The sequence below is a fragment of the Chiloscyllium punctatum genome, chromosome 11 (genome assembly GCF_047496795.1).
Source record: "Chiloscyllium punctatum isolate Juve2018m chromosome 11, sChiPun1.3, whole genome shotgun sequence".
Lineage (NCBI taxonomy): Eukaryota > Metazoa > Chordata > Chondrichthyes > Orectolobiformes > Hemiscylliidae > Chiloscyllium > Chiloscyllium punctatum.
Window position 1 is genome coordinate 52,787,032 of NC_092749.1, and position 144,179 is coordinate 52,931,210.

The following is a 144,179-nucleotide window of genomic DNA, read 5'->3' on the forward strand; positions in this document are numbered from 1 at the left end:
TATCATACTTGCTTTTACCACCTCTGCTGCCAGCAAATTCCAGGCACCTAGCACCTTTTGTGTAAAAATGTGCCTCACACATCTCCTCCTTTAAACCTTTCCCTTCTCGCCTGAAAACTATACCCCCTGGTTTTTGGCATATCCACCTTGGGAAAAAGACTCAGATTATCCACCCTCTCCATGTCTTTCATAATTTGATCAGGTTGCCTCTCAGCCTCCGATGCTCTAGTGAAAACAATCCAATCCAAGTTTGTCCAACATCGCCATATAGGTAATGCACTCCAATCCAGCCAACATCCTAGTATACTTCTTTTGCATCCTCTCTAAAGTCTCCTTTCTAGAAGTGGCAGCCAGAATTGCACAAATACTCCCCAAGGTGGCCTCACTGAAGTTTTATACATCTGCAACATGACTTGCCAATTCTTATTCTCAGATGTCCTGGCTGATGAAGGCAAACATGTGTATGCCTTCTTTATCCACCTGTGTTGCTTTTCAGGAAAGTATGGACATGCACCCCAAGATCCCTCTGTATATCAATGTTCCTAAATTTTGTATCTAATTTACCAACTCACTGTGGACTTCATGTGACTTAATCTTCTGGATCAGTCTACCGTGAGAAATCTTTTAGTATAGTCCATGTATACAACATCCGTTGCCCTACCCTCATCAATCATGATGATCACTTCCTCAAAAAACTCAAAGGTGTATCGAATACTGTATACTTTCCTCTTGCGCTTGGTCTCCAAAAATGCATCACCTCACACTTGTTCAACTTTCCAAGTGATTTGTATCCTGCTCTATCCTTTGAGAAACTTCCACACTATCCCCAACTCCAACAATTTTCATGTCGTGTGCAAACTTACTGATCAGATCACCCACAATTTCATCCAAATCATTCATATATATTACAAATAATTGAGGCCCAGCACTGATCCTTGTGGAATACCACTGGTCACAGACCTCCAGTTAAAAAAAATGTTCCTTCACAACTACCCTCTGTCTTGGCTGACCAAACCAATTTTGTATCCAACTTACCAACTCACTGTGGATCTCATATGACTTAATCTATGGATCTGCCTACTGTGAGGGACCTTTTAGTAAAGTCCACATATACAACATTCATTGCCCTATCCTCATCAATCATCTTCATAACTTCCTCAAAAAATTCAATCAAATTTGAGTGGCAAGACCTCCACACACAAAGCCACTTTGGCTGTCCCCAATAAGTCCATTCTTTTCTAAATGTCAGTCTCTCCTTTCCCTAAGAATCTTTTCTAGTAATTTCCCTTCTGCTGATGTAAGGCTCACCAGCCTATAGTTTCTTGGATTATTCCTGTTGCCTTTCTTAAACAAAGCAATTTAAATAACTCCACAGAGGTTGATATCCAGTCATTAAGCCATCCTTTATTTATACATGGCAAGTCCTTGACTCTCACACAGTTTCATCAGAGTCAGTACCCAGAGTGTCAGGATATCTGACACTATTCTTATCTGTGAGCATGGGCTCCTTGATTGGACCAGATCCACAGCCCCAGTCAAGGAACTGATATTCAGTGAGGTCCTACTGGCTCATTCCAATCACTACATCTCTCGTCCTCTGAGTCTGAGGACATAGGTCGGTTCTTTTTTTTAAAAAGAGTTTCCTGGGGCACTTTAGCACTGGTTCAGGTTCATCCACCTTGCCCTCTGGTACAAGCAGCAAGTAACGCATGGGAGCTCACCTCTTGCGCCAGGAATGCTTCGGTAGAAATTTATTCTCTTCTTTCGCCAGCAAAGGCACCAATGCAGTTACGTCTGTATTATCCATCATAGATTCAGAATTCTCGTCAATGTTTGACAGAGAGGGTGAATCCATGAGTTTCTGAAGCCTTTCTGACTGTTCTGAGGAGCTGGACATGTTTTGCTGCCAAATTGTTTGGGAGTTTGTGGCTTTCATATGTTCCACATGCTTATTCAGGACTGTCACACCAACCTGACCTTTGTACATCACTGGACCTGACTTTTACCCATGCAGGGCCATTTCTTTGGTTCTTGCACCAAACTTCATCCCCTCCAGTAAACTGTCTCTCTCGCTTAGCAGAGTCCTGGGTCTGGCACTGGTGTTACTGATGCCACTTCACCCTCTCTCCCCAGGTCCAAGGAGATCAGACTTAACCTGGATCAACATCCTTATCCATTAGCAACTCTGCTGAAGCTATTCCTGTAGTTGGATGTGAGGTAGTCCTCTAATCAAATAAGAACTGTAACAACTTGGTATCTAACGAGACTGCAAGCTGTTTCTTTAAGCCTGCCTTCAAAGTTTGGACTGCTCTTTCTGCCAGACCATTGGATGATGAATGGTGTGGAGCTATCCTGGTTTGTCAAATCCCATTCAACTCCAGGAAATATCTAAGTTCCCTGCTGGTGAACGATAGCCTGTCCTCTGTGAGCAACATTTCTGGGGATTCATGTATTGAAAAAGAAGTGCGCAGTTTTTCTATTGTCATCCCCGTGTTTGATGAATGAACTCTAGGCACATCCAACTACTTTGAGTGGATGTCTACAATGACTAAAACATTGAGCCTATGAAAGGACCTGCATAGTCAACATGTAACTGAGTTCAAGGTTTACCCAGCGGTTCCCAAAAATGCAGAGGAGCTGCTGGTAGTGATTTTTGTTCTTGTTGGCACTTTGCTACTGCCCCGGATATGCAGATATTCTGCATCCAAGCCTGGCCACCAAATATAACTTCCTGCCAGCATCTTCATTTTGGAGACCCCTCGATGTCCTTGGTGGATTTCAGCCAGTATCTAGCAGTGACCTTTGCTCAGTACAATCACTCCTGCTCCCCATAATAATATGCCACACTCTACTGTGAGCTGGTCTGTCCAGGTCCAAGAAGATTTCAGTTCTGGTTGTGATGGCCCTTTGGTTTCTGCCTTGTCTGTTTAAGCAGACATGATAGGGGGTTGTGGTCCATTATTATCTCAATTTTTGCACACAATTGCAATGGTGGAGCTTTTTTACAATCACTGTAGGAAAATCATTGACTATTCTCCTGTCTTCTGGGATGTCACCTGTGGCTAAAGAGGAAACAAAGATCTCTGTCAAGGCAAAAGCAATGTCCTCCTTTGCCTCCCTCAGTGTCCTGGGATAGGTCCCATCAAGTCATGGGGACTTATCTACCTTAATGTTTTTCAAGATTCCCAACAAGGTAAAAGATTGGATAGGTACAGAACTACAAGACAGAAGGGATAAGTAAGGAAGGTTTCTCACCTGAGGATAGTGAAGCAGTTGGAACAACTGAATTAATTCTTTGCTACGGATTCCATAGTCCAACATTTGTAATAAACTTCACTTCCCCAAAAAAGATTTGGAAACAGAACAATAAAACATTTCTAGCACCATAACTGCCAATTTCCCAGTACTTGGGCTGATGTACTTAAAATTTTGTTTAAATTATCTGGTTGTGTTTCATTAAATAAGGGCTAGGATTCCTGACATAAACGAGATTTATCCCTATTAAGTGACCTTCCTGTACATATCATCTCCTGTTAAAGTAACTTTATTTTGTTTAATGGGAGACTAACAACTGTGCTTCCTTTCAGTGTGCAGGTTTTATTATACAGGACTCAGATGATACCTGTCTGTGTGTGGTGCCTTAGGACTGTGGAGCCAGTCCGAAGCTATAAGCAAACACATTGGTATGTTTGTCCAATAAATGTTAGCACTTTAAAATCAAACGTTTGCATGGGATCCTCTCTCACCAGTCCAACAACCCAAACATCATCTCTGGTTATGTTTCAATGTTTATTAGAGCTGGCTAGCAAAATGAAATTACTTTTAATGCTTTTGGGTTCAGTCACAGTGCAATAGTTTCACCTCATTTATATTGCAGTGTGTTACCAATAACGGTGGAAGTGCTACTCACAGAGCATTCTCAATATAAAGCTATCTTTATGGTTTGTGTTCCATTAGTGATTTGGTGTAAACCTTCTGCTGCTTTTGGTATGCTGTGATGTACAGAGAATAAATTGTCTATCTCTAAAGTCCACTCATAACCATAGGACCCCACTTCAGAAATGTACTCCTTCAGCTGAACCCTAGTCTTAAAGCAGGAGACAGTATTTGTGTTTACATTTCTTTTATCTGCTAATGGATCTGTTCATTCCTAAATGCAATGTAAGGTTTACATCACTGGAATGCTTGAAGCACTGCTAGCCTTATTATAATTTTATTACTCAACAGGTACCTCACCTTTTCAATCTATGATAGAATACAGAAAAGCGGCCTGTTGTGCTGAATTTTAATCATTGGAATTTGAACTTTAGACCAGTTTAAAACTGCTTTTTTAAACACACACACACAAGTGCACACACTGAAATAGGTAAACTCTAAAGAGCCCAACCTTCATTGCACTCTAACATCAAATTCAATAATTTAATGGAATATATTTATCTCTATGTGGGTACAAGTTTACCCAGGAGAGTACACAGATATTTCTGAATGCTGTGCAGTATGATTTTAGAAATCAGTTACTAGTAAACAACATTGGCACTAGAGGATTAAAGGACAGACAGAGGACAAAAGATAACCAGATGCCTACTTACATTGCAAAATATATTCACAGATATTTCAATCTACCTGTGTATACTGTAGCTCTATAAATAAACAATTTTAAAGCTATTAGCTTTGGATGAACTATGATCATAGCAGAATTTCTCATTGGTCAGGACATTTTTGCTATAATCCTATTTAGTTTCTAAAGCATCAGTACACTTATGGAAAATACCTACTTCAAAATTGTTTCACAACACTCCATTATATTCTGCCAAAATAACAGTGTTATCATTCAAAGCAATTGTTGTCTCTATTCTTCGATTGTTAATTAATGCAGAGTAGCATATTATTATCAGTGTTAATGAATATATGGAGATCTTTATCAATACCAACATATAGGCAGCTTATGGTTCCTGTTTACATGCAATGATTCAAAAGGGCACTCAAAACTTTGATTAGATTCTTTGTGTTAAACATCTTACAACACATCAGATGATATGCTTGCTACAGAGTAAAATCATTCAAGGTAGTTTTCAAATTAGATTTTAATCTTTATTAAAGTTGAAGAAATATGTTCATAGAATCCCTACAGTGTGGAAACAGGCCAATTGACCCAACAACTCCACACCGATCCTCCGAGGATTATCCAACCCAGACCATTGCCCTACCTCTATTACTTAACATTTCTCCTGACAAATGCACTTAAACTACACATCCCCGAACACTATGGGCAATTTAGCATGGACAGTTCATCTAACCTGCATATCTTTGGATTGTGGGGTGAAACCGGACACCCAAAGGAACCCACGCAGACACAGGGAGAATGTGCAAACTCCACACAGTCGCCCAAGACTGGAATTGAACCCGGGTCCCTTGCACTATGAGGCAGCCGTGTTCATAGCTATTAACTTAACATTACAGTGCTCAGTGTGAAGATTATATCAATCATTCTCCTTTGTCTTGGTTTTGGAGCTATGCTATGCACAAAAGCACAACCCTCAAAATTGCAGTGAAATACCATACCTAATTTGTAAATACAGATGAGATACTATAATCAAAAAATTAACGAGTGAGTGTTGTAGTGAATAATGATCATCCAACATTGGTTGGAAACTTCATTTAATAGTCCTCACTTCAATGTAGTTCTTAACATATGTTTTCCTTCTGCATGGATATTTCTTTCCGTTTCCAGCAGCTTGACTCTTTTCTCTCAAAATCTTTGACTATGTCAAATCTGAACTTTGATTTTGATGACCAACTCCATTTAACCATTGGGACTGTGACATAATTGAGTTCTTGTAAACAAAGACTCTGACTCACTTTGCTTGACTGATAGATTCGGTAATACCAATAAACTTTCAATTCATTTGTGATTTGCACTTGCTTCCTGATGTTCACTTTTGGGTCTCAGGAGGAAATTAGACTTTAGGACTTATCCCTCACATTCATAGAATCCCTACAGTATGGAAGCAGGTCATTCAGCCCATCAAGCCCACACCAATCCTTCTAAAAGGATCCCACCCAGACCGCTACCCTACTATCCTGCATTTCCCATGGCTAATCCACCTAGCTTGCACATCTGTGGACACTGTGAGGAATTTAGCATAAACAAACTGTACAATGTGCACATCATTGGACCAGAGCACCCAGACATGGAGGGAATGTATAAACTCCACACATGTACAGTTGTCTAAGGGTGGAATTGAACCCAGATCCCTGGTGCTGTGAGGAAGCAGTGCTGACCATTGAGCCATCATGTCCTTGGTGAGAATTCCTCTTTCAAGCATATGATATAAATGACACTGACGCTGACACAGTCTTTCTGCAATCTTCACTGCATATGTGAATGCACCTCATCTCTTTATAATGACTCCAATCAAATACTTCTACTTATTACTTCAGCAGTGTTTCACATTAACAAACAACTGGCACTGGAATCTCCAAGTTTCATGCCTCATGTATCATGACTCATTTTCAGTTTGTCTCGTTTTTCTCTTGTTTTGCTATTGACATCAGGCTGAACTAAACTAAATGCTGTTCTAGGAGCAGGCTTAGACACTAACCTATAAAGTGGGTAACTGTTATGAACCATGAGGTTATTCTGTAAGAAAACAGATAAGTGTAAATTTGTGTCAAAGAAAAACATGGAAATTACTGCCTAGCTAGACACTTGGCAAACATATCTGCAAAGACCTCTTCATAATCTGTACATTTTTCTGCAGCATCATATGATGCTTGGTGATATGATAATCAAGTGGTGCTTGACTTTATTCTCACTCAGAATTTTTTCAAAGTCCTTTGAACTAAAAAGTGACTATTATCTAATACAAACACATCTGTCAACCAATAAAAAACAATTTCTCAAAACTTCAATAGCTTTGGCACTGGTGGTTTGGGAATAGAGTTAGCATGTATGCACAGATTACAGCTCTCACCTTCCATGTGCTGTTTCTCTCGCTCTCTGACGAAGTACAATTCTTGATCTTCCTGTACGGAGACATCAACTTCTCTTTCCATATCTATCATCTGCACTTTTGAGCTTTTCTAAATTCCTGAGCTAACTTCAGATGTACCATGATCTTGAACTGGTGCATGTTTGTGAAATGATTTTTTTTACTGAAACCTAGAATATTATTGTCTTCTCTCGTCCTACACACTGTCTGAACCTGATTGATTTTCTCACTGACACAGGACCTGATTGGAAATGGGGGCATTTAACTACTTGCCGTGCCAGTGATAGCTTCTGAAAATCTGTCTCTGCAATCATGAACTTGGCTGTTTTGGCCTGGATCTCACTAAAATCCAGTGAATCTCCCCTGCTGGAAATAACTCCCTGAAATTTGCAACCAACAATTCCATGAGAGTTGTTTCATTGCAGGTGATCCTTCCATATCAGCTTATTACCATAGTGCAAAAACATATCCTGAATTTACTGTTCTTTAGGCTTTCTATGAACATGTCTGCAAGGTTGATTTCTAAATTTGTGCGACCACCCACACACCCACACTGACAAGAGAGTTTCTTTGTAATCTGGAACAATCTCACTTCACAAATGCTTCCTTGCATAGTATGCAATATTCAGAGCAACTTCATTCTTAGTCGTGCTGTAATATGAGTCTAGGATCTCATTAATTTAAGAATACTCCACAGTTCTGGAGTGTCATGGATAGCATTCAAGAGCACCTGGATCCATCGTGCTAAGGAAAATATTTGTTTTATCCTCATCTCCTACTTTATTCAATTTCAGTCAAATGTGAAACCTACATTTGTAATTACATCAGTCATCTTCGTGAGGGTCAAATTCCCCCATTGACCCAGATATGCGTTCAGTGCGATGTTTTGTCAGTACGTACTGTGCTGACTCACAAACACAATGTAAACATGGAGCAATTTTTTAAATCACTCAAGTTTCCCAAAATCATCTTTAAGAGTTTGCAAGTGTGTGTCACAAGTCCATCAATCCTCACTTTCACAAATAAAATCTAAAAACACAGAGTTATATTCTATCTTCATTGCCATTTTTCTGAAGTGTATCATGTTAAGACTAATACCCTGTCTTACCATCTTCAGTAAGTTACCATTACTCTGTCCCCAGCATGGCCAGCATCTCAGCACTGTTCAACATAGGACCATCACATAAATGGAGCCATTCAGAAAATTTCACCCACATAATTCCAACAACTACTTTGTTGTCCAGGCTTGGCTGCTGTCTTCAGCTCTTGTCCACTTGTTGATCAGGTTCTGTCTGGCTTGCAGGTCCCTGTACAGCTGTATTCTATCATACACCAGGAGATTCCTCCTGTTCCATGTCCTTGTCTTCCTCCTCAGAAGACTCCTCCCATTCTCGGAGTTCCTCAGCATCCATCCCTCATGGCTTGCTCCAGTTGTACAGAGTACAGGACATCAGGATGACATGTCTGGACAAAACTGGAGGGTCACCCTTTTACAGGAAAGATGTTGTTAAGAGGGTGCAGAAAAGATTTACAAGGATGTTGTCAAGACTAGGAGGTGTTTGAGCTATAGGGAGAGGCTGAATAGATTGGGACTATTTTCTCTGCAGCTTCGGAGGCTGAGGGGTGGCCTTTTCGAGGTTTATAAAATCATGAGGGGCATGGATAGGATAAATTAGATAATGTCTTTTTCCCAGGGTAGCAGAGTCAAAACTTGAGGGCATAGGGTTAAAGTGAGAGGGGAAAGATTTAGAAGGAACCTAAGGGGTAACTTTTTCATGCAGAAGGTGGTGCTTGTATGGAATGAGCTGCCAAAGGAAGTGGTGAAAGCTGGTGCAATTACAACATTTAAAAGGCTTTTGGATGGGTATATGAATAGGAAGGTTTTAGAGTGATATGGGCCAAATGCATTTAAACACATTGACATTTAATCCAGAGCCAAAAGAGGGGAGCATACATGATGTTTGATTGTGGGTATCAATAAACACTGGGACTCAGGGCGCAAGGAGGCAAGTTGGAGGTGGGTAGCCACATGGGGGAACTATGGGTTGTCAGATGGAGTAGGGTAAAAAGACAAATGGAGGCTTTTGGGAGAGGGGCAGGGATGGTGGGAGTATCTGGTGATTAGATTGAGCCCAGTGCTTAAGGAATCCACCACAGACTGGTGATCATAGAATCATACAGTACAGAACGAGGTCAGATTGCAGTGTCTGGTCAGCATGGGTGAGTTGGATCGAAGCATCTGTTTCCGTACTATATGACTCTATGATAAGTGACGGCAGGGAACACATTCTGTGGTAGGTTCCTTAAGCGCCAGGCTCAATCTAATCACCAGGTAAACCTTCCTCACCAAATCCACCCACCCCCTCCACAAAAAGCCTCCATTTACCCTTTTACCTTACCTTGCTCAACTCAACAACCCATAGTTTCCCCATGTGGATACCAACTTCCCTCCTTGCGCCCTGAGTCTCAGTGTTTATTGATACCCACAATCGGACATCATGAATGCTCCCCTCTTTTGGCTCTGGATGAAATGTGTTTAAATGCATGGCACGGTATGGCAAGGCAAGGCAAGGCAAGGCAAGGATTCTGTGATCATCCAGGTCAGCGCGAAGTGAATTAGCATTAAGAGAGCAAGAAAGCAGCTCAGAGATGCAGTCTGGTCTAATCTGAGAGCTACATGTCTGTTCCTGAGTGCAAGGTGTCCTTGCATTAGAATAACAATGATCATTGCTGGTGGAACATGAAATGCAGCTTTGAAGTGAAGAAGCCATCCTGAAGAGGAGCCAGTGTGTAAGAGGTTGGCAGTTGGTAAATGGCAGTGTTTGTAGATGTGGGCTGCTTGTAGCCAATGCAGTGGAGCACCCCCAAGACATGGTTGTTAGGTGTCCCAGATGGCCATCCAGAGAAACAAGATGTGAGCTGGAGTTGCCAGATTCCCGCTCTAACATTCATGTTGGGAATTCTCAGAGATTAGTTTCCTCACAGTTGGTGATGGGATAGGAAACTGCATAGTAATGGGTCAGAGGCACAGTTAAAAAGCCCAGCAACAGGCAATAATCCCCATCAATAGGCATCTCACTGCTGCCCAGTGAGTATTTGAATGTACCTCAACTAGAATCTGAACATCCGGACCTGAGCTGGAAAATGCAGTTAGTTTCTCCAGATATTCAGAAAGGCCTTGGTAGAAGCTACAGGGAGAGGCTGAACAGGCTGGGGCTGTTTTCCCTGGAGCGTCGGAGGCTGTGGAGTGACCTTATAGAGGTTTACAAAATTATGAGGGGCATGGATAGAATAAATAGACAAAGTCTTTTCCCTGGGGTTGGGGAGTTCAGAACTAGAGGGCATAGGTTTAGGGTGAGAGGGGAAAGATTTAATAGGGACCTAAGGGGCAACATTTTCACGCAGAGGGTGGTACGTTTATGGAATAAGCTGCCAGAGGATGTGGTGGAGGCTGGTACAATTACAACATTTAAGTGGCATTTGGATGGGTATATGAATAGGAAGGGTTTGAAGGGATATGGGCCGGGTGCTGGCAGGTGGGACTGGATTGGGTTGGGATATCTGGTTGGCATGGACGGGTTGGACTGAAGGGTCTGTTTCTATGCTGTACATTTCTATTACTCTATGACTCTCACACGATCCTCCCAGTTTTCTCACCATAGCCTGCATTGTTGAGGGTCCTACAATATTCTCACCATCTGAGGCCTGGGGGAAGAATGCCTCATCTTCTGCCTCGGAACACTTCAACCCCAGGGCATCAATGTGGACTTCATCAGTTTCCTCATTTCCCCTCCCCCCACCTTACCCCAGTTCCAACCTGCCAGCTCAGCACCATCCTCATGACCTGTCCTACCTGCCAGCCTTCCTTCCCACCTATCTGCACCACCCTCCTCTCCGACCTATCACCTTCATCCCCACCTCCATCCACCTATTGTACTTTTGGCTACCTTCTCCCCAGCCTCAATGCCCTCCCATATATCTCTCCACCCTGGAGGCTCCCTGCCTCATTCCTGATGAAGGGCTTTTGCCCGAAATGTCGATTTTCCTGCTCCTCAGATGCTGCCTGACCTGCTGTGCCTTTCCAGCACCACTCTAGTCTGGACTCTGATCTCCAGCATCTGCAGTCCTCACCTTCGCCTCCTATAAGATTCTGACCACAAAGCAGATCTGAATACTCCCACTGAAGGGTAAGAATCCATACAATTTGGGAAGGAAGGTGTGGGATTCCCTTTCTCACTAACTCCCACCCACCACGATTACATTAAAGGAAAGAAGGATCAAAGATGAATGTTTTGGTCAGTGGATAGTTAAAACACTTCAGTGGCCACCTAAGAATGATTTTAGGTCATCATACTTGTTGAACCACCTATGCTGAAAGATCTCTACCTGTCTTTCCATCTTCCTGTCAGGGCCTTAGCAACCAACCCCAGCAACCCTACTTCACCTACCTTTCCATAAGGATTTCAGAGACAAGTTTCAGCCTGGGCTGGTAGCTATGGTCACTGCTCTGAGTAGTGTTGTTGGTGCTAGAGCACTTCCAGGCTCTGATTAGTCAGCTGCTCTTAAAGGTGGAGTATTCGCTCTGAAGATCCCAAGGACCCCTTTGTCAACCAGCCAAGTGCCTGATTGGCATTAAATCGGAATGGGGCTGGGAGCTGGGCCAACTGGCTGCCGTGAGTTTGCCACCAGCTTTCTAGTAAATATACAGGCACATCACCTCTAACATTAAATTCCACTCATAGAACAAAACAACAATCCTGATCGAGGGTTTTGGCCCCGAAACATTGACATTCCTGCTCCTCGGATGCTGGCTGACCTACTGTGCTTTTCCAGCTTCACAACTGACTTGCAGTATCTGCACTCCTTACTGTCTCCAACACAACATAATAGGTGGCCATTCAGCTCACAGATTCTTTGTCAGCTATTTGGTCGGATTATCCAATTTGTCCCACACCCCTGCTTGCTTCCAGAAAAAATTCCTTGCAAATAATAAATATATATCACAGTTCTTGTAGGTAGTTTTGCTCACACGATTAAAAATAGACTCCTATTTCTTCATCTAAACTTCAGTTATCTTGCCCCTTTGATTCATCCCAATAAAGTCATTTCCGTTTTATTGTTTCTGAGCGATTGCATTTCTTATGTTTTTGCCATGCAGCCAGCTTAATGCTGAATTTGTCTTTTTTATTGCAAATCTGGCAAACAGCTCATTAATGTCATGTGGAATTGGTAGTGATTTTGCTTCTTTTAGCTTCTTCCGGAAAGAAATCTGGAATTCAGGCAATGCATCAAGGCACAGTGAAGGGGTGTGCTGTTTAAATGCCTCTTCACTGTCCTTAAGTTGACATTGTTACATTTGTTGTTGTATGGCAGATGTTTTGCTAACCTCTGAAAATGCATCCTCCATCAATTCTTCCAATTCAGTGATTAGTTCTGTACAGTTCAATTAATTTGTTCGCTTTAGCTTCTCTGTTTTTTGTTGAATTGTTCTTCTAACACAAGCTCAATTTAGATTCCTATCTCTTCACTATTTTCCAATCGCGAGCCACTCTTCAAGAAAATGCTGATTTTGAGGTCTATTTCTCTCGGAATGCTAGTAGGGGGCATTAAATTTGCAACCTGCCTAATTTCCCAATATTTTCCAACAGTAGCAGTAAGTGGTTCAGGGTCAAATTCAGGTACAAATGGACACGGATCATGGTGAGTTATGCTTTATGGTCAGGATGTCAGTATGCATAGAATCATAGAATCCCTTAAGTGTGGACGCAGGCCATTCGGCCCATCATACCCACACTGACCCTGTGAAGAGCACCCAAACCAATCCACCCAATCTGCCCATGCCTTGAAAAGAGACAGTGGTGGAATCTTCTCAGCCCCTGAACAACATGGACATCAATGAGTCAGTTGGGAAAATATGGTGAGATCAAAAAGTATCAAAAATGAGAAAATAGTTCCTCTGAAACTAAGTTCTGAACATTGAGACAAAACCTTGGATATGATTAGCAAGAGGCCTATTTAGAGTCATAGAGTTATAGAGATATATAGCATGGAAACACACCCTTCAGTCCAACTTGTCAATGCTGACCAGATATCCCAACCCAATCTAGTCGCACCTGCCAGGACCCGGCCCATATCCCTCCAAACCCTTCCTATTCATTTACCCATCTAGATGACTTTTAAATGTTGCAATTGTACTAGTCTCCACCACTTCCTCTGGTAGCTCATTCCATACATACATCACCCTCTACTTGAAAAGGTTCTCCCTTAGGTCTCTTTTATATCTTTCCCCTCTCATCCTAAATGAAAGGTGGCAGTGTATTTCAAAATGCAGCATTGAAGTGGAGAACTGTATTGTAAGTGGGTAAGAGATGAGGGTGTGGTGAAGGGTTACATGTCCATTCCCAACTTCGGTGGCCCTAAACCTTTGCAAAATGTCATTTTTAACAAATCTGGTCACATTCACCTATGTGCCAGATAGAAACTAGACAATGACAATTGAAGACCTTACGCTTGAAACATCAACTCTCCTGCTCCTTGGATGCTGCCTGACTGGCTGTGCTTTTCCAGCACCACACTCTTTGACTCTGGTCTCCAGCATCTGCAGTCCTTACCTTCTCCTCACAATTACTGATATGAATGTCAGAATAGTTAGCTTCAGGTCACCACTTCTTCCTCTGTGCCTTCATCTTGGACAACAGTCCCCAACATCTCGGGCTGTGTTCCACAGACCTTCCACACACCCTGTCCACCGAAGTTGGGAGTGGACATGTAACCCTTCACCACACCCTCATCTCTTACCCACTTACAATACAGTTCTCCACTTCAGTGCTGCATTTTGAAGTACCACTGGGACCTTTCATTGCACTGCTGCTGTCAGGACACTTTACGTGCAGGGAGAGGTACCAACTCATGGATTGGACCAGTGTGCAGCTAATGGCTTGCTTGTTCTCTGACCACTCCCTCACTTTGCACCAATTTGCATGATCATAGACTCTCTTCTTTGCCTTGTCTTTTTGCGCTTAACCCTCTCAGCCCCCAAGGATTAGATGCTCATAATTCTTCTGCCTTGCCTTGCCACTTAGCGCAGACACAAAGCTAGGCAGCTTGCTGTGGTTGTCATCAGAGATCAATCAAAGGATCAGGCATACTGCTAAGTTCCTATCCTTGTAAGAGATGAGGAAAAGAATGTGGGGCATCCCAGAAGCCCATTTGCAGACTGTTTGCTCCTGGAATGAGACAAAGGGCACAATATTGTGAAATGAAAGAGGCTGGCACAGCTGTTAATGCTGGTGTGAATTGGGGGGAACGAGGTGGCATGTCCTGAGGGAGTGCGTCAATAGCACAGAGGGCATGCAGGGTTTGTACCATGAGAGGGTGGTGGTTAGGGTGGAAGACAGTGAATGAGGAAAGAAATTGCATACAATAATGAGTCTGATAGATCATGAGCCATGGTGGGAACTGGGTGCAGAGTTGGAGTGGGTATGAGGTAGCGAAGAGAAGATCGTTGGCCTTCCTACTTCACTGCTGGTTGTTTCTCAGACTGAGGAAATCATGCAGAACGAGGTGGCAATCTCAGACTATGCTGGCAGAGTCTGGTGCCATGGTCTCCTCTAGTGGTCTTGAGGAGAGAGGTCAGTTCCCTCCCCCTCCCCACCCAGGATTTCGAGGTCCCTGTTAGTAAAGTGTGGAGGTACCACACCTCTGTGCACCATCTCACGGGCAAATCCCAGGGACCATGCAAAGTCACACTGATATCACTTGACCTGGTGCACAACTGTGGTTTAAAAATGGCGGCAGCACCTGAAATTCCAGGAATTCCCTGCAGTGGTGCGTACATCTGCCCCAGGCAAAAGGGTAGATAGCACAAGCAGGATACAGTACAGGTGTGGTTCATAGCTAATGAGGTGAATTGTGGGAAATCATGTGAAAAAACTCACTAGGGCTCACAGACAGAAACCCTCCATGAAACTCACCAAGATTAACGCTTGGCTTACTTTTGGTAAAATTCAGCACCTGGTCTGTCAACAGGCTTTTAAGAAACATGTTCCTGCACATCATTGCATTATAATAATGTAACCTACAGGAATGTAATCTATACGTCACCTTAACTGAGATCATGTGAAGCATGTGTTGCTACTGGAAGCGTGCTGCTCCATTTTAATCTAAAAGCTGAAATCAAATTCATTTCATTGTATCAAGGAGATCCTTAAACAAGTCTCTGGAGGCAGCTCATAAAATAGCACATGTAATTTTGAGTCTTTGTTCTTTGTGGCTACAAAACATTCTGGCGTGTTGATAGTAAGTTCGTGAGTCCTCCCCTCTGGGGTATCAACTGCCACATCCCCCTGTCCCATACTCAGCCCCCTTGCTCCCTCGCCCCCAGGCCCCACCCCCTCCTCCAATCAGCCCCATTGTCCCCTCACCTACTAGGCCCCACCCCCATCCTCCACTCAGCCCTATTGCTCCCTCGTCCACTAGGCCCCACCCCCCTCCTCCACTCAGCCCCCTTGCTCCCTCGCCCACTAGGCCCCACCCATTGCCTCCAATCAGCCCCATTGCTCCCTCGCCCAATAGGCCCCAACCTCCTCCTCCAATCAGCCCCATTGCTCCCTTGCCTGCAAGGCCCCACCCCCCTCCTCCACAGCCCTACCCCCCCTCCGGCACTCAGCCCCATTTCTCCCTCACCCACTAGGCTCCACCACCTCCTCCACAGCCCCACCCCCCTCCTCCACTCAGCCCCACCCCCCCTCCTTCACTCAGCCAATTGCTCCCTTACCCACTAGGCCCCATGCCCCTCCTCCACAGCCCCACTCCCTCCTCCACTCAGCCCCATTGTCCCCTCGTCCACTAGGCCCCAACACCCTCCTTCACTCAGCCCCACTCCCCCCCTCCACTCAGTCCCATTGTCCCCTCACCCACTAGGCCCCACCCCTGTCCTCCACAGCCCCACCCCCTCCTTCATTCAGCCCCACCCCCCTCCTCCACTCAGCCCCATTGTCCCCTTGCCCACTAGGTCCACCCCCTCCTCCACTGCCCCAACCCCTCCTTCACTCAGCCCCACCCCCCTCCTCCACTCAGCCCCATTGTCCCCTCGCGCACTAGGCCCTAATCCACTCCTCCACACTGCCTCACCCCCTTCTCCACTCAGCCCCAGCCCCCTCCTCCACTCAGTCCCATTGTCCCCTTGCCCATTGGGCCACACGATCCCTCCTCCACAGCCTCATGCTCTTTCCTCCACGCAGTCCCACCCCTTTCTCCACAGCCCCATTGTCCCATTGCCCACTAGACCCACCCCCTCCTCCACTCAGCCCTATTGTCCCCTCACCCACTAGGCCCCAACCTCCTCACCGACTCAGCCCCATCCCCTCCCCCACTCAGCCTCATGCCCCTAGACAAAGTTGGCTAATTTCTTGTCTTCTTGAAGCAGAAGCCTGTATAAGTTAGGAGAGGTGAAAATGTGTTGCTGGAAAAGCGCAGCAAGTCAGGCAGCATCCAAGGAGTAGGAGAATCGACATTTCGGGCATGAGCCCTTCTTCAGGCCTCACTTTCTCCTAAGTTAGGAGAGGCCCAATATCTAATTTGTCTTGAGTTTTATGCTGATGATGATTAGCACACAGGGCTGCTGCCTCACCAATTTTGTCAGATATCTTGGCTGGTCACTTTCAAATGTTTACAACTTCCCAGCCTCATAAAGTGCAGAGAAAATCATTTGTACTCTGTGTTTCCGATTAAGTGGTTAAGTGAGGGTTACTTTAGGTTTCCAAGGGTTGTGGAAACTGCAGCTTAACACGTTTTGACTGTTTTCAATTTGTGGGCAACACTATAGGTTGCATCTTCAAATGAGCAGGTCAGCCAGTGAAAATGAACAGACCTGATGCTCAAAGATCAGCTGTGACCTGCTATTAATGTGCCACTAAGTAGCTGAAATAGTAATGGTACAGAAAGAACAGATGTTAACTGAGCAAAACAGCTGCAGTCTGGGTGGCCAGGGCACACTGAGGAAAGCTGGGTTTGATGCCCAAGTATTACGAATCACACTGCTCCAATACAGTGAGTTGAGATACATAAATAACGGAAAAGTAAGGACCAAGCAGGCAACTTATTAGAATTAGAGCTGGGCCTTTAGACTTTGTCATGCAAATTCGGTTATGGAAAACATTCTTTCAAAAATCTATTGACGCTGGGTCAACGGTAACTTTCAATTTGGAATTGACAGATTTTGATGTATCAATTAAAAGGAAATTGATCACAAAAGTAGGGATGTTATTCTTAACTGTACAGGGCATCAGCGAGACCATTGCTGGAGTACCAGGTATTGAACTCATTGTTCATGAAGGGAAGTAAATCTGTTGAAAGCAGTTCAGAGAAGAGGTATTAAACTAATAGCTGGATTGGCTGTGTCATCTTATGGACAGGCTAGACTTGTATTTAACAGAGTTGAGAAAAGTAAGACTTGATTGAAATAGGAACCCTGAGGAGTTTTGACAGGGTACACGTGGAAAGGATATTTCATTTTGTTGGAGAACGTAGAAGTAGGGTTCAATGTTTAAAAGTAAGAGATGGTGGGGAAGCTGTAAGGTCTGTAGTTGGATAAGTCACCCACACCAGATGGACAACACACCAGAGTTCTGTAGGAAATTGCTGAGGTGATTTTCAGACATTGGTGGTGATCTTTCAGGAATCACTCTTATCTAAGCACGGATGTTCTGGCCATAGAGGAGGTCCAGAGGAGACTTACAAGAATGGTCGTGGGGTTGAAAGGCCTTTAGCTTTAGTTGTTACATTCTCTGTCACCATGGCATGTCCACCCCCATCCCAGTGGGACTGTCTTCCCTTTCAAGTCTGGCAGTTAGATACACCATTGGTCTGCCATTCTCACATTCCAGTCACTTAATCTGAACTGTCAACATTTTTTTCTCTCCAGTACTCTACACCCCACTACCAACACACAGACCCCCCAACTACAGCATAAATGCTGCCCCTTCCACACTTCACTTTAGCTCTGTTGAAGAGTCTTCCAGACTTGAAACATTAGCTTGCTCTCTCTCCATGAATGCTGCCTGACTCATTGTGATTGCCAGCATTTATTGTTTTCAGTCATGGTCTAAAACTATTTCTATTGATTGTGGAATTGAGGATGAGGAGGCATGATCTAAAAATTAAAACCAAACTTAGGAAATTAGGGAATACTTCGACTCACAAAATGTCACAGATGTTTGGAACGGTCTTCCATAAAGAGAACATTACAGCACAGTACAGGCCCTTCGGCCCTCAATGTTGCACCAACCTGTGGAAACAATCTGAATCCCATCTAACCTACACTGTTCCATTTTCATCCATATGTTTATCCAATGACCATTTAAATGCACTTAAATTTGGCAAGTCTACTTCTGTTGCAGGTAGGCTGATCCACGCCCTTACAACTCTGAGTAAATATACTACCTCTGACATCTGTCCCATATTTATCATCTCTCAATTTAAAGCTACGCCCCCGCGTGCTAGTCATCACCATTTGAGGAAAAAGGCTTTCACTGTCCACCCTACCTAATCCTCTGGTTATCTGATATGTCTCAATTAAGTCACCTCTGGCAATTGAAGTTAGAAGGATTGTTGATTTTAAATTTGAGATCGATGGAGTTTTATTAAATAAAGTGATTTTGAGATGTGGGACTAAAGCATGTATGCAGTGTTTGGTCACAGATTAGCTTTGATCTTAGTGATATGATGGAACAGGCTTAAAGGGTTAAGTAACCAATTCCAGTTTGTATGTTCTTTCATTTTCCTGTCTTGATATGTCTTATAAATAAAAGGCTCTCTGCTAATTTGTACTGTTACTTTACAAGAACATTTTGAAAAACTTGAGAAATTTATATATAGTGACATCATTTGTGATGACAAAGAATGTTGATATTAAATGTCAAACGTTGGGAAATTGTAATGCAGAAAGCGGTCCCATATCCACAGATTCAGTCAGCTCTCTGCAAACCTTTCCTCAGGCGCAGGGTGTTCCTGGCTGATCCAAAAACTGTGTTTACTCATAAACTCCCCTCCCAGATGGCACAGACTGTTTGAAATCCGCCTGGCAACAGCACAACCAAATCTCTCTTTTATGAGTGAGGATTTTGGCTAAGACTCATCCAGAGTCCTGGAAATGATTGGTGCACCAAACTTACAATCCCAGCTTTCATTCCAAATAAGATCATTTCAATGGTCTTTGTATATTTGTGAGATATTAAATTCTATTCTTCTGAGAGCAACTATCAGCATGTGTTGAAATCTAATAGGGCCTTAACTGCTGACAGTGTTGTATCAGTAGCACTTCTGCACCATAATGAGAGACATCAGGGCTCAGCTCTTACCAAGAGTGAGATTTTATGAACACAAACAGTGAGACAGATTGCAAATCCGTGAACAATACAATGCAGTTGAATGAGGCACACATAGGCAGATATAGTTTAAAATTAAAATTAGTTTACATTAAAAGGCTTCTACATCTTTACATAATGCTTTCAAAAAGTAAGTTTTGAGAAACAGAGCATTGGGAACAGGAGTGTTACATTGTTCAGCTGTGTTGACTGGAAGAGAGAGAAGACGAATATTTTTCTGGAACCCAAATATTAGCATGTGAGCCAGAGAAGAAAAAATCTTGCAGAATGTCCAAATGCAGAGACACAAAACTTTCGAGGAATAATTGCAACTTTTTAAGATAAAGTTAGATTTTGAGGAAAAAAAAGAATTGGTGGCAGTGTAGAAAAATATTCAGATTTAATTATTCAGAAAAAATAACTAATGCTTTTCCTGGGGAATTGATAGTGGTTTCAATAAGCACAGCTTATTGAGAAAATGCTAGAGATTAAGTTATTAAACAGGAACTATGCAATGTGCCCAAAATAAAAAGCCTTGCAACTGATAACAAGGAATGTATCCAATCAGGGATTTATTTGGAATGACTGATATTGCAGTCTGTCCAAATGTTTGGTGCCAGGGTTTAAATGCATTGTGCTCAAACGGCAGTGGAATATACAGACCGGTGAGCCCTTATACAAATAACCTTCCCAAAAATGGCACCCACAGTGCATGCACGAAGGTCATGACACATACTCTCTCTCTCTCTCTCTCTTCCTCATTGCTGCCATTTTTGTCACTACTCTCTCCCAGCTACTTTTTCCTTGAGTAGCTTTGTGTTCCTGCAATTCACCAAGTTAAATTCCTCGCTAGTTTGCTACTGGCCTTATAATTCCTCCAGCTGGTAGCTAAGAAGGTGCAGCTCCTCAATACTCCTGGGTTGATTCCTGACCAATGCTAACAAGGAGCAGGATGCTTCTTGATCTGCTGTGCTTTTCCAGTGCTACACTTTTTGACTCTGATCTCCAGCATCTGCAGTCTTCACTTTCTCCCAATTCAAACAAGACCGCTTCCTGACTTGCCAATCAGTGAGAAAGCTTTTCCCATCCTCCATGCCGAAGATGTTTAAACCACTGATGTCAAGATTATGCATGCAAGCATGCAAATAAGAAAGGAATTGGCAAGGTCCTCACAGTGTGATCCAAGACACTCACATTGACAACCAGAAAACAGACTTGCCTTACTTTTGTTGACTACACATTGTCAGATAAGTGCCCTTTGTATCTGCACTATTAGTTCAATAAGGCAGATAGTTGTGGGTTCAGATCCCCCTCCAAAGATTTGAGCACAAGAATATAAATCAGCTCCAGCATTGTGCTGAAGGAATGCTCCTTTATTAGAGAAGCAATCTTTGAGATGTGAAGATAAATGGAAGCCCTAATTCACCTCTCAGGTGGAAGTAAAAAACAGTTCACAGCACTGATGATAAGAAGAGTTATCTCTGTCACACTACCAACATTTCTCCTTCAATCAACATCATTAAAATCAGATTATCCGATCATTACTACATTATTGCTTGTTGGAGTTTATGCACAAATTGGAAGCTGTATTTCTTAAGTTACTATGGTGTCTACACTTCAAAAGTACTTCATTGTTTTGGGAATCTTGTGAAATGTTTTGGGATTGTGAAAGATGCTACAGAAACTGAAGTTTCTCTTTTGCTTCTTTCAGTTACATCCAGGATCTGACTTTATAAGGTTCTCCACAACAGCAACAAGTCCAATACAGAGCAATAGTAAATTGGTAAAAAAGGTAACGGCGGAACTGCACTCATAAATCATGGGTCCAGACTTTGCTACCAGGTTCCACATGGCACTGCACAGTCGAGGATGAAGGAATATGTGAATCCTGTGTTTACTGAAACTGATTCCGGAATGGGATACTTTGTAATTTCCCATCATTTTGTGGGACTTTATGCAATTTTCCAAACTGAAGCAGGACTTCCATACCTCAGTAATCTTTTCTTTTATTTCAGGTTTTAGAGTCATAGAGTCATAGAGATGTACAGCACGGAAACACGCCCTTCGGTCCAACTCATCCATTCTGATCAGATATCCCAATCCAATCTAGTCCCACTTGCCAGCACCCGGCCCATATCCCTCCATGGGTATATGAATAGGAAGGGTTTGGAGAGATATGGGCTGGTTGCTGGCAGGTGGGATATCTGGTCAGCATGGACGGGTTGGACCAAAGGGTTTGTTTCCGTGCTGTACATCTCTATGACTCTAAATGTTGCAATTATACAAGCCTCCACCATTTCCTCTGGCAGCTTATTCCATACACGTAACACCCTTTGCATGAAAAGGTTGCCCCTTAGGTCTCTTTTATATCTTTCCTGTCTCACCCTAAACCTATGCCTTCTAATTATGGACTCCCTGACCCCAGGGAAAAGACTTTGTCTATTTATCCTATTCATGCCCCTCATGATTTTATAAACCTCTATAAGGTCACCCCTCAGCCTCTGACCCTCCAGGGAAAATTATTTTCTAAATGTTGCTATTTTCTCACTGTGAATCAGAATTTCAAATATGCGCACTTGCACAAGTTACTTTTTAGCTGGATTGATTAAATTAACTAAACTCTGGATTAACTGATCAAAATTAACTAAATTTTGCATGATTAAATTCCTGTGAAACGCTCCAGACTCTTTTATTGCATTTTAAGTGCAATAAAAAGGCTATGTATTATTATTGGCCTTAGGTTGTGGTTTTATTATAAGGCAGTGTACCAGGCATTAAGAAAATAGTTTGCACGGTGATGCTAACCTCTGTGTTAAACATTGCCTCGTGTGCCTGAGGAACCCCCTGTACATTAAAGTGGAAAATAATCAGCAGGGTTCTTGCTCCTGGTTACAATCCAAAAACACCTAGTGGAAAGTGCATGTGAATTTTCCAAAAATATGTTAGGAGTAAAATCAGACAGTCCGTGCAGACAGAATGCAAAACATCTCACAGAGGGTCTGCACTACTTAAAGGCAGTCTGTACCTCTTAAAGAAGAAGTGAATTGTCACTGCAGCATGGATTCAAAGTCACTCAGGGGGACATTATTTTTATGAAGAACACTAACTAATGTCACGACAGGCAGAAAGCATGATTCAAAGTCTTCAGACATAGATACAAGCTAAATGTTTCAGGGCACTCCTCTCTGCTGCAACTTTGCAATTAACTAATTACAACACTTGCTTGAGACACAGTGTGGAAATCTATCGTATGATGGTGGGATTGAGAAGTAAGCAAAGCCTTTCTCATTGACAATGCACCATACTTGCATTTTATATTCAGACAACTGACAAGGGAAATACATGGAGATCAGATCTTATGGCTTTCATTTGCTCTGTCTTTGAGAGTTAGCACAAATGCCGATTATAAATTAAGGAGCAATACATTTCTAAACTGGTCTTACTAAAGCTGACAATAACATGCATGTAAAATTGTTTCCAAAAGTGAAAAGCATAGCATGTTAATGCACTTGTCCAATGTTTATCGTGGTTTCTCTTATCAGGTAATAAGTAATGTGAAACATAGGGTTCAGGACTACAAACCAAGGGATGCAATAAAGCATGGGGCAGCTGTAGTGGGGAAAGATCATTGTCTAAGATCTTTCTGCTAAAGCATAATGGGGCTTTGTTCAGCTCTCAGACCCCCTCATTACCTCCAAATGAATGTAAATAATTTCCTGCAGGAGCAGAAAATGCTTTTGCTTTGCAGCCAAAGGGAAACTCTGAAGAATGTCAAATTCCAATCCATTGTTTGTATTTTTTTTCTGAAAAGAGAGTACAGAACTGTTTTAGTACTGTACTTAAAGATAATTATTTATAATTAAGATAAATTTTTGCAGTAATAAAAGTAACACAAAATATGCAAATTCACTTTGAATTTTTTTCATTCCCACTGTTATCTAGGACAGGCATCATATCAGTGGAGGGAATTGGGAATTCCAATGATGTTCTGAGCAGAACATGCCAGCTTGCAAGGAACGAAACAGCATAAGAGCAACATCCAGGTTTTCAGTGGTCTATATAGTTTTAAGCTGAATGAACACTTAAATACCCTTCCATTATGTGTGAACATGCTTCTGAACTCTGCTCATTGTCTTGCAATGATTCTTTTTTTGCTTCTCATCTCTATCTTTTTGGGATTTAATCGATACATTGAACTTCTGAATTTGTTAAGGCCATTTTTCCATTTCCCTCCCTCCATGGCTGTTCCTTTTCACAAGTCAAATGGTGCTTCGTCAAAGAATATACCATGAAAAGAGACCTGAACTTATTAAATATTTGCTTGAATGACCCAGGTACTCTTCCTCAAGAGCAGGATCATTCCTAAAACCAATCACATGGTCGATGAGAATGGAAATTGTTATAGTAACAGACACCTGCTTTCTTAATATCTGATTTTTCTAATTGTTTCTGGATTCATTTCAAATGTTATTGGTCTTGTTCTCTAAAAGCAATTTTTTTCAATTAAAAGTAAAATTAGGAATTGGATTGTGATTCCCAAGCTCCTTTCTTTTGGAATCTCTACTCAGAACTGTTCCCATAGTGGCTGAAAGATATACATCAGTGGTTCTGTTTTCTTGAGACCACAAGTGCAGTGAAACTGGACAGTTGTTAATTACGAGACTTTCTATTCCTGCTTTCGAAATCAACTTCTGTAAAATGTTCAGATAATTCAGACCAATCTCTAATGGTTACCAGGTATGCTTTGATCCTTTTTTGTTCACTCAGTAAATTGGATTTAAGTTATGAATCATCACAAAGTTTTACAAGTGGCTTACAAACATCACCAGGCTAGGTACTTGGCCAATATGGATTCCAGACACACCTTTCTTTTACTTTCCTGTAACCCAATTGTCTTACATTTCTGATCCATTATCACCATATACTGGATTTCTCAAATCTGATTAGGTGCATCATCGGGGGGTGACTTTTGCCAATCTAATGATTCTAACCATGAGTGGGCTAGAAACAGTTAATTATCACAGGTCTTGCAGTTCTATTTTTAACTCATCCTTGAATTATAATAAGGCCACTTTTGATCTCTGAGTAATTTTTTTCAGTATGGTATTAAAACCTGCATTCTTGCCACAGTGTGTCCAACTAAAAAATAAATTACTGGCCAGCCTCAAGGGGGCTGGAATGTCAGTGACATCTAAGCAGGCTAAAGTTCAATCGTGGTGTAATTTATCCAATTAAAGATTATAGGACAGAGTTCCATGGTGCTGGATAGGATCTACAATATTTCCTGTACAGGGCAATTTACATGCTCCTTGGACTTCCTCTTCAGTGTCAACATTAAAACACTATGATCTGAGTCAGATACAATTACAATTCATTTGTGTTTCTTTTCACACCCTAAAGATGGCTGAGCTGGATCATATCATCTTAGGTTTGCATCCTAGTACTGATTAAGACATGGTTTCACATTGGTATCTTGTATTGCAAACAACAAGGTGATTTACAATTTTAATGGCAAGTATTCCATTTACATTTTGAAAACCTTTAAGTGAACCCTCAGTTTACTTGTACTGCAGCAAGCTGTTGCATGCCGTTCTCTCTCTGCACATGAGACAAGTGTCCCCACTGCCTCTTCAAAGTGTAGGGATGCATGTTTGTGTTAATTAAATACCTCCAAACTGGAATGAAGCTGGGAACAGATGTAGTGAGCATTTTGTCAACCATACCTTCCAAGACTCCAGTCCTAGAATAGAACCTGGAAACTCATGTCCATGAAAATAAATAGTTGCATGTGTCGTAACCAAGCTGCAGGTACACCTCATATATCTTCACTTGTGTTATAGGAAAAAATGTCCATAAAAGGTTGAAAAAGAAAATAGTAACAATAATTGTACATTTCTTCTAGGTCAGTATAGATAATTCTAATCATTTTCTAAAGATGTCATACTAAAACTGGAACTCATACAATTGATCCACTTTAAATAATCCAATGTACAGAAGACAAAAAAAAATGAGGAACTTTTAAGAAACCAAAACTACCCTTTTGCAAAGCAAATGCTGCCATTAGAACCTCCATGCCAAATCAGCGTGCTGATCTTACCAAGCCCAAACCATCACCAGATTTACTGAACATCACACATTAACTACACTTAAAATCTATATTGTTTGGGCTACTCTGAAGAGATGTTGCAAAAGGGCTATGGTTAGATATGGAGAGTAGCCCTGCTGTGGCAAAAAAAGGCAGACCTTCAGAGTTCAAGGATCATAGAGCAAAACTGATTGCTTACTGTTTTGTTTTAGTTTGTGGAATGAAAACCAACATTGTGCTGTGAATATGACACACATTCCCACCACACGATCTGCATTTCCCTTCCCATCCTGTGCAAAATCTTACAAACTTTATCACAGCTGAAAACAATATCTCTAGTTGCTAGACAAGTGAAAATGATAAAGATTACATTTGTTCTATTTGCATTGTGCTAAATGTTCTTATCTGTTCTGACCTTTTGAGCTTACATAATGCCTTACTTTCAGCTTTATGTTGGAATGAAACACTCCTAGATGAAAGAAGCAAAGTTACTGTAAGGTGCTGGAACTCATAGTGTGAGGTTTCTGGTTGTGGAAGGCTGTCATATCTCTGCAACAGTCAGAGTCACATCCAACAACACAGTGGCTGAAGTACCTACCTCTGCCTTACATTTATAGGAGCCGTGGGGGGAATGGTTGCTTACCCCAATCCCTTCAAGGGAGATTGTTTATCCAGACATTCTCCGACAACTGAACATCCTAGTTGTGCGTTTCCTGATCTGCAGGATAGCTGTCAAGAGATTGTCTCTGGAGTAGATGAAGCCTATTTTCACTGCACTTGCTAAATAATTACCTGGTGAGAAATCCAGCAGAGAGAGCCTCCTATAACTGAGCAATAGCTCCGTTTCTGAGAGAACACTATTTGTGCTTTGGCTTTAGAGCTCCCATCATGCAGATGATCACCAAGATGCCACTTGCTACCCAATGTTAGGAACTCATTGTTTCGGGACTGTCTTATTAACAGGGATACATTGCTGCATATTCACTATAGCTGCATTTTACTCAAGGGAGGCTCCAAACCTGCACTTATTCTCAAACTAATCTCCTATTAAAGGAAGACACAACAGAAAATCAATCATTGCCCAATGTACGAGGTTGTAGCCTCATCTGATCATTCACCTTTCACTGATATTAGATTGACTTTCTTTTCTTACTTGTGGGTTTCTGCTTTGCCAAGTGACACTTTTACAAACATATTAACTGTACGCTCTGCTACACTTGTGCTGGAGCTTGGGCATGTGAAATGCTTGACATTATATGTTGTGAAGTGATTGAGGACATGGTACCAATTCTTCTGAGCTCCTCAAAGAGGAAAAAGCATTTAACAATACATCCCGCAAAAGGTGGGTTTGTAAAGTAACTCAGATCATTCAACTTCCATACAGAGAAGCAGATGGAGGCCCTGGTTCCAGGATTTGAACCTGAGGGAAGGATCTTCTGCTCTCACTCGGGGCAAACTTGGCGGTGAGAAGGATATTTCTTAAGGCAGAGTGGTAGTGTACCTGAACCTTGCCACGCGTGATTGACCTTCCCATCCTACCACCTACTGAGACTGTTAAGTGGAACACCAAGGTGAATTTGTATAGGCTGCTTGTCAACTCAGTGGCATTGGGACAGGAGGGCCTTGATCAAAGGCCTAATCAATGGAATGGATATAGGGAAGGGAGTGACCGCTGACAGCTATCTGTTTGCTTTTTATGCCATTACCTCAACATTCTCCACCCGCACCCTCCCTGTGATCCCATCCCATAAAACCCTTCTCCTTCACACATTACCTACCTGTGGCCTTCATTCTCCACAATCTTGGAACTCTGTGGGTGTGCAGAGATTATATCCCTCTGGGAACAACAATACCCCTCTCATGGCTGATTAGTTGGCAACTGTTGATGGGCGGGACTTCTGTCCCTGGATTCCAGGAGAAGGTGGCCTCGTCACTGCCTGATTGTTATGTAGTTTAGAGGGTCTTCTCAAGAAGAGTCACCATGGGCCCTCGCCGTTCTTGAGCGAGCTACCTAAACAAGCATTTCAACTTTATTCTCAAGTGGCTGATCCTGGCAAAAAGAGGATACTTGCTGAGTGATGACACTAATACTTTAAACTCATTCAAATCAGTGAAACTTTGAATCTCTGTCTCATTAAGACAAGTGCCATGGCCAGAAGGAAAGCACAGGAAAACTTGCAGGTGACACAAACTGGCCTGACGCATCTTGTACACCTAAAATAGATCTCAACTCTATGCAGTCTGTTTATTTCCAAGTATTACTGGTTCTTTCCCTCAGGGAGTTCCTCATTCACAGTGCGATGCTTCAGTACAGCAGACCCATATGTATTCTGTATCCTTAGCCATAAGCATCCTTTGTCTGTAAGGCCATGAATGAAAATAACAGCCAGTGGCAAAGCAGATAAAACAGCATTGCAAAGTCCTGGCTATTTCTCTCCCTAGCTTTGACAGTTCCTATAAATCCACATCGTAGTTTGCCAGACACATTGGGTTTGGGTTGTCAGAAGATGTGCGTGCGGAATTAGTTCACCCCACTGGCAAAGTGTAATTCAACTTCCATGGAATGTTTATTGCAAAAAGAGCACACTCTAGGTAATCTCTCTGATGATATAGTTAATGGGGCAGTTAAACTGGGTCATGCCTTGTCTGAATGTATAAGAATCTGCTTACAAATTATCTTGCAATTTCCTTTTATGGCATTAGACCTCTCCCTTATTTGCTTCCAGATCTGATGTTTCCAGGCAACTTGTACCTCAGTTGAAAAAGGTGATTCCAACACAACCTGCAAGACATCGTAAGCAAAAGTTTTCCCTGTTCACCTTTGCACACCTCTGAACCCTTCACCTTCATCCATCTGCGGCACTCCTCTGATTCCTCAGAAGGGGGACTACTACTCCCAGCCTTCTGAGAGCAAATTCCCAAATCTGCCAGCCAACCAGCAGCATCCTGGCTTCATTTCCTGTATGACTTCTCCACCTCCAATCATTAGTAAGTGGATGCAAAATCTGATCCTTGGTCCCAGACAGTTTCTCTCTCCTATGGTGGTGACACAGGCATACACAGAACCAGTTCTGATTTACCAGTAGTATGTACAAGAGGAAAGATTCAGAAACCCATAGACAACATTGTCACACAGTGGATAACTTCCCACACTGATTCCAATCCACGAATCAAATCTGGAGAGTACATAAAGGAGGGTAACCACTGTGCAAGCTCATAATGTTCTGAAATTTACTACATTATTATATTGTTGACCTGCTTTAAATAGACAGGAATTTACTTTTTAAGATATCACAGTTCATACATCAAACCCCTTTATCATTATTACTCCCATCTGTCATATATTTCTACCCAGAAATGGAAGACAATCACAGGAGTATAACTATAGGAAATTCTTTTTATTCATTGATGGAATGTGGGCTTCACAAGCTATTGTCCACCCCGAATTGCCCAGGGGTTAATTGCCCTAAGAATCTATCATATTGCTGTGGGTCTGGGATCATATGGAGGCTAAACCAGCAAAAACACCAGTTTCCTTTCCTAAAGGACAATAGTGAACCAAACATTTTTCCAAAACAATAGGCAATTGTTTCATGGCCACTGTAAAGCTCTTAATTCCAGACTTTTATTGAACTTAAGTTCCATCATCTGCCATGATATGATTCCAACCCTGGGTCCCCAGAACATTACTTGGATCTTTGAAGTAGTGATCCAGTGGTAATACCACTAGGCCACCATTCCCCACTTACATAGCAAAGTTTCAGCATGTCAGAATCATGGATACCTTATGTGTATGCCATTGACTTTGGCAATACATTTCAGAGCAACTTCTTATTTTTAAATGATGCATTTTGCATGTAATATCCAAAATCTACCCTTCAGGTGGTGAGAGTGACAGGAGTCACAAATCAACGAGCAACACTGATGGTTGGAAGAGAAAAGGTCTTAACAGGAAACTAGCCTGGGGCAAATGACACTGAAGCAGCACAATTATTTAACATCCACCTTGAAAGATTTACCATTTCTCATTACTGTGTGGTTGCTTAAAATGCGCTGGTTAAAGAATAAAATCAAAGAACTGCTTCTCCTCTACTTTTTGGCAAAGTAGGAACAGGAGGTGAAGAGCTAAGGAGTGATTAACTTTTGTAAGATTCATGAACATCTCTGAATTTAAGAAATAGTACAATGTTTTCTGCTGACTCTGAGCATGTTAAATGCTTCTGTAATTCTATGATTATTCTATCATTTTTCCCATCAAATATTTGGAAATAATAAGAGCAATTTGTCAACCTCATGGTACAGGCAATGAAAGTTGCTTGCACTGAACATGATTTTGTGACTATTTAAATTAATGGCTGGAATAGTGTGTTCTGTGCATGTTCCAATTTCCAATGTGCTTCTACCAAGCAAAGCTCATCATTCATAGTACAAAATCAAGGAAAAATAAAAGCCATATCGTCGATAAATATAATTTTAATGTCACAAAGGAAAACTTTTGTCATGGGCCGTAAGACAATGTCTGTTAATGTGGCCAATAGGCACTGTCACTTCCATTTCTCAATTTACCTCTGCCCCTTAAAGCTGGCATGATGCTTAATGAATAGTCCATTGATTATAAAATTTAGCATGTTGTTCCCTAGCTCACAGTGCATGATACATTGAAGGAACCTCAGGGTCAAATAGTTTAGATCAGCAAGTCCACTGTCCTTCTGTCTATTTCTAACGTGATATTCTACATAACAAATTGCTTTTGAACTGGTGCAGCAGAAGGATTTGCAAAGAAGGTTAGCCTTTCTTGAACAGAAAGACGATCGACCAGCGATGCCACTGTCGTAGGGATGCAAGTTGTTGCCAGGAGCTTTTGTCTTGTCAGTCCTCCAAAAAAAAGAGAGCAGTTCTGCACAAAACCTGATGCATCTTTCCTGTTAGCTTGTTATTGCTTCACTGAGGGACAGTTAACGATAACTGGTCCTTCCAAATATCCTGTTGTGCTCATCTTTTTTCGAGAGATCACTGTGTTGCTGGGGTAGGGCAAGGCATTTATCCATGAGGTAAGCAACAAACACCAAGCACACTAACTACACCAGACATCCACACATTACAGATTAACAGGCTCACACAAGATGGCTACCTACCAACCAGGCACTAGGAGGAAAGGCAATTCTTATCTTCTTTCTAACAATGTGACTTCTCATTTCTGTCTGTTTAACATCAGTCACCATGTTCACAAGCTTTGCTTCATTATGAGGAGAGAACTGTGATGAGTCACTTATGAAGTGGGGGAAGGTAAGATAGGTAGCCTCCACAAGCCCCCATTTTGAATCATGTTTTTCTTTTTGGTCCTCATTGTTTTATTCATTTATATCTTTTCTCCTTCAGACATTGACATATGTTGGAACTGATTGGGCCTCATGATCTCTCAACAGAGATATGGGAGATGCAACTTGGGCAGTGGTTAGCACTGCTGCCTCACAGCGATAGGGACCCAGGTTTGATACCAGCCTCGGGTGACTGCGGAGTTTGCACATTCTCCCCATGTCTATTTGGATTTCCTTGGCTGCTCCGGTTTCCCCCCACAGTCCAAAGATGTGCAGGCTAGGTGAATTGGCCATGCTAAATTGCCCATAGTGTTCAAGCATGTGTAGGTTAGATGCATTAGTCAGGGGTAAATGTAGAGTAATAGGGGAGGGGAATGAGTCAAGTTGGGACATTCTTCGGAGGGTTGGTCTTGATGGACCTGTTGGGCCAAATGGTCTGTTTCTACATTGTCGGGATTCTATGATCTGTAATTGTGATAGTAAACCTTGGTTTACCCACAGTCATCCATCCAGTCTTCCTTACCCTTCAAATGGAAGTGGCACTGTCCATTACCATCAAATGAATGGCAACTGAAAGATATGGTTTTGAATTTATAGTCAAAGGTCAGCAGCATCATTGTTTATTGGAATTGCCATCTGTTGCTAAAAGGAGAGGAAGAAATTGGAGTCTTGCACAGCCTCATATCAACCATTAATGGTCAGGCTTTCTCAGACATAGCAATGCTCCCACCCAGAGATGAACAACTTGGGCAGGGGGGGGGGGGGATGGTGGTGAGTACAGGGTGTAGGACAGGGAGGAGTTCATCACACCCGGGCAATGGACTCAATGCTACATTTTACTAGCGACTCTCAATGACACTATTAAGGACAGTGACCCGTCACCCTAAGTGTTTCCAACTAAATCGGAGAATGTCAGGAGCACCACCACTGGCAGTAGCCATTGCTAGGCTGCACCTGGAGGAAGATAGTGCTGCAGTAGATGCCACCTCAGAGTAAACTAAGTCAGCTTCAGGAAAGCCATGGTCAGGCACCAATGAGGGCATGGGATAGTGTCACTGAGGGCACAAGGTGAGATGCCATAGGCATGGTTATTGTCACTCAAGAGCCCCTTTCTCCAAAACATGAACAAAAACAAGGTTCATCCCTCCTCTTTGGATCCCACTGGCAAGCTAATAGGGCTTTCTTAATATTTATTCCACAAAGAGTCAGAGAGTCATACATCATAGAGACAGATCCTTCCATCGGAGATCCTCCCAGACTGCTGGTTAAACTGTAGCCATTATAACTATTGTGTATTTTCCATTGCACAAACTTCTGAGATCCTTTTCAATGTCCAGCACCTCTATTTGTGATTCTGAACCTGTTTAGAGCTGCATGTTAAAGTTTTTTGTAATCACAAAATAAGACATTTTTGGAAGAGGAGGATTGGAAGTAACATGAAGTGAAGGTATATTTATACTTGGGACAATCATATTGCCCAGTCTTACCCAGCCATCCACCTTAACTGATGAATGCATAGCAGTCTCAACTCTGAATGATAAAATCTGTCTTCAGTGTCCATATTTGGTCATTTATGGAAACATTCTTGTCCCAAGTAGGACGTACCAACAGGTTCCACATATAGACAGGTGACTACTAATTCGACAACAGCCTTAAACCTTTATGCCACATGATTCTGTCAAATAATTACTGAATATAAGTGCCAGATAGCTCAACAAGCAGTTCAGGAATGCATGGAATAGATAGATGTCATGCTGGTCACAGCAAACTCCTTCTTTCATTTTCAATGAAAGGAGCTGACAATACCAAAGAATTTGGTATGTTTTCAGTTTCCTGCAAGTATGAGATGACACACATCCCACACCCAAATCCATAGCCTTCATAAATAGAAACTTGATTCTCTCCATCAATGTAACCATACGAGCAACTATGGCTACAAATTTACATGAGGTTGACTCTTAACGCCCTCTGAAGTGCCCTAGCAGGCCACGCAAATCAACTAAGAATAAGCAATAAATGTCAGCCTTGGTAGAGACACCCACATCCCAAGAATGTAAGAATAATTACGCACTTGAACACCCACTATGCTTTGAGTAGTCACATCAACTGTAGTTTATGTCAAACTGTCACATTACTGATACACAATTGCATCACACAAGAGCCATTACCATGGAGAGGTAATGAGGGGATAAACCTGCAATCATTGGCAGAGAAGGTTGCGGTATAGGGTCTATGAAAGGGTTGATGTCTGGAAGAGCATGAGTAACACGACCCACTACAATGACATCTAAGGTCATATGTAAAGGAGAGCTTGCATAGACTTCACAGGAGACAGATATATCACTGTGATATGGTACATAGTTTGCAATTATGCAGTAACCTAGTAAATACAGAAAAGACTCCATAAACTCTCCAAACTAAAACTAATGGTGGATCATGTTCTGTACTACGTTTGTGCTTGGCATCTTGCTACAAAGGAAAGCTTTGCTAGATCTTCACCTTAAAATTGTATCAAGATCTTACATAGAAAACTGTCACCACTTCCCATTCTAGTACCAATCTAAGGCTTACTCATGTTGAATGGTAAAAGATGACCAAGTGGAAGTCTTGCAGAAGAGACACATTCTTCGGTACCAAGAAAGGTTTTTCTACAATGTATTACAAGTTACACTGGAGTAAGAATCTTCACTAACACTAGGTAAGAAATGTTGTTACCTTCTACAAGATAGTAACTAGGTCAACGTTACATGATTATAGACTACAGATTTCAACTGCAGACTGACTAGTCTCACTTAGAAACACTTGTGGACAAGGCCTCAAAAGAGCAAACACTTAAGCCATTAAACAATTGCTTAAGCAAACACATTAACTTTACCTCCTCCCCTTATGCATCTGACTTTACAAATTTAATCTTGGCTTAGCTAACGACATGGTCATTTGCTTGAGGATGATTGACTGAGATGTTGCTGTTTGTTATTCTGTGCCACTGGTGAGTCTTTTATTTCTTGAATATCTTTCACCAAAGACATTTGGTGAAGTACTGCTATCCTATCAGGAAGATTCTTAACCTCCTCAGCATGTGTAAGGGAATACTATTGAGTTGGTAGGTGAAGTAATCTTCCACATTTGACTTTGTCCTGAGATAGACTTAGCTGAAGATTTTCCACTTCGGGGCCTGTTCTTTTAGCCAATATTATCATCTTATTTTTGGTGTTGCCATTGTCTGTGGCCCTGGCTGTGTAGTATTAGCCATAACTTCTCTGAATAATAATTTCTACCAGAGTTTTCTGGAAGTCAAACTCTGAAGGTTTCCCATTGGTGAGAAAGAAGCAAACAGTTCTTCTTAGCGCAGCGAAGTTGATAGATTTTTTTTATGTTGTTAATGTGAAACAATTACATAATGCCAGTGTGTCTGATCTCAATTGGCGAGTTCATCTTTCAGGGGTCAGCCAACAGGCCTTTGAGGCCAGTAAAGACAACTTGTTGTTGGCATGTGTCAAGTTGGTCAATGGTATATGTCTTCTTTGATGGTTGGAACTCTTCCCCAAATTTCAAGTTTTTTGGGGCAACACATGCCTTCCCGTTCAGAAATAAAGTGTTCTGGTTCTGGATGGCATAAGCATGTTCTGCAAACTGGATCTTTATGTCTGAAAAATCACTTTAATTTCTATTTTAATATTATGTTTTATTCACCTGCCACTACCTTTCAATCAAGGAGGTGTATAATATAGTGATGTCCACCTCTGTATTAAGCTTAAATTGAATCAGGTATCCATTGACATAGATGAGCTCTGTCATATGTGGTTCAGATGGGTCACTTATTTCATGTGCAATTGGCTGTGGTATTTCTTCTACAGCATCATATTAGGATAGATGTTCTAATGGAAATGTATCTTTGGGAATCAGAATTATTTTCTAACGATGTTTGGTATAAGGTAATAGACTTTTTTGCAGATGTAACCGGCATTGTTGTTAAGGATTGTTTCTGGTTTTGCGCTTTCGTTTAACATGTCCCTCTTTCTTGGAAAAGTGACATACTTGTGGTGGAGCTGGATGTTGCTTTCATTTGTGTGTGTTTTTCTTTACTCCACATCTTGCACAGCCACTCCTAGCATCGAACAATAGGATTACTGTTTGCTTTGATTTGTCATGTGATTAATTGGAGTATTTATACCTCATGAAGTTGATAGGTTCTGTTGATCTGTTTGTGTAAACTTGTTCTTCTATTTCCCAGATTGTACTGAGTCTTTTTCCTGAATCTCAGCTTCTAAAAAAAATCTGGATAACCTTTTCAGTGTGAGACCTTCCTTCAATTATAAAAGATCTGAATGGAATGTATCAGAAATTCTGATGATAATTGTCTGTAATTGGCTTGGTTCTGAGGCTCCATATTCACAAGACTTAGATAATGCATAAATATTACTGAAGTTTTCAACGGGTTACCCTGGACACTATTCTTTTATTGAATCTTGCTCTTTACATAACAGAATTACCTCTCAAAGTGAAATAATTGGCAAATGATTTTCAGACCTCAAAGTTACCCTGCTTCACGTTTCATCTGTTAATAATATGGCCTGTTAATGATCCCATGGCAATATTTTATTGACTTGGAAAAAGTCAGACAAGTTAAATGAGGAGTTGTTCAAAGTGTGCGTATGATTTCAGTCAGGCGAGGGAAGATGGCATGGAGGGGTCTGTTCAGGGCTCTTTTCAAAGAAGAAGCAGAGAGCTTTCAAATCTTCCTGCTGGGGAATGGATGTGCTAGAGGGATTGTACATCCATGATTATGAGGAGGTAGTGAGAGCCGGAAAACTGGGAATTGTGCCACCAAACATAAAGTGTCAGAAGAATCACAAACATATCTGAGAAGACACTGAGCAAGGGGCATGGCATAAAGTAGAACCAAGGTAGCTAGAAATAAATTGCTGAAGTGCTGAAGATAAGGAAACTGGTAAAGTCAATGTTAATGCCATGTGGTTGAAGGTATCCAGGGTGGAAAATGAGACATTCTTCCTCCAGTTGTCGGTGGATTTGATTTAGCAGTAGAGGAGGCACAGGACGTGCATGTCCTTGGGGGAATGTGAGGGGGAGTTGAAGTGGTTGGCCACAGGGTGGTCATGTTGTTTGGTGCGTGTGTCCCAGAGATATTCCCTGAAACGCTCTGCAAGTTGGCTTGCTGTTTCCCATATGTAGAGGAGACCACATCAAGAGCAATGAACACAGTAGATGATGCATTTGGATGTGCAGAAAAATCTCTGCTGGATGTGGAAAGATCCTTTGGGACCTTAGATGGAGGTGAGGGGGGAGGTGCATGCGCAGGTTTTACGCCTCTTGCCGTGGCAAGGGTATGTGGGAGATAGGGGGAGGGGGGGATGTGGGGGCATGAGCTAATGAGGGAGTCGCAGAGGGAATGGTCTCTGCAGAATGCAGATAGGGATGGGGAAGGAAATTTATCCTTGGTGGTGGGGTCTGACTGTAGGTGGTGGAAATGACAGAGGATGATATATTGTGTCCGGAGATTGGTGGGGTGGCAGGTGAGGACCAGGGGGATTCTATCTTTGTTGTGTTGGGGTGAGTGGGGTTTGAGTGCAGAAGTGTGGGAAGTGGAGGAGACACCCTGGACAGTATTGTTGATCATGTGAGAGGGGAAATTGAGGTCCCTGAAATAGGATGTCCTGGTTGGAATTGCTCTTCCTGGAAACAGATATGGCAGAAGCAGAGATATTAGGAGCAAGGAATCTCATAATATGGGGAGGGGGTGCGGTGGGCGAGCGGTGGGAGGAGGTGTGTTTGGAATATATGCCCATTTTGAATCGGTCACCAGATATGGAGACAGAGAAATCCTGAAGATTGACTGTTCCATTTACCTGACGAAGAGGGAATCATAGCTACCCCTTTGGTCAAAAGGAAGTGGGAGGATTCAAAGGAGAATTTGTTGAGGGTGAGGGCAGTTCCACAGATTGAATGTGTGTTGGTGGAGGGGTACTGGTTGGGTTGGTCTGAAAGGAAGAAACAGAGGGCTTTTAGGCCTTCACCATGGTGGATGGACATTTATAGGTACTGATGTCCACGGTGAAAATGAGGTGTTGGGACTGAGTAAACAAAAGTCATGGAGGGGATGGAGGGCGTGGGTAGTGTCCCGAATGTATATGGGGAGTTCCTGGACCAAAGAGGATAGGACTGACCAGAGATATGAGGAGATGAGTTCGGTGGGGCAGGAGCAAGCAGAGGTGATGGGTCGACCGGGGCAGTCAGGTTTGTGAATTCTGGGTAAGGTTTGTGGGGTTTGGGAACTATGAGGTTGGAGGCTGTGGGTGGGAACTCCCCTGAGATGATGAGATTATAGATGGTCTGGGAGATGATGGTTTGGTGAAGAGAGGTGGGGTCGTGGTCAAGGGGGTGGTAGGAGGAGGTGTCAGCAAGTTAGCGTCTGGCTTCAGCAAGATAGAGATCGGTCTGCCAAACTCCCACTGTGTGCCCTCTTGTCCACTGGTTTAATGGTAAGATTGGGGTTGGAGTGGAGGGAGATTGGAGGGCTGTGCCTTCCAAGGGTAAGATGTTGGAGTCAGTGAGAGGGGTAGACAGGTTGAGGCAGTCAATGACAGCAGTTGGAGATAAAGAGGCCGAGAGAGGGTAAGAGGCCAGCATGAAATGTCCAAGAGGATGGAGTATATTGGATGTAAGAGAAGGGGTCATCAAAGGATGGGTGGGAGCCACGACTGAAAAAGTAGCCACAAGGTGGAGGCAGCAGAAGAAAAGTTAAATGTCACAATGTGTATAGAATCCGTTGATATAGTTGGGGCAATCAGAGTTGGGGCAGAATAGATACTGGAGTAGTTGGAAGATTGCAATAATGATCAAGGGGAGTGAAAGTTCAATTTCTGGGGAGAGATAATTGGTGATGATAAAAGATGGAAAGGGAAAGGTGGTGGCAAGTAGGATGATGATGATGATGGTAATGATAATAATGATGATGATCAGGGAGGGGAGGAACAGTCGCTGACCAAGCCTTTGTCCTTTGAATATGTAGTCAGATGATCCATCAGGAAATCTAAAAGCTTACAAAGCAGAATTGTATGTACTTAAAAATTGCTTCATTCACCGACAAAGAAGGTAAGACCTGGAATGAAAAGTGCTATAAGCGTTCAATACATTTGTATTAGAAGTTAATCTAAGAATAATAGTGTGCCTTTTCATAATGTTTCTGAGTTCTGAATTATTAAATTCTCAACAAATCAAAAAGCAAAAGGCTTTAGAAAATCTAATAGTAAAAATATTAAATGAATGTAAGATGGAAAATAATGACAACTGTTTTGGCTTTAAAATGATGATGTTTCTTCCCAAGGGCTCGGTCTTTCAGATCTGGCCCTGACTACATCAAGTCTTGTTTCATCTCCTAAAACATCCTGGAATGGTCTTATATTCCCGTCTTTTCTGTTGGGATCTATTACCAAACAAAGATAGCTTTCGTCCCTATTTCTATTTCAATTTGTGTTGGGAAATTTCATGATTACTCTATCAACAGATACCCACATTCAGCTAGAGGAATAAAGAACGTATGACCATAATGCCACTAAAACTGGACTACATGTATGTTTCCATTCCTTACGATTATTTTGAAACTTAGGTTTAATTCATGACAAGAATGATCAGGATATATAAGCACTGCTCCCACACTGGAAGATACAATCACAAAGAGAAATTAAAACAGAAGATGAAGTGGATTCCAAAGTTACAATGTTAAGTTTACAGTCTACTCACCTATGAACATCTGTTATTTAGTACCGCTTCCATCATATCATATATTCTGAATTATTAGAAAGATATTTTGTATTTTAAATGTAGAGTTTCTGTGTAAAAATGGATGACCCTAAGGTTATTAGTGTGAATCTTTTACAACATGGTCATATTCAAATATTTTATAATCTACATATATGGAACAAAACTGCTAATTCAGCGAAAAGTTTCAAAAACACGCTTTTAAAGAAGAATTTAGAAAACAAACTGGACTACAAACCAAACAGCATGAAGTTGAAATCTGTAATCCTTCTCAGACTTTTTTTTTGGCTCATCCTCGAAAGGTCTAAAGCGTGGATTGCTGGAAAATTTAGTTTATATGTCATCTCTCAAATTGGAATGTTCACTAACGGGCATTGCCATCACCGCTTTCCCAGTGTGCACTTCAATAACTGGAAGACTTTTTGACATTAACAGGAACCCAGGCACTGTTAGATAGTGTCATGAAGATCTTCTGTTGCAAGCTATGATGTAGATTTTGGTCAAATGTATTCACAGTCTAGAGTGTGTTGCTGGGAAAGCACGGCAGGTCAGGCAGTATCTGAGGAGCAAGCAAATCAACGTTTCGGGCAAAAGCCCTTCAGCAGGAATCACAAATGTATTCACAACCTATCATGAAGAGGTCACTCATGGAAGTCCCTGGGTTACGAAAAGTTACACTTTCAAGTCCATTTGCAAGTCGGTTTGTGCACAAGTTAGAACACACTACATGAACAATATAAAGTAGCCATTGGTTAGTATAGGAAACATTCAGATGCTGGATCTTTAACATTATACCTTTGGCCAGGATCACATTCATAAGTAAAAGCATTCATAAGTCAGACATTCGTAAATTGGGGATTTTTTGATCAGAGCTGGCACTGGAGGGGGTGCAAAGGAAGTTCATTAGCTTGATTCTGGAGTTGAGCAGTTTGGCTTATGAGGAGAGACTGAGTAGACTGAGACAATACACTTTGGAACTTAGAAGAATTGGGGGGGAATCATATAGAAACATAAAATTATGAAGGGCATAGATATATAGAAGCAGGGAGGTTGATTCTACTGGGTGGGTGAAACTAGAACTAGGGGGCGTAGCCTCAAAATAAAGGCAAGCAGATTTAGGACTGAGTTGAGATGGAAATTCATCACCCAAAGGATTGTGAATTTGGAATTTCCTGCCAAGTGAAGCAGTTGAGGCTATCTTGTTGAATATTTTTTAAGGCAAAGATAGAAAGATTTTAGAACAGTAAAGGAATGAAGGGTAAGTGGCGCTGAGTCCATGAAAAGATCGGCCATTATCTTATTGAATGGCAGAGCAGGCTCAAGGGGCCAGATGGCCTACTCCTGCTCCTAGTTCTTATGTTCTTATTCCCTGTACTAAACTTGAGAAAGCAGCATTTATAGCATGTGTTGCAAACCACTTCAAAGCATTTTTGAATCACAGACACAACCAGTCCCATTGTGTGCTAGATAACACAAATTTTATTGTACTTCAGCCAGACAATTGAATAAAGTCGCTGGGTGGTAAAGACTTAATGGAATAATCCATGGGACTTATTATTTCACATGGGGTTCTTGATTTAAACAGAACAGAAATATTGCTGGCGAAATCATGATGCAAAAGTGAATGATGTTGAATTTCAAATACTGTATTTTTATCGTGAGAAAAGCAAGATTTTAAACCATTTTTTTCACAATAATAATTGAATTACAATTGCGAGACAGCATGTTGTTTGAATTACAATAAAAGAAAAAATGGGTTTGTGGTATTTGTCCTGCAAAATATATGTGTGGTGTTTTGTAATTAGTTATTGGATTTATAATAGTCACTTTTCTAGTGGTTACAGTATTTATGTATAATTACTTTCATATTCATTGAAATTGCAAAGTAGCTTACTAATTAACTATTTCAAATATATAATTATGCCACATCTTTATACAAGATTTGCTTAATTATGTAGTCATGCCACTCCTTTTGTACACGTCTTATTAAACACTCTTGCATTCACTCTTAGGCTTCCTTGTAATTTGCTCTTAAAATACGAGCTCAAATTAAGCAGCTTGTTTCCTGTAAACCTAACGGGAAAATATCAAAAAGTTTGTTTGAAGAAATGATTATGCTGAAATATTGTATCACACCAAACTTTACATTTTTAATTAAGGAAGTAGATGATCAATTTTTAAAAGGCATATTTAAGAAGGAACTGCTTCCACTAATGGAGGAATTAGGAGGGAGAGAACATAATAAGAGTGCATCGATTTGGAGGGAAATCAGGACACGGTGTTTCACACAAAGGGTGTAGAAATCGAAGATTCTCTCCTCTTGATTCTAGTAGTTGTGGAATGTTTGGAGCTTTCAAAGCAGTCTTTTGTTGGTAGTATTATTAACAGATATGGAGCTGAGGTAGGTGATTGAATTCGGAATGATGATCTAATTAATAGGGGGAGCAGACTCAAGGCTCCGGGTAGTGCACCATTTCTTTGTTTATGAGAAAAGCCAGTCCCCAGTCTAAAGCCACAGCAAAGTAACAGAGATGAGGTTGTTTTCACTTGATGTGTCCAAGTTCACATTATGTTCCATTTAGTGGTTCAGAAAACAAAAGGGTCAATGTGACCCAATGCTTTGTGTAATTCAAGTTAGTGAAGCACTCCACCTTAGGAACTGTTAAATCTGCACAGATTCAAGTTCTCAGAATGTCTGAGGGATCCAGCTTAAAGATGTTCCCAAAAGTAACAGATTATAGTATCACTCCAGAGAATATACTCAAGTGAACCATCTGGCACAGAGTGGCCACAGCTTTCATTCCTCTCCAGCAATCAAATTTGATACGTTTTTACCCACACTCCAATAGCACTCAATATTGAATTGGACCAACTCACTGAACTTCATTTAACTGCTATGTATTTCTTTTCAGATAATGACATTCTCTATTGCTCGTTTGTTCATTTTAAGCTTTTTTTTAAGTTTATCATTCACATTACAATTCATTCTTTCCTATTACAACTTATTACATCCAGTTGAATCTAACGGTAAAGTAGAATTGGCTGCTTTGTTGCACATAGAAAAAAAGGAGAATATGTTTATCTAATCATCAGCATATAATTAAAAGTCTTCCTTAAGGATTTCTAGACTGAATTTACTGAAGGACTGAAGTAAAAAATTTATATCAAATTAAAGTCAAATTCAGACCTTAAAATGGTATTGTTTATGCTGTAAAACTCTCAGTCACAGAGAGATACAGAGGTCCTGTCAATAAATAAAATGGCCCGTTAACATTACAGTTTACAGCTTTGTTTCACCTTTGATAAATGGTGGTCAGCACTGCACCAAAAAACATCAACTTTACTAGAATGCATTTTACCAAATTATGCACCAAATTCATTTTTAGCCCATTCATTAAATTCTGATACTTGCAAAACTAAGATATCACTGGACTTTGTGTTTGCCCATTACTATAGACACCAGTCGAAATAAAAAAAATTGTTAATGTGACAAAAGAAATTTCAGGCATTCAATAACCAAAATCACATTTTTTTTTGTTAGTGGGCTAATTAATGAGAGTAACTAACAATGAATAGTATTCATTTATTCACTAACATTACTCTCTATTTAATTTTAGTTAAAGACTGCAATTATTATTTGCTCCTCTTTGGAACAGGGGCTTAAAATAATAGAAGGCAGCAAATTCTCAGCAATTTTCCGCATTAACAGCATTGTTTATGTTTGTTTCTAGCACATAGTTGCAGAAGGCTTAAAGGAAGTACAGAATGCATAGACTCTCATGGTCCAGACATTAGATATCCATGGTAACATAACTATTGCCTCAGGATCAATTACCTGGTGCTAAGTGCCAGGCAATGAATGCAGAGATGGTTACTGAGTTCTGCCATCTTTTAGCATCTGATTTGCAGGGGCGATCTTCAGCAAGCACAGCTCTGTGGCTCTCAACATAATTGCAATCTTACATTTTTATGCTTCTGGATCCTTCCAAGCTGCCATGGGGGATTTGATAGAAATTAGCTGGTCCATTGTGCTCTGATGCATCCACAAGGTCACTGAGGCTGTGCTGCAGTAAAAAAAAACATTCACTGTGCATTTTGGCACCCATTCACTGCAGCAAAGATCCAGGTCACAAGAATTCTTTGTTGACAGCATCCCAAAGGCATAGAGCGTTATAAATTACACAAATTTTTCTATTCGTCAGGCCAAGCCAAGTTTATGAACATATAATGTAACATTGCTGTATCAAAGTGTGCGCAGCGCAGCTGTTTTTAAGCCAAAATGGCATGCACACTGTCTGTCCACGTTTCCAGGACAGGGCACATCAGATACCATTTTGGTTTGATCACTAGTGCTAATGGTAGCAGTGTGTAACAGAGTAGGCAGATCAGACATCAGTCAGCATGCAAGACAGATTCATCTTCAACACTCCACCTATTAACCTCACACAGCTGAGCATGTGATCAGCAGGGGGAGGACAACCCCCAAAGTTGATTTCTAATGGCTTTTGCTGAGTTACTGGAAATACCTCATTGCCATTTAAAACTACTAGAGTCTAAGAGATGATGGTGGAGTAATGGTGAAGGCTTTGGTTCTGACTCAGCATGACAGGGGAAAATATGCAGAGGCAACACAGAGGAAGACCAGCTGTTTGAAGAGGGAGGAACTTAAGGGGTAGAGTGACTCTTGACAGAGAAACATTTTCCCTTTAAGAAGCAACTCCTCTACCTTAACGCCAACAAGGAAGCTTAAGAATGACAGCCCAGCTTCACTAAGGACGTGATACCAAGAAAGAAGTTAATCTCATTACTACCGACTACTGATCACATTCCTTTAGGACAATGAGCTCACTGGAAACAAACTGTAACATGCGGTATTCCCTGAAGTATTGTACTGTAACAAGACTACAAAAGTACCCATTACATTTGGAGCCAGAGAGCCCCCAGCAAGTGGTGGACCAAGCATGCCCTAATGTGTAGAAAAGGACAAGAGATAAGAGACATTGACTATGGGCCAGTTAGCATGATGGGCCCAGGAAATGAATCAATTAACAGCATAATTCTCTGATCAGTTGAATTCTAATGGCTGGGAAAGAAGGAGGATAAAAAGAAGAATTACAAATATTCAAGGCAGGAGAACCTATTGAGAGAAAGAGACTCTCCAGAAGACAGCTCGAATTTCAGACTTTGTGTGGAGTCCTCCTGTCTCAGGTCTGATAACCTGAGGACAGATAGTAAAATCACACACATACACACATAACAATAGTTTAGTTTATGTAACAATGGTATTTCATGACTAAATTGCTTCCACTACAATAAAGAATGTGATTCTTCAAATTGTAATCTGAGCTCCGCAGTCCTGTCACATTCTATCACTTTTAGGAAACAATTGATGGAGGAATAGGGTTCAAATCTATCTCCTGCTTAATGAATGATGAATAGGAAAGGTTTGGAGGGGTATGGGCCAGGAGCAGGCAGGTGGGACTAAGCTAGTTTGGGATTATCTTCAGCATGGACTAGTTCTGTGCTGTATGACCCTATGACTGTATGAAGCATTTATATCCACCTTCAATCCAAAGTGCCAAGTGCTCTCCATTTTGGCCTCGGCTTGATGTTCCCAGCATCATAGTTGTCAGTTGTCAATCAATTTGATTTATTCCACATGATATGAATAAACTGCAGCATGTACTAACACTGCAAAGGCCATGAGCCCTGGTAAGATTCCAGTAATAGCACTAGAGATGTGCACCAAGCTAGTCTTGCACCTAGTTAACCTATTCTCATACAGCTACAACACCAGCATCTACCCGACACTGTGGAAAATTGGAGTTGAAAAGTGTGGCGCTGGAATAGCACAGCAGTTCAAGCAGCACCCGAGGAGCAGGGGAATCAATGTTTTGGGCATAAGTTCCTTATCTAACCACAGACAAAAAAGCTGAATTCCAGATTTAAGATAAAAGCCCTTGATATAAAGGCAGCATTTGGCCCAGTGTGGCATCAAAGAGCTCAAGCAAAACTGGAACAGTGGGAATCAGGGAAATCTTTTCATTGTTTTGACTCATACCTGACACAGAGGAAAATGGTTATAGCTGTTGGATGTCAATCATCTCAGACCTGCATTTCTGCAGGAGTTCCTCAGGGTCATGTCCTGCCTGTAACCATCTTCAGCTGCTATCCTTGCCTTCATCATAAAGTCAGATGTGGGCATGTTTGCTGATGTTTGCACAATTTCCAGCACCACACTCAGTGCTTCAGATCCTTCTTCATTTATCACATCTTGCTCTGGTGCCAGTATCTGGTCAGGCTGCAGCTGCTGGGTATCTGAAAGGTGAAGAATGCAGGAGGGAGGTTGCAATGAAGTGTTGCTGAGAGGGACAGAATGAGAAACATCCTTAACCCATCTGAAATTTTTAAATCAGAAGCATTTGGAAAATGCAAGAAATTGGGATATGAGAAGTAGGGTTAGGGAGCAACATGTCATCATCTTCAATGGTCTTAGTCCCATTACAAGCTATGGCCATTCCAATGCCAGAGAGCACCATCTGTCTCTGGAGATGAGGACATGCAGCCGATGCTGCTCTCCAATTGTGTACCACCTTGTCCTGCAGGAGAGACGAAAGTATGTCAGTGGGTGTGGTGTAATGTGCTTATGCGTACTGTTGTTGTTGTGATTGAATAGCTGACAGTGAGTTATGCAAGCTATGAGATATGAGGCTTTCAGTGGTGTTAATTGTTTGAGAGTAAGACAAAGCTATGCACGTGTCACAATTAATAGTGATAATTGGTTGGTTCTCTGCATTGAACCTTGGCTGAGGTTGATGGTGCACTTGGTGTAATAAGGCAGAATCATGCAATGTTCTTGACTAGTCCTGTGAAATCATTGCACTTCTTCTGACACTGCCCCCTGGTTCTTGTTGCTTCACTGCTGTCATTGTCTGTGACTGCTTTCCTCCTAGTTGGCCTGGAAGCCACCTAGTCGATGTGGATAGAAGGCACCTCCTGTATCTAAGCGTTCAGCGCAGTTTCAAAGTACATTTTCTGCCATAATGTTCATTCCTGTGACTTCTCAAGGTCATTCTAACTTCTGGAATGGTTTTTCCTCCAGTAAAATGCATCACTTCCAAGAGAAATTCTGCGTTACTTTACGTAACATCAGTTGAACTCATTTGGGTCTTCATAATTCTGTGCATCTATTCAGCCCCGGAGCCATTCTGCAAAAATTCAAATAAACAAGTAGCACAGAAATTTAAGTGATACATGCATCAGAAGCAATAGACATAGATTAATCACAAATTGCAATCTCAATACCCACTTTCAATCCTCAATGAAGTTTGCCTCCAACACATGGCACTAACCGGAGAATTTTCCAAATTGACTGTGTCTCTCATCTGTCCATTTCCTAAATTCAGTAACATATAGATATCTAGGACAGAGCTAACTAGCTGATTGGGAACAGTGTGATTGCAGGTATCCTTTTTCTATTTCAGTTGATAACTCTGGTTACTCTCTAATTTGATTCGGTCTCTGAACAGGGGTTTTGCTGACAAAGCTGAAAATTTGTTGCTGGAAAAGTACAGCCGGTCAAGCAGCATCCAAGGAACAGGAGAATCGACGTTTCGGAATGAGGAAAGTGTGCCAACCAGGCTAAGAAAAAAGGTAGGGAGGAGGGACTTGGGGGAAGGGCGTTGGAAATGTGATAGGTGGAAGGAGGTTAAGGTGAAGGTGATAAGGTGAGGGTGATAGGCCGGAGTGGGGGTGGGGCAGAGAGGTCAGGAAGAAGATTGCAGGTTAGGAAGGTGGTGCTGAGGGTTGGGACTGAGACAAGGTGGGGGGAGGGGAAATGAGGAAACTGGAGAAATCTGAGTTCATCCCTTGTGGTTGGAGGGTTCCTAGGCGGAAGTTGAGGCGCTCCTCCTCCAACCGTCGTGTTGCTATGGTTTGGCGATGGAGGAGTCCAAGGACTTGCATGTCCTTGGTAGAGTGGGAGGGGGAGTTGAAGTGTTGAGCCACGGGGTGGTTGGATTGGTTGGTCCGGGTGTCCCAGAGGAGCTCTCTGAAATGTTCCGCGAGTAGGCGGCCTGTCTCCCCAATATAGAGGAGGCCACATTGAATGCAGCAGATGCAGTAAATGATGTGTGTGGAGGTGCAGGTGAATTTGTGGTGGATATGGAAGGATCCCTTGGGGCCTTGGAGGGAAGTAAGGGGGGAGGTGTGGGCACAAGTTTTGCATTTCTCGCGGTTGCAGGGGAAGGTGCCGGGAGTGGAGGTTGGGTTGGTGGGAGGTGTGGACCTGACGAGGGAGTCACGGAGGGAGTGGTCTTTTCGGAACGCTGATAGGGGTGGGGAGGGAAGTGAAATATATCCCTGGTGGTGGGGTCCGTTTGGAGGTGGCGGAAATGACGAAGGATGATCCGATGTATCTGGAGGTTGTTGGGGTGGTAGGCGAGGAACAGTGGGGTTCTGTCCTGGTGGTGACTGGAGGGGCGGGGCTCAAGGGCAGAGGAGCGGGAAGTGGAGGAGATGCAGTGGAGAGCATCGTCGATCACGTCTGGGGGGAAATTGCGGTCTTTGAGGAAGGAGGCCATCTGGGTTGTACGATATTGGAACTGATCCTCTTGGGAGCAGATGCGGCGGAGACGAAGGAATTGGGAATATGAGATGGCATTTTTACAGGGGCAGGGTGGGAGGAGGTGTAGTCTAGGTAACTGTGGGAATCGGTTGGTTTATAGTAAATGTCCATGTTGATTCGGTTGCCCAAGATTGAAATGGAGAGGTCTAGGAAGGGGAGGGAGGAGTCTGAGACGGTCCAAGTAAATTTGAGGTCGGGGTGGAAGGTTTTGGTAAAGTGGATGAACTGTTCAACCTCCTTGTGGGAGCACGAGGCAGTGTCGATACAGCGGCAGGTATCGGAGGAAAAGGTGGGGGATGGTGCCAGTGTAGCTGCGGAAGATGGACTATTCCACATATCCTACGAAGAGGCAGGCATAGCTGAGGCCCATGTGGGTGCCCATGGCTACTCCTTTGGTTTGGAGGAAGTGGGAGGATTGGAAAGAGAAGTTGTTCAGGGTGAGGACCAGTTCAGTCAGTTGAAGGAGGTTGTCAGTGGAAGGGTACTGGTTGGTACGGCGGGAAAGGAAGAAGCGGAGGGCTTTGAGCCCTTCGTGATGGGGATGGAGGTGTACAGGGACTGGATGTCCACGGTGAAGATAAGGCGTTGGGGACCGGGGAAGTGAAAATCATGGAGGAGGTGGAGGGCGTGGGTGGTGTCCCGAATGTAGGTGGGGAGTTCTTGGACCCGAACGTAGGTGGAGAGTTCTTGGACAAAGTCAGCATTTATTGTCCACCCTTAGGTGCCCTGAAAAAGGTTGAGATGGATTTTCTTCTTAAAATCCTGTCGTCTATGTAACAAAAAATGATTGTGATGAATTCTGAGAGGTCAGAATTACTCTTCTTGGCAAAACGTATTGAGGAAACTATTTGTGCTACTTAACATTTGCTGAGACTAAGACTGAGCTTGGATCTCACTTCTTCTCAAATAGAACATGACTCAGGACATCAATCAGCACTTCCTTGGTGGGTTGGGGTGATGATGGAGTACATTGTGCCCAGTGACATAAAGGCTGCCAGTTGGTACTGGCCAGTCTTCATAATGATGATAACTGGTGTGTGTCCTGATGACAACAGATCCAGCCCTCCAATCACTTCAAGTGGCACTCTGCTACCTAATTGTGGATATACAGGTGAAGAAAACAAACTCAACATGAAGCTATGCTCACCATAGCAAAGAGTCATTGCACTTGAAGAGCCTATCATTTGCACTTCAATGCTATCCACCTCATTCATAAATTCTAGCCTTGGAGAATTGAGATCAGAAAAGCACTGGAGTAATTTATTCAACCACAATATACAATTTTACATTGATATCTATCTAAATTGGTGGTGCAGCGGGCAGTGAAAAAGGTTACCTCAGAGCACAATGGGACCTTGATCAGATGTACCAATGGGCCAAGGATTGGCAGATGGAGCTTAATTTAGATAAATGTGAGGTGTTACATTTTGATAAGGCACATCCAGGCAGGACTTTTATTCTTAATGGTAAGCTTCTGGGGAGTGTTGCAAGCAAAGATACCTCGGGGTGTAGGTGCATAGTTCCTTGAAAACAGAGTCGTAGGAAAATAGAGTGGTGAAGAACGCATTTGGCACACTTGCCTTCATTGATCAAAACATTGAATATAGGAATTAGGATGTCATGTTGCAGATGCATTCAATTCTAGACTCCCTGGTATAGGAAAAATGTTGTGAAACTTGAAAGGGTTCAGAAAAGATTTACAAGGATGTTGCCAGGATTTGAGGGTTTGCACTATAGGGAGAGGCTGAATAGGCTAGGGCTGTTTTCCTTGGAGTGTCGGAGGCTGAGGGTTGACTTTGTAAAGGTTTATAAAATCATGAGAGGCAAGAATAGGATGAATAGCCAAGGCATTTTTCCAGGGTAGGGGAGCCCAAAACTAGAGGTTTAAGGGGAGAGGGGAAAGATCTAAAAGGGACCTGCTGCCATCTTTTTCATGTACAGGGTGGTGCTTGTATAGAACCAGGCTTCCTGAGGAGATGAGATTAGATTCCCTACAGTGTGGAAACAGGCCCTTTGGCCCAACAAGTCCACACCGACCCTCCGAAGAGTAACCCACCCAGACCCATTTCCCTCTGACTGAAGCACCTAACACTATGGGCAATTTAGAATGGCAAATTCACCTGACCTGCACATCTTTCGACTGTGGGAGGAAACTCACACAAACATGGGGAGAACATGCAAACTCCACACAGACAGTCACCCAAGGCTGGAATCGAACCTGGATCCCTAGTGCTGTGAGACAGCAGTGCTAACCACTGAGTTAAAGGTGAGTATAATTATAACATTTAAAAGGCACCTGGAAGGGTTAGAGGAAAATGGACCAAATGCTGGCAAATGATCAGTTCAGGATATCTGGTCGGTGTGGTAGTGTTGGACCGAAGGGTCTGTTTCCATGCGGTATTACCATTTAGACACACCTCACTTCAACAGGGTTTGGCACAATGATGCACAACACAAACTAGAAACAGCATTCTTATTTACATCACCAACCACATCACTCTCATCCAGCATTTACTAGTCCATTAAAGAGTTCTAACCACATCTGCACTACATAACAGTAAACACACATCTCAAGCTTTTTCATCTGTTAATTACCTGAGGGTTGTGGTGATATGGTGTTGGGGATAACATTTCCCTCCTTGGAAGTAATCCGATTTACTGCCTGAAACTGCCTTTTTTCTCCAAGACGTTTGAGTGAGTTTCCTCCTCTCAAAGCCATGTCCATCTTTTCCTCATTTGAATCCTTCCAATCAATTATCCATCCTGAAATTGAAAAGAGATTAAGCAAAGTCACAGTTGGGATTCAATATGAACAGTTCCATTCACACAGACTTTCCTCTTGGACTAGCCCTCTACTCGATGAGGTTTAACACAGCATTCCTCTGAAACAACAGTCCTAAACCTCCTTTGTCTAGGTTAATCAGTTTGGCCTCATTTGATTCCACTTTCACGGAGAATTCACCACAAAGGTTTACAGGAAAGCCACACACAAAGACCAAGTCCTAAACTATGAAAGCAACCACCCCAACACACACAAACAAAGTTGCATCAGGACACTATTCAAAAGGGCCACAACACACTGCAGCAAACCAGAACTACAAAAAGAGGAAGAGGAACACCTATACAAAGTATTCGCCAAAAACGGATACCCTCGCAATTTCATCAACAGATGCCTAAGGGAGAGACAACGGAACGAGGACATGCCGCAACCCAAAGGACTAGCCACACTACCATACATCAGGAGCATTTCTGAACTGACAGCCAGACTACTGCGACCACTAGGACTCATAACAGCACACAAACCAACAGCCACGCTCAGACAACAACTCACCAGAACAAAGGACCCGATACCCAACATGAGCAAAACTAATGTAGTGTACAAAATCCCATGCAAGGACTGCACAAAACACTACATCGGACAAACAGGAAGACAGTTAACGATCCGTATACACGAACACCAACTAGCCACGAAACGACACAACCAGCTCTCCTTAGTAGCCACACACACAGCCGACAAGCAACATGAATTCGACTGGGACAACACTACCATTATAGGACAAGCCAAACAGAGAACAGCCAGGGAATTCCTAGAGGCATGGCACTCATCCACAGACTCTATCAACAAACACATCGACCTGGACCCAATATACCGGCCACTACAGCAGACAGCTCGAACTGACAACCGGAAGCGGCAGAGACAGGCCACTATAAATGCCGGAAGAAACAGCACAGGAGCGCTTCACAGGAGGCTCCCAAGCACTGAGGATGTCACCTAGACAGGGGACGAAATGTTTGCAAGACAAATTCCCAGCTTGGCGAACAGAACCACAACAATATTTTTATATTGTAGCATTATATAGATGTCAGTTGTTGATGTTGAACATGATTTTCTTGTTTCTTGATTCTGTTAGTTTGATATCATCCACACATTTGAAGACTAGTTCTTGCTCAACCTCCAAGTCTCTTATATAAATTGCAGTGGTCTGCTCTTGGATTATTGATGCAGCCTATGAGTTACTTCTGCCCATGTTGATTCAACTCCCTTACAACTTTTGGTATTCAAGTTTCATTTAATGCCCTGTCCCAGCTCTCCCTTTGATAAAGTTTACTGATTTTAACTACTGAATTTTATAGATTAATTTTCATTAATAAACTGAATAAAGAAAAAAATGAAAGAGTAGTTTTTGTCAATTTCTACATTTCTACAAATGTGCAAGATGGACAAATAATTAACAAATTAAGTGCATCTATTAGTTATATTGGTCATCTTATTAAAGGCTGACATAACATTTAAAAATATGAACACAGGGGGTAATATTTGGCCATGAGTAGCATCTATTTCATGCAAACATTGCACAGCAAATAAGAACAGCAAGAAATAAGATTGGTTATTAATCAGATATCATATCTTGAGATTGAGGGTTTCATGATTATGATTGAGAATGTTGATGTAGCGTGGACATTTTTAACTTTTAAATCAGAGATTTGCTTTTTAAAAGAGGGCTACTATCGACTGAAGAAGACTGTGAAGGTAAATTCAATCACTGTCTGGCAAATTCCTGTATGGGACCCACAGATATCACACGTCAGAGAAACTTCTAACTGAGGACAGTATGGTGGCTCAGTGGTTAGCACTGCTGTCTCACAGCGCCAGAAACCCATGTTCGATTCCACCCTTAAGTAACTGTCTGTGTGAAGTTTCCACATCCTCCCTGTGTCCACCCCGGTTTCCTCTGGGTGCTCCAGTTTCCTCCCACAGTCCAAAGATGTGCAGGTTAGATGGATTGGCCATGGGAAATGTAGAGTTACAAAGATGGGGTGTGCCTGGTTGGGATGTTCTTAGGAGGATTGATGTGGACTCGATGGGCCAAATGGTCAGCTTCCACACTGTAAGTATTCTATGAAAGAGAGAGTGCAACAGGAAGAGATAGTGAGAGAGCTGGCTATCTTTGCTGCTCAGTAGAAAACTGCCTCTTGCAGACAACTTCTTTTAAAATGTAAATTCCTTTGGGCTGAAAGAAAGGCATTCACAAGAGGGAGGGATTCTTTTTAAATTAGGTAAAAACAATGACTGCAGATGCTGGAAACCAGATTCTTGATTAGTGGTGCTGGAAGAGCACAGCAGTTCAGGCAGCATCCAAGGAGCTTCGAAATCGTGTTGCACCTAACCAAGGGGGTGGGAGAATAAAGAAAGGAAGCCAGTTCATCCCACCACGTCTGGGAGCTTAACAATGCGATGACCCTCACCCAGGGTCAGAATATAACTGCAGAAATAACATAATATTCTTTTTGTGTAGAAGCATAACAAGCAAAAATTATTCGTCACATTTGGTGATAATTATAAAATCGGTACTGAAATAGATGAAGTTCCATAATTTGATTTAGGGACAATATACCAACATAAAACACATTCAGAAGCAGAAACAAATGTTTTCAATCACAATATATTTTTCGCAATGGGAGTGATTATGGGAATTTACAAAAGAGAAAGTGTGTTTATGGAGGGCTGAAGCTGTTCTAATTCTTCCTGAACTATAACAGCACTCACATTGAAGGCCTTGGAGATGTTTGCAATACACTTCCCAGCAGGTGCCTGAATGAAAGATGTTAAAAGACCAATAAAGGGGCCAATTATGTGAAAAAATATTTTTCTTTCTATACACTTTGAGTCACAGGTCTCCTCTCAAAACTGTCCTGTCAAGCTTAACTGAGAAAATTTGTAGGATTTGAAATTTATAACTGTACTGATTGTATTGAAATTCCACAATCACTTTGTATGTTTAAGTATAAGTGATATTTAATGCATTGTAATTGTATACTCATTGTGAATGTGAAAACAATTGGAGTGTAATGCAATGACAGGTTAACTTCTTTGTGTAGATGCTGCAATAATGTGAGGTTTCACTGACCAGAACAGGGTCACTGAGCTCGAAACGGTAACTCTGTTTGTTGTGTATGAATACTGAAATGGGTTGAGATCCAATGCTTATCTGCAGCGTGTTTACAATGAACATTCTCAGGGCAGAACATTATCAGCCACGTGGAGGCAGCTATGGAGAGAGAAGGGCAGAACACACTTGGAAGTTGTGTGTTAATTGTCTGCTTGACACATTCCCACTTCAATCTCTTTTGGTTGAGGCTGGGTCAGACCGTTATCAATGACCTGACTGCGGGCAGTAAGTAACCAATTCAGAACACCTAACTTGATATTTACAAAGTTGAGCTGACTGAGAAAAAATCTTGTGAACTCTGTCTCAGGGCCTTGACACCTCAGCTGAGTTGACTGAATGTTGGGAAGGCGTTACCTACTGGGAGAAACATCAAAGAGCAGAGAGGAGATGCAAGATATAGGCAGAGACTTCGCTATGGAGAGCAGTTGGTCCAATGAAGCTGATTTCACAGGTACCTGTGGAGTGATAGTGTAAAGAGTCTTGTACCAGGTCAACCAGGCTGAGAAAACACAGGCTGAAGGCACACGTGGTCATGGTGCCCACTTATTGGGTGGTCAGTCGGACCCACTGAAAAGATGCAGCATCATTACAGCCTACTTCAGGAATCAGAGAAAACCAGTTGCCTGACGGGCAGAAGAACTCACACCCTTTATAGGATAGTTTTATTTTTGTCAAGGATTAGCTTTCTTCACAATCTTGGAGCAGCACTGCCACAGAAGGATGTGCAGAGGCATATGGGTACTTCTAGATCATACCCCAAGTGGTGGAAGAGTATCTATCCAGGCCTATTGCACTGAAGATCACAGTCACCCCAAACTTCTAAGCTTCTGGATCTTCCAGGCATTTGTAGAATCTCACCACTGGTCGCACATACCTGCAGAATGGAGAAGTTGGATGCCTTGTTTGTGAGGATATCTGACTACATTCTGTTCCTATTGATCTACTAAAAGGCCTAGATAGCTTGAGCTTTTCCCTCAAAGGCAGGATTCCCGCACATGACAGGGGTGATAGACTGTATCTTTTTTTCTTACTTGGTCATCGCATGTGGGCATTGCTGGCGAGACCAACATTTATTTTCCATCCCTAATTGTCCCAGCCACTGAGTGGCTGATTGCAGAGGGCAGTTAAGAGCCAACTACATTGCTGTGGGTCTGGAGTCATGTGTAAGTCAGGCCAAGGACAGCAGATATACCCTTCCTGAAAGGATATACGTGAACCTGATTTTAAAAAAAATACAACAATCAACTGTAGCAAAACACTTAATTAGGCTAACTTTTAATTCCAGATTTTATTGAAATCAAATTTCACTATCTGCCATGGTGAGATCTGAACCCGTGATTTAAAACATTAGCCTGGAGATCTGAATACAAGTCCAGTGACATTACCATTACACAATTGCCTCCCCATGTGGCCATGAAGATTATATCTAAGCAAGCAATTCACGAATAGTTATATGCTCAGCTTATTTAAGATCACTGCAAACAGTTGAGGCAATGGTGTGCAAGGTTCCCTGCAGTTCTTCTAGGGTACACTTACACTTAGCTGCTTTCTAGGACTGGGATAGTCCATAGTTTCAGGAGCAGGGACAGAAATTCTGGGCCCTGATGCTATTCTTGGCCCTGCCTTCAAACCAAGCACAGTGCCCCAGAGAACTCCAGCCCTTGTTATTAGGCCTCCAATAATTCCCTGTCCTAGGCCCTGCCTGGTTTTACTCTCATGCGTCATGCTATAACTGCAACAAATCTGCCAAAGCTCCTATGTATTGCAGCCATATCATTGAGTCCACTTCGCTGTATCATTTCATTGGGTTGGCTTATACATCCATGAGATGGACAACTCTTTCAATGGAAGTACTTATATTCTAACAACCGAGGAATGCCACTCAAAAGCCAATAATCCCCTTTGGACATTCATTTAATGCCATTCTTCCACATGTTTTTACCTATCCTAGTGCTCCTACACAATGCTACCCCAGGAGGGGCAGCAAGGCTGGAGGGAGATTACTGATAATCAGTTGAAGAAGTTGTAAGTGGTTATAGAGGATGGTCTCAAGTAAGTGGATCTACAAATTGGCTGTGGACTGCAGCAAGCCAGCATGAGAGGCAACTGCTAGTCTGGCTTAGATGTAGCAAGCAGAAGTGGAAGAAAAGGAGCCCTCAGAAAAGGGTCACATCCACTCAGAATGCTCAGGATGGGCTTCTTGATGAAGGGCTTATTTTCCTGCTCCTCGGATGCTGTCTGACCTGCTGTGCTTTTCCAGCAACACATTCGCAACTCTGATCTCCAGCATCTGCAGTCCTCCCTTTCTTCTCCTCCATGCTATAAACTGTGTGTGGGTTGGGCACCAGTGTCACCAGCCATGCACAGTGGTCAGTGAGTAGTCCTTGTCTGCTATTCACCAGCCTTTGGTTTGCTCTGGTGGCCCAATTTTAGCTGGTGCAGTGGATTATGGCTGAATGAAGATATTAGGACACCAGGCACAAATCCACCTGATGGTCTGTCTGTGGTCACAATATCACTATGGCAGGTGTGGAAGGACAAATACTGTCTTCATGAGAAATGGCATAAGTTTTCTGAGCCATGGAGTTACTGCCAGTCCCACAGGACAGGCTCTCAGCACTTCTGGTAATCTGGCAGAGGATGGATTTCAGAAGACAGATTGCTGGACAGTTGAGATATCTTGCAAGTCCTTCACACACTCTAATCCACAGCCATGGTAATGAAGTAAGGGTTCTTTTCATGAAAGCAATCTAAGCTCACAATTTAACACTTAGACTCTTATTGTCTTCTGCTTGTTTGCAAATGAACATTGGTCATCTGATACTGCATCCTGTTTGCGTTCATTATTGTGCTAAAAGAGTCAGCCACTGCTTCCACACTGGAAGGGATTGGTTTAAATCTGTGCACAAAGCATGTGCCAAGTTGGTGCTGGACTCTTTCATGCTCCTTGACAATAATCCAAGCTTTTATGGATGGCTTCTCAAAGTGTCAAACATTTCACTGTGCATGTTCATTCACTGTGAGCCATGATCAATCAAGATGTTCATGAGTTGTCTCCAACAGAACTTGTGTCTGTGTTCCTCCTCCTGCAAGCTAATATCTATGTTATCCATGAAGTAAGAACAGCAGTGAGTGCGAACTACCTGTTAGGGTGATTGGGACTGTTGTGGTTGGATATATGTGTAAAGGTGTTGAGGCTAACAGTACAAGACTGCAGTGCAGCAATAGGATTATCAGGTATGCGTCCTGATAGATAGATATGATGGTAGGTAACTGTTGGGAATGTGATGAATTAAGGACTATCTGAGACCAATGATATAACTTTTGAGAATACATTCAGACATTTGCTTCAGCCAAAGTACATTTCTCCTTTAAAAGACAAAAGCTATCTTTAACTGATACTAGCCTACTAGTAGATAATTTGAAGAATAATATTAGTATTATAGAATGTTGCAGCACAAAATCTGGCCATTCATCCAAAGAAATCTATATCTGTGTCCTTAACAGATTATTAGTTTGCTACCCTCACTAAGAAGAAGAGGCTCAAAACATTAACTGTTTGTCTCTCTATAGGTCCTGCCAGAACTGCTGAGTTTCTCCAGCACTTTCTTTTTTACTTCACATCTCAAGTGTCCACGGTATTTTGCTTCTAATCTAACTTCACCATTACATTTACTCTACAAATTAATTTATTTTCTGAGAAATTATCTAATGCTATTTTAAGGAGCATGTGGACTCTACTTCAGCAATAATTTTAAGTAGACAACTTTATGTTCATCTTTTTAGAATTTAAAATTGCTTCAAAAGTTTAATTCTAACTAACTACCTGTTTTATGATCATGTTCTAAATAGGCTGGGGCTAACTAAGAGTTATATAATGTTAATATTACCATTATTACGCACTTCCTAGTCGGAGTAAATTTATTTTTCTACGTACCAGCATGATAGTTTTAAAATTTTAATACCCAATATTTTTTAAATATTACCAATCCTGGGAAACTGGAATTCCTTTGATGCCAGCTGTTGACAGTTTAAAAGTGAATATGTCAATATTGACCTTGGAAGTGTGTGCCTGTGGACATGAATAAGAATGGTACTGGGCTCAGCTGTGAAGACCTGCACAGTTAAATAGCCTGCCAACATACTGTCGAAGCTCATTCAGGAAGAATGGTCACTTGGCTGAGGTAACATTGGATTATTAACATGCACCTACCATGAGTCACTGGAAAGGGTCAATAAAAGATACATCCAGAGAAAAGGATTTAACAGTAAACTGAAAATCAAATGCCCCTCAAAAAAAAGGCTTTTTAGTTCATCTCAAACATATTCAGTCGATGGTGTAAAGTAAGCAAGGAGCGGTCTCAACAGAAAGATGAGGAAATAACAGTTATGTGAAGCCAGTGTTTTGATTGGAAATTGGGGAGGTGGATGTTGCATATTCAGAAGGATGTATCCAAACGAAAGGAATTTATTCCTATGAAAATAAGAACAAAGGATGACTTTCATATTATCCCAGACACTTTAAGGCTTCCTAGAGGGACACAGGTTCCTATTCCCAAACCCTGGTGCTCATCCCTGCAGCATTTTTCCATATCACTGGAGAAATTTACCATATTCAGGACCAAAACCAACAAGTTTAATTAATGTATGGAGTGTTCAGTTAGCTCAATGGAGAGACAGTTTATGTGTAGCTCAGTATAACGTTAACAGCATGGTTTTTTAACCCTGTTCTGGCTTAGGTAGGCTCGGGGACTGCCTCCACACTTCACCCTGTAGTATACTGATGACATAAATCACGACAACTCTCAAATAACGGAGGATGTTACTGGAGAAAAAGTGCAAGCGAATGAAACATGCTTTGAGTTGGTTTATCAATTATGTTTCATCTACTTCAATTTTCTCTGGCTGGCTGCGCCATTAATTAGTAAACCCTTCTTTGTATTCATTCATGCCACATGGGCATCACAGGCTTGGCCAGCATTTACTGCCCGTCTATAATTGCACTAGAGATGCTGTTTGTGAGCTGCTTTCTTGCTCCACTGCAAGTAGTAAGTAGACCCACAATACCATTAATGTGGATTTCAACCTAGCAACAGTGAAGGGACGGTAATGTATTTCCAAGTTAGATTGCAGGGGTACTTGCAGATGATGGTGTTCCCATGTATCTACTGCCCCTGTCCAGCCAAATGGTTGTTGAAATGGGTTTGGAAGGTGCTGTTAAGGAACTGAGATGACTCCATCAACCACAACCATCTGACTCTAACCAATGGAGAGTTATCCTCCTGATTCCCATTGACTGTAGTTTTGCTCAGGATCCTTGATGCCAAGCTAAGTAAAAGGCAGCCTTGATATCAAGAGCAGTCACTCTATTGCTTACATTGGTTACTTACCAGATCAAGTAAGATTATGGACATCTTGTCAAAACCACCCAGACCGTCTGCTGGCTTGAATGCAACTATGTGTTTTTGCAATTTGTTCAATCTTAATGTTATAACACAAAGCAGTGTTAATAGCCTTAGGAGTACTAACAGCTTTGCTACTGCTGAATAGATCCAATGGTAAAATATCGTGTGAGTTTGTCAAAAACAAATACTTATACAAAATCAAAAGTTTGAGGATGCTGGAAATCTTAAATAAAAATAGTAAATGCTGGAAATAGAAGCTCTGACTACCAACTGAACTGACCATGAACTGAAAGCCAGTTCTCCCACACCAAACTTCATGCCACACATTTAATAGTTTGCCTTTATTTACTCTCTACCAGTTTTGATAGGGCTCAGATGGTAAACCTGACATCATTACCTTGCGGTTCTACTTTTTAGTTCAGCGCCTAACTGTTCAAAGTCTTTCAACAGCATCTCCTTTTCAGTCGTATCAATGGCATTGGCACCAACGAGGTCAACAACTACTGAATCCCACCCTTCTCATTCCAAATTCCTCTCCAAACCCCAAGAAGGTGTCCTTCAATCTGATACCAAGCAGGCAACCCTACCTTTAGGATTCCCGTTCATGACTGCAGAGAACAGTATCTATCCTCTCTTTATATTGTCCTTTACCACTACTACATTCCTAGTTCCTTGAATGGATCCCTGTACCTTGGTGCTATGGTCCATTCACTCATCCTCCCTGCAGTCCCCTCTCATCCACACAGCTTGCAAGAACCTTGTACCTGTTAAATAATTACGAGACAGAGACTCCTCAGGAACTGCCTTTGGCTCACCAAACCTGCCTCAGCTATGATCATACCTTTCTATCATTGACCTTTCTATAGAACATTTCACAACCACCAATAGCCCAACATGCTTTATAGCCAATGATGTGCTGAAATGTACAAAATGCAGTTGCCAATTTGTGTACAGCAAGATCCCACAAACAGAAATGTATGGTGACCATTTAACTGTTTTTTGAACTGTTGATTAAAGAATAAATATTGACCAGAACACCAAGAAGGACTTCCTTGCTTGTTTTGGTAAAAGTGCCATTAGATTTTTTTCTCATTCATCTGAAAAAGGCAAAACCTCTGTTTAATATCTCACCTGAAAAATGACATTTCTGACACATAACAATCACTCAGAACCGAACAGCAACATCAGCATGGATTATTGTGTTGGAGTGTGACTTGAAGCCACAATCCTCTGAACTGAATTGAGTCACACAAAAACAAAAAAAAGTCAAAGGTACCCTGCTGAGTAGCCTACGTTAAGACAAAAGTTTGTAAATAAATCTACGTTGCAATCAGGAAATTTTACACTCAATTTTAGCACTCCCTAAGCATATGTTTTGAATAAACAACAAAGTCCAAACTTGCTACATGAAAATTATGTTTATTATGGTGCATGACACTGATGTAATTTCGCCAACTTGCTTTGTAAGTCTATTTCAATTAGGAACTGGATAGTTTGTACTTGAAAAGGTCAAAATATAAATAGCAATGGGTTTGATAGGTTCTGGAAACAGATTCGTTTCTATTAAAGAATACGGGATTCTTGCTGTGTCCATGAAACATTCAACAGCCGAGGCAAACTAATGGTGGTTTATTCTGGAACAAACTTCACTGGATGCGCACAGCAGTAAAGAGAGCAGATGGTGGAGTTCATTTGTTATTGTATCATTGCACGTATCGGGCAGACCTTTAATAATCAATTCATGATAATCAAGTAATTATTGCGGATAAAGAGCAGGGCAGATGACATAGTCTTATGGCACCATGTCCTGGGATCATGCAGGTATTCTTTTGATTCCTCATCGTCAGGCCTTCCTATCATAACTGGTGTAGCCAGAACAGAGGGATTGGTCCCACACATCAACCTCAATAAGAGACGAATGAAAGCTTTTCTTCTTTCACCCACTTTGTGCTCACTGTTGGTCTGATCTGCTATCTACCTACTTTGCTGTCCGACTGATAAAGGAATTACTTTCAAAGAACATTCTAGGCAGTTATCTCCATTAAATAAATGCCAGCCTTTGGGAAATTTTCAAGTTTTTATGATTTAATTGAACAATATCCCTACAATACGACATCTGGACAATACCCAGGCTTGGGCTTGCAAGTAGCAAGTACCATGCACGCCACATAAATGCTAGGCAATTACCATCTCCACAATCTAGTCACCATCCTACTCATTCAATGGTGTTAGCAGTACTGCACCCCTCAGTATCACATCCTGGGGACTACCATTGACCAGAAACTCAACTGGACTAGCCATATACGTAGAGTAGCTTCAGAAGCAGGACAGAGGCTAGGAATATTGTAGCGAGTAACTCACCTCCTGACTCCACAAAGTCTGGCAACCATATACAAGGCACAAATCAGGAGTGTAATGGAATAGTCCCCACATGCCTGGGTGGGGGCAACTCTAACAACACTCAAGAACTTGACACCATCCAGAACAAAGTAGCTCTCTTCATTGGCATCACATCCACAAGCATCCATTCCCTCCACCACCAACGCTCAGTGGCAACAGTATGTATCATCTACAAGATGCACTTCAGAAAGGCTCCTCACACAGCACCTACCAAGCCCACAACCACTTCCATCTAGAAGGACAAGGGCAGCAGATTTATGGGAACACTAGTTCCCTTCCAAACCATTCACCATCCTGACTTGGAAATAGATTGTTGTTCCTTCGCTGTCGCTGGGCCAAAATCCTGGAATTCCCTCCCTAAGGCCATTGTGGGTGTACCTACAGCATGTGGACTGCAGCAGTTCAAGAAGGCAGCTCCCCACCACCTTCCTGAGAAGAATTAGGGGCAGGCAATAAATGCTGGCCAACCTATGAGAGAAGAAAAGAAAAAAAACTTTTCTTTTTCTTGTCCCATGGGACAAATGTTTGGTTCTTTCTAATTGAAATGCCAGGAGTTGCACAAGGCAATCATTCTGCAACAGTTAATGCTGAAGATTGCATTAAACTCCACCAAATCTGATGTGATGAAGTGAGGACTTGAGTGACAAATAGACATAGAGACCAACCATCTAAATATCTTCATAGTCTTTATGACAGTGGTCCAGATCTCCTAATGGAAAAGCAGTCACTGCAGCAGTGTAGACTGGATAACTCCATGGGAATTCCCTTGAAAGTTAAAACTTCTGATGGATAACTACATGGAACGTGGAAGTCTCTGTATAAGTCCACAACTCTAAGCTGAAGTCAGAGACCTCAGAGAGTTTCAACTCACTTAAGGAAGGGAGAACAGCCAAAGGTCATGGTCCATGTCATAGGTAAAAAGAGGAATGGGGTTTTACAAGCAGGATATTGGGAGCTAGGAAATAAATTAAACTGCCAGATCACAAAAGTAGCAAGTTCAAGATTTCTCCCAATGCCAAGTGTTAGCCAGATCAGGAATGGGAGAATACTTCAAATGAATGTGTGACTGGCTGAATAGTGTCGAATAGATTTAGAATCTTGAGACATTGGCATCAATTCAGGGGAAGATGAGACCTGTACAAGCTGGAGAGGTTGTGCCCTAGCAGGACCAGGACAGGATTGCTTGTGAGAAGAGTAATGGAGGGATTAAATCATAGTAGCAGGGAGATGGGAACTTGAGCAGGGAGATAAGAGTGAGAGGCACAAAGACAGATATGAAGATAGAAAAGTAGAAGGCAAAAGTTGAAGGCAAGAGAAAGAAGAGCTCACTGCAAATAAGGTAGGAGTACAAAAATGTGGACAAAAGTCAAAAAGCCAAGTCTAAAGGAATGATATATGGATATACCAAGCATTCACAATAAGGTAGATGATTTAACAATGCAAATTGTGTGCATAGGCATAATATGATTGCATTTAGAGACACATGGTTACAGGGTGACCAAGACTGGGAAGTGAATATATAAGGTTATTCACCTTGAGGAGAGACAGATAAAACTGAGAAGGAGATAGATGTTAGTGAAATCCATGAAATAATATGAAAATACATTGACTCAGAAAATCAAGATGTGGAATTAGTCTGGATTGATTTAAGCAGCAACATGGGGTTATAAAACATTTGTGTGATTTCCAAACAGTCATGGTGAGGTAAGAGATGGAATTAAACAGGAAATAATAGGTGCATTTAATAAGGGTGCAGTAAGCAGTTGGGAAGACAAATGCTATGTTGGCCTTCAGTCCAAGGAAAGAGGAGCAAGGAAGTCTTACTGTAACTGTGCAAGGCCTTGATGAGATACTACAGTATAGTGAGTAGTTCTGGTCTCCATGCCGAAGAAAAGATATACTTGCCAGAAAGCCAATGAAAATTCACCAAAACCAATTCTTGGGATGCAAGTCTTTCACATGAGGAGAGATTGCTCACTGGTCCCATATTCATTGGAATTTAAAAGAACTAGAGTGGATCTCATTGAAATATATAAGATACTGACAAGGCTAAACAGATGGAATGCAGGAATGGTGTTTCCCTGGCAGGAGGGTGTCCATGGCAGGGTCATGGTCTCAGGATATGCACAATGCCACTTTGGACTAGGATGAGTAGAATTTCTTCAGACAGCATGGTGAACCTGTGGAATTCTCTACTGCAGAAGGCTTTGGAGGCCAAGGCTCTGAATATATTAAAGGAAGAAAGATATTTCTAAAAGCTAAAAGTGGTAAGGGGTATCGGGAGCACACCGTTATGTTCATGTTAAATGGTGTAGCAGGCTAAATAACTTGTTCCTGCTCCAATGTTCTATATGTCTATATTAATAGCTCCCCAGGAAAAGTTAGAGGAATGAAAACCAACTCTAACTCTTGGCAAATATTAAATTGACACCCAACCATCTTATCACTAACCACTCCCTGACCTCTCACTGACACTTAACCACCTCTCCTCAGATCCAATTTGACCCCCAACTCCAGCCAGGCTGGACCCCTGACTCCCATCTGTACTGACTTGACCTCCAACTCTACCTGGATCTAATACCCAAATGCTGAATTTGGCCCGACTTGATTCACCTGAACACTGCCTATCAAACCCTACTCCCTGACCAGACCACCCCCATCTCTCGATGCCTGACTTTAACCCCCTCAGACTAAAACCCCTACCATTTCCAATCCAACATACCCCCACCCCCAACGTCAGTCTCTTCCTGGACCAATTTCTCCCCAATCCCAATGTGATCTGTCTCCACACCCACTCCCCCCAAATTCCAGACTTCACTCTGGTCAGAATCCCCTGACCAAAATCACCCGACACCCAGCATACTCAACCTACCTTAAACACTCGACCAATATTGGCAATGGCATTTCTTTATTCCCACTTTCTCTGGACCATTGGGCTTCCTCTGCTCCTAACAATAACCCAAGGCAGTTTTAACAGTAGAATATACTTTATGTTGTTCATTAAAGCAAAGTAGGCATCAAACATTACTGTAAAAATCTTACACGTACAAGGCTTAGATCACAAGTGAAGCTTTTTATGTTGACTCATCCAAAGATTAGACTGGAACAAGTGATCAATCTGCTCCATCTCAACTTCTAGTTGTTGACCAAACAGTCTCCCTATGCTAGCTATATTTTGCTGTGAGGTAAGGCCTTTCTTATATTCCTTCCATACAAAGATGTTGTGCACTTACACTCTAATCACTATCCAGCCTCCAGCAAATGATCAGCTTTGACAACTGGCAAACATTATAACCATGACAGTTTCCCATGTTGGCTTGATCAATTAACTCATCAAGACTTGTGTTTGCCTCCTTAGGAGGATGCTTATCACTTGCTTTGAATGAATTTTGACGTAAAAAATCTTCATCTTGTTCTCACGTGTTTATGTCATTGAATCACCTGTATGGTATTTACACAGCACAATCAGAAGACAAGCACAAATTCAGCTGATAAATAGTCTGCACTATCACATCTGAGTCACTGTGTCTGTTTTATACAAAACTTCAGCTTTTCCAAAGTTACTATGACCATTCCGTTCATTACTGCTGAATTGTACCACTCAATGTCAACACAAAGATTACTTCAGCAAAACACAGAAACACTTTAAAACCCATGACTTTTTAATCATTAGGTCAGCAATAGGCTTCATTGTTTTCTCCTTCTCATTTCATTCAACTTAATTTAACCTCATTTTGTCTAGCCCAGCAAATTTTAGGGTAATATCTATAGAGACTTATTTGGAAGAGTGGCCTAAAAGATATCATTAGCAAGAAGGCATTTGGCTTAGTAGAATCCCTACAGTGTGGAAACAGGCCATTCAGCCCATCAGTTCCACATCTACCCTCAAAAAGGCATCCCACCATGCTCCACCCCCACCCAATTCTGTAATTCTGTAATCCCAATTCTGGGATTAGCATTTCCCATGGCTAATCCATCTAACCTACACAACCCTGGACACTACAGGGGATTTAGCCTGACCAATACAGCTAACCTATAAATCTTTGGACTGTGGGAGGAAACCCATGTAGACACCGGGAAGAGCATGCAAACTCCACACAGACAGTCGTCCTAGGTGGAATTGAACTCAGGTCCCTGGTGCTGTGAGACAGTAGTGTTAACCACTGAGCTATCATGCTATAATGTTTACACTGCAGAGTTTATGGCATGCAGAAAAAAGAATTAGTTTTCAGCTTCGTGCCAGCTGAAGAAAACATTTTCAGTTAAGGAGAATAACTTTACACAAATGGTAGAGCAGGTAAGTTTGTGAAGTTTTCAAGCTGTTAGATTTTTTTAAAAATTGAGGCTATCAGAATTGGGATAAATTTGTAAAATTGTTCTAGCAGTTCTAGAAAGAAAAATGAAAAGAGTCAGTTAAGTAAGAAATGAAAGAGTTAAGATAGGAGTGATTTTCTCTGGGATTCAGAATCTGAATAGAACTTTGGCTGCAAACAAAAAGGTTGAAGCTATATTTTTGCTTTTTATCTTAAGACCTTTTGAAAATGACTTATATTAGTTAATAAATTTGTTTTTTTTATCTCCTGTGTTCTTGTGTTAAAGAACATTGGCAGCCTCATGTGAATATATTCAGTGACTAATCAACATGCTAACCAACTGCAGATTAATCAAACTCCTGATCCATCGAGCCAGATTTCACTCTGGGATCTGACTCATTCAATGCGATCATCAGCTGGGATCATGCAAACAAATTGACGTCAGATGCTGAAACAACACAACTCCAAGAGAAGCAATCAGTATTTCTGCTTTCCAATTGGCACTAACTTCAGAGATCATGCTCAGCAAGAAGCAATTATCAGTAACATGACTGAAAAAGAGCCATTTTAAATTCATAAACAACCGCAGGGGTGAGTGCAATCATCTTAAACAACAAGTTGAAGATGTTATATATTTAGTACAGAGTAACCAGCAGATTGAGAATAAAGATGTACTCACAGGGATTGAAGAAGATTGCCAACAACACCCTAAAGCCATCACTGAGGTGGCACAGTAAGTGTTGCAGTTTCAAGACCCAATCAAGGCAAAATTGCCTTTTTCAGAGAACCAGGATACTGGCAAGAAGAAATTGTTTGTCTCAGAGAATCAAAATATTGCAAGAAAGAAAATATCTGTTTCAATACAGTCACCACCTTCTGTGACAAACACTCATGAAAATAAATCTTCCCAGATGATGCTTTGGGAAAAGAAGTCTTCCATAAAGGAAATTAAGGAGATTACAGGTCTTCCAGAGGAGCTAATGGCCCAGTTGGTAATGGTTCAATTGTCTGGAAGGATAATGCTGAGTACTACATTAAGCTTCACCCAATCACATAATGTCATATGGACTTGGGCAGGATAAAACAGAGCAGCCCTAGATTTCAAAGGAGGCAAAACAACTATCTAGGTCTCCTCATAGATTTTATAGCAATGTCTATCATACCAATGTAACTTGTATTTGATTGCTATCATGCAATAAAATACATTTTGTTTAAGACAAGAGTTTCTTCCCATTAGACCACCTTGGTAATGCACCTCCACTGCACCCTGATAGAGGATCTGTAGAACCCACCCTAAAAGGAGGATGGTTACAGCAAATCAACCCTATCATGACCAAGACTGCAGCTGGTCCATACAAAATGGTGCTAATGGTGGTCATCTGAAGGTTTAGTTCAGCTGCACCCTTGCAAGACTATTCACTTTCTTCAAGCTTGAATTTATATTAGAAATCATAGGAGTTGAGAGCAAATCTGTGGATTGAATTTTACATATCAGTCAAAAACCTTTTCTTAAAACAGGAAAGAAGTTAAGACACAAAGTGAAAGAAAATGGGTATTCTGTCAAAATGAGGAGATGGGTAGTTTTGATATTGATCTCATTATTTATGTCTATTTTAAGTGATGAAGTAGGAATGGGGAGGGGTGCTCATTGTTGATAAAGTTAATAGGAGACAATAGATAAAGACCTGTCGCATGGTTAGAAATATCTGCTGATGACTAATTTTGATTTTTTTCTAAATTAAGTATAAGAATAATCACCAGAAAAGACCAAAGGATAAAATTGGAATGATAAAGGCTGTCATAAAATCAATGATTTCTTTGAGGATGTAATTGGTACAGAGATCTAACTTTTCTAAACTTCAGTTTTGCAATGATGAAAGCCTTTTTTTGAAACAACTTCTGTTTCAAGTTCTATTTTCAGGCCTTTCAATCTTATTGCTTCTGCCCTGGTCCTATTCCACAACAGGTCATCACTTCCCAAGCCACTGGCTTTCATTGAAAAATCATAGAATCATATCCTTGAAATACAGTTTAAAAGACATAGAAAATCCAGTAACTCCTTGTAGAATTTGATTCATTCAGTCAACTTATTTGTAAATGCTGTTTTCAAAGCACTGATAAAAAATAATCCCCAGGATCTAATTTTATAAAAATGGAATCTAATTTAACCAGTTATTATAAAAATATCCCCGGTCAATTCTCAATACACATCTTTATTAATCTATCATTTTAAGCTAAGTATTGCATTATTATTTGTGAATATTTAAATGTTAAAATTAACTACCATAATGTAATTATATTATAATAACAGGGACTATCTGTTGAATTGAACTGCAAACAATAAAAGTTATCCTATGATGTACTTAATTCTAATGCAGAGGTGTTAAACCTCTGTATTAAAATGAAGTAAATTTTGTGCACAGAAATAAATATATTATTTATTCCAAGAAAAGCATGCTAGCATGTGGGAAAACTAAATGATCTCTCTTAATTTCACGGTGCTTTGTACTCATTCCAACTGATTCAAAAATCAAAGTATTTGTATTTTCTGTACTGTCAACCCTGATGGAAAGCCATCAAAAGCACAATTAAAATTTTAGATCATAAAATGTTGCAGGAAAGCGGTGATAGGGGTCCCTGTGTGGAAGTAACAAAAGCAAACATCAAACACAAGAATAAATGAACAGAACAGTTGACAAGGAGAAGAATGGGCGTTATATAAAGCCATCTGTTTTGGAGAACACCCAAAACTTGTGCTGTAGAAGCATACTTCAACTATCCCAACGTCCTCCATTCCACGACTGACCAAATGCACATATGCAAAATCAGCTTTGTATCAAATGGCTTCGGCCACTGTTTTTTTGTAATTATGTAATTTATTCCTTTCTTCCTCCTCCTTACTAATGAATCCAAGCCACAAACAAGCCCCAGTTGCTTCTATTCAAGGCATATGATTGCATCTGCCAGTAATTGCGCCAAATGATGAAGAGGGAATGGGGAGGGGAGCACATTGTTGTGGGGTAATAGGTGAAGACCTGTCTCTGTTGACCTGTAATACATTAGTGTCAGGGAACATTTGGCAGCCTTCAGATGATTAGCAGAGAAGATGAATCTACCAGAAGAGGTAGAAATCTGCCTCATCTGAATGGCCCTGGCTGCATAAATTTGCATATTAAAAAGCTGTCTTTTGTCTGAAGCCTAGCTGTTGCCCTAATTATTATGACACATTATGTCTTCATCATAGAAGATTCAATCCTGGCTTGTTGAAAAATTTATATAAGAAAGCAGTTTATTGCTTTTGTTCAGAACAGCATTTTATTACTGCAAGATTTGTCAACATTTCTTTGACAGAATACAAATTTGAATCTTTTAGCACCCCTTCACAGCTCTTTGAATTTTTAAAAAATTTCTGCTATTAATCGAACAGGTACGTCTAGTGCAATGGGATGCGCACAAATAGACTTGTGTTACATGATCATTAAACATTTTGTTTATTTATTTCTTTTCACAAATTGATACCAAGGGCAACATTTATTAATACACTGTTCTACCATGAGTCTTAAAAGTGGTATATCGAATTTAATTACAGAAACAATGTTCTAACAAGTGCACAGAGCTTGAAATGATACCATTAATTGAAAGTATGATAAGTGTTTTTGTAAGTGCAATTTGCAATCAACGCTATGTATAAATTATCCATAATTCTCACCATGATAAATATACCTGAGTGATAAACATTATTAATTTTCTGAGTAACAGGCTTGTATGCAGCAATGGGATTAAAGGTTCGATGAAGGGACACTGTTGAGAGGCCCACAGCCCTTGTGTGTAAGAAGTGTATTGTAATTTAGCAATAATGTAGAAGTGGGTGAATCGCATGTTTGATTAGAAACAAGACGTAACAGTAACCTGACCTCTCAACATTACCTCCAACAATGATTGTATTTCTTCAACGTGTCAGTCAAATTCCCCTTGTTGATTCTTTCTGCTGCAGTTTGACCACCTTCACCAAGAAAGGGAAGAATATACACTATACAGACACTGCCGATGTTTTCACCAGTAGCAATCTTGTTTTGTTCCAGATAAGAAGCAGCCTTTGTCAGTGCTTGTTCTATGAAACAAAGCCACTAGTCTCCCTTACCACAGCCAAGCATAAGGGAAAGCTAACAGAATCACAAGCTAGGCAAATATTGTTCCCTTTTATATTAAAAGATTACTTACCTAGTTGCCAAAAACTGGTTCTTCCTTTCTCCGAGCCCAGTGAAAAAGAAGAAGTAATTTAATTAATATCTTACGAGGAATTAAAATAAAACAGGAAATTGAGGCTTACAGCAAATGGCAGTTAGGAAGAAGTTTCAGTTAATAATGAAGAAGATTATGGAAATTGCAGGACAGAACTGAAAAAGTTAATACAGAAGACAAAGAAAGATGGCGAGAAAAAAATAGCAGGCGATATTAAATTGAATCATAAAGTCTTTTATAAAAACATGTAAGATATCTGTGATTTGCTAGGGAAAACATTGGGCCTATTAAGAACCTATGGGAAGTCCTCATAAAGAGGGGCAAGACAACAATATTAAATTATTACTTTGCACCTGCCTTAACAAATAAAGTGGATCATGTGAAGTTTACTCTAAAAGAGGAGAGAGAAGTTTGGATTATTTAGGTCTATAAATGGAGAGATGGAATATAAAACAAAGAGTTCATGGTGGAATTTTGTAAGCTACTGGTTAGGCATCAGCTGGCATCAACCAGATAGAGTTGTAGGCAATTCTGGGTGCTGCACCAGCAAAGATGCGAAAATATTAGAAAAGGGACAGAGCAAGTTTACCAGGATATTACCAGCATTGAGGAGAGGTTGTCAAGTTACGGTTGTACTCTGTGGAACAGAAAAAGTTAAGGTGACCAGTCAGAGGTTTTCATCATGAGAAGTAGATTCGTAACTACAGGTCATAGACTCAAAATCATTGGAAAAAGATCTAGAAGGGGGATGAAAAGAATCTTTTTCACTCAGAGTTGTTTGTATCTGAAATACTTTACCTGAAAAATTGTGGAAGTTAATTTTATGAATAATTTTAAAATAAAATTGGTGAGGTACTTGAGGAAGAGGAACTTGCAATGTTGCAGACAAAGCGTGGAGATGTATTACTAAACACCTGATGTACTCAAAAACCCAGTATAACCACAATTGGCTAAATGGGTTCCTTTTCTGCTCTATGTTTCAATGACACTGACTATGACCTGATAAGAAACAACTTCTCAGTGATCCTGCTGCTCAAATTAAGATCAGTATGAATAATGAATAAATCAATTGTTTTGAAACAAAATCAAAAACAGCAACCACAGATGTTGCCAGACCTGCTGAGTTTCTCCAACAATTTCTGTTTTTGTTTCAGATTTCCAGCATCTGCAATTCTTTATTTTAATCAATTGTTTCAACACTGTAAGCTGGAAAAATAACTCAGCTTCTGAATTTAGCCTGTAATCGTGAATCACCAATCTTGGACAGAATTAACATTTTCTGAAGGTATATTAGATTTAAATTTCTGGAAGAACAAAACGTTTAGAAACTAAAATCACTACGAGACAGTTATCATCATTTTACTTGACTACGTAAAACCAGATAGTCCTTGAAATGATCTTGTGGGATACCAGCACACAGGCATAACACATGACACGGAAATCCCTTCTCTGCTGTTTACAGATGCCCTAGTCACTTTCAGAAGCATGAGCTCTAAATTTATTACCCATCAAAGCTAGGCACGACTCCAGCGACTCCAGTAAATTTATCAGAATAAATTGGGCAGGTAGTGGATATCCATCAAACTACTGCATTTACAACTCACCTGTCAAGGCCTTAGAAACATGGTTAATGCCAAGGGAATACTGGAATAGGGGATAAGGAGTGAGGCCATCAAGAAGAAAGTGAACGCCCTGTTTCTTTGAAATCTACACAAATAGTAATAACACAAAAAAAAGTTTGCTTCAATAATTTAATTTGTATTTTTAGATCAGTTCACTTGTCACATTAAGCTTGTGCAAACTCGCAGTGGTTGACTTCAGTGATTGTGAGCATGAGTATCTTGTAAGCTGATTTAGAGTCATAGAGATGTACAGCATGGAAACAGACCCTTTGCTCCAACCTGTCCATGCCGACCAGATATCCCAACCCAAACTAGTCCCACCTGCCAGCACCCGGTCCATATCCCTCCAAACCCTTCCTATTCATATATCCATCCAATTGCTTCTTAAATGTTGCAATTGTACCAGCCTCCTCCACATCCTCTGGCAGCTCATTCCATACACGTACCACCCTCTGCGTGAAAAAGTTGCCTCTTAGGTCTCTTTTATACCTTTCCCCTCTCACCCTAAACCTATGCCCTCTAGTTCTGGACTCCCCCACCCCAGGGAAAAGACTTTGTCTATTTATCCTATCCATGCCTCTCATAATTTTGTAAACCTCTATAAGGTCACCCCTCAGCTCCAGCCTGTTCAGCCTCTCTCTGTAGCTCAGATCCTCCAACCCTGGCAACGTCCTTGTAAATCTTTTCTGAACCCTTTCAAGTTTCACAACATCTTTTCGATAGGAAAGAGACCAGAATTGCACGCAATATTCCAACAGTGGCCTAACCAATGTCCTGTACAGCTGCAACATGACCTCCCAACTCCTATACTCAATACTCTGACCAATAAAGGAAAGCATACCAAACGCCTTCTTCACTATCCTAACTACCTGCGACTCCACTTTCAAGGAGCTATGAACCTGCACTCCAAGGTCTCTTTGTTCAGCAACACTCCCTAGGACCTTACCATTAAGTGTATAAGTCCTGCTAAGATTTGCTTTCCCAAAATGCAGCACCTCGCATTTACCTGAATTAAACTCCATCTGCCACTTCTCAGCCCATTGGCCCATCTGGTCCGGATCCTGTTGTAATCTGAGGTAACCCACTTCGCTGTCCACTACACCTCCAATTTTGGTGTTATCTGCAAACTTGCTAACTATACCTCTTATGCTCGCATCCAAATCATTTATGTAAATGACAAAAAGTAGAGGGCCCAGCACCGATCCTTGTGGCACTCCACTGGTCACAGGCCTCCAGTCTGAAAAACAACCCTCCACCACCACCCTCTGTCTTATTCCTTTGAGCCAGTTCTGTATCCAAATGGCTAGTTCTCCTTGTATTTCGTGAGATCTAACCTTGCTAATCAGTCTCCCATGGGGAACCTTGTCGAATGCCAAATATATGTACATCCTGTCCCTCAGGATTCCCTCCAACAACTTGCCCACCACCAAGGTCAGGCTCACCGGTCTATAGTTCACTGGCTTGTCTTTACTGCTCTTCTTAAACAGTTGCACCCTTTTGCCAACCTCCAGTCTTCCGGCACCTCACCTGTCACTATCGATGATACAAATATCTCAGCAAGAGGCCCAGTAATCACTTCTCTAGCTTCCCACAGAGTTCTCAGGTACACCTGATCAGGTCCTGGGGATTTATCCACCTTTAACCATTTCAAGACATCCAGCACTTCCTCCTCTGTAATCTGGACATTTTGCAAGATGTCACCATCTATTTCCCTACAGTCTATATCTTCCATATCCTTTTTCACAGTAAATACTGATGCAAAATATTCATTTAGTATCTCCCCCATTTTCTGTAGCTCCACACAAAGGCCGCCTTGCTGATCTTTGAGGGGCCCTATTCTCTCCCTAGTTACCCTTTTGTCCTTCATCTATTTGTAAAAACCCTTTGGATTCTCCTTAATTCTATTTGCCAAAGCTATCTCATGTCCCCGTTTTACCCTCCTGCGAACATCTGCCTCCAATCAGCTTTCGAAAGTTTTTGCCTAATACGGTCAAAATTGGCCTTTCTCCAATTTAGAACTTCAACTTTTAGATCTGGTCTATCCTTTTCCATCACTATTTTAAAACAAATAGAATTATGGTCGCTGGCCCCAAAGTGCTCCCCCACTGACACCTCAGTCACCTGCCCTGCCTTACTTCCCAAGAGTAGGTCAAGTTTTGCACCTTCTCTAGTAGGTACATCCACATACTGAATCAGAAAATGCTCTTGTACACACTTAAGAAATTCCTCTCCATCTAAACCTTTAACACTATGGCAGGCCCAGTCGATGTTTGGAAAGTTAAAATCCCCTACCATAACTACCCTATTATTCTTACAGATAGCTAAGACCTCCTTACAAGTTTGTTTCTCAATGTATTGGTTAAATAGTGTGGATATTATGCAAAATCTTTACCTCAGTAACTGGTCTAGTCATTGCTATTTTTGCAGCATTGCAATGTGGCTTTGGGCTCCTTTCCCATTAGCCTCCAAAAGTGTTGGCTTTAGGACTTTCTTCCTCCTCCTGTCCACCACCTGAACCAAGCCCTCCGAGTCCCTCACTGGGGAACTGAAAAGCCCTTCCTAAAATTCTTGGGTAACTTCAGATCTTTTCAAGGTTTCCTGCTGATTGAAACCTTGTTGCTGGTTAACTTTAAATAATGACATTTCTGCCCAAACAGGCGAGCAGCCAAGAAACAGCAATGATATTCTGGCTGCACATTTAACACATGAAAATGAAGTCACACTACACATTTGACGTGGTTGTTGCACCTACATGGATAAATATATGCAACATGTCTGTTCTCAAACAGGGTTGATCTTCTCGAATAAGATATCTAATAGTATTAGAAAATGAGTAAGACATGTGTTTAAGGTGCTTTCTGCTAAAGTTGTGGAAAGAATAATTTCTTACGCAAGATCCACAACCTAAAAGCTGGTGTGCAGGAGACACAGGTACCCTTTTCTGAATGGATAGGCCCAGGCACTGAATATTGAGCCTCATGTCTTAACATCAACGATCCAGGGAACTGTAGGCTTTTAGTTGGTTATGCTAAAGAACTAGCAGAGAAGGGGCTGTTAAATGGGGCCAGGAGAGGGGGAACTTGGAAATGTTTGGAGTTTGGGCATTACAGGGAAATCAGGACAGTTGAGAACCATGGTAATCAAATAGCATAGCAACAACAAGTGGAATCTAAAATAGGTGATTATTATCAGGATGTTGGGTTGATTCCATTCAGGCAGATAAACAGTGACAAGCAGTTTGCAGTTTCAGTGTCTGATCAAGAAGAACACATTCTGTGAAATATTTTTAACAAGTTTACTTTTCTATTGCAGCTTGAAGTGGCCTGTTAAGAAGCACTTGTTATGCTACCTGTAGAGCTGGCTTTTTGCTCTGGTTGCTGTTAGGCACACCAACAGTGTAATCATAGCCTAAAACAAGCATTGTGCCCTTATTTGCATATGCAAACTGCCAAGTGTCTGTTTTGGACACAGCCTTGTACTTTTCTTTGACTATACCCACATGCTTGGGTGTGGCACATTTCTAAAACCTAAGTAATTTTAGTTGTATTAAATACCTCATTCAAATGGTGATTACCCAATCCACACAGTTTTGTAGATACCTGAACCCACTGGCTGGAATCATCACTGCCTTTTTCCAGTGCCTGATGCAATTCTGACCCAAATCGGAAGGATGTACCTTAGCTCATTGGGAACTATTCAAAGCCACTGAAATCTAAAGACCAAGCCATTCACTAGTGATAACTCAGATGTCTGCTTAAGCACGCATCAGCAAAGTGAAAAAAAAGGAAATTTATCTCCCATTGAAAATTGGTGTCCAAACATTCACTTAAAGACAAAAGAACAAAAAACAGATTAAGTTCAGACACGGTATATCACATCAAAAAGTGGCTAACGGTGAATATATGTATTCCTAGTCTGGGTTTCAAAGTACTTCACTGCCTGTACCTTGCCTGTCCACATTACTCTTAAACTTCTCCTGATGCTGTGAAACCTGACAATTAATGTTAGGCTATAAGCCATAGAAATAGATGTCGGTGTATACGGTCCATCAAATCTACTCTAACATTCAATGAGATTGTGGCTGTTCTGATAATCTTCAACTCCACTTTCCTACCTTATCACTGTAAAGTTTGATTCCTTAAATGATTAGAAATCTATCTCAGCCTTGAAAATATATTTAACAACCCAGCCTCGACTGACCTATGCAGTAAAAAACTCCAGAGATTTACTACCCTCAGAAAAGAAGAAAAAAAATCCCCCTTGTCTCTATATTAAATGGATAACTTCTTATTATGATTTTATGCCCTTTCATTCTAGTCTCTCCCACAAGGGGAAACAATCTCTCAGCATCTACCTGTCAAGGACATGAAGAATCTTACATGTTTCAATAAAGCCTCCTTTGGGTCTTCCAAACTCCATGCCTAACCTACTGAACATCCTCTCGTAAGAAAATCCCTCCATACCCTGGATCAACTAAGTGAACATTTTCTGGACTACCTCCAATGTCAGTATGTCTTTACTTAGATAAGGGAAGAAACTGTTACTAAACTAAAACAGATGTGGTCTGACTAGTGCCTTGTATATTTTAGTAAGACTTTCCTATTTTTACTCTCCATTCTCTTTGAAATAAAAGCCAACATTCCATTTACTTTCCCAGTTACCTGCTAAACTTGGATGCTAATGTTTTGGGGATGTATGCACTAGGAAACCCAAATCCTTTTATGCTGATGCTTTCTGCAGTCTTTCCCAATTTAAATATCAATCAGTTCTTCATTTCTTCTTGCCAAAGGACAAAGTCTCACCCTTTCCACATTATATTCCATCTGCCAAGTTCTTGCCCACTCTCTTAACTTGTTTACATTTTTCACCACTTGTATTTCTATATATTTTTGTGTTGTACACAAACTCGGCAATTGCATATTCACCTTCCTCATCCAAGACAGTAAAATGTGCTGTAAATACTTGTGGCCCCAGCACTGATCCTTGTGGCACTCCACTCATTATTTAGTGTATCTCCAATCCGTGCTAAGATACTATCCCCAACACCTTCAGCTCTTCTCTTATTATGTAGCCTAATGTGTGGTGCCTCATCAAATGGCAGTGGTTGCCAGCATTGTTTTCTGTATTGTGATATCATAAGCCTCCTGTCCTTTAACTTTTCAATAGTATCTCCAAATAATCACCCAAGGGTTAAACAGCATTGATGGAAACATTCTTGGAAAGGGAGGTGAAGAACAGTGATTTATTTTTAATGTGTCAGCTAAACAAAAAAGATATAAGATGCAAAGTCAAAATAGAATTGATTATCATTCTTGACTTCTTACAATGGAGCAGATGCAGATATTCTTAGTGTCATTATTTACTTCTGTGTTAAAACGTTCTCAAATATTTGTATTGGATAACATTGGACTTCTTCTTGGTCCTTGTCATTTGACACAGCTCATCAAAACAATCATCAGTGCCCAATGTGACTCAAGTACATCAAGCATTCTCCAGTCTTGAGTATGATCCCAGAGAAACGTGTCAGCAGGTCCAGAGATAAAAGTCTTCACTTCACAATTCCATCGTTGACTCCTTTGGTGCAAGGCCATAATATAGATATTGCAAGGAAGATTTAGAGAAAACAGATAGTTTACTTTCGCTGTTGGTGAGTTTATTCAACTTTTCCCTGCATGGCATAGGGCATCTTGAGATGCAAGAGGGCAGCAGTCACTACCACAATGATCTCACTGCACAACAAACACAGGTCTGTAATCCCTGAAATGTATAATGACAAACATGGCAACGATGATTTGGCATTGTAAAAATAGGAAAAAAAAACAAACTGTAGTTGACAATTAAAGAACAATTGACAACTGAGCTCTAATTTGTTGAGCTGAAGGTATAATATCATTGGTTAAGAATTAATAGACTGGAGGAAGAGTTGATATTAAATAATGACCCATATGTTGTTTTCCCGTGAGATATCATCAGCGGAGAATTAGTAATTGTTGTTGAGCCAATCTACCATTGTTTTGTTACAAGTTTCTAATATAACATTATTGCTTTATGATCTATTTAGTTATGACTGGGTCACATCATCATTTACTCACACAAGTGGATATACTAATTATCTTCGCCAAAAGAAGCAAATTATTATTATTGTTAAAATGACCTGATTTTGTTGATTAACCTTCATCGCAATAAATCATTTGATGTTTCAAGTGTATAATAACGATTGTGAATTTCTTATTTCTGGCATAAACTGATGCACTTAATTCTTGAAACTTATGTTTTCACGGTATAAAGCAGTGGATTAGCCTTCCGTCTGTTTTGTTTGCCAACTGTACCTCACGTTTCTCTTTTTCATACAAGAAGCCACACTCATGGCAATTGTCATCATTACACTAGGTAAGAGGATCAAACATTAAGTCTACAGATAGCTTACTAAAATCAACATTTATTAGAAAGTGGATAATAGAACTGATAACAATCATATCAACTGAGTGGAACAGAAAGCTAATGACTAGAGCCCTTAGTTTTCTTCTTGTGTTAATGACTTTGTTGCTCTTGAGAAATGAACTCTAAAATCCATCCGGCTCTAATAAGCCTTTCCGGCTGTATTGTTGTTCTAATAACATGGTAGACATCTCTTAATGGGAACACCCCATGGTGAGCAAAATGTTCTTTTTAACTCTTAATACTTATTAGAAAATTACTATTAAAAGAATGTGTTGTTGTCCAGGCCAGCATCAATATAACCTGTGAATACCTTAGGAGCTAATGCTGTTAACAAATTTCTAACAACAGGGTTTGTATTAACTAACCCAATGATCCCATTATAGCTAAGCCCATTGAATGATAATCACAGAAGATTAGGCAATCATAACTCTAACAAGCTATGAACTATCCTTCATGACATAGCTGAAAATCAGACTTTGTTGCTCTTGCACATATCACCATGAACAAAATGCTCATCAACAGATTGCTTAGCTTCTCAGCCTAAAAAGTATAGTTTAAGAATATCTAGTTTCAACTGTTTCCTTAAACAAGAAATAATAATCTGAAGCTCCAGAAAACATGCTGATGCCTAAATCCCATCGATTGTGTTGTCCTCAGTTGGACATGATGCAACATGTTTAAATTTACAGAGTAAATATTGGTCGAAATAATTCTCACGTGGTACTCCAGTAGACAGTTTGAAGACTATTTGAGCTCAGATGTCAGTGCCGGATTCACTTTTGTTCGAGATGTATGTATATCAAAGATATTTACCTCTCAGGCATTGAACACACGATATTGCAATAGGTTTGACCAATGGTAAGGAGAACTGCAAAATACGTCAGGAGAGCATGAATGGGATTATGAGATGGACAACAAGAAGGCGACTGACAGAAATTGAAGCTGGTAAAAGTGAAGTTATGCATTTTCAGATCTGGGAGTTCAAATACATTTCTTACAAGTTAGAGTGCAGTAGAAAATGACAAAGAGGTTAAACGTTTTGCAATTTAATAAATAGGAACAAAGATAAGTGAATTTCCATGTAGGTTTGCCTAATTTTGCACACAAGAGCCACAAAGAGATTGGAGAAACAATGATTTATTCAGTAAAATCGTCAATTGTAAAGTCACCATCAAAACCCTGTCAATAATATTATTACCACAAAATGCATCAATTTTATAAACATAAATGAACTATTCACTCTTGAGGATTCCTTTATCACCTATCTCAAAAATGATTTTATTTAGCCTAGTATCTATTTTTGATGTTAACCCAATTTTAGTATAGTGGGAGCCTGTTGACTTTCACTGCCTAACTGCTAGAGATTAATATTATAAAACAAAGTTCTGTAAATGCATGCGATTTGAAACAAAAACAGAAATATTTGGTAAAGCCCAGCAAGTCTGGCAACATCTGTGGGAAGAAAACAGAGTTAATGCTTTGAGTTTGAGTCTGATGAAAAATCACTAGACTCAAAACTTTAACTCCACTTTTTCCCCGCAGATGCTGTTTGACCTGCTGAGTTTCTCCAGCAAGTTCTGTTTTTACTGGAGATTGATGGTTGATGAGTGATACGGTTATGGTGCATTGAGCTGCATTGGTAATATGGTGGGTAAGAAATGTGCTTTGAAAATATATGCACTAACCTTTTTAGGATAAAGGGGTATTTCCAACAGTGCAACACACTTATCAGAAACTGTGCCCCATCTGAAGAAGTGATGCAATTGTTATGGACCAGACTGGACCCCGTCAAAATATTTTAAGACAGTAGCCTAGACCCTAACTACTTCTTATTTTAAAGGCAAAAATGAAGTGCTCTGTTCCACATGCAATTTGACTGGTCAAACTACTCAGTGATAAGCAAAACATAATTTATTCAAACACTATGGTTAAGATACAACAAAAGAAAGAAAAACTTAGAATAACAAATTTATTTGAAAACTTAACAGAATAAAAGGTACAGTAACTATTACTAATTGACTGTTCTGATATAGTAACATCCCATAAGCACACCCCTTGGCAAAAGACAAATTCAGAAATCAGATTTTCTCACATACAAAGTCTGCAGAAGGAAGAGAAACCCCAGCTTCTGGCTGTAATGACAGACAGGAAGAAATAGCTTCTACTTTTTCAAGATTTCAGCAGTTTCTGCTGAATTTAAAAGATTTAAAAAAAACAAGTAATCCTGGTCTATGAGAATTGGCCACACCCATCCAGGCTGCTTCTATTGTTCCAACTTTAAAAAAAATCAAGGTCTCACAAGCAGTTTACATTACCACGTGGTACCTCTCATTCAATCTCTCTCTCTTAAAAGAAACCAGAATAAAACACACCTCTTAAAGCCACAGCATTATCACAAATGTCACATGATCCTGCTCTCTCTTGTATAACCACAAGACAAGATGTAACACAGTAATGTGCTCCAATAAAGTTAGTGTTTTCCTTAGGCAGATTCTGTAAATATTCTGCATTAGCTGAATAAAACCAAGGGTGTGATATGGTGGCAACAAGTGAAAGGGCTCTGCCAAACCTGGAAAGCTTCAAACAAGTTGCAAGCTTCAACCAAGCAGGTGTATGGCTGAGTTGCACTGGAGACTTCCCAAATATCATAGGCCACATTAGGCCTTGCTGTAAAGTTGAGCAGTGAGCAGGTCAGTACAGTGTTATATGCAATCTATACAGACAATGTCCTAGTCAGGCAAGATATTGATAAGGAAAAAAACCATGTATGATGAGGCAATTAAAGTATTTGAAACCTACTTTAATCTCACAAAGAATATCACTACTAAATTTACCACCTATTACATCTAATGCAACCCAATGTCAAAGGGAAATTTCGGCACATTTATAAATATTCTGCTTAAGCTTGCAGAGGACTGGGAATATGGCAGATTGAAAGATGAACTAATCAGAGATAGAATATTTATCAGACAGTCTGATGAAACCACTTACAGTTGAGAAATGACCGAACCTGAGAAACAAGCTGAGGTCAAAATGCATAGTTAACTGACAGTACAGTATTTTAAATTTGAAAACAGAAACAATCATGAAGATGTAGTGGACACAGGAAGAGCACCCACCAACAGGCTCAACTAACTGTTATAGGTGCAGAAGCAAAAAGCATCAGATGAAAATTGCCCTATCAGAAAGGCAGAACAGAATTTATGCAGAAAGAAGAGCTACTGCCAGGCTCATGTCACAGCAAGAAGCCTGTACAGAATACAATGTTCCTTAAAATGCTGAAAAATCGTGAAAAGAAAGTTTTCTTCAGCCGTTATGTAAAAATCTATACGGGTGGGGAATTGCAGAACACAAGGTCATAGGACAGTAAAGATCTGAAAAATGTGTTGCTGGAAAAGCGCAGCAGGTCAGGCAGCATCCAAGGAGCAGGAGAATTGACGTTTTGGGCATAAACCCTTCTTCAGAAATGGAGGTTTCTCCATAGGACAGTAAATGCAACTCTCCAATAGCTAAAGATAAAATTCACAGAGACATTGGATGGAATATTACAGGGCTGTGAGTGACATGGCTTATGGTAAGGGAGTGTGGTAGAATTGGGTCACAACTGCCACAAGGTCCAACTCAACATCAGGCTCATCTCAAATCTTAACCTTTCAATAAAGCACCTTGATCCCATGTGAACATTTCCATCTTTGGGTTGCGACAATGTTCCAACAAAGACCAACACAAGCTGGATGAACAATACCTCATTTTCCACTTAAGCAATTTACAGTCTTTTTACAACTCAGCATTGAGTTCCAAAACCTCAGAGTATATAACCTCTGTACTCCACTTCCTTACATTCCCCCACATCCTCCTGCTGTGTCTTGTTTGCATCTTGTTGGATCTCAACAGGGCAGACCCATTTTCTGTTTTTCCTAGTACTTATTTTACGTATCTGTCTCTCTTATACCACCATAATCACTACCGTTGTTTTTTTGCTCTGGCCACCCAGTCAGTTTCACTTGCTCCTCCTCTTCCTCTGCCTCAGCATAAATACCACATTTTCCAGCTCTTTTCAGTTCCACAAAAATGTCAAAACATTAACTCTCTTTCTCTCTCCACAGATGCTGTCAGCTCCACCAAGGTTCTCCAATACTTCCTGTTTTTATTACAGCAGATGTTTTCTCCCATGATCCTGTGCTAAGGATGGAACAAGATGATGTAGCCCTTGCTGATGAGGTAGAAAACTTTACAAAGACAACAACCAAAGTTCAATCACAATAATGTAGGACTAAATTAAATCAAAGGTGCAAAGAAACTTAGTTAAGAATAAATTATAAGTTAGAGAGCATTGCATCAAGAATGTCTCCAGTATTCATGCCACAAAAACTCATTCTCAGACGGCACTATCAAGAGAAAGGACAACTCAGTGTAGCTGATGATTATCAAACCTATCATGGGGGAGGGACTTGAGGTATGGCTGCTGCATTCATTGTATCAAGGACACTTGGGCACCACAAGCATGATATTCTGTTTTGTATCCAGATCTTTCAAACTCATTGAGAAGAAATGATATCAAACTGTATTACTTGTACAATTCATCATCAGGAGACAACAGAACCACTGACATCATGCTCCTTTCCAACAGAACCATGGAAATTTCTCATATGGATATATTAAGCACAGAGGTAAGATGTTCTTGATCATAACAGACTGTTACTCCAGATTGATAAATGTCAAGCAACTGCACTGTCACAATTCTGAAGCAGTGGTGACACTCCCGATGGAGATATTTACAACACATGGAATCCCAGAACTGATAATCTCAGTCAATAGACCGCCACAGAATATCTTCAAGCTTTTACAATTTTGTAAATAGTTGCCCATATTATCAGCTCACTGAGATATTCTCAAGCTAAGAGTGAATCTAAAAGAGAAGCGCTTACAGTAAAAACATTGCTGAAGAACAGCAGATGCTGGTTTATCTGAAGGTCTAACCTTCACCCTATCACAGATTGAGAAGGAGAGTCCTCCTTGGTAACTTCAGCCATGTGCGAATTGAAACCATGTTGTTGGCATCACTGTACATCGCAAACCAACCTTCCTGTCAACTCTGCTGGCTCCCGTTTCCTGAGTAAGGTGTGAAAGAGGAGAAAGTGAGGACTGTAGATGCTGGAGATCAGAGCTGAAAATGTGTTGCTGGAAAAGTGCAGCAGGTCAGGCAGCATCCAAGGAGCAGGAGAATCGACGTTTCGGGCATGAGTCCTTCTTCAGGAATCTGAAGAAGGGCTCATGCCCGAAACATCGATTCTCCTGCTCCTTGGATGCTGCCTGACCTGCTGCACTTTTCCAGCAACACATTTTCAGCTAAGGTGTGAAAGACTCCAGAACCAACTGTGCATGTTTAATACCCTGTGCCAGAACATCAGGGCAACAGACTTTGGAACATTCTATGCTTTGTCCTTTAACCTTCAAGAATAATCCATTTGCCAGTTTTTTTTTTCATAAAGCCAATCTTTGCACAAAAATCGGTATCTTTTTTCCCTGAAGAGAGTCTGTTTGTGTGCTTGATTCAAGGATAATTTGAGGGATAATCATTTATACATACAGACAATGGTGAGCAGAAGGGCCTGTTCCTGTGTTGTACTGTTCTAGAAGAATGATGAGCGGTAAATTGCCCATCTGAGCTCTCATTCAACTCCACATCATGAGAACTCTCAAGGGAAATAAGTCTGAGAACTCTACTACCTACTTTCACAGCGATGTAATGTCACGTGATCCTTCTGTCTTGTACAACCTTGCAGTAAGACATAGTAAGATGTATTCCAAAGTTACTGTGTTCCTTACCTCAAAATACTCTATAAATGTTCTGTATTAGACTAACAGTAGCAAAACTGGTAAAAGTTTGGTCACCTCCATGAATACACTGAAGGTTTGAGTGAACTGTTGACTGCTCCTTACGGCTAGACTCTAGGAATTGACATCTCTGGCCTCATGTTCCCATGTCTTAGGGTAATCCTTGAGGGTTTCCCAGTTCTGTCTGGAAACATGGTCTGTTAAGCCCCATTACTAAAGTCTCCAACACTGCACCCTCAATTTTTTTTTATTGATGCTCCATTTAATTTGCCTCTACTTGCAGTCAATTGTTTAACAGGTTGTCGGCAGCAACTCCCTCTAATAAACACAGCTTTGCTTTAAGTGCACAGGCTATCTGTAACAGTTTAAGCTGGATGGCATATGTGTTAGTCAATGACATTACCAAGGCCCCAGTTGAGCATTCCGTCAGCCAGAAGCATAGGTTGCCTCTTGATTGAATCTTATAACCAATTAAATGAAAATGAAACTGGAAATTTGTTTGCTTCAGTGGAAACAGGCATGGGCTGCTCATCAATTGCTACCTCTGCCCAAAAGGTATTGAATTTTAGTCAATTGTCCTTTTTTCACAATCACGCCTTCTCCACAATAGATGGCAAGCTAACTAGCCTGTGGTTTCATGTTTTCTACCTTCCTTGAATACAGGAATAGATTAGAGACTTTCCAGTTCAATGGAATCATTCCTGGATCAGAAGAATTTTGAAATATTAACACTACTGCATTGACTAGATCATTAGTCACATTTTTAATAACCATAGGATGAAGTCCATCTGGCCCCAGAGACTTATCAGCCTGCAGCTACATCAGTTACTTTCTTCATGGTTACAAAATTCACTAACTTCACTAAAGTCCTCTGTTCCTGCCACTTCCTGGCTCATAGCTTTGCCTGGAATATTTTCTTATATACTTTATAGTAAAAACAGAAGCAATATACTTGTTAATTTCATCCATCATTTCCCTATTACTTAACATTAACTTTCCGCTCTCACTCTCCAGAGGGTCAAAACTTACTTTATTCCACTTTACCTTTTTTTAAAATATCTCGAGATACTCTTTCCATTTTTACATCCCTAGCTGTATTTTAGACCTCACACTGTCAGCAACAGAATTATAGGTAACTGCCAACAACCCATTAAACTGCCAATCTTCCAAATCTGAGTAGATGGTGTGCTGGGAGAATGGGGAAACCCTCACACCACCTGAATTTGGTCAGTTGGAGATTTAGGGAGAGAAGGGTTGTGGTAAGGTTAAATATAAAAATTTGTAAATATTTATAATGGAAAGAAACTTGGGGGGAGATGTACGTGGTATGTGACGGTCTGAAAAGGTTAATGCTTTAAGCACCTCCAACATGAGGGTGTATACAGACTTAGCAGGACAGCAGTTTAGGATTTCAAGGGAACAGGATGACCATCTCTGTCCTACACATAGCATCTGTAATAATGTCTATCATATTAAGGTAACTTGAATGCAGTTGCCATGCAACAACGACATCTCTTTGTGAGTAAAGAGCTGCTTCTTGTTAAACTACCAAATGTCTGCTCTCTGCTATACTAGAACAGGCAGGCTTGGTAGATCCCTGCCAGGAAAGAATCTATTAATATCAAATTTATTAGATAGCTCATACAACATATTGAGCAGTGGCGAGGTTTCATCTTGTAACAATAACTACCTCTGTAAAAGGAACATTATACTCCATTATTACAGAAGTGATCACTGGATCTGTTACCAGCTCCCTGAACAACCTGCGTGGTATGAACTCCAGCTGAGAGCTTCTCCCCCCTCCTCCTTCATCTTTCCAGAAGCTTGTCTTTCTCTGTATTGCCCCTGTTCATTTTCTCAAACATGTTAGAGGCCAAGAGAAATGATAAAATCATTGAAGAGTGAAGTCCCTCACTGTGTAGCGCAACATGCCTGGAGATTTCAATAACTTCAAACAATTCTGAAAACCACCGAACATTTCCACAATCATAGCAAGAGCATGTCGTGAAAAAACAATCAGTAACCAACATAAAGGTAGTTGATAATCTATTGCAATAGCATTGGTGATGGGAGTCTTTCCTGCTGCTGTATATATGTTCAGCTGTGCCAGCATAATAGAGGGTTGTAACTGGGAAATGGCAATGCTGGCATCAAGTCAATGTTACACCCTGATATCTGTCTACTCTGCCTGCTCCCTTTGCATTAACATCTCACCAAACTGGAGTCTGGGATGTAAAATACTAGAAAAGGCCACAAACACTGCAGGCACCATCTTTGAGGCAAAATGGCATCCATAGAGTTAAAGAAATGGCTGCTATGTTCCAAAATCTTTTAGCCCGTTACATTATTTTTTTAAAAACTTAGCTTTCTAGAGTTGAAGCATGTTTAATAAGAAGAAACTCTTTTTTAAAAAAATGGGCAGTTTTAAAAATGCTTAAATAAACACAAAAAAGTGAAAAACTCAGCACTTCTGGCAGTGTCTATGGAAAGAGAAACTGACTTAAAATTTCAATCCAGGACCTCTCTTTGGAACTGCCAGGTTATTTTTTTTTCCCCAATTCAAATTAAAGGTCACTGGCCTGAAGGAACTCTGTTTCTCACCACAGATGCTGCTGACATGTTGAGTGCAATGGGCAGTTTATTTTTGTTCCAGATCCATAGTATTTTGTTCTTGCTAATGTCGAGTCTGGCCTAGAAAATTGATCGTTTAAAATGAAAGAAGTACTTTCCTAAGGCTTTCTTTTCTAAATTATTCACAAGATCCACGTGTAGGTCATTGTTTTTACTCTGTGATCACTGTTATGTATCACACAATAAACTGACCAACAAAAGATGTCACATCCAGTGATATTGTAAATGTAGCAATGAAGTGTAAAATGCAACAAGCTGAAGATGTTTGTCTGGTTCAAGTTTCATGATATGTTCCAAGATGATATTTAAAGGATTCTAGAAAACGAAAGTGATGATCATTTCAAAATATTGTCTAATCATTATTAGTAAAATAAAGGATGCTACATAATTAGCCATGCCGGATTATTTAACTTCATTAATGTCAGTTAACTTTAGACACTGCTGGCCCTGACTGTAATAGGGTTAAATAATTGATTAATAATCAATTATGCCTGTTGCTGTTCACAGTTTTAGCAGTTCATTAAATACCTGGCAACCATTTAGAGGACAGACTTGAAAATTTGTTTCATTAATAATGAAATCCCCCCTTGAGAGTAAACTGGAACTATTTACATTTTACAGTAAGTAAATCTCTCAGAGGTGTCCTAATGTTCTCTCATGAAAGAGGAAAACTAAATAAATAAAAACAATGCCTTTCATTTGTTTCTGTGGCTCATAATGAGTGACTATTTGCATATTTTAAATGTTCTCAGACTCAACTTTGAATATTAAGATATCTTGATGCATGCCTTTCATATAATATATTAAAAAGACTATTGTGAAATATAAAAGTCAAAACTGAGAAAAATTACATGACTTAAAAAACAGAATTGCAATGTGAGTAGTCACTGAGCCTGAAAAAGACTTAAACATTGGATAAATGTATTATTACTATAATTACCTCTTATATAAAGACTGTCATATTAAAACTATTGAAAATACAAGAGAAAAGAAGTAATTATGACTAATGGATGTGAAGTGTGTCAAAATTGGGAGTTATTAACCTGTCAGTACATACTCTAAACTGCTAAAGTGTCAGGTTGAGTTATAGAAAGGCAAATTATTCCAAAAACTCAAAGCTGTTCTGGAAAAAAGGGACCCACTTCTAGGGAAATTGGTGTCGTTCTGTGTCAGATTAAGAAACTTGGTGCCAAAATGAACTGGACACTCCAAGCTTTCGTTTTATTCATTATCATCATCGTATCTGTCTTTCCACTCTTCAGGTTTTTGTTTACAAAAGGGCACAAATGGCTATAATGTAGCAAAAGCTTCATGATGGATGGTGTAATAGCTGTTAATGGCTAAATGGTGTCCATTACTACTACTAATAAATGAGCACTTATAGACAATCATGACTAAGGTACCTAAGAAACTCACATTACTGCCAGTTACTTCCTTTAAATGCGGTGCAACAGTATGAAAAGCAATTTTAGAAAATCTATTTTTTTTACAGTTAAAGATAAGCAACACGTCACATTGAACAGTATAATCAATGTTTTATCCTGGGGTTAGGAAAATCGACATTTTGTGGAAAATCAAGCTTTTGTATTGCATTTCAGAACTTGATAGTGTCAGGAAAATGTCAAATCTTTGATGATAATTCTCAAAACTTTGAATTGAGATAACAATACTCATCCAAGTCTACTTTTACTGTGTGACTAGTTTGACCTCCAAGAATGCATTGATAGAGATGTAGTTAAGATTTATGGCAAACTTTATACTATTAAAATAAGAGGCAAAATGGAGCAGTAATTGTAGCATTACAGTGGATGATTTGATCTTCCATATTATTACTCACTGACGGTCCCAAACCTGAAGGTCAGGTTCTGACATACACTCAAACAGCAATTCTGTAATCATCGTATTGTCGAAAACAATACACTGATTTCAGATTTTAAAAAAGTATGCACCTTCTTGGTACTAAAAAGCTGTCATCAACACTTATGTAATTTCTCTGTGGAATTTTACCCAACAAAATCACATGAGAAAAACACAGGGAAATGCTTGGCTAATTCTAGTAACATTAATATTGGATAAAATTTGCTTGGGTTGCAAGAAATTTTGTTCTTTGTGCACCAAGGTTTCTTATTCCCAGCTATTTATTCCTGTTGCACATTTAGGGTTTGTTTATGATTCCAATAATTTACCTTTTTTGTAAATTCTGCCGACTTTGTATCCAGAAACATTCTTTTTCACTCTTATTTAGACTTAGATTTAGGTTACAAAATTGAGTCATAACGTAACATTAGTAGTTTAGGGACTTTGCCCAGACTAGATGAAAATAATAATTCCAAAGATATACATCTCTCCATCAGACACATCCCTTGTTAATTGCAGCTGGCAATTCAAAAATCTAAATGATGTTTCCCATTCAAATTCTTGAGGTCATGGGCAAAAAGGCCAGCCAGGCCTCTCTAAGAAAAACTCTTGTATCTAATTCTAACATCAAGTGACCAATATCACAGCTTAGTTTATTGACTGGTTGGCTTTTCAGAATTATATTGTTGCTTCTATATTTGTCATGTTTTCTGGCTATGTGTCCGAACAGGGTAGAAAAGAAAATAATAACAAAAGTACAATGGGATGCATTTTCAGGGTGTAGCAGTCCTCGATACCACCACCATCCTGGCCAAAGGTTGGGGGGAGCTGGCCCACATCCACGATCACTGCCTGACAATGGTTGTTGTTATGAGGGGAGATTTCACCCTGTCTTGGGAGGAAGTCCTGCCTTAGGGAATTGGGGCCAGTCAGATGGCTGTAGTCCCGGCAATGTCAGACAGGAGCAATGACCACTGCTGCGATTACAATCACTCTCGCCATGCATTGGAGCCATGTAAGTCTGGGATCAGGGATCTCAGTGAAGAGGGCAAGGTGGAATGTCCAACAGACCAGAGGAGAGGGTTAAAGAAGGTGCTGACCTGGGGTTTGCCTCCAATAAGAGATGGGCAGGTAGGCAGTGGGAATGCTGTCCATTGGATTTCACATTCCCCTGCCACCTTCAAGTACCCTGATAGTGGAGCATGAATGGAGTGTGAAGAAATTAGCTGAATCAGTGATCAATAAGTCTCTTGCTGATTTCTACTTGCCAGCGCTGGAAAAATCTGAACATACAAACAAGGAATAAGAGTAGGCCATTCAGCCCTTCCAGCCTGCTCCCCCATTCAATTGGATCATAGTTGATGTGATTTTAACCTTAACTCAACACTTCTCCATACCTTGATCATTGTTCATCCTCTTGGTAACCAACAACCTATCTACCTTTGTCTTAAAATATTTAAAGATTCCACATTCATTGCTTTCTGAGGAAGGAAACTCCAGACACTCACAGCCCTCCGAGACAAAACAAACCTCACCTTAGTCCTAAATGGGTAACCCCTTATTTTTAAATGATGACCCCTAGGTCTAGACTCTCCAACAAGAGCAAACATGCTTTCAAGATTCGCCCGGTCAAGTCCCCTCAGGATCTTATATTGTTCAATTAAGTCACCTCTGACTTCTGTAAACTCCAGAGGTTACAAGCCTGACCTGTCCAGCTTTTCCTCATAAGGCAATTTCTTTATTACAAAAGGAATTTGATTGTTTAGTCTTTTGCTTGTCAATAGCTTCCCACTTGTGCTGACTTCGAAGTTGCAGGATCAGTTCATCCTAAAAGGAAGAAAGATCCCAGGAGGAGGCATGGGCGGCCATGGCTAACGAGGGAAGTTAAGAAGCATATAAAGTTAAAAGAGAAAAAGTATAACATAGCAAAGATAAGTGGGAAAACTGAGGACTGGGAAGCTTTTAAAGAACAACAGAGGATTACTAAGAAGGAAATATGCAGAGGAAAAATGAAGTACGAAGGTAAACTGGCCAATAATATAAAGGAGGATAGTAAAAGCTTTTTTAGGTATGTGCAAGGCAAAAAAAATGGTTAGGACTAAAATTGGGCCCTTGAAAACAGAAACAGGGGAATATATTACGGGGAATAAAGAAATGGCAGAAGAATTAAATGGGTACTTCAGATCTGTGTTCACTGGGGAAGACACAAGCAATCTCCCTGAGGTAACAGTGGCTGAAAGACCTGAACTTACGGGAATTTATATTTGCCAGGAATTGGTGTTGGAGAGACTGTGAGGTCTGAAGGTTGATAAGTCTCCGGAGCCTGATGGTCTACATCCCAGGGTACTGAAGGAGGTGGCTCAGGAAATCGTGGATGCATTGGTGATTATTTTCCAGAGTTCGATAGATTCGGGGTCGGTTCCTGAGGATTGGAGGGTGGCTAACGTTATACCACTTTTTAAGAAAGGTGGGAGAGAAAAAGCAGGAAATTATAGACCAGTTAGTCTGACCTCAGTGGTGGGAAAGATGCTGGAGTCTATTGTAAAGGATGAAATTACGGCACATCTGGATAGTAGTAACAGGATAGGACAGAGTCAGCATGGATTTATGAAGGGGAAAACATGCTTGACTAATCTCCTTGAATTTTTTGAGGATGTAACTCTGAAGATGGACGAGGGAGATCCAGTAGATGTAGTATACCTGGACTTTCAGAAAGCTTTTGATAAAGTTCCACACAGGAGGTTAGTGAGTAAACTTAGGGTGCATGGTATTGGGGCAAAGTACTAAATTGGATTGAAAATTGGTTGGCTGATAGGAAACAAAGGGAAGTGATAAATGGCTCCATTTCGGAATGGCAGGCAGTGACCAGTGGTGTACCGCAGGGATCCGTGCTGGGACCGCAGCTTTTTACAATATATGTTAATGATATAGAAGATGGTATCAGCAATAACATTAGCAAATTTGCTGATGATACAAAGCTGGGTGGCAGGGTGAAATGTGATGAGGATGTTAGGAGATTACAGGGTGACCTGGACAAGTTAGGTGAGTGGGCAGATGCATGGCAGATGCAGTTTAATGTGGATAAATGTATGGTTATCCACTTTGGTGGCAAGAACAGGAAGGCAGATTACTACCTAAATGAAATCAATTTAGGTAAAGGGGCAGTACAGAGAGATCTGGGTGTTCTTGTACACCAGTCAATGAAGGCAAGCATGCAGGTACAGCAGGTAGTGAAGAAGGCTAATAGCATGCTGGCCTTCATAACAAGAGGAATTGAGTATAGAAGCAAAGAGTGCTTCTGCAGCTGTACAGGGCCCTGGTGAGACCACACCTGGAGTACTGTGTGCAGTTCTGGTCTCCAAATTTGAGGAAAGACATTCTGGCTATTGAGGGAGTGCAGCGTAGGTTCACGAGGTCAATTCCTGGAATAGCGGGATTACCTTACACTGAAAGACTGAAGCGATTGGGCTTGTATACCCTTGAGTTTAGAAGACTGAGAGGGGATCTGATTGAGACATATAAGATTATGAAAGGATTGGACACTCTGGCAGCAGGAAACATGTTTCCGCTGATGGGTGAGTGCCGAACCAGAGGACACAGCTTAAAAATACTGGGTAGACCATTTAGGACAGAGATGAGGAGAAACTTCTTCACCCAGAGAGTGGTGGCTGTGTGGAATGCTCTGCCCCAGAGGGCAGTGGAGGCCCAGTCTCTGGATTCATTTAAGAAAGAGTTGGATACAGCTCTCAAAGATAGTGGAATCAAGGGTTATGGAAGAGGATACTGATTAGGAATGATCAGCCATGATCATATTGAATGGCGGTGCAGGCTCGAAGGGCTGAATGGCCTACTCCTGCACCTATTTCTATTGTCTATTGTCTATTGTCTAATTCACATATTGTCAGTTGAATGTTTAATTGGACAATTAAAACATATAACAATTTTTTAACCTATAGATACAAGGTATGATGCTCTCAGATATGCATCATTTGAGGTATGGTATCTATGTAACAATATTTGTCGATATAACACCTTCAAAAAATGTAACATAAAGATGAATCCTTGATGCAAGTCAATTTAGACTCTTGGCTAAATCAAAAATTACGTTGTTTTTATTTCCATATCTAAAAATTATTTTCCAATATTGTAAATGGTAACAATGGATAAATTGTGGGCCTATTATTGAGAAATCCTCCAGGCTGTGTTTAGCATTTTTAAGGATGGACTTCGACAACATTTCAAAATGTGAACATTGCACTGTATTTTCAATGATATTTTGTTGATAACCACATTGTTGATTTCCCAGAATGCCAAATGAAAGACTGCATTAAATATTTGGCTGTAGCTCTACTATTGATACAATTTTTTCCACCCTTGACCTTATGCCACGTGGAGTTTATGCCTACCGCACTTCATCATCAAAAGAGCAGCAAAACATGGAGGTCAGCCACTTCCTGTGCTTGGTCGAGAAAGAGTTCTGAAAGCATCGGATTGTCTTTCACTGGCCAAACACTCCACCTACGTTTATATCCCGCCTTCCTGAAAATCAAGACAATAGGCCAAAACAAGTGGGCTGGATTTTACAGTGTGCAGCATTTCCTGCACCGCCCACCTTACCCTTCCCTCACTCCCCCCAGCTTAAAATGTCAGGAGAGCCCATCAGCAATGTATACAACTGCCTTTGTACTTCTTAATGCTGGTTTTATAATCTAATTCCACTTTCAAGTTGGCCTTGAAATGGGTTTCCAACGTTCCCCCTGAAAGAGGCAAGTACCTTATTTAAATTTTTAAATCTGAACTGCAATACTAAAGCACCATTCCCACAGAATGTCAAGTTTCCTATTTAGCTGTTGTAGGACCTCAACAAGAGGCTGAATTTTTTTTTTGGCAAAGTCCAAGTCACGTTGGGTTTTTTGGAGGGTTTGTTATTGTACGACCTAAGGAGTTCGCTTGCCCTGTTACCAAACTCACTTCATTAACCTTCATTAGCCCCAATGAAAGGCTTTTGCCTGAAACGTTGATTTTCCTGCTCCTCAGATGCTGCCTGACCTGCTGTGCTTTTTCAGCACCACTCGAACCTTGACTCACTTCATTAACCATCGAGGAGAAAGTGAGGAGATGCTGGAGATCAAATTTAAAATGTGTGGTGCTGGAAAAGCACAGCCAGTCAGGCAGCATCCAAGGAGCAAGAGAGTCAACATTTCAAGCGTATGCTCTTCATCAGGAATGTTAATTACCTACTCCACTCCTATCATACCTTATTTCTGACCCATCTTATCATGTACCATACCCAGAACAACTCACCAAGCAGCAGATGGCCAGGAATTCACCAACATCTCTTGTACAAGCACCATATTAAAATGTGTGTTGTGCACCGGGCAAGCACTGTCAGTCTCACAACACTGCACAGTTTCAGGCATTTTCCCCAAGTATAGAGTCATAGCGATGTACAGCACAGAAACAGACCCTTCAGTCCAACTTGTCCTTGCCAACCAGATATCCTAAATTAATCTAGTCCCATTTGCCAGCACTTGGCTCATATCCCTTTAAACCCTTTCTATTTATATACCCATCCAGATGCCTTTTAAATGCTGTAATTGTACCAGCCTCCACCACTTCCACTGGCAGCTCATTCCATACTCGCACCACCCTCTGCATGACTAATTTGCCCCTTAGGTCCCTATTAAATCTTTCTCCTTTCACCTTAACCCTATGTCCTCTAGTTCTGGACTCCCCGACACCAGAGAAAAGACCTTGTCTATTTACCCTAACTATGCCCCTCATGATTTTATAAACCTCTATAAGGTCACCCCTCAGTCTCTGACACTCCAGGGAAAACACCCCCAGCCTATTCAGCCTCTCCTTGTATCTCAAACCCTCCAACCCTGGCAACATCCTTGTAAATCTTTTCTGAACCCTTTCAAGTTTCACAACATCTTTCCGATAGGAAGGAGACTAGAATTGCACACAGTATTCCAAAAGTGGCCGAACCAACATTCTGTACAGCCGCAACATGACCTCCCAATTCCTACACTCAGTGCTCTGTTCAATAAAGGAAAGCATACCAAACACTTTCTTCACTATGCTACCTACCTGCAACTCCACTTTCAAGGAGCTATGAACCTGCACTCCAAGATCTCTTTGTTCAGCAACACTCCCTAGGACGTTCCTATTAAGCGTATAACTCCTGCTCGGATTTGCCTTTCCAAAATGCATCACCTCATATTTATCTAAATTAAACTCCATCTGCCACTCTTCAGCCCATTGGCCCATCTGATCAAGGTCCCGTTGTATCTTATGGAGATAGGAGTCATTTGTGGGCAGGTCCTGGAGACCCTGCTTGATGGCATGGTGCCAACACAGGACTTCCTCCTCCCTCAGGACCTGCAGTCAAGGCCATGACACAACTCTCTGCCTGGTCCAAGATTGTCAACCAGAATAAAGCAGTCTCACCTCCTGATGAAGAGCTTTTGGTCGAAATGTCGATTTTCCTGCTCCTCGATGCTGCCTGACCTGCTGTGCTTTTCCAGCACCACTCTAATCGAGACTCTGAACTCCAGCATCTGCAGTCCTCACTTTCGCCTCTGGAGAGATGCCCTGCGCTTTGGAAGAAGGTTAGTGCCCTTCTCCACTTCACTGGTGTAACTTCCAGCATCTTCCCTCTGATACTTCGCACTTGCTCTATCTCTGCTACTGCACCCAGCTCCCACCAGGTCTTACGCTCTACCACTTTTACTAATAACTACAACATCTTCTTTCATTCATTGCTACCCAGCCCAACTCCTGACATCATTAACCCTGCATGCCCTCTGCTCAGCCTACTCCCTCACTCATAGCAATTCCTCACCTATAGTAAAAGTAACAGCCATGCCACTAACTTTCATCTCCCTTAATACTTGACTCTCTCTCATACCTTGAGGAAAACAGTTTATAATAGGGCAGAAAGATTCAAGATGGGTGGTGTGCTGTCCATCAATCAGCTCCTCATGTCTTATGAGGAGAGGATCCACACTCTGACTGTGCTGACCAAGGCCTAGATTGATATCAGAGGCTGCCCTTTGAATAACCGTGCCAGGAACCCAAGCCAAAGTTCTCATCTTTGACTTGACTGACGCCTACTGGCAACAATGTCAAGCTTCCTGACTTTATGCCTATGCAAAACATGAGGTAAGATTGCAGTCATACAAGCCTTATCTATCTGGCTGAGGGGGCAAAGTGCAAAAGGCAAGGCAATGCAAGGCAGGGATGATGTTAGAATGCAGGCAGGCACCGAGTGAGTGAGCACTAAGTCAGTAAACAAGAACCCAGACATGTAGCCTGGTTCAGTTCAGGAGTTGGATACATGTCCCTGAACGCAGTGTCCTTGCAACAGCATTACCATGATAGTTACCAGTGCATTCCAAGGTATAGCACTGGAGTGCAGATGCATCCTGTAAGTAAATCAGAGATGTGCCGTGAAGGTTGTTAGAATGTTGGATGTCAACGTCCATGGATATGGGAAGTGTGTGCCAGTACCCATTGGCTATGCCTTGAGGTGTTGGTACCCATGTCCAATAGGGAGGTCATTCAGAGCATGCTGAGCGCTGAAGCCACCAGTAGCCACTCTGTTGTCCATTTCAAGAATTCCTGATGTTGAGTTTAGTAAGACGGGAGGCTGAATATTAAATAAGCAAATTGGCTGTTAACAAGGCATTTGTTTATTTGGAAGTACAAGCTTTTGGAGCACTGCTCCTCCATCAGGTATGTGGTGAGGCACGATCATAGGTTCAATGATCCTGCCCCACCAGCCACCTGATGAAGGAGCTGCGCTCCGAAAGCTTGTACTTCCAAATAAACCTGTTGGACTGTAACTTGGTGTTGTGTGATTTAACTTTGTCCTCCCCAGTCTAACGCCGGCTTCTCTACATCACAACAAGGCATTTAGCAAGTCATAAATTGGCCGTTAATTGATAACTTGCCACCACCTAGTGAGAATCTTGCTATGCTGCTTGTGAAAAACATAAAAGAATATGCGAGTTGTTCCTGACATCAAAATGGGTCTTGCCAAATTTATCAATCAATTCTGTGACACATCTCACCTCAATAAGATTGTGCCCATGATTCTTATTATGAAGGGCCACCCTTAAAATGGCAGAATATATTCTCTGTTTTACTTTTGAAAACTTACTATTAGTTGCTACGCAAACCTCTCTGATAACATTATATTATCACATGTTTAGTTGTCATGTCTATCTTTTAAAAAGTAATAAACTCACCTCTCTACTCTTAACCCTAAAATTGTACCAATCCGAAGTTCTCTTTTGCTACTGAGCTAAGTGGAATTCACAATAGGTAGCAGCCATCAGTATAACTTAAGTTTGCTCTTTGCACTTGCTGGTTTACTGATAGGCACATTTATCATACAAGTAATGTTGTACATGAAGGAGTTTGTCACTGTTGTCAAGTTTATGATCAATACTTGATATGTATCTATGAAAGGATAGTTAAAAATGTGAATAGAAGTAACATGGATAAACTGATTATGATGAATAGACAGATGCCATAGGCAGCTGAGCAAAAATTGACATGGAGAAAGCATGAACAATAAAATTATTCAGGAGTTGGATGCAGCTGTATCTAGCAGATGTACAAATTTAAATAAGGAATCTGATACTGCAGCATGGGAGGTGGAAAATTTGCATCTCTAGTGTGTAAAATCATGTGCAAGCTCTGAGTGGCTGTTCACATCTATAAATTGGTTCTTTCCTTTGCTCATATGCACATATATAATATATTAAAATGAGTATGGTACACAATAGCACTGATTGTACCTATTTTGGGAAAATGGCTACACAAGGCTAGTGACTACAGGCTGACAAGATGAGCAGTTGTTTATTATGTTTATTCAAAATTTCAAAACAGACTTCATGTTGATGGATTGTGAGCAGAACCACAGGGTTGGAGTCCACAGCTGAACTTGTTTTCACTTGAAAGAAGATGATGGGGAGGCAAGGTCCTAGTATTTAAAATACTGACAGGCATGGATGATGCAAACAGAAGCAAGACATTTAACTTTGACAGTGATGGCAGAATGAAAGAACTTGCAATCAAAATTAACCAGCTTCACATCGGACAAAAAGATTGGGCTCTGATGTATCAGTGAATGGATTTTGAGTTAGTTAAAATTGGACCTTCGTAAATAGTGGTTACAGCCAGTGAGGAGTCACTTGCTAGTAATGGAGGGCATTCAGAAAGGAATATAAATGCTGATATGGGGCGGGGGGAGATTGATGGACAGCGTTTCTTGATTCTGTTTTAAGATCAAAGATCATTCACTTCAGGCGATTAAATAGGTGGGCGGAGTCCATGATACAATACATTCAATATAATTTCAGTACCAGAAACTAGTTTGAGGTGCAAAACTTTTTTTTCATCCTTCCTTTTTTTTGTCATTTGTTTTCCCTTGTACCGGCAGGGGGGAATTTAATTAGGAAATGTAAAGGCTGCCAAGGCACTTTTTCAGCATGTAATTACACAGCAGAAGACTGTGCACTAATGCTATGCAGGTGGGCATAATCAGGACAACAATAAAGTGAGCAATTTCTGACTGTGATTGACTTCACACATGCATAAAAATTAACTGCAAACATTCAGATGATCAACTATTGAAAAAAGTGTATAGACAAAATGAGCACGGATCAGTATGGATCAATCAAAGGCTCAGATGAATGACATCCGTTACACTAGAGTTGTCCAACATACCAGCCACTGTTACTGGCAGAAAAAGACTATCTTCTGCGACCATTTATCCATTATGCAAGCCCCTGACTGAGGCAGAGTGTAGATACAATGCGGGGTGATGATGAAGCAGACTCTAGGCTGATTGAAGATGAGCGGGATGGGGTATTACCATTACTATGATAGAACAGTGCTGTGTCAGGCATTACAAACCCAAACAGGACTTCACTGACATCTGGCTCTAGTAGGTGAGAGTGATATATAGTGATCATTGACTCTAAAGGTATTGGCGCTTGACATGCAAGCAGTTCATTTCTAATCTGAAAGGCAAATATAGCTTCTGATTGTTTGAGTTCTGTAGAATTTTGATGTTGATGAATAAAGCTGTACATTTGGAACCATTTAAAGTTTTTTCTGTAGGTGATGGTGCCACATTGAATAATGATATGTTGCTGGGCTATGGCACCTTGGGAAAAGAGTAACAATGATTTGGAGGCTTGTAAGAGGGAATGTGGTTAAGACAGGTACATTGTATTCACACCATGCTAGTTGGAGGACTGTGCCATTGTACATATAAGGAAGTGTTAGGTGTGCCACCTACATGCCATGCAACATGATGGTTTGTGGCTGCTCTCCCACTGCAGGCAATTAATACCCTGTAGTGGGAAACAACAAAGTGATAGGGACTCTTAAACAAGCATTTTGCATTTGTCTTCACATTAAAAGGCACGGAATGTATGCAAAGCCCATGGTAGGCTCATTCAGAAGGTCAGGAGGAATGGGATACAGGGGAACTTAGCTGTCTGGATACAGAATTGGCTGGCCAACAGAAGACAGCGAGTGGTAGTAGAAGGAAAATATTCTGCCTGGAAGTCAGTGGTGAGTGGTGTTCCACAGGGCTCTGTCCTTGGGCCTCTACTGTTTGTAATTTTTATTAATGATTTGGATGAGGGGATTGAAGGATGGGTCAACAAGTTTGCAGATGACACAAAGGTTGGAGGTGTTGTTGACAGTATAGAGGGCTGTTGTAGGCTGCAGCGGGACATTGACAGGATGCAGAGATGGGCTGAGAGGTAGCAGTTGGAGTTCAACCTGGATAAATGCGAGGTGATGCATTTTGGAAGGTCGAATTTGAAAGCTGAGTACAGGATTAAGGATAGGATTCTTGGCAGTGTGGAGGAACAGAGGGGTCTTGATGTGCAGATACATAGATCCCTTAAAATGGCCACCTAAGTGGACAGGGTTGTTAAGAAAGCATATGGTGTTTTGGCTTTCATTAATGGGCAGTTTGAGTTTAAGAGTTGTGAGATCTTGTTGCAGTTCTATAAAACTTTGGTTAGACCGCACTTGGAATACTGCGTCCAGTTCCGGTCGCCCTATTATAGAAAAGATGTGGATGCTTTGGAGAGGGTTCAGACGAGGTTTACGAGGATGCTGCCTGACTGGAGGGCTCATCTTATGAAGAGAGGTTGACTGAGCTTGGACTTTTTTCATTGGAGAATAGGAGGAGGAGAGGGGACCTAATTGAGGTATATAAGATAATGAGAGGCATAGATAAAGTCGATAGCCAGAGACTATTTCCCAGAGCAGAAATGGCTAACACGAGGGGTCATAGTTTTAAGCTGGTTGGAGGAAAGTATAGAGGGGAATTCAGAGGCGGGTTCTTTACACAGAGAGTTGTGAGAGCATGGAATGCGTGGTCAGCAGCAGTTATGGAGGCAGGGTCATTGGGGACATTTAAGAGACTGCTGGACATGCACATGGTCACAGAAATTTGAGGGTGCATACAAGAGGATCAATGGTCAGCACAACATCGTGGGCTGAAGGGCCTGTTCTGTGCTGTACTGTTCTATGTTCTATGTTCTAATGATAGAAAATCAAGAGACAAAGATCAAGAGAAACTAAAACTATCATGACCACTTGAGAAAATTTAATAATGGAACTTAAGGCTAATATGTCATCTGGACCTGATGTTCTGTATTCACAGGGTATCAAAGAAAGTGACTGTAGAGTCAGTGAAATGACTGATTTCAACCTTCCAAAATTCCCAACATTTTGGTAAGGTCTTAACATTTAGGAAAATTATGCATGTAACAACAATTCAGGAAAGGAAGGAGACAGAAAGCAGGAAACTACAGGCCAGATAATCTAACATTTGTCATTGGGAAACACACAAATCAATTATTAAGGAAATAGCAGCAGAATAACTAGAAAATCCTAATAGGACCAGACAAAGTCAAATGGTTTATGGTTTTCATAGACACCCTAAAGTCTGGAAACAGGTCACTCAAACCATCAAGTCCACATGCACCCTCTGAAGAGCATCCCACCCAGATCCACCCACTATCTCTGTAACCCAGCATTTCCCATGGTTAAACCACCTAACCTATGGATCGCTGAACACTATGGGCAATTTATCATGGCCAATCCACCTAACCTTGACTGTGGTAGGAAACTGAGCACTTGGAGGAAACCCACACAGACACGGGGAGAACGTGCATATTCTACATTGACAGAGGGCTGAGGGTGGAATCAAACCTGGGTCCCTGCACTGTAGGGTAGCACTGCTAACCACTGAACCACTATGCTACCCTTATGAAAGGGAAATCATGTTTGAAGATTTGTTACAGTACTTGGGGCTTTAGTATGCAGAGTACATAAAGGAGAACCCAGAAATGCATTTGATAAGGTGTCATTTAAAATGTAACTACCAAAAATAAAAGCTTGTGGTGTTAGATGTGATGTTTTAGCATGGATAATTGGTTAATTAACAAGAAACAGAGTTAGAATAAATGGGTCATTTTCAGGTTGGCAGGTTGTATCTAGTCAAGTTCCACAGGGATCAATCCTGGGGCCTCAACTATTTTTGATTTATGTCACCGACTTTGATGAAGGGCCTGATCGCATTATCACCAAATTTGCTGTTCATACAAAGACAGGCAGAAAAATAACATGTGAGAAAGATGCAAATAATCTGTAATGGGATACAGATTAAGTGAATGGGGGAAAATATGGCAGATATGGAAAATTATGAAATTGGCCAATTTTGCAGGAGGAATAGAAAAGCAGACTGTCATTTAAATAGACAGCAAAATGCTGCAGTACAGTGGAGATTTGGGTGACCTTGTACACAAATTGCAAAACTTTAGCTTGCAGGTACAGAAAGTAATTAGGAAAGCAAATACGTTGTTAGCCTTTATAACAAACTTTTCACTGTGCTTAGGTACATGTGACAACAATAAATCAAATCAAAACCAAATCAAAGGGAATAGAGAAGTCTTTCAAAAGCTGTCAAGAATTTTGTTGAGATTGCATCTGAAGTATTGTACTGGTTTTATCCTTTAACTTCAAGAAGATGTTATGATCTCAATGGAGAACAGTAACTTTTAAAAAGAAATTGATGCTCTGAGTTATTATTTGAAACCATGTATTCCATAAGAACCTTTACTTACAAGAGTTAAACAAAGCAAGCACAACTTACTTAAAGTCATTTTCATAAATACTTCTACTCGAAGCCAGGAAATTGCAATAGAATACTTCTTATTTTATTTTAATTTTCACCCAGGCATTTCCCTTATTCACAAGATCTCCACCTTTCCTGGGATCAGACAAAGGAGTGCTACAGCTCTCAGGAATTCAATTCGATTCTTGTCAGTGATCACACTATAAACTGAGGAATGAGGTCTCGGAGCCCTTACACTAGAGTTAGATGAGTGCTCCAATACTCCTTCAATAGCTCACAATTGTCAATACATTAGCTCAAACATAAACTTCACAGAGTTCTGGCTTAGAGACTCCAAATCAGAAAACCCCTGCTCTTGTGCTACTGTTTCCACTTGCTTTAGAATTCCTGGCGGATTCTCTCTCTGCCTGATTTTGTAGCCAGGTAAAAACAATGACTGCAGATGCTGGAAACCAGATTCTGGATTAGTGGTACTGGAAGAGCACAGCAGTTCAGGCAGCATCCAAGTAGCTTCGAAATCGACGTTTTGGGCAAAAGCCCTTCATCAGGAATAAAGGCAGTGAGCCTGAAACGTGAAGAGATAAGCTAGAGGAAGGTGGGGGTGGGGAGAAAGTAGCATAGAGTACAATGGGTGAGTGGGGGAGGGGATGAAGGTGATAGGTCAAGGAGGAGAGGGTGGAGTGGATAGGTGGAAAAGGAGCTAGGCAGGTAGGACAAGTCCAGACAAGTCATGGGGACAGTTACTGAGCTGGAAGTTTAGAACTAGGGTGAGGTGGGGGAAGGGGAAATGAGGAAACTGCTGAAGTCCACATTGATGCCCTGGGGTTGAAGTGTTCCGAGGCAGAAGATGAGGCATTCTTCCTCCAGGCGTCTGGTGGTGAGGGAGCGGCAGTGAAGGAGGCCCATGTCCTCGGCAGAGTGGGAGGGGGAGTTGAAATGTTGGGCCACGGGGCGGTGTGGTGATTGGTGCGGGTGTCCCGGATATGTTCCCTAAAGCGCTCTGCTAGGAGGCGCCCAGTTTTCCCAATGTAGAGGAGACTGCATCAGGAGCAACGGATACAATAAATGATATTAGTGGATGTGCAAGTAAAACTTTAATAGATGTGGAAGGCTCCTTTAGGGCCTTGGATAGAGGTGAGGGAGGAGGTGTGGGCGCAGGTTTTACAGTTCCTGCGGTGGCAGGGGCAAGTGCCAGGATTGGAGGGTGGGTTGTTTGGGGGCGTGGACCTGACCAGGTAGTCGCGGAGGGAATGGTCTTTGCAGAAAGCAGAAAGGGGTGGGGAGGGAAATATACCCCTGGTAGTGGGGTCTGTTTGGAGGTGGCGGAAATGTCGGCGGATGATTTGGTTTATGCGAAGGTTGGTAGGGTGGAATGTGAGCACCAGGGGCGTTCTGTCCTTGTTATGGTTGGAGGGGTGGGGATTGAGGGCGGAGGTGCGGGATGTAGACGAGATGTGTTGGAGGGCATCTTTAACCACGTGGGAAGGGAAATTGCGGTCTCTAAAGAAAGAGGCCATCTGGTGTGTTCTGTGGTGGAACTGGTCCTCCTGGGAGCAGATCTGGCGGAGGCGGAGGAATTGGGAATACGGGATGGCGTTTTTGCAAGAGGTTGGGTGGGAAGAGGTGTAATCCAGGTAGCTGTGGGAGTCGGTGAGTTTGTAAAAAATGTCAGTGTCAAGTCGGTCGTCATTAATGGAGATGGAGAGGGCTGTGGGAGTCTCATACTCACTTCAACTCCTTGTTTCTTTGAGAAAACACACAAAACCAAACAAACTGTCTCCCTGAAATCTATCTACATGGCAAAGTGGCATATGTAAGATGTCCTGGAACGTCCCTTTGTTCTGGGAAGCCATATAAATACAGAAAACTTAATTTTAACCGGTACCTTATGAACTGGCACTCTTGATAAACCTGCTAAAATTATTTATCTCAAATCTTGCAAAGTTTACTTTATTTTTCTGTCTGATTATTATAATTTTTACCTCCATGCAAATATATTTGCTGTCCAATCAAATGGCCATGTTATATCAACAGTTGATTCAATTTTGAATCAATTTCTCCTCAAATGCCTTGATCTACCATAATATCTGAACAGTCAGTTGAAGGTTATGAATGATAAGGATTTCTGCTGATAAGTTTTATTTCAGGCAAAGTTGTGATTTCTGCTGTAAATAAAGTATAATAGTGATGTGTATATCCCCCGTATTACATTTCTATTATTTAGTGTGCGTTTTTACATTGTTTATGTGAACCTCTTTATTGTCTGGAATATTTGATCAATTGGCACTCTGCTGGCCCCATTGGTGCAAGATAACAATTGGTTTACTGTAATTTACATTTTTTGTTGCCATGGCAACATACATTTTTACATGCATGTTGTAGTCACTGTGTTGAGTATGGCAGTGTTTGAGGCTCTAATTTATTCCCATCACATGGCTAATCATGAATTTCTCCTGCTCTTGCTGCCAATGGCATATGTTGGAAGGATTTATAAATTGGTACTCAAACCACTTAGCCATGTTATGGATGCACTTTCCATTGACTTCTATTAATTCCCACCCCAAGCTAGAGCTTCTGGCTAAGAGGCTGGGATGTTACCATTGCCCCAGAAGGTACCCTAACTGACCTGACAAAACAAACATAGGTCATCCTTTGAATGACAGTTTGCTCCAAGTTTGTTTAGCATCTTCTCAAAGCAGATGTTTTTACTTCCCTTACATTTAAAATGTCCTATTTCTAAACTAAAAGCTATACTCCAAAAGCTTATGAAATTAAACCTCCCTAATAAGATATATATAGCCAATTTTGTTTTAACCAGCACCTTAATCAACAGGCACTCTTGATAAACCAGCAAAAATTATACATCTCAAACATTGCCGTCCACCTCAATGTCCACGTATTTATGCTGTAAATAATGTATAACTGAGATGTACATACTTGCTGCATTACATTTCTCTTACTTACTGTGTGATTTCATATTGATTTTAGGAGGTGTAGAGATGTGTTTACATAAAAGTTTTAAGGGATGTTGATGGCTCGAATCTTTGCTTGGTCAGGGTTTACTGCAGTTACATGTACAACTTGTTTATCCTGAATTTTTGATCAACCGGCATACTCCTGGTCCCATAGGTTCTGGTTAATAAAGAGTTTGCTGTACCTGCATTGGAAGCAGTACAGAGGAGATTCACTGGGCTGATTCCTGGCATGAAGAGATTACCTAATGAGGAATGATTGAGCAGATTGAGCTTGTACTCATTAGAGTTTAGAGGTGTGAGAGGTAACCTTACTGAAGCATGTTAGATTCTGCAGGAGCTTGGCAGGATGGATGCTGAGATGATGTTTCCTTTCATGGGGGAATCTGGAACTAGTGCAGTTTAAAACTAAAGGATTGTCATTTAAAACTGAACTGAGAAGGAATTTTCTCTTGTAAGATCCATTTATTTGGAATTCTCTTCTACAGTGGAGCCATGGTCATTGAACATGTTCAAGTCTGTGGTTGGCAGGTTTTGGATCTGCAAAGGAATTAAGAGTTATGGGTGACAAGCAGGAAAGTGAAGTTAAGACCATTATCATACTGGCAACCATCTTAGCGAATGACAGAGTGGGATTGATGAGCTCAATAGTCAAATCTTGCTCATATTTTTTATAACTTGATGATATTATGATCGTAAATGTTTGCTTTCGCAGACTGATGTACAACTTCAATCCTGGTGTTGGCCTGGCATCATGCCACCCATTGGCTGTTGTTCAAGACTATGTCAAAGGAATCATGGGCCAGAACTTGAAAATAATTTTCATTCCTCGATAACATAGAATGAAAGTCAGGGAAACTTCATTCTTCCTTGAACTTCAATAATGACAACAAAAAAAAGGCTGCTTCCAAAGTGGCTGGATGGTGTCATGAAATAATTTTATAACAGCGGTCATAATCATTGTTTAATTGGATTGTAGTGTTCAGTTCCATTGAGACTTGGCAAATGTTTTCATCTGTTAAATAAATCTAAAGTATTGGTCACCTTTGCAAGCCACTGATGGCATTGCAGGACTAAATGTGCCCTTCAACCTCCAGGAAATGACATATTTCTGTTTCTTCTTTCCTGATGAATCTGAGCTTCCAATAACAGATCTCCTCTAACAGCACAAATACAGCATTAACCTTTCAGATGCCTCTCACGTGCAATGTGGACTAATGTGTGTCGAAGATAATTCTACCTGCCCCAAAAAGTGCAAAATGCTTTCCTATGTAGTTCTAGAAGTTGTGTTTGTTTTTTCCAGTAGTATCTTGAAAAGGGAGCAGTTCTGCCCCAAAAGCACCTACATAATGTTAACAGTGCTTTAAACTACAGCTCATTTCATCAAAACTGTGTAGTTTTAATTAACAGTAGCCACACAGCATCAGCTATCTCATCGCCACAGAGAAAGAAGCAAGAAATCATGTATAAATCAGCTTTGGAGTAGGGGGGAAATTTCATGAATGCATACGAGGATAAAAATGCTGGTAGCTTTTGCAAAGGTTGTTAATAATTTTAATATATTTTACATCCTTGCAAAGTGTGCTTGGGTAGCAAAATGCCTGGTAAATAATGTTTAATGAAATACTTCTTGAAGCAGTAGAAAAAAATGCGAACGTGCAGCACTCATATTAAATATTTAATGGTGGGAAAACAGCTAACTGAGTTGGGTGGTGAGGTAAGCTGCATTGCTGTCCGTGCCTCCAAGTGCAGCAAAAGGACTCCATGGTTTAATAGACCCTATTATGAACATGGGCATTGTCAGTTAGACAGTGCATCATAACTGAACTCATAAGCTCTCCTCACTTTCCTAATCTCATGTAGGAAAAACTTAATTTACATAAAGGTTAAGAAAAAAGAAATTACTTTCAAATATGGGAAGTGCTAAAAGAGAATAGCGACAGAAAAAGGAACTGCATTCACAGCTCATCATTATGAACCAGTGTGTGAATGCAAGTTCCGTAAAGACTCCAGAAAGATGTGTTTTTAAACATGAGATAAGACAAGGATCTCAGCAAGCTGGTTTCATAATAAATGTATGTAATCATAATCGGGCCAAAACTGGCTCAGATCCCCCATTCTTAACCGAAGAAACTGGTGTTCTATGACCACAATATAAAACACAGAACAGACACAGTTTAGGGAATGCATCAGAAAAGTTCCTATTGTGCTGGGTTAAGGAGGTGGCTGACCAAAGGGTCAGATGGAGCCTGAATGATTATCTGGAAAAATGCAAAGCATTCCAGGTTAATTTTTTAAAAATCCTCTCACAGGATGTGGCATCTCTGGTGAGGCCAGCATTAATTGCCCATCCCTAATTACCCAAAGAGCAGTTAAGAGTTAATCACATTGCTGTTGGTCTGAAGTGATATGTAGGCCAGACCAGGTAAGGATGGCAGTTTCCTTCCCTAAAAAACATTAGTGAATTAGGTGGGTTTGTCCCGACAATCGGCAATGGATACATTGTCATCATTAAACTCTTAATTCCAGATTTGTTTTAATATTAAATTCCACCATCTGCCATGGAGGGATTCAAGCCTGGGGCCCCAGAATTTTACCTGGGTCTCTGGATTAATAATCTAGCAATAATAGCACTAGGCCATCACCTCCATTATGTCATTGTTATTAAATGTTTCTGGGCCCACCAGTCTTTTCTCAGCGAACAGAATCTGTAACTGTTTGAAGTTGTAAGGGGTATTGACTGAGTTGTCCAGCTCACTGTTGCAAAGCAGTTTACAATTTAAGGACAATAATTAACTGCAGCCAGAGAGCGCAGTTATTGTGCTTGAAGTTGAACTCTCCTCACGACTTGGGAAGCTTCCAACACGTGAACCGTATCCATGGGACTGAACTTTTTGGCAGGGGATGGTCTCAAATGTGCTCTTGACTATTAAAGTCAGGGGGAAGCCCACCTTTGCTTGGTCATTTCACCCCTCAAACCACAACTCTTTAGTGACTGTAAGGCCATTTATCTGTTCAGGATGGGCCTTCCACCCCTATCTGAGGAGAATGTTCCACCTCTGAGAGCTGACAGTTAGTCTCTGATCACAGTAGCCTCACCAAGAGCAGGAGCCACATCTCAGGCAGCAATTGGACCCTAAGAAGGTGTGTTACGATGGAGTTGAGCTTTAAGGTAAGTCTGGGGTTTCACCAGGCCTAGCTGGCCAGGAACTCAGGGGAAAACACAGGAACATGGATGTGACCAGTGTGGGTCAGCCATGATCCTATTGAATGGTGAAGCTGACTCAAGAGGCGGAATGGCCTACTCATGTTACTAATTCTCATGATCTTATAAACCAACAGGGGGAGCAAGGGGCCAGGGTGGACAGGAGAGGGGGAAGGAGAAATACAAGAGTGCAAAGATTTCAGGAGAATTTCCAATAGGTACAATTGGCATGTAAAGAGGGGACAATACCACCAATCGTGTCCCCTCAAACAATCCCTGTAAAAGTCTCTAACTGTGAGTAAAATGCCAGGGTCTGGGGGAGGATACCCTTACATGGCCATTAATTGGCCAATTATTGCTTAATTGATATATAGAGTCATAGATTCCTACAGCAGGGAGACAGGCCCTTTGGCCAAAACTGGTCCATGTCGGCCAAAATGTCTGTCCACGCTAATCCCATTTCTCTTCACTTGGCCCATATCCTTCTAAATTCTTTCCTATCCATGTATTTGTTCAAATGTCTTTAAATGTTGTTAATGTATCAGGCTCAGCCACTTCAGCTGGCAGTTCATTCTATATGCGTACTACCTTCTATGTAAAGATGTTGCCCCTCAGGTTCCCTTTTATTCTTTCCCCTTTTACCTTAAACTGATGCCTTCTAATTCCCCAACCCTGGGAAAAAGGCTGAGTACATCCACTCTACCCATGCCTCTCATGAAGTTATACACCCCTTCAGTCTCTTACACTCGAAAGAAAAAGGTCCTGGCATCCAACCTCTCTCTATAACTCAGACCATTGAGTCCAGACAACATCCTTAAATTTCTTATGCACTCTTTCCAATTTAATAACATCCTTCCTATAACAAGGTGACCAAAACTGAACACAATACTCCACGTGTGGCTCACCAACATCCTGTATAACTGTAACGTAACTTCCCAACTTCTATACTCAGTGCCCTGACTGATCAAGGCCAATGTGCCAAAAGCCTTCTTCATTGCCCTGTCTACCTGTGACTCCACTTTCAGAGAACTGTGAACCTGAAATCCAAGATCCCTCTGTTAAACAAAACTCCTTAAAGTCTTACCATTCACCATGAAATTCCTGTCCTGATTTGACTTTCCAAAATGCAAGACCTCACAGTTATCTATATTAAACTCCATTTGTCATTTCCCAGTTGATCAAGGTCCTGCTGCAATTTCTTATAATCTTCCTCACTGTCCATGATACTGCCTATTTTAGTTGCATCAGCAAACGTACTAATCATGCCTTGTACATTCTTATCATTGATATATAGATAACAAACAGTAATGAGCTCAGCACCAATCCCTGAGGCACTCCACTAGTCACAGGCTTCCAGTCCGACAAGCATTCTTCTACTATTACCCACTGCTTCCTACCATCAAGCCAATTTTTGCCAGCTCGCCCTGCATGCCTTACAATCTAATCTTCCAAAACAGCCTACCATGTGGAAACTTATCAAAGGCCTTACTGAAATCCAAATAGACTATATTTACCACCCGGCCCTCATCAATCTTCCTGGTCACTTCATCAAAAATTATCAGACAGAGACTGACTTGTTATGGTGCTCAATTTATAGTATTCCTCAATGCTTGCCAGGCAGTGAGCATTAAAATGTTTCTTCTCTCCAGTAGGAACTTGAAGTTCCAGAGGATGCTACCTCAAATTAACATTCTCAGCTATGTTCCATGATAAGGATCTCTTTCTTTCTTTCTCTCTCTCTCTCTCTCTCTCTCTCTATTCAGGTGCCTTGCCCTAAAAGGGAGTTGATGGTTTTGGACCTCTTTGTTCATCCCCAGTTACATTTGATAAGATACCTCAGTGGTTCATTGTTGTCCTTTACAGATGGTGGACCAAAGGTCTCTGCCGTCCTTACTGCCACCATTGGCAGATGTTGGAGGGATTTTGAAGTTGATGCTTAACTGCCACATGATCAATATACCTTCTTTGGCCATTATATCATGGAGGGAGATTTAGACCCAGATCAAAGGCATGGACACTACCAGAGCACCAGAAGGCCTCCCTCTTCACCAGAAGCTATCCTGAAAAAAAGAGCCTTTACTAAATGCATCCACTTATCATTTTATAATGGCATAAGTATTTTGTAAACTATCTATCTAATAATTTCTGATCTTTTACCCAGTTTGCTAACTTTACCAGTCAATTAACTTAGGCCAGCCACTTGTCTTTTGGGAAATCAACTTTGACCCTTTGTTGTTCTTAATACTTGAACAATCTTTAATCACTTTACCTTTCTGTGATCAACTGTTCTCAAACTCTCATACCAGTTTCTCTTCTACTACATGTCTGAGAAATTTCTCATTCTCTATTAAACTCGAAGCACTTTGATCAAGGAAATAATAGTGAATGCATTTGTAATGCTGCTTTGATAGTATGCATTATGTCAATCCTGGGATCGCTGCAATCTTACAATGTTATTACTCTGCAGGTTTTTTTTATGTTTCCCTGAGAAGTCTTCAGATCTCCATCATCACTTCCCTTCATGTTTCCATCCAAATCTAAGTCATACCTTTATTAGAGCTTCTGGGTTGAATTTGTACAAGTCATTGCTGTTATGAAGATGTGGGTATACCTTTAAGAGAGTTAAATGCTGCAGAACTACCGGACATAGCTCTCAATAAGGCAACAATGTAACACTGGGTCAAACCACTCAATTAGTTCTTTGCCTGGAGATAAAAATTCAAATTCAGCCAATAAGTTTAAATTATACACCAAAAAATACTAATTTCCAATCAAGTATGAATTGAGTGTATTGACAATCTTCAAAACCAATGACACAATCCGATGCTCTGGAGTATAAGACCGGTAGAAAATTGAACAGTTGAGAGGAGAACTGCCAAGTCCTAACATGTAACAGACTGCTTGAAAAAATATCTCTCTAAGAAGTACCTTTTTGATCAGTAACCTGTAATGCAGAAATTCCTAACAAGGAGAAAAGAAAACACAGGAAGCTCCGAAGGCAAGAACGTAAAGCTGCCTGGTTTTGAGATAAGAAGTGTTGTTTTGGTAAATCTTAATTGCGAGTTTTATCAGATTAGTATTATAGAAAGGAATGTAAAAGATAGGTTAGAGAAACAAATTGTAAGTTGTGGTTAGTTAATTATTCTCTGTTATACTTTAAGAAATAAAGTTGTTAATTTTACTTTACATAGTCCTTGGCCACTCAAATTTTACAGATTACTGCACGGGATAAATCTTTTCTGTGTTGCTGGTTTTAAATTGAGCAGGAGAGTTTACCCCCTGTCGTAACATTGTGCAGAATGTGTTCCTCAGTGGAGCAGTATGAGCAATGGTAAGAGAGTTGGGAAAATACATTAGTCAGGAATATGCACAGAACTGATTCTACGATATGGCCAGTCATCTGTCGGGGCTGTCTGACCAAGTTGGTTAGCAGGAGAGTCTGTAGTCAGTCTTCAGGATCTGTGCAATGAATGTCAACAGAAGAGGTGGAAATCAGGGAAATCAGGGAGGCTGGTAGAGAAGTCAGGGAGGCTGGGGAGGTGAAACAGTTGGGAGGAAATCAAAACTGCAAACTATTGGCAGCAACCCGGAATATGGACAGAACCAAGTCAGTGAAGGAGGGAATTTCAACACCTGAGAAGGGGTGCTGATTGTGCATGGAAGGATATGGCATGATGTGGGAGCAGGGGATTATCGGCAGTAACCAAAACGTTGCCCTTGGCTGGAAGAATGTGCATCATGATAGCGGGTAGAACTAAACTGCAGGAAGGTGGCTCAGTGGGGAAAGGATGAGAATTGCAGTTGTAATTCCAAGTGATTGGGGTCCATTTGAAAAATATGGGGTGTTCAGTTGTGGTGGGCTGTCCAGGGTGTGCCAGGGTGTGAAACATGACTGTTAGTGGGCACAGAGAGTGTCAGAAGGCTAATGATCAGTCTCAGCTTGAGACTTATGGTACTTAGTGTGCTCTGCGTGGCTTTCCCTAAGCCGTCGACTCCTAATTGCACCCTACAAGTTTAACATAACCGCATTCATACCTGGAGTGGACAGAGTCCATGCTGTTTTTACTGTACATTCCAGACAGAGAGTGCAGCGTAATCTTCCTATGCTGTGCTCTGCATGACTGAGCAGGCAAGGCGGGGAAATGGTGAAGGCCCACAAACTGGGAGAGAGAGCTCAGTCTTCTGAGGAGAATGAGGATGATCTTGTTGAGCAGGAAGAACACCATCTTCTACAAGATGGAGTACAGTTATGTCAGGCACTCCAAGTCAAACATCTAGCTCCCGTAGACGAGAGCTGGGTACAGTCTTCAACATGCAAGCAAATTGCTTCAGTTCTAAGAGGCAAATGCAGCTTCTGGCTTTTTGCTTTGGGTGTTGGTGAATAAAGATGAATGTTTTGTAGTGATTGAAGTCTTTCCTGAATGTGATGCTCCCACACTGAAGAATGATGCAACATTAGGTTAAAGTGCACACTGACAAAAGGGCAGCAGCGTCTTTGAGGGTTGTGAGAGGGCATGTAGCTAAGGAGAGGTAGGCTGCGCAGCCTGGTGTGGTAGGTGTGAGAATGGGCAGCTGAACATGCAAGGAAGTGTCATCAATGTCCTCAATATGTCATGAGAGATATTGTTTTGTGACTGCTGTGCACTATGTTCACAGTAAAAGGCAACTCTAGGCTTGCCAACACTTGGCCAAGTGCACAGCCAGGGTTCAAAGATGGTGGTGGTGTCAAGGAAGCTGGCATATCCTGGATATTCTGCCAATGGCAAATAAGTCTGGCTATGGTAGGTGGAAGAATCAGGCTAACATCAAATGGGGAGAATGCCAGAGGGATGTGGCAGGTAGCTAATGAGGGGAGAATACTTGTTAGGCCTCATGGACAGCCAGTCTACAGTGATCTTTATAATATATGCAAGAACAAAGGCAAACAGCAAAATGTTTAGCTCTAAATTGTTTTAAAAGCATTCAATAGACCCTAAAAAGTTGTGAAACCAACTTGCTGCTGTGAGAAATTGGAAATGTATTAAATTGTATATTTTAGAATAAGTACAGAAATACTCAGTCAGAATTGATATGTATTCCATAAGGCCGCATCAGCAAGGAAAATGTTTTCTTTCTCTCCAGAAATACACACAATCAGTTCCTGGAAATATCAAGCTCTCTTGGTTTAGGTTCCCACATTCTTATTTCTAAGATTCTAGGATGATGCCCTGTGTACCCACTTATCTATGCAAGTCATAGAGTCATAGAGGTGTACAGCATGGAAACAGACCCTTCTGTCCAACTTGTCCATGCCGACCAGATATCCCAACCCAATCTAGTCCCACCTGCCAGCACCCGGCCCATATCCCTCCAAACCCTTCCTCTTCGTACACCCATCCAAATGCCTCTTAAATGTTGCAACTGTACCAGCCTCCACCACGTCCTCTGGCAGCTCATTCCATACACGTACCACCCTATGTGTGAAAAAGTTGCCCCTTAGGTCTCTTTTATATCTTTCCCCTCTCACCCTAAACCTATGCCCTCTAGTTCTGGACAAAGGGCCAAGAAATGACCTTCATCATGACGTCATAGCATAAACTAAATACTGACTTTGAGCTGGAGGAGGGAGCTGACCATCCTGATATTTTGCAGCCTGATTTGTATTCATTGGTTAGAAAAATTCAAACAAATGTTTGACATAGAAAAAATATTGCCGATCAGAATTAAACAGGGGTGCTCTTTCAAATGTCAGTACTCATCAGGAAGCTGCCTTCTTTGCCTGAAAGATGGACAGAAAAGGAAAGAGGACTATGGGCAGAAACCTTCACAAGCTATTGAGTTCAGGATACTATGTGCCAATCATCCATCCATCTTCAGGTATCAATGATCCATCTTTAACTGTGACGGGCTGTGCACATTTCATTCTATATGGCTATTATCATATATAATATGATGTCATATCTAAATCGCTACTTCTTAATAAACTTAACAAAATATAAAACTACTTATGAATAGTTGATTACCTATTTTTTAGGAATAATGGGCCCCAAATTCCAAACCATACATTTTATCAGATCAAAGAAGAAAGTGTAAATGAGATAATTATTTAAAGGTCAGTTTGAGGTCAGCCCAGAAGGCTATGTTATCATGGAGGTGGGCAGAGGAAGTTTTGTGGTTTCGCTTTAGCTTAGTGTTTGGAGGGAGAGGTTTCCAGTTGCAGTTTGTACCTCCTTTGATCTCAGTTCACGGCTGAGACAAATGATTAATCAGGTGAAAATGAGGGAGTGTAAAGAAGGCTGTACATTAATCATGTGTGACTTTAATCTTAATGTAGATTAGGAAAGTCAGTCTGGCAAAGGAAGCCCTGATGAAGAATTTGTTGCTGGAATAATATATGCTGGATTCAATCAGGGATTGGGCTATTTTGGATCTGGTGAAGTGTAGCCAGACATGTTTAATAAATTATGTCAATGTGAAGCATATACTAGGAAATAGTAACCATAACATCATAGAATTCAGCAGTCAGTTTGAAAGGAAGGAATTTCAGTCAGAAACAAAAATGCTAAGCTGAAATAAGGGTAATTACAAAGGAGTGAGGGCAGAGCTGGTTAAAGTGGCATGGGAAATCAGTTCAGCAACAAAGACTGTTGAGGAACAACGGTTGATGTTTAAGAAAATGGTTCATTTTTTATGACATATTTCAGTGAGGAAAAAGGATTCTAGGAAGGGGATAAACTAACTATGGTTAACCATGGAGATTAAGGATACCTTCAGATTCCAAGAAAAAACATATAATATAGCAAATATTAGTGGTAAGCTAGAGAATTGGAACATTTTAAAAACCAACAAAAGACAGCCAAATGATAATAAAGAGGGAGAAAATAAACTTTGAGGGTTATCATACAAATTTAAAATTTCATAATGGACAACAAGACCTTCTTTAAATATATGAAAAGGGAGAGACCTAAATGAATATAGATTGATTAGACAGTCAGGTTGGGGAATTAATAATGGAGAACAGGAAATAGCAGAAGAATTGAATAAATACTTTATATTAGTCTTCACAGTACAGAACAATAGTAGCATGCCAAAAATAGGAGGAGGGGAAATAAATACAATCACTATCACGAGAGAAAAGGTGTTAGGGAAACTGATCATTTTAAAGACAAATATGTTCTTTGAACCTGATTGGATGGGCGTCCTAGGTCATTAAAGGAAATAATCACGGAGATCGTGGATGCACTGGTGATAATCTTCCAAGAATCCTTAGATTTGGGAAAGGTCCCAGAGGATTGGAAAACCTTGAATGTATTCCCTGTAATTAAAATGTGAAGGGGACAAAAACAGGTAAATATAGGCCAGTTAGCTAAATGTCTGTTAGTGAGGAAATGTTAAAGTCTATTATAAAGGAAATTATAGCAGAGTATTTAGAAATGCTTATATGATCAGGCAGAGTCAGCATGGCTCAAGAAGGGGAAATTATGCCTGACAAATTTGCTAGAATTTTTATAGCAGGATAGATAAAGTTTAAGCAATGGATGCAATTTTTGGATTTTGAGAAGTCATTTGATAAGGTACCACACATTAGACCACTTAAGAAAATCAGTGCCCATAGTGTTGAAGGCAGCATATTAACATGAACAGAGAACTGGCTAACTAAGAGAAGACAATGAGTTGGGATAAGGAAGACATATTCAGGATAGCAACCTATAACTAATGATGTGCCGCAGGGATCACTGCTGGGTTCACTATTATTTACAATATATATTAACAAGTTGGATGAGGAAAGTGACTGTTATAAAGCCAAGTTTATGGATGACAGAGATGGGGAGGCGGTGGTGAGGATGACACAAAGAGCCTGCAGAGGGATATAGTTAGGTTAAACAAGTGGACAGAAACTTGATAGATGGAATGGAATGTGGAGGAATGTGAGATTGTACCCTTTGGCAGGAAGAATAGAAGAGCTGAATATTATTTAAATGGAGAGAAAGAGAGCAGAAAGCTACAGACCAGATGGAGTTGATAGTTGTCGTCCAAAAATCACAAAGAGCTAGTATCCAAGTTCAGTGGGTAATAAACGCAAGTGGAACATTTATCTTTATTTCAAAGAAAATGGAGTATAAAAGTCAGGATGTTTTGCTAAAATTAACTCAGGCTCTACTCAGACCTAACTGGAATAGAGTAAACAGTTTGGTCCTCATTTCTAAGTAAAGATATTTACTGCATTGGAGGCTGGTACCAGATATGGAGGGGTAAATTACTGCAGATGCTGGAATCTGTACTGAAAGCAACAAATGCTGGAGATCACAGCAAGTCAGACAGCATCCATGAAGAGAAAGCAAGCTAATGTTTTGAGTCTAGATGACTCTTCATCAGAGCTGAAATGACATGTGGAGGGGTAGCATTAATGCTATTGTTGAGGGGGAGTGTGGGAGTGGTGAGATGTAGAATTCTGGGAAGAAAAGATGTTGATAGTTCTGATTAAACAATGGGAATGTCAAAATGGCAGAACAGTGGTGTGTCTAACTGCCAGACTTGAAAGAACAGGCAGTCCTATGGGGGTGGGGGGAAGGGAAAAGAGGACATGGTGATAGGGAATCTAACAACTAAAGCTAAAAGAAAAGGAGGAAATTGGGGAAGGTTTACGATTTGAAGGTGTAGAACTCAATATTAAGTTACGAAAGCTGTAATGTGCCTAGTCTGAAGATCAAATGTTGTTCCTCCAGTTTGCACTGTGATTCACTGGAGCACTGCAGCATATCGAGGACAAACAGGTGGGCATACGAGCAGGACGCTGTGTTAAAATGACTGGGTACGGGAAGGTCAGGCTTGTGCGCAGACCAGAGGTGTTCTGTGAAGTGGTCACCCAGTCTGCGTTTGGCTTCTCCAATGTAGAGTAGGCCACTGTTTATGCCTTTGGATGGTGAGCGGGGAGGAGGTGGAGAGAAAAGTGTTGCACCTTCTGGGATTACGTGGCAGGTATGGTGGGGAAGGGGCTTTGGTGTTTTGGGCCATTGAGTAGACTAGGGTGTCCAGAGAAAATTATTCCTGTAAAATGTAGACAAAGTAAGTGAGGGGAAGATGTATTTGGTGGTGGTGTCCTGTTGGAGTTGTCTGAAGTGGCAGGGAATGATCCTTTGAATGCAGAGGCTGGTGGGATTCAAAGTGAGGACAAGGGGAACTTGGTCATGCTGTTGTGAGTGATGGGAAGGTGCAAAGACAGATGCATGGATGATAGGCCAGATGCAGTTGAGGGCTCTGTCAACCACAGTGGGCAGGAAACTACGGTCATGGAAGAAGCAAGCCATGTTGGAAGTGTTGTTACAAAAGGTGGCATCATCCAAACAGATGCAATGGAGGAATGAAGGAACTGAGAGAATGGGATGGAATCCATGCAGGACATCGGGTGTGACACGTTGTAGTGGAGGTAGCTATGGGAGTCAGTGGCTTTTTAGTGGATGGAAGTGGACAGTTTATTCCCCAAAATGGGGAATAAACAAAGACATCAAAGAAAGGAACAGAAGTGTTGGAAATGGACAATGTGACAGTTATAGAGGGGTAGACATTGGAGGCAAAATGAACAAAGTTTTCAAGGTCCTGGTGGGAGCATGAAGCAGCATCAAAGTAGCCATCGATGTAACATAAATGCTGTCCCGTCTACACTTCACTTCAGCCCAGATATGGAGGGACTGTCTTATATGGATCAGTTGAATAGATTGGGCCTATAATCGTTAGTGCATTGGAGAATGAAAGCTGGTCTTATTGGAACATTCAAATTCCTGGGGGTCCTAACAGGGTAGATGTGGAAAGGTAGTTTCCAATTTAACCCTAGACTGTGTTACACGGGGAACCTGTCCACATACCCTGCTAAGTCCCTCAGGAATTTGTATGTTCCAATAAGCAGAGTCCAGGATTAAAGGGCATAATCTCATAGTAAAGGGTCACACCTTTAATATAGAGATGAGGAGGAATTTGTTCTGTCAGAGAGTGGTGAACCTTTGGATTTTGTTACTGCAGAGGACTGTAGGGGTTGGGTCATTAAGTACACTCAAAGTTGAGATATCCAGATTTTTAATCAGTATGGGAATCAAGCACTATGGGGAGAAGACAGAAAAGTGGGGTTGAGGATTATCAGATTAATAGTGAGCTCAATGAATAGCACAGCAGTCTCAATGGGCTGAATGGACTACTTCTGCTCCTATGCCTTATGGCCTTATGGATGAAGTCAGCCACATAAATGACTCTGAGATTGAGGTATGCTGTAAACAAAGTTAACCTCAAACTAGCCAGCCTTCCAGTTTCTGTTCCTCATAAGATCAAAACTAAGTTTAAGTCTCACCCACCTTCCACACACAGTCAAAGCTGCAGTTAGAATTTTCTTTTAGATGAAATTCCCTACAGTGTGGAAGCAGGCCCTTCGGCCCAACCAGTCCGCACCAACCCTCTGGAGAGTAACCCACCCAGACTCATTTCCCGCTGACTAATGCACTTAACACCATGGGCAATTTAGCATGGCCAGTTCACCTGACCTGCAGATCTTTGGACTGTGGGAGGAAACCAGAGAACCAGGCACAGTGGCTCAGTGGTTAGTACTGCTGTCTCACAGCACCAGGATCCCAGGTTCGATTCCAGCCTTGGGTGACTGTCTGTGTGGAGTTTGCACATTCTCCCTGTGTCTGCGTGGGTTTCCTCCGGGTGCTCCGGTTTCCTCCCCACCCCATTCACCTATTGTACTCCTGGCTACCTTCCCCCACCCTCCTCACTGACCTATCACCTTCATCCCCACCCCATTCACCTATTGTACTCCTTGCTACCTTCCCCCACCCTCCCCTCTGACCTATCACCTCCATCCCCACCCCCATTCACCTATTGTCTCTTTGCTACCTTCCCCCACTCTCCTCACTGACCTATCACCTTCATCCCCATCCCCATTCACCTATCATACTCTTTGCTACCTTCCCCCACCCTCCTCTCTGACCTATCACCTTCATCCCCACCCCCATTCACCTATTGTACTCTATGCTACCTTCCCCCACCCTCCTCACTGACCTATCACCTTCATCCCCACCCCGATTCACCTATTGTACTCTTTTCTACCTTTCCCCACCTTCATCTCTGACCTATTACCTCCATCCCCATCCCCATTCACCTATTGCACTCTATGCTATTTTCTCCCCACCCCCACCCTCCTCTCATTTATCTCTCCACTCTGCAGGCTCTCTGCCTCTATTCCTAATGAAGGGATTTTGCCTGAAACATCGATTTTCCTGCTCCTTGGATGCTGCCTGAACTGCTGTGCTTTTGCAGCACCACTCTAACCACAAAAGGAAATATCCTTGCAACATTATTCTGTCAAGTGCCTTCAAAAGCTCATTGTTTTAAACTGCAAGATGTCGAACCAGAAGTAGGCCATCAGCCCATCGAGTGTTCCATCATTCAAAGAGATCGTGTATCAAATAATCCTCACCTCCCATTCTTCTAAATTCTCACCTCCCATTCTTCCAACCTCAAATGGATACTGGTCCAACCCGCTAAAGCTTTTCCTCATGAGGTATCCTTCAAGCCAGGCATCAGTCAAGTGAATCTCCTAATGCAATTACATCTTTCTTAAATAAGGAGATCAAATCATACCCAGAATTCTAGATGGAGTCTCACAAATGCCCTGTATAGCTATTGCAAAATATCCTGCTTTTCATATTCCATTTCCTTTGCAACAAGCAGTATTCTATATGCTTTCCCAATACCTTGCTGTATCTGCACACTAGTATTTTATGATTCAGGTGCCATGACACCCAGAACTCACTGTCCTACTAAGGTCTACAATCTTCCCTCAAATAGGTAACATGCTGCTTTTCTATTCTCCTAGTCAAAGTGGACAAGTCCACATTTTTCCACATTATACACCAACTGCCAAATTTTTGCCACTCAGCTAATATATCCAAATCTCTTTGCAGGGTCCTTTTATTCATTTCATAACATAAATCCCTATTGTTGTGTCATCAGCAAATTTAGTGAACATACATTCAGTCCCTTTGTACAAGTCATTGATATACACTGTGAATAATTGAAGCACTGATCCCTGAGCACTTCACTCTTTACATCTTGCCAACCTAAAAATGATCCATTGATGCCTACTCTCTGCTTCGTGTTACCTAATGAATTCTTTAACTTAACTAATATATTACTACCGTCCATAAGGTTTTATTTTGTATTGTAATCTTTAACGTGGCACCTCAGTTCACTTGAGCCCATACCTTTCGGAAATCCAAGAACACTCTACCCACAGATTCCCCTTTATCCACGTTGCTCGTTACTTCCTCAAAGAATATTAACAAATGAGCCAAACGTAATATCCCTTTCACAAAACCATGTTGACTCTGGCTGATTATTTTGAGATTTTCTAAGTGCCCCACTATAACTCTTTAATAATTTTCAGCAGCAATTATGAGAGGATGGTAACTGGGCCTGTTGGGTCCAAGTTGGCAGAAAGTACTCTAAGTCAATGTTAAAGTCTGATGACCCTTTACATCCATTCTGCATGTTTTCAGCATATGGGGCAGCATACTATCAGTCAGGGCACTCGTCCAGGCTGCTCTCAAAGTAAGCTCTCACAACTAATAAAACTCAGAAGCTCATAGCATTGTCAGCAATGGTGTCTCTATTGCCTTTATTGCAGTTGACCTACTCTGTGCATTGCAATGGCTTGACGAAGAGTTTTTACTGCTTCATAACCATTACTTTGTGCTAAGAAGAGTTAAGTGATTATGTTTTACTAAATGTAATAATATCTAACAAATACCTTCTGGAACAAATCCAACATTAACAAAGAGAGAGCAAAAAATATCGTAAAAAACGTCCTGATTTCTTTCAGTGAATTCTAATGAATGCAAGATAAATATGTAGGTATCAGCTGCCAGATAACTGCTTTCAAATTAAGCACTAATTATTGTCAGGATTCACAAGAAAGTTATACCTTGTCATAAAAAGGCCAGTCTAGGTTGTGCCCAGTTCTGTATCAATTAATATTTAAGCAGTAATTACCGCAAACCCTATACTTTCTATGGTAATTAAGATATGATGTTACCTCTATTATGCAAAATAATGGCAGAAATGAGCTAAAAAAAAATTAAGTTATAGAAACTAGTTAACTATTCCACTCTTATTGTTACCTCCCACAGTTGGCTATTCTGACTAGCTTTGCGATCAAGCTGGAGACTTTGCGCAGAGGCCTGAACAATATGTAATATATAGAGAAACAGGGCACAATCAGATGAGAAGTCAAGTGAGGTCTATCTCAATGTCAGGAACAACTTGTTTGCTTTTTCATTCATTCACAGAATGAGGGCATTGCTGGCTGGGTGAGCATCTATTGTTCATTCTAATTGGCCAGAGTGCAGTGAAGGGTCAACAACATTGTCTGGAGACACATGTAGGTGAGATTAGGTGAAGATGGCAGCTTCCCTCCTTAAAATGAACCAGATGGGTTTTTCTGACAATTGGCAATGGATTCATGGTCATAAATAAATATTCATTCCATCACATAGGACTTAAGTATTGCTTAGAAAAATCACTTTTTTTGAAGATTTTCATCTTGCACTCAGGACAGTTTGCAGGAATGCCAATTTCAGGTGAAGACCAACATTTAAGCTGTATGAGAGGAGAGTGCTGATTGGTTGCATACAGCTGGTGAATTCTCCATGACAACATCTGTACCAGTAAGAGTCCATTTGCCAGCTCATCAGCATTCTCCTCTCATACGGTAGTGGTGTTGGTTTTTCCTTAAGGTTGAGGTTCTTGTGAATGGTCCTGATAAGTGCAAGATGGGAAGCTTTGACAACATGTGTCTTTTTACAACAATACTCAAAATAAAATTACAGACACAGAGGTGGTTCATTTCTGGGGGAAACAACTTCATAAAGTTACCATAATCAATAGAATTCATAGATATTTGATAAAAATCAGAAGAACTGTGGATGCTGTAAATCAGAAATAAAAATAGAAATTGCTGGAAAAGCTCAGCAGGTCTGGCAGTATCTGTGGAGAGAAATCAGAGTTAGCATTTCCGACCCAGTGACCTTCCTCAGAACTGATGGTAGCTAGGAAAATGTCAGTTTATATGCAGAAAATAGGGTTGGGGGTGGGGATAAGGAGTAAATGATAGATTAGGATAGAATCCAAAGAGAGGGAAGAGCAGTTGTACAGACAAAGGAGTCAATAACGATTTGGCTATGAGGGTAAATACCTTTAATGGAGACTGTTGGATGTTGCCAGGGTTGGAGGATCTGAGCTGTAGGGGGAGGCTGAACAGCCTGGGGCTGTTTTCCCTGGAGCGTCAGAGGCTGAGGGGTGACCTTATAGTGGTTTACAAAATTATGATGGGCATGGATAGGATAAATAGGCAAAGTATTTTCCCTGAGGTCAGGGAGTCCAGAACTAGAGGACATAGGTTTAGGGTGAGAGGGGAAAGATATAAAAGAGACCTAAGGGGCAACTTTTTCACGCAGATGGTGGTGTGTGTATGGAATGAGCTGCCAGAGGAAGTGGTGGAGGCTGGTATAATTGCAACATTTAAGAGGTATTTGGATGGGTATATGAATAGGAAGGGTTTGGAGGGATATGGGCCGGGTGCTGGCCGATGGGACTAGATTGGGTTGGGATATCTGGTCGATATGGACGGGTTGGACCGAAGGGTCTGTTTCCATGCTGTACATTTCTATGACTCTATCTAGATTTTTATTGAATTAAAATTCTGTCATTGGGGGATCCAAAATGGCGACGATCTAGCAAGATCGCATTGCAGAGCTCCGCACCGCAGTGCAAGTGGGAAGAACTTTTAACCCACCCTATCCGGACCACCGTGATATCCTGGGAATTTGGAAAGGTTGTGGAGTCCCAGGAAACTGTTAAAAATTAACTTACCTGAGTTTTTGCCATCCAGGGATGCGAAAGAAGGGAGGAGGAGCGTCTGAGGCCGGGCCCATGGCTCAGCCTGCAGGATCCTCAGACTCAATTTCTTAGCAGGCCCTGATGAAGGAGCTCGTGAAATCTTGCGAGATGTTGGGGAAGCAGATAGAGGAGAATCTGGCCCTGATCTCTATCATGCTGCAGAAGCATGAACAGCACCTGGGAGACCGGGAAAAAAAGACGGATGAGGTTGAACACAGAGCCACAGTGGTGGAAGCTGATTCAAAGCACTGGAGACACAGGTCCATAGTTTGCATGACCAAGTGGATGACCTCGAGAACAGGGGCAGGAGAAAAAATATTCGGATCATCAGTCTGCCTGAGGGTAAGCAAGGTGAGCGGCAGGTGGGATTTATTAAGGACTGGTTGCAGAAATTCCTTAATTTGGAGGCTGGAATGAGAGCTTAAATATCGAGAGGGCTCACTGGGTCACGGCGCGGAAATCAGGTCTGGATCAATGTTCTCATCCTGTCTTGGTGCAGTTTCATCATTACAGAGGTAAGGACAGAATTATGGAAGCTTCCAGATTCCAGGGGAAGGATCTGAAGGCCCTAGTTTACGAGGGCTCTAAGATCTTGTTCTTCCAGGACTTCTCAGTGGCAGTGATCTGGAAAAGAAAATCCTATGATGGCGTCAAGAGAAGACTGAGGGAGCTTGGGATCCAATACTCTCTGAGGTATCTGGCTGTGCTTCGGATGATCTTAGCTGGATCTGTACATTTCTTTGACAGATTGGAGAAGGCAAGAGACTTTGTGGACAAATTAACTAAATCTGAGCAATTTAGTATGTACAAATAGTCGTGTTGTTTGGTTATATCTTTTTTTTTAAATAAAAGGAAGTCCGCTTGGGGCTTTCTTTTTCTATGTTTTTTATTGGTAATAATCTGGTCTAAACTATGTTTAGCAGTGGTTAAGATGTGTACTTTCAATTTCTAAGTTAAATTATACCAAAGGATGGGTGAGGTACTTACCCATTATTTTCAAAATGTCTTTATTCATATTGCTCTTCCATGGTGTATTATCTTTCTTTCTGCTTGTGTTTGCAGTGTTGCTCTAGCTAGGAGGAGGGGAAATGGTTGAGAAGGCTAGATGCTTACTTTCAGGCAGTTTATACCTGGTTCAGGTATTTAAATGCCCAGGCTGCAGTATTGGCAGCGGGATGGGAAGTTGAGTTTTGGGATGTGTAGTTGCCAGCTTTGGGCAGGGTGTCAGTTCCCCTATTCAGGTTTATATGTTGGTTTTTTTTTTGGTTTTGGTTGATTTAATCTTTGATAGCTTTGCAGGTTTGTTAACTGGAGTGATTTTAGTTTATGTAGTTTTTATGTTTGATGGATCTTGCGACACTAAGGCTTGGCGATTTGTGGTTCGAATTTGTCCTCTGTAGAATCTAAATGTCACTGCAGAAGGTTATGGCTCATAACTTGATTAGAAGGTGTACCTGGAACATCAAGGGGAGTCAGTTACCAATTAAGAGGAAGAAGGTACTTTCGAGCCTTAGAAAGGAAAAGGTAGATATTGCTTTGTTACAGGAGACACACTTGGATGATGGGGAGCATTTGAAACTACAGCAGAATGGCTTTGATCAGGTTTACTTTTCATCTTTTAACATCAGAAGTGGGTGAGTGGCTGTATTGGTTAGAAGGAATCTCCCATTTAAGATACTAGAGTGTGTTAAAGACACACCCAGGAGGTTTGTAATCCTCAAAGCCCTGATAAATGGGGAAGAATGTGATGTTTTAAATGCTTATTGCCCTCTAAATTGATCAGTCTCGAGTCCCAGCATATTGTTAGAGGGGGAGATTTTAACTGTCTCATGGATCCCACAGTAGACAGGTTGCCCAAAGGCCTCTCGATACCCTCTGTACAAACTAAACAGTTAGTGTATCTGTGTGTGGAGTAAGGGTTGGTGAATGTCTGGAGGCGTCTCCACCCTACAGGTAGGGATTTTATGATTTTTTCCAATCTGCGCAGATGTTACACCAGGATTGATTTTTTTTCTGACCCCCATGGCAACCCAGGACAGGGTGGCATCTTGTACGATTGGTAATATTACCATCTCTGATCATGGCCCAGTGTCCCTGTTGGTTAAGATTAAGGATGTTACAGTGGGCCCAAGGCACTGGCCAATGGATCCCTTTATCCTTAAGGATAATAAGTTTGTGGAGTACTTTTCCAGGGAATTTTGGGCGTTCTTACACATTAACTCAGGCTCAGTTAGTAGCCCATCTATCCTTTGGGAAACTGTCAACACCTATGTCTGTGAAGCGGCAGAAGGGTGAGCAGCAACGTCTCCTCAAAGCATGATTGAAGGCAGCCGAGAAGGGCTTACTTTGACAGGCCCTCTTGATGAGGCTGCAGAGGATTACAGCGCCGTGGTCTGCATTGAATTTCGTGCTCATACAGACATCAAAGAAGGAACTTACTTTTGCAAAGCTAAGGTTGTATGAGCGTGGTGACAAGCCAGGCAAGTATCTCGCATATCTCGCCAGTAAAAGGAGCGGCCTCAAGCTGGGAAGGGTCTGGAAACCTAACATGTGATCCCAAAAAGATTAATGTGGAAATCCAGAGATTTTACTCTAAATTATACCAGAATGAGAAGGCGGCTGGTCCTGATGGACGTCCCAGTGAATCCTATAAGGAATTTATAAACATATTGTCAGGCCCGATGTTCAACATGTTCAATGACTCATACAGTCATGATCATCTCCTGCCATCTCTAAGAGAGGTCAATATTTCACTTATTCTTAAACAAGGGAAGGTCCCAGAGGACTGTGCTTCATACAGGCCCATTTCACTTTTGCATTAAGGCTGGAAACTGTGTTAGCTTCTATTGTTAAAGAGGATCAAACGGGCTTCATAGAGGGTTGCAGATCCTCCAATAATGTTAGGAAGCTGCTTAAAGTAATTCAAGCATGTCAACAATAGTCAATCCAGGGATTGGTGATTTCTATAGATGCAGGGAAGGCATTTGACTGAGTTGAGAGGCAGTACCTTTTTTATACTCTGGAGCAGTTGGCTTGCGTGAAGCCTTTATAAGGTGGGTAAAGATTCTCTACAGTGACTCCCTCGCTGCAGTAATTACCAATGGGGTATGATCCATCAATTTTAACATATTTAGGGGTAGCTGGCAGGGATGTCCCCTTTCATCACTGCTTTTTACATTGGTGATTGAATCATTGGCAGAGACCATTCATGGGGATCCTAATATATTGGCTCCAGGAGTGGGGTCAAAATTACATAAGATTTTGGTGTACACAGATGATGTCCTTTTTTTGTCAAATCCAGCAGTTTCAGTGCCTTGCGTGACAAAATACATCAGCACATTTGGTGTCTCTTTGGAGTATAAGATTAATGTTGCAAAATCAGAGGCTATGCTTATGGGTGGTCTTACGAAGGTGTTAGGTCTTGAGGGTGAATATCAATTCCCATTTAAATGGGTATGGGGGCAGAGTTTGTTATTTGGGCACATTCATTACTCCAGTTCTTGACTGGTTGTTCAAAGCTAATTGTTTTTAATTATTTGACAAAATCAAACAAGACCTTCAAAGATGGGAGGCGCTTTTGGTCCCATGGTTAGGTCGGATAGTGTTTATTAAGATGAATATTCTCCCCTGTTTGTTGTACCCTGTACAGATGCTCCCCCTGATTTTGATAAGCCAATATTCAGGAGACTGAATGTCTGGTTCTGCTCTTTTATTTGGCATCGTAAGCAGCCCCTTATTAAATTAGTTAAACTGTAATTGCCTCACAGATTGGGGGGAGTGGATCTCCTGGACATCAAAAACTATTGCTTTTATTTTACATGAGTGATTGGGCTTGCGGGGACCCTCTTTCATTATGGCTAGATATCAAAACCTCTCAGGCAAAAGTGAGGACTGCAGATGCTGGAAACCAGAATTTAGATTAGAGTGGTGCTGGAAAAGCACAGCAGGTCAGGCAGCATCCAAGGAGCAGGAAAATCGACATTTTAGGCAAAAGCCCTTCAAAGATTGATTTTCCTGCTCCTCGGATGCTGCCTGACCTGCTGTGCTTTTCCAGCGCCACTCTAATCTAATCAAAACCACTCAGGCAGGGTGCCTCCTTACTAGCTTGCTGTTTCTGGACAAAATAACCCAATAGTTATCAACACTGTTACAGCATGGAGGGCAATTCGGCAGATGGAAGGCAATATTGGCAAAAGATCATCTCTTACACATATAGTGGGAATGCTGGGTTTTCAACCAGGGATGATAGATTCAGGATTCAAACATTGGGCAGCTTGTGGTGTGTCTTGCATGGGTGATTTATTTGAGGGAATCACAATGATGTCCTTTGATCAGTTAGCACAGAATTATAATCTATCTACAGAGACTTCTAATTGTTTTCAAGTTAGGGATTTTATTCAAATAAAGACTACACTTTTGACTGATCCCTACAAATCCGACATCAAGAAGAGGGTGCTCAGTGCTAGAGTACACTTTCTCTTAGCACTTCATATCATCAATTGGAGGGTGCCCTCTCAGATGAGTTTGATCGACTCTGCAGGGTGTGGGAGAGAGTGCTAGGTATTGAGGTCTCCTCAGAGGCATGGGAAGATTTTTGGGAAAACGCAAGACAGATATCAATTTGCAATAGGACCCATGCTTTACAGTTAAAGATTCGCTATAGGGTCCACTTGGCTTCAGATCATTAGTCAAAATTTAAAGCAGGGGTATCTTCAACCTGTCTCAAGTGCAAGGTTGGGACAGGCACACTTACCCATTGTCTCTGGTCCTGTGGTCAGCTTCAAACATACTACAGCGCTGTGGCAAGTGCAATGGAGGGGACTCTGGGTGTAAGCGTGGAGAAGGACTTGATCTCTCTTCTTTTGGGCCTGCCCAGTACGTTCCCAGTACGTAGATGCACATAAGAAAAAAACCGTTCAACATCCTCACTTTCTGCGCAAGAAAGAATATCTTGTTAGGTTGGGTGCCCAAAAACCCTCCGGGCCCGTCGGATTGGTGGAAGATTGTTATGGAACATATACCCTTGGATTTTCTCGCAAGTATAGTACACCACAAAACTCAGAATTTCTATAAGACATAGTGGCCCTTTTTGTAACACCTGGACACAGATTTGTCTACCACACTAATTAGGGCTTTTATACAGCCGTAACGATTGTGTTTTATGAGTCCAGAGAGGGGACTCTGCTAATGTATGAATATATGAAAATTAATGCTCTCAATATTTGAGAGTGTGTTTTGTTTGGCTGAGCTGAGTTATTATTATTTATTGGTTTGCTGTTGGTTATTATTTATTTAATTAAGTAGTTAGTTGGATTTTTTAATATATTTTTTTCTATATATATTTATACACTTGTACATGGGGGTGGTTTGGGTCTTTTTACTTTTTTTGGTGTTCTTTCTTTGTATTGTTTTGAATTGTATTTCTTTGCATTTGTTGTAAGATTTTTAAAAATCTATTTGTCAATAAATATATATTTTTAAAAAATATTCCGTCACTTGCTGAGGCAGGATTTGAACCCAGACCACCTTGGTCTCTGAATGAACGGTCCAGCAAAAGCACCACCAGGCCTTTACATCCCTATTGCTACATTTTTAAAATAAGCTCCTGTATCTTTTTGTTGTTACCAACTCGATTGATGGCAAATCTTAAATCATTAATAAATAGCTTTCTGGCGTGGCAGCCACCATGAGCAAACTGAACACTGAGAATTATTGACATGGAAATCAGAGTCAGTAACTGACAATTTCAGATCACTGCTGGTTCCAAAGGATCTCCATGTTGGACATCGGGCACCAATATCTCAGGCTCACCTCTACGATTACCGGCTACGTACACCCAACATCCACAGATACTGCATCTGACAATTACCAGTCCTTAACAACCGCTACGTCATATCTCTGAAGTTGGTATACTTAGGTTGGCGCAGTGAAAAGGTCATTGACGTTCTTCATACATTACTGGGCATTCCTCCAGATGGCTAACAGTGCACTCACCAGATTCGTATGGTCTGATGTCCTCTACTGCCTACTCTGGGAGATGAGGATGTCTTGCCTCTGCACTATGCTGTCAACTAGGCCATCAGGTCACCGCTGGCAAAGCATGTCGCTGATTTTCCCCTTATCCGCCATGTCTGGGGCAAATGCCAGGAATTGCAAAGGGCAGTCCTGGACTGACAATAGTTGCCTGGGTGTGCAACAGCCTTTTAAATATAGCACTGGCATCAATCATGCCAACATATTGTGACAATGGCAAGTTGTGTTGGGCATGGTGAGTAATAAATTAAGGCTAGAATTAAACAAAAGGGACACTATAGGGAGAGGTAGGGAGTTAATGGGGCGAGTTTGCTAAGGTACAGCAAGAAAACTTGGTGGGCCTCATGGAGACAAGCCCTCCACGAAACTTGACAAAACTGTAGCAAAGAAAAAGTAAAATTCAGCCCTTCTGTTTATTTGGTTTTCTACATTATTTCTTTGCAGGAGATTGAGAATCTAACAGACTTCTCCAGCTAAGCTACACATCACTGTTGAATGTTTGGACCTGAGGGAGTACAGTTGCTAGATTGTCAAACATGCAATTACATATACAAATAGAGAGGTATTTACCAATGGGTTGGTTTTTAATTCAGCATCTACTTCTTATTTGTTCTGTCTCTTCCTTTCTGCTCAATCACTTTCACTTCATTTCTTCCACTTGGCCTGTTCTCTAAACCAATGTTGATCCACCAGGTGAAGCGACAGGCCATTCCATCTGTTTTGCACAATGATTGTGCAACTTGGGCCCAAACCAATTTCTTATTGGAGCCAAATGATTGTCTTCCTACAATCTTGCTGCTAATATTGACAACATGTTTCTATGAGATAAAAAAGATCTCTTAAGTTTAACAACATCCTTCCTATAGCAGGAAGACCAGAATTGTACATATTATTTTAAAAGTAGCTTCACCAATATCCTGTACAGCCGCAACATGACATCTCAATTCATGCCTATTGTTATGACCAATGCAGAAAAGTGTTCCAAGTGCCTCCTCAACACCCTGTTTACCCACAACTCCACTTTCAAGAACTGATGTACCTGCACCTTTCAGTCTCTTTGTTTGGCAACAGTCTCCAGGGGCCTACCATTAACTGTCATACTTCGATTGCCTTACCATAATACAATACCCTACATTTATCTAAATTAAACTCCATCTGCCATTTCTTTGCCCATTGGCCCATCTGTACTCTGAGATAATCTTCTTCATGTCCTATTTTGGTGTCATCTGCAAACTTACTAACTGTACCACCTACATTCACGTACAAATCATGTATTTAAATGACGAACAACAGTGGACCCAGCACTGATCTTTGTGGTACACCACTGATTACAGGCCTCCAGGCTAAAAACAACCCCCCACCACCAACTTCTATCTCCAACCTTCAAGTCTATAATGGATCCAGTTGGCTAGATTCCCCTGGATTCCATGTGTATAAACTACCTTAGTAGTCTAACATTCCCAACCTTGTTAAATGCTTTGCTGAAGTCTGTACAGACGATGTTGACTACTCTGCCTTTATCAATCTTCTTTGTCACCTCTTCAAAAAACTCAATCATGCACAAAGTCATGTTAAATATCCCTACAGTCCTTGCCTTTCCAAATGCATGTAAATCCTGTTCCTCAGAATACCCCCAACACTGATGTCAGGCTCAACAGTCTATAGCTCCCTGGCTTTTCCTTGCAGCTTTTCTTCAATAATGGCAGCACATTAGCCAACCTCCACTCTTCCAGCACCTCACCTGTGGCTATCAATGATACAAGTATCTCAGCAAGGGGCTCAGCAATCACTCCCCTTGCTTCCCAAAAGCTGCCAGAGGAATAGTGGAGATAGTTACAATTGCAACATTTAAAACAAATATGAATAGGAAGGATTTAGAGGGGTATGGACCAAATGCTGGCATGGTGGGAGTAGGTCAGATTGGGATGTCTGGTCAGCGCAGCTGAGTTGGTCTGTTTCTATGCTGTATGACTTTATGACTCTATGACTCTTAAGTCAGGATGCTTTCCATTTCATTTTCTGTGGACTATACTGAGTTTTAGATTTTTCTTGTGTTTTATTATTGGGCTCTGTTATTTCACTGCAAGCAACTGCAGGTAATACTTCTGCTTCATAATTTGATTTGTTCTGATTTCTGGAAATGTCCTTCTTTTCATTCCCATGCAAGTCACAAATTTTCTATAACCTGCTCTGTGCTCCAGTAATTCTCGTTCAACCAATGCAGGCCCAGTCTACACTTGAACATTTGCATAAAGACCCAGTATACATTTGAGTATTTGCATAAAGGATACAGTTTCTGTCAAAAAGTTTTCTATAGGAAATGGTAATCTCCACGGATAGCGTATTTTGAATGAGGACTTGCATTGTTGAAAAGCTGGACTGAAATTCTGGATTGACTGAGTGCTAAAGTTACCATCACAGGAGGTCACTTTGACATAAGTATGGATGTTTGGCTTAAAGTTTTACTAGTTTAATCGTACTATTGCATAAGACTGACAGTATAACTATATCCCTTTGATAATATAGAACAGAGTCCCAGTCTGGATTGTAATCATTTGCATTAAGACCATGAGTTTGCATGGCTTTATATTTGACTGAGTCTGGAACTGGAGTTTTTTCCGGGTCTTGTAGAACACTGGTTACTGACTGAGTTAAATGAGCCTAGCCGATCTCCAATACTGCCAATATTTACCAGTCTTTATCAAACAGCTTCATCATTCAATGGCCCCACTACAAACCCTGCCAAGAAATATCAATTCTGTATTAATAAAATCATTGCCTTGGACCTACCAGCACTAAAGGCGCCACTTTATTTTCTGCTCACTGTCCAATATGTTTGTTGCAGTGATTAGATCACTGCTCATCATTCAGATGGAAAACTAACTATGTTGTATGTCAACAAAGGAGAGTAAACTGTTCTCCTCTCTGGAGAATACCTTGCAATATGCCTCACACCCAACTCATACAGCTGCTTGTGTATTTAACAAGCCTTTAAACAGTTGGCCAGAGATATACCATTTCTTTATTTCATCACAGACTATGTTTTGTGCCTTCATAATTGGTTCTTTCAATCACTTGTGACTACAACTTTTTTCACTCTTGGCCCTAGCTTTAGAGCATATCTAACTTGGTTGTTAAAGCCTGATAAGTATTAAATTTAAAAAAGTCTCATATGCAGCAAGTATAGATTAGATTAGATTACTTTACAGTGTAGAAACAGGCCCTTCGGCCCAACAAGTCCACACCGACCCGCCGAAGCATAACCCACCCTTACATTTACCCCTTACCTAACACTACGGGCAATTTAGCATGGCCAATTCACCTGACCTGCACATCTTTGGACTGTGGGAGTAAACCGGAGGAAACCCATGCAGACACAGGGAGAATGTGCACACTCCACACAGTCAGTCAGTCGCCTGAGGCGGGAATTGAACCCGGTTCTCTGGTGTGAGGCAGCAGTGCTAACCACTGTGCCACCGTGCCGCCCTAAGTAATGTTTCATAAAGTTAGTGCCTCACTGTGTGAGCAGGAGCCTGCAGTGAGCTTACTGTATTTGAACCTGCCAACCAAAATATTCTCCTTACCTTACTGGATGTTCTTCTTGTATCAAAATTAAGAAGCAGAACATTCAAGTTACTTGTTGACTGCTCTATTTCCAAACTTTGTGTAACAATATGACACTAAGATTAGATTCCCTACAGTATGGAAACAGGCCATTTGGCCCAACATTCCACACCGACCCTATGAATAGCAACCCACCCAGACCCATTCCTTACCCTATATTTACTCCTGACTAATGCACATAACACAATGGGCAACTTAGTGTTGCCAATTCACCTGGCCTGCACATCTTTGGATTTTGGGAGGAAACCGGAGCACCCGGAAGAATCCCACGCAGACACTGGGAGAATGTGCATACTCTACACAGTCACCCAAGGGTGTAATTGAACCGGGTCCCTGGAACTGTGAGGCAGCAGTGCTAGCCACTGAGCCACCATGCCACCCAAAAACCCTGAATTATGCCAATATTAAAACTTTAATCCTTTTCCATTTTAATTTTAGGACTAGTGAAGTCCACATAGCAGATCCATTTGCAATGTGATAAAATTTAAAATTTGCACTTGTGTCCCTCAGAGGTACAGTAGAATTTATGTTATCAAGCACACTCTGAGTTCAATGGTGCTGAGAAATTTAAAATGATCATTTGTGAAAAACATCGTAAGAGAGTGCAATACATGCTGCTTTCTCCAGTTCAGTTATAGAATGATAGAGTAATACAGCACGGAAACAGACCCTTCAGTGCAACCCGTCCGTGCTGACCAGACATGCCAATCTGACCTAGTGCTATTTTCCAGCATTTGGCCCATATCCCTCTAAAGACTTTCTACTCACATACTCATCCCGATGCTTTTTAAATATTGTAATTGTACCAGCCTCCACTGGCAGCTCATTCCATTCACGCACCAGCTTCTGCATGAAACGTTACCCCATAGGTCCCTTTTAAATCTTTTCCCTCTCACCTTAAACCTACGCCCTCTAGTTTTGGACTCCCCTACCCTGGGGAAAAGGTTATTGGCTATTCACTCTATCCCTGCCCCTCTAAAACCCCTCTATAAGTGATAAAAGCATCTCTCCATGATGGATATATATACTGACCCAAGTCTACTTTTATGGTGTCAGCATAACAATAACCCCCACTCGTTCCCACATCTGGCATCCTTGCTTCATGTGGTAGATGTCCCTGGTTCTTCATATATACTTGTCATGGTGGGATGGAAGTACAGAATAGTTATTCAAGAACAATCAAAGTGTTAAGTACTACCATAAAGCTATGTCCTATCAAAAAAAGGCAGACCACAAGGACAACCAACACTTCAAACAACACCTCAAAATAACCTGTGTTTCATACATTGTCCCAATTTATGACGTTTCATGAAGGACTTTGCTCAATGAAGCCTAGCAACTTCTCTTACAGCACCTTATCAAGTGGACCTTACTAAATACCGAACCCATCACTGTGTCTGAGCCCATGCTATCATTTGACTTATATGGAATAACTCACTGCTGCTGGGAGAGCTCAGAATGGAATGACATCTCTGGTACCAGTGCCATCTTTAAGAGACCATTCTGTGCCTTGCCCGCTGCCTTTAAATTGGAGCTGCCCTGCCCTGCACTGTTCCTGACATTAGCCCCAAAGTTGGCAGACAAGGGAAAATTAGTGCCTCACTTTGAGGACAGGGACCTGAAAGTCTTGTAGGCGGGACGGTGCAGATGTAAGACGCCCTCAGGAGCAGTAGAGGAGGCCACAGCAACATGTCAGTCTGATCTGGAGTTACCATCCAGATCACTGCACTCTCAGTGTCTGGAAGAATACCCAGCAATGTAAGAAGAAGGTCAGTGATTTCCTCCACTCTGCCAGCTTAAATACCACCATATTGTCTCTGATGTCCCACTCTATCACTGCTACTGCACCCATGTCCCAAGGCTCATGTTCTACCACTCTCATTTTTAATGGCAACATCTTCCCTCACTTACTCTGAACCACTCCAACACCCAAAAGCACAAGTCCTACATGCCTTCTGTGCTGCCCACTCGCTTGCCTGGGGCACCTGCCCACCTACACCAACAGCTAACAGTCGTGCCAACCACTTTCATCTCTTGTATCCCTGCATCTCTCTCATTACATGAGGAAAGCAGACTGCAATAGAGCAGAAAGAGTCAGGACGGGTGGTTGGCTGCCCAACAGTGGGTTCCTCACCCCCTAAGAGGAGGAGGTCCTGCCTCTGGCCTTCACCTCCTGTGCTGGGCCCCACTCAGACGATTTCCCTTGATCTGACTGAGGCCTGCTGACAACTTTGACAAGCTTCCTGGCTTTGTGTCTGCACTAAACAGCACAGTGATATCAGTCTGTTATCACTGGCTACAGTGGGCAAGGCACAAACAGGCAAGGCAAAGCAATGTACTGCAGGGAAGCAGACAGCATCCAGGGAGGCTCTGAGTGAATGAGTGCAAAGCGAGTAAGCAAACAGAAGGGAGGTGTAGCCTGGTCCAGTCCAGGAGTTGGATTCATGTCCCTGAGCACAAAGTGTCCTTGCAACAGCATTATGATGGAAGTCGATGCTGCAGCATTCAAGTACAGAAACATACTGTGAATGGATCGGAGATGTCCTGAGGATTCTTGGACATGCTACATGTCAGATAACAATGTCTGTGAACAGGGGGCTGCATGTGCCATGGAAATGCTGTTGCATATCAACCATCAAGGAAGCTTTTCATAACCAGTGATAAGCTGATGTCTCCAGGCACCTGCTCTGATTTTCATATTGAGAACTATTGGTATTCTAGTTTGTTCAAGGCAGGTGGTAAGATTGTTCAAAGATGTGGAGGTTAGGTGGATTGGTTGTGCTAAATTACCTTGTAGTGTCCAGGGATGTGTAGGCTAGGTGTGTTGGCCATGGGAAATGTGGAATTATGGGGATAAGGACTTCGGAGGGTCTGTGCAGACTTGATGGGCTGAATGGCCTCTTTCAACACATGGGGATTCTATGATTCTGTGATTCTATGATATTAATGAAGTGGGATCTCCAGTTAATAAGGTCATTAACAAGCAACAATCTCCCTTAATAGACAACTTGCTGATTTCTGGTGAGAATCTCACCTTAAACTTAGTGACAAGATGCAGTGAGTTGTCCCTGACACTGACTTGCTCACATGATTCTGTCACATTTCTCACCACATTATTCAGCAGCATATAAAACCCCGCCGAAAATGTGGATCCACAGGAATAACAGAATTCACTGTTCCATATGACCATCAAAAGAAAGAATACAATGAAGTTGGTAAACTAGAGGTATACAGAGCAAAGACATTAGACAGCACTGAAGTCCTAACTACTTCTTTCTCTGCTGCAATCTTCCAATGTCACAAAATCCGGATTTTCATTTCTGTATGGATAAAAATAAAACAAAAATGCAGAATAAGCAGGTCTATTGGTATTGAACAGTCAGCATTTCCCATCATGCCCTCTCTGAATCAGACCACAATGTCAGGATTGAGCGCGAGTGCAGGAATCTGAGGTTGCTGTCTGACATTCACTGCTTCGCCACAGGATACACTGTCTCCATTATGATTAATTAGCAGATTTTTTTAAGAAAAGAGTCCCTTATAGAATTTAAAAATTAAGTTTGTCAATGATGTTGCAGCTTTTGACTTAATTCCATAGGTTGGATTTTATAAGACGCTGAGATGACAGGCAAGGAAACGGGGGCAAAGTTGTCCATAAGAAAAAGGTATGCCCCATTGCAATGTAACAGCAGACTGGAAACAGGATTTCTGCTACTTAGTGACTGGAAACATTTAATAATTGGCCATATAAGGGTCTTCATAGACCCATGGCAGTGTGGGCTTTCACTATCCTTTGCAAAATGTCATCCAGGACAGCATTATACCTGGTCAGTATTATACCTAGTCAGTGTTATACCTGGTTAGTATTATATCTGGTCTGTGGTATACCTGGTCAGTATTATACATGGTCAGTATTACAACTGCTCAGTGTTAAACCTGGGCAGTATTATACCTTGTCAGTATTACACCTGGTCAGTGATACACATTGTAAGTACTATACTTGGTCAATATTATACCTGATCAGTAGTCACAGAGTCTCAGAGTCATTGAGTCATTCAACATGGAAACAGACCATTCAGTCCAGTTTGTCTACACCAACCAATTTCCCCAAACTAATCGAATCACATTTGCCTATGTTTGGCCCACATCCCTCTAAACTTTTCCTATTCATGTACCTGTCCAAATGTCTTATGTTGTAGCTGTATCTGCATCGACCACTTCCTGTGGCAGTTCATTAGACACATGAACCACCCTCTGTGAGAAAGTTGCCCCTCGGGTCACTTCTAAATCTTTCTTCTCTCACCTTAAAATTATGCCATCTAGTCTTGAACTCCCCACCTAGGGGAAAAGGTCTCTCCTATTCACCTCATCTATATCCTTCATTATTTTATAAACCTCTATAAGGTCACCCCATAGCCTCATACTCCAGGGAAAAAAGTCTCAGTCTATCTAGCCTCTCTTTATAACTCCAGTCCCAGTAATATCCGTGTCAATTGTTTTCTGCACCCTCTCCAATTTAACAATATTCTTCCTATAGCAGGGCGACCCCGTACTCCATTAGTATACCTGGTCCAAAGTATATCTCTCAGTGCTATACCTGGACTCCAGTAGTATACCTGGCCAGTAGTTTACTTGGGCTCCAGTAGTATACCTAGCTAGTCGTATATCTGGACTCTAGTGGTATACCTGGCTAGTAGTATACCTGGACTCCAGTAGAATACATGGCCAGATGTATACCTGGACTCCAATACTATACCTGGACTCTAATAGTATACATGGCAGGTAGTATACTTTCCCAGTAATATACCTGAACCCTCAGAAGGCATTTGATAAGGTGCTGCACAAAAGATTAAAACACATAGTAAGATCACAAAGGCTGAGGGGTAATTTATTAGCTTGGATAAAGGATTAGCCAATCAACAGAAAGCATAGATTTGGGAGAAATGGGTATTTTTCTTGTCCGCTGGCTGTACCTAGTGGGGTGCCACAGGGTTCAGGGGTCGGGCCTCAACTATTTACAACCTGTATTCATGGCTCAGATGCAGGGGTAATAGGTACTCCAACCACATTTGCAGATGACATTAAAATAAGTAGGAAAGTAAATTACAATTTTAAAAAAAGGAATTTGCAAATGGGTATGGATAAGTTGGATGAATAGGTGAAAATTTGGCAGTTAAAGTTTAACGGGGGCAAGGGTGAGGTTATCCATTTTGACTGGAGGAATAGAAAGGGAATAACTGGAGAGAGATTTCAGAGTGCTCAGTGCAGAGAGATCTGTATGTCCTCATGATGAAGACCTGGAAAGCCAGTATGCAGATATAGCAGGTAATTGGGAAGGCAAATGGAATTTTGGCATTTGTTGCTAAAGGAATAGAGTATGAAAATAAGGAAGTGTTACTGAAACTTTACAAGGCATTACTGAGACTGCACCTGGAGTAGTGTATACAATTGTGGTCTCCTTACTTAAGGAGGGATGTAGTTGTATTGGGGACAGTTCAGAGGAAGTTCACCAGATTGCATCCAGAGATGAGAGGTTTGTCTTATGAAGTGAGATTGAGCAGTTTAAACCCGTACTGTCTGGAGTTTAGAAGGATAAGCGAAGATTTATTTGAGGTAAACAAGATGCTGAAAGTGATTGACACAGTAGACATGAAAAGGATGTTTCGTCATGTGAGGCAATCTGGAATGAGAGGTCATAGTTTTAGGATAAGGGGTAGCAGATTTAAAACAGAGATGAGGAGAAATTACTTCTCTCAAAAAGTCCTAAATCTATGGAATTCACTAGTCCAGAGTGTAATGGATGATGGGAAATTGAGTCAATTTAAGGAGCAAATTTAATTTGTAATGGATGAAAGGGTAATGGAGAATGGACAGGAAAGTGGAGCTGAGGCCAAGATGAGATCAGCAGTGATCATGTTGAATAGTGGAGCAGGCTGAAGGAGCTGAATTGCCTACTCCTGCTCATAATTCTTATGTTCCAAATCAGGGCTGCAGGGTTGACAGTGGGAAGGCCATATTCTAGAGTTTACAAATTCTTCACCTCAAGTTCAAATCTGCCAGTGAGAAAGGGTAAAATCTAACTCCATTTGTCAGCCCCAATTTCACTCTCAGCAGAATAGTTTAAAGTGGTTTGACTATTAGTGCTTTCCACCCTCGGGTTGGCTGTCTGCAGGAACTTTTTAATGTGATTGACTGTTTCGACGGCTTAACAACATCACCACTGGGAATTTCCATGAAACATTGTAACAATCAATTTCTGGAGTGAGTTAAAATTCACGGCACGATGATAGATCTTGCAGCACCACTTCCTTCGAGGTCAGCAGTGAGCTCACCAACTTCACTCTTGACCAAAATCTCATGGAAAAATTCCTAGGCCTCGGAGATGATGTGAAAGACAGAAGTAAACAGAGTGGGAATCAGAAAGAAGAAGGCTGCTGCTTTTTTTTTCAGTAGCGTCAATTCTCGGATTACTACCTACAATTTTGTTTTACAACCGCAGTGCCTTAATTGCACTGCTTGGCTGCAATTCTGACTGTCAGATCCAGAGTGGAGTTCTACACAAGCATCTTTATACATATGTGCAGAGCTCAACTCCCAACCGTTTAAAAATTTAAATGTATTGACACTGTTGGCAGGAGTGTCTGCACTGAATACATTTGAGTCAGCTCTATGTAAGATTTTAAAAGGATAAATTTTAGGAATCTGCTTCCCTGGCACAGCCTGAATTCTTGATATATACTCCTGTTGGGCAAAGCCCATTGCCAATTCATAAAATTGCCTCTAAAGTATCACATTGGCACTATGAATGCTTTATAAACCTGGTGTGATACAGCGCTGCAGTTTCAATGCTTTTTAATTTAGGAGCTACAGATACCTAAAGTAAGATGTTTATAACCAATTTTAACATTGTTCGATAAGTTTATTAAAAGCAACAGTTAGGATATTTAGCAGTGGCTAAATAGAAAGAATAAAAACATTACCATGGCTGTAGAGAGCAGTTCACTGATCCCCGAGAATATACAGACCATTGGCACAGAGTGTGTTAACCTTAATAACTTGGAGGCAGCATTCTGCTCTCTAGCGAAGTCTTCCGCTGTTTTACTCCAAGTTGCCAGGTCCATATTCCATCTTATGAAAGCAGCTGCCTGGTGAGCACAGCCCCCTATCTCTGAGCACTCGTTTCATATTTTATCTCCAGCAGCTAGTAGTTTACACTATGTCAATCACTTGTTTATATCTCTCTGACTCATGAATACAAGAAGCAGACCCAAGATGAGAGTGGTGCTGGAAAAGCACAGCAGGTCAGGCAGCATCCGAGGAACAGGAAACTCGATGAAGGGCTTTTGCTCCAAACTTCGATTTTTTTGCTCCGCAGATGCTGCCTGACCTGCTGTGCTTTTCCAGCACTACTCTAAGCTTGACTCTAATCAGCATCTGCAGTACCCACTTCTGCCTAGCAGACCCAAGATGGCCAGCTCCTCTGTCCACCACTTTATTTAGAGGTCTCTTTGACTTTACTCATGCTGTGGACTATTTGCTAGTTCTTCCTGGACACCAGACAAGAGGGTGCAAGACACCACCTGCGGCCCTCATGGTTTTGTCCATCTTAATGAGCAGCTCTTCAACTTTCCTTAGAGTAGAGAAATCTGAAGAACTGCTGAGTAAGGTGGACAAAATCATGAAGGCCACGGGTGGTGTCTTATACCCTCTTTTCTGGTGCCCAGTAAGAACTAGCTTTCTCTGCTTTAAAGAAAGCAACCCCAACCTATCTCATCTCTGGTCATAGCTATATTGCTCCAGGTCTGGCAGACATAAATGCCTCAACCAATAACGACAATTATCTCAATACTTCTTAACCACCTTAAGGACCCAATCTGTTGCTTTCAAGGACATGTATGCCAAGGTCTCTCTGATCCCTGGTATTTATTCGAGTCCTACCATTCTCCATATATTCCCTTGCCTTGTTGGGTCTCCTACGATGTATCACCTCACACTTTTCAGGATTAAATTCCATGTCCTATTTTTCTGCCCATCTGACCAGCCCACCTATAATCTAAGGCTTTCCTTCTCACTATGTACCACACCGCCAATTTTCATGCCATCTGTGAACTTATCAATCAAATTTCCTGCATTCATATCGAGATCAATAACACTCACTGCAAACAGAAAGGGACCCAGCACTGAACCCTGTGGTATGCCACTGACACAGGCTTCCAGTCATAAAAACAACCTTTTACCTTCAGTCCCTGCCTCCTGCCACTAAGGTAATTTTGAATCCAATTTGCAAAATTTGCCTGGATTCATTAGGGCCTTCCCTTCTTGATCAGTCTCCCATGCAAGACTTTGTAGAAGCCTTACTAAAGTCAAGGTAGACTAGATCTACTGTACTACCCTCATTCACATTTACTGAAGTCGATGTTGAGAAGATGCACTACTCTAACTTCATTAACACATCTAATCACCTCCTTGAAAAATGCAACCAAATCTGTCAGGCATGATCTCACTAGGACAAAGCTACGCTAACTACTTTTAATTAATCCTTGCGTCTCCAAGAGGAGATTAATTCAGTCCCTCTGAGATTTTTTTGAATAGTTTCCGAGAGTTCCCTGGTCTATCCCTACCATCCTTCTTGAGTAACGGTCCTGTATTAGCTATCCTACAATCCTCTTGCATCTCTACGGTGTCCAGAGAGGAGTGGAAAATTAATGTCAGGGTCCCTGCAAACTTTTCCCTTGCCTCCCACAGCAGCCTTCTCAACTGGGCCTGAGAACTTTTCCAATTTTAAGTCCTCAAAACCATTAGTACCTGCTTGCTGTCAATGGAATTTGTTCATGTTTTTCACTGTCCTGTATGCTGATTTCCACACCAATGTCATTCTTCCCTGTTGTGAATACGGATACAAAGTAATCAATAAATACCTCACCTACATTTTCCAACTTCACATACAGATTCCCACGTTGGACCCTAATGGGCCTTACTTTTTTTCCCTGGTTAACCTCTTTCCCCGGGGAGAAAGTGAGGACTGCAGATGCTGGAGATCAGAGCTGAAAATGTGTTGCTGGAAAAGCGCAGCAGGTCCGGCAGCATCCAAGGAACAGGAGAATCAATGTTTTGGGCATCAGCCCGAAGAAGGGCTGATGCCCAAAATGTCGATTCTCCTGTTCCTTGGATGCTGCCTGACCTGCTGCGCTTTTCCAGCAACACATTTTCAGCTCTAACCTCTTTCCCCTAATATTAAATGCGTTTGGATTTTGTTCCATTTTACCTGCCAGTGTTTTCCTTTGCAACCCCTTCAATTTCTCAATTTATTATTTCTAAACTTTCTCAACTTCTCTGGGCTTTTGGTGTTCTGAGACCTGGTAACTATCATAAACTTCCCTTTTTTCTCTGTATCTACGTCTGTACATTGCGCAATAGTCAGGATGCTTTGGAAGTTTTGATCCCACTCTTCATCTTTACAGGAACACGTTGGTCCTGCACTTCCACTATTTGCTTCTTGAAGACTCCCACTGCTTTGAGTTAGTTAAAAATCACACAACACCAGGTTATAGTCCAACAGGTTTATTTGGAAGCACCAGCTTTCAGAGTGCTGCTCTAATCACCTGATGCACTTCAGACTTATGAATTTTCTCCCCATTTAGAAGATAGTCCATGTTTCTACTCTTTCTACCACTTGACCTCACACTTTCCCATGTTGTACTCTATTTGCCACTTCTTTGCTCACACTCCTAACCTGTCCAAATCCTTCTGCAGCCTCCCCGCTGCCTCAGTGCTATCGATCCCTCTACTTATCTTTGTTATGTCTGCAAATTTAGCCGGAATACCCTCAGTTCCTTCATCTAGATTGTTAATGTATAAAGTGAAAAGTTATGGTCCCAATACTGAGCCTTGTGGAACATCACTTCTCACCAGCTGCCATCCTGAGAGGGACTCTTTTATCCCCACTCTCTGCTTTCTGCCAGACAGCCAAGCTTCTATCCATGCTAGCACCTTGCCTCTAACACCATGGGCCCTTACCTTACTCAGTGGCCTCCTGTGCGGCACCTTGTCCAAGGCATTCTTGAAGTCCAGGCAGATAATGTCCATTGGGTCTCATTGGTCTAACCTGCTCATTATTACCTCAAAGAATTCTAATAAATTTGTCAAGCATGACCCCCGCTTGATGAAACCACGCTGACTTTGCCCTATTTTACCAATATACTACCAAATATTCAGAAATCTCATCCTTCACATGACTGAGGTTAGCCTAACCTGTCTGTAACTTTCCGCCTTTTGCCTTACTCCCTCATTAAACAGGAGTGTCATGTTAGTGATTTTCTAATCCTCTAGGACCTTCCCTGATTCTACCGATTTCTGAAAGATCACCACTAATACTTCCACTATCTCTTCAGCTATCTCCCTTAGAACTTTGGGGTGTAGTCCATCTAGTCCAGGTCATTTATGCACCTTCAGGCCATTCAGTTTTTCTAGCACCTTCTCCTTGGTGATGGCTGCCATACACAGCTCTGCCCCCCTCACTCTCTTGAATGTTTGGGATATTACTTGTATCTTCCACTGTGAAGACTGACACAAAGTAATTATTCAGTTCCTCAGCCATTTCCTTGTTCCCCATTACTATCTCTCCAGCATCATTTCCCAGCAGCCCAATGTCCACTTTCACCTCTCTTTTGCCTTTTATATATCTAAAGAAACTCTTACAGTATCCTTTATATTACTGGCTAGCTTATCTTCATATTTAATCTTCTCCTTTATTTCTTTTTTTGGTGCTCTCTCTTGGTCTTTGTAAGCTTCCTAATCCTCTGGCTTCCCACTGCCTTCACTATGCTTTCTCTTTTGCTTTTATGCTTTCCCTGACTTCCCTAGTCAGCCATGGTTGCCCCATCCTCCCTGTATAATGCTTCCTTTCCCTCAGGATGAATTGCTATTGTGTCTCCTGATTTACTCCCAGAAACTCCTGCCATTGCTGTTCCACTGTTTTTCCTGCTAGGCTCCTCTCCCAGTCAATTTCACCCAGCTCCCCACTCATGCCTCTGTAGTTGCCTTCATTAAGCTGTAATACAGGTACCTCTGATTCTATCTTCTCCCTCTCAAATTGTGGAGTAAATTTAGTCATATTATGTCACTGCCTCCTAAGGGTTCCTTCACCTTAAGCTCCCTTATCAAGTCTGCCTCATTGCACAACACCAGTATTATCTGTTCTCCAATGGGTTCCACCACAAGCTGCTCCAAAAAGACATCACACTGACATTCCACAAATTCCTTTTCTTGCAATCCACTACCAACCTGATTTTCCCAGTCTACCTGCATCTTGAAATCCCCCTTTATCACTGTAACTTTGCCTTTCCTGCACATCTTTTCTATCTACTGATATATCTTGTGCATAAACTGTTGAGCGAGTCGTTAATAAAGTATACAGCATTCTAGACTTTAATAAGAGACTAGGAATTCTGTGGTGAGTAACTCACCTCGTGTTTCCTCAAGAGATTTCCACCATCTACATGGCATGCACCAGGAATGTGACAGAATACTCCCCACTTGCCTGGTTGTGTGCAGCTTTGACAACACTTGAGAAGCTTGACACCATCCCGCACAAAGCAGCTCATTTAACTGGCTGCCAATCTAGCATCTTCAACAGTTACACCCTTCACTGCCAATGGACAGGGGTAGCCATGTGTGTTATCTACAAGATGCACTGCAGCAAATCATCCAAACTCCTTAGACAGCACTTTCTGAACTCATGATGCCTCGTATGTAGAAGGAAAAGGGCAGCAGGTATGGGAACCTGCAAGGTTCCTCTCCAAACCAAACACTATCCTCACTTGGAACTGTATTGTCATTCCTTTGTTGTCACTGGGTCAAAATCCTGGAACTGTCTCCATAACAACAGTGTGGGCATACCTGCACCTCATGGACTGCAGTGGTTCAAGATGGCAGCTCCTTGGGCAATTAAAGTAGTGCATAAAATTAATTGATGGAAGGAAATTTGTAAAACAGTAGTCACTTTGACAGTACTCCTGTGCTTAGAATCCCAAGGAAAAAAAGAGAGAGTTTAAGTGTTATCTCATTTGCCCAAGTCAGCACATTTAACTTTTCTTCTATCGATCTCAGCACAGCTCTTCTGCTGTTAACTCGTCAGCTTCTAAGGACACTAACCCAAAATTAACCTCATTAATCTAACTTACTAGTCTCTGCTGTGAATCTAAAATCAGCAAGTGGTTAATACTGAATTATTGAAAGGTACCTGAAGCTACTTCTGTTGTTTATGTCATTAAATAATTTGCATAGTCAATATTTACATATAAGTGCTACTAACTATGATTCGAGAGTTAATATTATATTGCTAATTCATGACTTTATCTGACCTTTGCGATAATT